Genomic DNA, 144,179 nt, shown 5'->3' with positions numbered 1-144,179 from the left:
AGAAGTGGATGCATGATTTATAACTTCAGTTTCATTTAAAATCTATTTTGAGTTACTTTTTTTAAAAAATAGTAAATGTACATCATCACAGTTAAGTGTATATGAATGAATGTGTTTAGAATACATAGCGTCCAAGCCTGACTCCAGTGACAGCAGAACTCGGCCCAGAGTCAAGCATCATATTGTAATGAACAAATTCATTTGTGTTTCTAGCACTACCTTTTGCAGGATGGAATGAGAGCTGCTCAGCTGTGTCTCACAGACCCTAAACTACCAACAGCTAATGGAGAGTGCAAAATGCAAGGCCTGAACTTTTGTAGCAGTAGGATCTGAGTTCTATATCCACTCATGTGGCACAGTTCTCTGCCACTGTAGTGCGCAGCACAATGACTATTTGAAGGCCTAGGTGCCAAAAATTTGTTGCAGTAAATATAGAGCAGAATGAAAAGGATACATTTTGGATCTCCTGAGCTACTTCGATTTACACTAGCTGTGAATCTAACTTGACAGATCTAACAGACTGCTGTATGAAAAATATTCAGTCACTGGATTCCAGGTATAAGGCCAGATCTACACTACTGACCTGTATAACTACATTGCTATGGGGTTTGAAAAATCACTCCCTGAGCAAAGTAGTTACACTGACCTAACCCCCTGTGTAAACAGCAGTATGTCAGTAGGAGAGCTTCTCCTGTCGACATCACTACCGCCTTTTGGGGAGGCGGATTAATTACGTTGACGGGAGAAGCTCATCTTCACTAAAGCACTACTGTCAAGGTTCCTTCCCCACTCTGAACTCTAGGGTACAGATGTGGGGACCTGCATGAAAACCTCCTAAGCTTACTTTTACCAGCTTAGGTTAAAACTTCCCCAAGGTACAAAATTATTTTACCCTTGGATTTCCACTGCCACCACCAAACTTTATCTGGGTTTACTGGGAAACGTGGTTTGGACAAGTCTTTCCCCCCAAAATCCTCCCAACCCTTGCACCCCACTTCCTGGGGAAGGTTTGGTAAAAATCCTCACCAATTTGCATAGGTGACCACAGACCCAAACCCTTGGATCTTAGAACAATGAAAAAGCATTCAGTTTTCTTACAAGAAGACTTTTAATAGAAGTAAAGGAATCACCTCTGTAAAATCAGGATGGTAGATACCTTACAGGGTAATTAGATTCAAAACATAGGTTTCAGAGTAACAGCCGTGTTAGTCTGTATTCTCAAAAAGAAAAGGCGTACTTGTGGCACCTTAGAGACTAACCAATTTATTTGAGCATGAGCTTTCGTGAGCTACAGCTCACTTCATTGGATCCGATGAAGTGAGCTGTAGCTCATGAAAGCTAATGCTCAAATAAATTGGTTAGTCTCTAAGGTGCTACAAGTACGCCTTTTCTTTTTATTCAAAACATAGAGAATCCCTCTAGGCAAAACCTTAAGTTACAAAAAAGACACACAGACAGGAATAGTCATTCTATTCAGCACAGTTCTTTTTTCAGCCATTTAAAGAAATCATAATCTAACACATACCTAGCTAGATTACTTACTAAAAGTTCTAAGACTCCATTCCTGTTCTGTCCCCGGCAAAAGCAGCATACAGACAGAGACAGACCCTTTGTTTTTCTCCCTCCTCCCAGCTTTTGAAAGTATCTTGTCTCCTCATTGGTCATTTTGGTCAGGTGCCACCGAGGTTACCTTTGGCTTCTTAACCCTTTACAGGTAAGAGGATTTTTCCTCTGGCAAGGAGGGATTTTAAAGGGGTTTACCCTTCCTTTATATTTATGACAGCTACAGTGCAGCTTTCTGGTGCAGCGCTGTATGTGAAGACAAGCCCTAATAAAACAAGTGTCTGGTGCCTATATTTTTCATAGGGCTAGACTGATTGAAGTTGGTGGTAGATTTTAAATTTTTTAAATTGTTCTGATACACTTGTAAATAAAATTGAGCTTTAACACTAATTTTAAAAAAAATCATTAACTATAATTTATTAATATTCCTTAAATTATATCTCTTTGCTGAGTGTATAACTGTAAGCAAGGGAAAGGAGAGCTGAAGACATTTGTAGTTCTAAATTAATTATAACCAATCTGAAAATATTTTTGAACTTCTAGCACTTGAAGGAAGTTTTTTTAATTGGAAATTACTCTGAGTGCCGTAAAACCACCCTTTAAATAATGAAGTGTTCTTCTCTTCTTGTGGAATGAAAAAAAAAATCTGATTCACATCCTACCAGCTGTAAATGTATTCTGGCACTGGATCCCTCTCCATTTGGTTTCAGCCAATAGCTGGACAGTTCCCTGGGGTAGAGAGGTGAACTTGCTCTTAAACTTCCTTCTTGCTTCATTCAGCTTTAAAAAGAGTGCACTTGTAAGGGAACATGAGCCTCAAGAGGGTGTCTTAGCAGGACATTTTGAATGTTTGAGGTTCAAGTGGGTTAGTAAGTTGTGCAGTCATTGGTCCTAAGATTTGATTTTTATAAGTATCAGGGGGTAGCCATGTTAGTCTGTATTCACAAAAACAACAAGGAGTCCAGTGGCACCTTAAAGACTAACAGATTTATTTGAGCATCAACTTTCGTGGGTAAAAACCTCACTCTTCAGATTTTTATAAGAACATTCAGAAGAAAAAGGGCTCTGGGTGGATGAGGAAATTGGTAGTAAGAAATGGAGACTTTAATCTCCAAGTCACCAGTTTGAAATTAGCTTGAGTCAACAGAGATCAAACCAGATAATCATGTATTTACTGTTTTGTGGTCTATGGGTTATAAGTTGATGGTCTCTGCCAAGTTCCTAGTAGATTGGTGTCCACATGACAAGAATTGCCATGGCAAATGGCAATCTCAGCAGAGAGGCCAATGGGTGAATGGGTAAGGAGAATGAGTCTAGAGGTGGTCCACACAGAACAAGACTGTGAGGAAATTTACACTGAGTTTGGGTCTATGTAAGTCTAAATAGAAGACTTCAGTCCCTCTTCATTTGGGTCTAAACAGAAGACTTCAGTCTCCAGTGTGGTCAGTCTGCTGTAGAATCATTCTCCAATATTAAATATGCAGAAAAAATACATTCTGAAGGAATTCACTGTCTCATTTAAAGCAGTACAAATAGAGAGTTCAAGGCAAGATTAATACAAATCAAAGACCAGATGGAATGTGGGGCCTTAAATACCAAAACTGGGGTTGAAAACTGCCCTCCCAAGAACAACCCAGGCACCCTCAGGGCCACAGTTCTCTTGTAGTCTATTGCGCTTTTGGAGGAAGATTGTATGTTAACTTTCCTCCTGGACTTGTCACAGCCATTGTGGAATATGTGCTGTAGCATGTCAAGTGATTCCTCAGGCTGCCTACGAGTCTTCTATCCTGTATCCTTAGCATAAGAATAACTATGAGATCACTGGCTATTAAATACTTGACATGATGTCCCAAGGGATCCCCATTATACCATAAGTACTGTGGTAATATTGTCAGTTCCCTTGGTAAGGCCGACAAAAGAGTTGAAATATTCTTTGAAGCATTTAGGTGTGGGGGGAGGTTTCACTTTGTTCATGTCTGTGGAGAAGTGCTGCAAAACTCAACCCTCCTTCTTAAACAGTTCCTTTCATAAAAACAATGTTTAATGCTTAGGTAGATCCTACATTTTCCCCAGAAGCCATTCAACAGGCTAGCTCCCTCTCCTGGGTACAGAAAGCTGGATGCTGTGCGTTCTGACACTCTGTGGATGGGATGGGGAAGGGAGGGAGGGAGGGAGGTCTAGAATAGAGAATATGTGCAGAGCAGAGGGAGGAAGTTATTAGAGGACTTGAAGAGGATAAGTTGGCCTTTGCATTTTGATGTTCTAGAATGTGTGGTATAAACTTGTGATGATTCTCATAATTTGATTTTAGATCTTCATTTTTTAAGTGTTTAGACCAGGGAGCTCAAACTCAAATCGCCACAAGGGCCACATGCGGACTAGTGCGTTGGCCTGAGGGCCACATCACTGAAACCTTTTCACACAACGATACAAAAGTATAGTCAAAATGAAAAAAATGAAGAGTAATATAGTATGCTATTAAAAGTCAATGTATTAACTTTTTAAAAACTGTAATGCGAACAGGGGCTTTAATAAAATATAAACACTCAGTAATGCACCTCACTCAAATGACAAAACATGCATTTACTTTTAGAATTACTTCAGTTAAAGCCTCCCCCACCCCACCCCCCGGCCCTACCCCTGTCCCCACTACACCCGCTCTCTACACAAACATCCCACACACAGATGGAATACAAGCTGTCAGGAACAGTATCCCTGGTGATGCCACAGCACAACTGGTTGCTGAGCTCTGTGACTTTATCCTCACGCACAATTATTTCAAATTTAGTGACAATATATACCTCCAGACCAGTGGCACTGCTATGGGTACCTGCATGGCCCCACAATATGCCAACATTTTTATGGCTGACCTGGAACAACACTTCCTCAGCTCGCGTCCACTCACACCCCTTCTCTACCTACGCTACATTGATGACATCTTCATCATCTGGACCCATGGGAAGGAAACCCTGGAAGAATTCCACCACAATTTCAATAGCTTCCACCCCACCATCATCCTCAGCCTGGACCAATCTACATGAGAGGTTCACTTCCTAGACACCATGGTGCACATAAGTGACGGTCACATTAACACCACCCTATGCTGAAAACCCACCGACCTCTATGCCTACCTTCATGCCTCCAGCTTCCATCCAGGACACACCACACGATCCATTGTCTACAGCCAAGCGCTGAGGTACAACCGCATTTGCTCAAACCCCTCAGACAGAGACCAAAACCTACAAGATCTTCACCAAGCATTCTCAAAACTATGATACCCACACGAGGAAATAAGGAAACAGATCAACAGAGCCAGAGGTGTACCCAGAAGCCTCCTGCTGAAAGACAAGCCCAAGAAAGAAACCAGCAGAACTCCACTGCCATCACATACTCAGCTAAAACCTCTCCAACGCATCATCAGTGATCTACAAGCCATCTTGGACAATGATCCCTCACTTTCACAGGCCTTGGGAGGCAGGCCAGTCCTCGCCCACAGACAACCCACCAACCTGAAGCATATTCTCACCAGCAACTACACACCGCACCATAGTAACTCTAATTCAGGAACCAATCCATGCAACAAACCTCGATGCCAGCTCTGCCCACATATCTACACCAGCGACACCATCACAGGACCTAACCAGATCAGCCACACCATCACCGGTTCATTTACCTGCACGTCCACCAATGTAATATACACCATCATGTGCCAGCAATGCCCCTCTGCTATGTACATCGGCCAAACTGGACAGTCCCTACGTAAAAGGATAAATGGGCACAAATCAGATATTAGGAATGGCAATATACAAACACCTGTAGGAGAACACTTCAACCTGCCTGGACACACACTAGCAGATTTAAAGGTAGCCATCCTGCAGCAAAAAAACTTCAGGACCAGACTTCAAAGAGAAACTGCTGAGATGAAGTGAGCTGTAGCTCACGAAAGCTCATGCTCAAATAAATTGGTTAGTCTCTAAGGTGCCACAAGTACTCCTTTTCTTTTAGCGAATACAGACTAACACGGCTGTTATTCTGAAATGCTGAGCTTCAGTTAATTTGCAAATTAGAAACCATCAGCTCAAGATTAAACAAAGACTGTGACTGGCTAGCCAGCTACAAAAGCAGTTTCTCCTCCCTTGGTGTTCACACCTCAACTGCTAGAAGAGGGCCTCATCCTCCCTAATTGAACTAAGCTCGTTATCCCTAGCCTGATTCTTGCTTGCATATATATACCTGCCTCTGGAAATTTCCACTACATGCATCCGACGAAGTGAGTATTCACCCACGAAAGCTTATGCTCCAATATGTCTGTTAGTCTATAAGGTGCCACAGGACTCTTTGCCACTATTACTCCCATTGATTCAGGAGATATGAAAGTCTGAGAGTGCCAAAGAAATGGGGAGAGGGGAGCAAATCCTTCAGTGGAAAACCCTGGGACTAGCCATTTTAAGAGGGAGCTCAGACCATGTTTGCACTGGCGTAGTTTGAAATATGTTTCTGCTCCAGGGCTTTGTTTGAATTAAGTAATTGAGGAAGTTGAATAAAAGCAGCCACTAGAACAAGAGTTGGGTTGTATAAGAACCTACCTTGTGTGTGCTGTATTTGTTTTGCTGTGTGGACTCCTGCATACTCACAGTTCGAATCTATTCCAAGGAGACTGTGCTGTACAAATTCTAAATACATATTATAATCAAAAAAATTCTCCATAACCTAAGTTTCCTCCATTGCAAAACATTTCTTAGGAAGAGGTTATTACTTTATATAGATTGTCTCTCAACCTGAGAGAGCAGCTATTCAATTGCAGTGATTCTTCAGTGCATGCTTTAAATTAAAGGACAGAGACAGAGAAAAATATGTTCAGATCGAAAAGCCAAGGTCTACCATTCACAGACAACTTGTCATTGATAACTGAGTTGTAGTCTAAGAGCAAACCATTTGCCTTGTTCCAGTCAGTCTTGGTTTGAGCCAAGAAGTACTGCATGCCAGTACCTAATCACTGACAGTAACTTACCATTTTTCTTCTTCAGAACAGACAACATTATTGTACTTTAAACTACCTGGCAAAGGGCTTCCTCTTTGTTCTGCTAGGCTGCTACTAATATACAATTAGGTCTGTGTGCAAACCACCTTATTTTTTGGATTTAAATATCTGACAGCTGCAGAAGTTTCAGTAGATTTATACAGTATTACATACACATTATTACATTGAAATAACATTGTTAAGGTTGCAAAGTTAAGTACTCAAAAGTTAGGAAACTGCAGAATTAAAGTTAGCTATTCCCAGGAAATAATAATCCACACAACAGCAACTTTTTGGAACTCTTGAGTTACTAGCTCATTATGACAGCATAGGGGTTGCACGACAGTGGTGCATTTAACATTTAAGAAAGGTTTCTTGAATTCATAAACTTTGGAAAACTGGAGAACAGATAGCCAAAATGCAAATTGCCGGCATGAAATGACATAACATTCCCCTTGATGACTGTAAAGGTCAAGGATTTGATAATGGATCTCATATCTCAGGAAAATTAAAAGGCTTTCAGGCCTGCATTATGTCCAAAAATCATCTTGCTGTGTAGTCTCTGTTCGCTTCCCATTCATTTAATCTTATATGAGTTGTTGCTGCTGCTGCATGTATGGAAACAGTAACATTTTTTGTCTCCGTGTAGGTATTTTTCATGTTTTTCAGGGCCAGTCTTGTTTGGTGGAAGATTGTATCAACTAAGCTACACTGGTCACTCCATTCTCAATCAGACACATGATGGAGTGCATGTGCTGACGCTGTTCATCCAATGGCAAAGCATCTCCCAGGTATTCTGGAGACGCTGGAATGTGCTCCTCAATTAAATTTGACACACAAAGCTAGATTAGAAGTGGAAGCACTGAAACAGACTTCAGCTCATTTTCATGCCTTTTGTTGGCTGGCTTCTGGAATAAAGTTCTTTGAAGTATTGATGAGATAAACAAGATTTTACAAGCCTGAGGAATCTCTCTTGATTCAGTCAGCTCTTCATCGCAGTTATTATTGAAGAATTAAAGCAACTTTGAGATCAGTGGCCCAAAGTTCTATTGGAAACACGCCTTGTGGCAGAAGCTATGGGAATTTTCTCACAGTTACTGCAGAAAAGAGGTTGGAAATGGAAAAGATTTCATCAGACACCTGAATAATCATGTTCTATCACTCTGAAGATGAAACAGTCTCTTTATTCAGAAGAAATGTGTTCTATGCAACTTTGGACAATGTTATCTATGAGTTGGAGCACTAATTCAGAACACCCAATGACATTAGTTTTACATTCCAGTCAGTCCTAAAATGTCACATTGGAGCCTAAGGAACTGGAAGAGGAATCCAAATGTCTCGTTCTCAAGTATCCTATGGATCTTTTGGAGAGCTTACCATACGAAATCTTACATCTGAAAAAATATTTCAAGTCTGCTTTTGGAAAAGAACTTGAACTCCCACCACTTACCTAACTTAATGAGATTTACAACAAATAACTACAGCTAATTTTTAGTTAAGTGTGCATAGTCCTATGGGAAAAAAATTGGGTTTTTTTGCACATTGCCTGTGACTGTGGCAAAAGTTGAAAAAAATTGCAATGAGCTGGCACTCATCAAAAACTGCAGGTGATCTCCTATCATGCAGGAACACTTAGGTCATCTTGCTATTGTTTTGTCCATTGAATGTGAACTCACAAGAAAAATTTACTTTAGTGAGGTCATTCATGATTTTGCAACGAAAAAGCTCAGGCCTTATCACTTTACAACTTTATTTTTCTATCTATGCCATTTCAGAAACAACATATACATTTTTCTTTGATTAATTAGTGTGTCTCTGTGGGATGGGATGGGGGCCCATGTTATGAGTTTGCCCCAGGCCCAGTGAAATGTTGATTGGGGTCTGGGCTAGTGCACGCTTAGTGTGAATGAAATCTTTGTGGAATTTAGCTGCTAAAATCTAAGAATTCTTTACTGAGCATGTGCAAACTGTGATGTTTCAAAGGCTTATAACTTAGTCAAATTTGGGCAGATTTTTACAGGGATGGCTAAAAACACACCCCTGACACCAAGGCCATGCTGTGCTAAATTTCAATTCTCTATCTCAAAGCATAAGAGTGCTAGTCCTGTTCTAAAAAGGTCAGAATTTTTTCACATGAACAAAATCATGTATTTTCCCCTAGCCTCATTCTCAGAAATGGTTGAACTATTTAGGCTGAAATATTCCAGAATAATTCAGCTTGAGGCAGACACTCGGCGTGGAAATTTCAGTCCAAACAGTTACAATTTGGCAAAGTTAAAAGTAACTGAAATCCACATCTTATAATGGGAAATGTTGAGCAACTTAAGGATGTCTCTTTCCCCTTTATCTGCTCCTTCTCTCTAAGAGGAGCAAGTTCCCTAGTTTAAACTAATCCCTGTGCATTGAATTCTGAAGGTTTGGCATGCTGGCTTTTCCCTCCAGCCTTTCAAATTCTTCTTGATTTCGCACATCTTGACTCCTCTCTTGAAATGTTTAGAAACTCTGTTAGACAGTTACGGCTTAGATGCTGTTAAGGTGTGAAGCAGCATCAGTGTTGATGAGCAAATCAGATTGAAGGATTAAATTCCTTAATGTTCATGTTCACAAAAAAGTGTTTAAGAAAATTAATGAACATGCAAAGCTCTGTCACAGGGACACAGCTGGTGTTTTCTGTAACACCTTTAACACCAGCTTCACTTCTCTTCAGAAGGTAATGAGTCTGCTCTCCCTAATAGTGTGAAAATTGTACATCTACCCTGGAATAAAAGACCCACTGGCTCAGCTGACTTGGGTTCATGGGGCTTAGGATTTAGGGTTAAAAATTGCGGTGTAGATGTTTGGGCTCAGTTCATGGGGGTCCCAGAGCTCAGGCTCCAGCCTAAGCCTGAATATCTATGCAGCAATTTTACATCCTGGGCCCTGCGAGCCCGAGTCAGCTGACCCGGGTCTGCTGTGGGTGTTTAAGTGCTGTGTAGATGTACCCTTAAAGAGCATATTATTCAATGCTAAGCAAGGTCCAAATTCTCCACTCAGATCTCCATCCACATTAATGGGAGATGATCACATGGTCTCCGATCCAACTCTCCGTGAAGTCTGTGGGTCTCTTTCCACTAACTTTAATGGGAGGTGGATCAGACTCATGTAAAGAGAGAAAAACACCTAAGCTAAGTACTGCTGTGCAGAGGGGACAGGAGAATTTTGCTCTTGGTTTTGGTGCTATGCATTTCTGCTTCTGGAGACATTTCTTTACTCAACAAGTCAGTGGGGTGTTTTGGTTCCCCCCTGCCCTTTGAGTGAAAAAGGTTGCACTGGATGTAACGAAGAGAAGAATTTGGCCCTATAGGTGGACCAATCACAATATTCCTTTTTCCATACAGGCGCTTAACACAGACTGTTATTTCTTTTAAACAACAGCACATCAACAATTATTCCTTTTCCCAACCTATCCCAACCACTCATTCCTTCTCTGACCATTATTATTATTAAATGTTTATATTGTGGTAGCGCTCAGAGGCCCCAAACAGAACTGGGGTTCCATACATGTTCCACAAGTACAGAATGAGAGAGCCCCTCCCCAAAAGAGCTAGCTATGCCCTGAATATCTCCGTAGTGTAATAGTCAAGAAAAAGATGGCAGCGCAGCACTTCCAAACATATTTATTTTTATGTTGAGGTTTGTTCCAGGATGTAACAGGAATGCTCTCTCTTACTTTGTCCTATACTTACAATAAACAGTTCTTGAGAATGATTAAACACCTCCTCTTCACTTCAGCTGTTAATCATTCTCACCAGACATGTATTGCTTCAAATGCAATAGAGATTATCCCTTGATTAAGATATTAAACTGCAGTGTACCATCAACTTTTAAAGGCTGGGAGCATTGCTGGCTCCTACAAGGACAAGGCAAATGCTTTCATGTTGTACCTGATTATGTGGATTTTTTCTTCAAACAATGACAGACAACTAGTATGCTACAGAGATCCTTTGTGGTAGAGAGTGATGTTAGTTGATAAAAATATTATTTATATTCAAAATAAGAAAGTCTGGTATTAAATGACTGGGTGAAATAAGCCTTATTTCCATGGAGTTGGATCATGGATGAATTTGGCCCATCACATATCGATAATACAAGAATAATTAGCATATTTCATCCATGTCTCCCAGGGCTTTACAACATGGGAATCACTCTCTGTGCTTTACTGATGGGAAAATGGAGACCTGGAGAGGTGAAGTGACCTACCCAAGGTAATTCTACAACAGTTCAGTTGTCAAGAATGAAACAGGAAAATCTAAACACCCAAACACAAGTGCCTTTTCCCAAATGTAAAAATCTTCTTTGAAAAACCATAAAACTTGCTGCTCATGGAACTGCAGGTAGCATTCAGATGGTAGCATGGTGCTGTACAGAGTATGGAAATATCAAATGTCTTCAAAACATATGTACAATTATTAATTGTCTACATAGTTGATAAAAAACCAGTTTTGTCAGACCCTCTCACTGGAACAAAAGGGTGTCGGATATTGAAGCTGGGGATTCTGAAGGTCTGTTTGGTAGAAGACTATCGTTATGCGTTGACAGTAGTGCTATTTACCATTGACAAGGTGATTTTCCTTTCAAGTCAGGTTCCTCTTTCAAAACATGTTGTTTGGTGCCATGTGTGCCACTGGTGAGCAAATTCTAAAGAAAATTCTTAAGCTCCATTCTTCGAGCAGTCAGCTCAGCCGACGGACAGCCAGTAAGTGCTGCTATTAGACAGACAAGGAGGAAACGAGCACAACTCCACTCAGACAATCTCTACACTGAGATTCCCCACCACTTTTGCCATCTTTTTCTAGCACCCCGACATTTTATGTGTATCTAATTTACCATTTGTTAGGCTCTCTGATCAATAATCAAACATTCTTGTCACCTGACAAATGGAAAGGGAAAGAAAAAGGGCCAAATGCTCCTTGCAGTCTTTTCCTTGGCTTGTCTTCTCTGATACTATTTATTTTGCTTCTTCGCCTTGCAAATAGCTAAAGTCTTCAAGCCAGGGCTAAGCCCAGTCCTTTTGTGCCCTGCAGTCATTGCTGTATCTTTAAGAGAAAACTGATTCTCTGGAATGCTGTGCGTGCACATACCTATCTGAGCTCTACAGCCCACACCTGCCTAACAGGTAAACCAGATCCTCCGTGCTGGGCCTCAGCAGCAACATTCCAACTAGGCAAGCTATTACTCTCTAATTGTTACCTGTCAAACAGGTAAACTAAGCTCTTGGGCCAGGTCCAAACAAGCATATATTCCCACGAAATCCTAAACCTGCAAACCTTTGACCTTTTCACAGTCCCGCAGATGATTTTAACCAGGACTGACTTAAAATACGATTATATCTTTGCCTGGCAGCAAGAGAGTAGCATTTGCAGTCATTTTTACTGTGACAAAGCTTTCCTGTACATGTTAATACCTGCACTAGTGCCCAGGATTACCACAACATGGCAGAGGAACAATCAGCCCAATAAACACAATAATAACCAATGGCTCTGAAACCACCTGCCTCTCTTTATCTGTGTGGTGGTTTTTCAATGATCTCAGCAATAAGATGTTGATACCAAAACTGGTTCGATGACTTTTTGGTACTAATATATAAAGTTTCCTGAGCCTGAACAAGTTAGTATTCAAAGCAGCCCAGAGCCATTTTGAAGGGCTGGAACTGGCACTTCCTGATCATTTGTTCCAGTTCAGACTTGCTCTGCAGAGCGTAACAGGATCATCTTGCTTGCAACGAGAGGGTCTCCAAACACAGACTACTGCAATACCCAGTCACTGTTGTCCAGCTTGTCCATATCAGTTATCACCATTGCTCCCCTCTACGTTTTATGAAAAGGCAAGAAAGTGCCAGCTAGGGGAAATGGCTCAGGCCCAATTACATCAGCAAACAAGGCTGAGTTTTTTTGTGTAATTACACTAGAAAGCCATTTTCATTGGCTCTTCTGTAAATGTACATGCAAAGGAAGTCTGCTGCCACTGTAACATCCTTAAAATCTCACAGGCTTCCACAGTGAAAGATGCTATCACAAGGGGAAAAAATAGCTGTTACTTTATTGAGATTTTATAAATTGTACCAAATATTTAACACACAAAACAGAAATGACAAGTACCAGCAAAATAACAAGGAGGAGTGTGACTATTTGGAGAGGCTCTTGCCTTTTTAAGGGTGTATCTTCCTCACAACCTGGACCTTGATGGCAGAGGAGCTGTTGTAAGGGCTCTGTAGGATGCAGCAAAGGGCAAGAATTTAGACTCATGGTAGTAAATAACTTTATGAGACTGTGGCCTCTTCTTAAGGGAAGCTGTTAATCCAGCGGGCCCAGGCTGGCTGTTGGGAGTTCAGGACCAGTCCAGTCCTGGCTACACCAGAGGATGTGCAAACAAATCTAAGTTTTAGCCTTAGAAACCAACAACGAACATCTGAGTAATTCTTGAAAACACGTCTTTTAAAACCAAGGCTTGGTCTACACTACCAACTTATATTGCAGCTTTCAGAGTAGCAGCCGTGTTAGTCTGTATCTGCAAAAAGAAAAGGAGTACTTGTGGCACCTTAGAGACTAACAAATTTATTTGAGCATAAGCTTTCGTGAGCTAAAGCCCAACTACACCGTTATACTGACCTAACCACCAGCGTAGACAGCTCTGTGTCGATGGGAGAGCTTCTCCCATCCACATAACTACCGCTTCTCATGAAGGTGGATTAACTACCAATGGGAAAAACTCTTCTGTTGGTGTAGGGAGGGGTCTCAAACTCCCGGCCCATGGGCCATCTGCGGCCCGAGAACCTCCCCACTGAGGCCCGCGGAGGAGAGATGGGAGGAGAGACGCAGGCAGACCCGCTGCGGCAATGTCCGCTGTAGGCGCAGCCTCCCGTAGCTCCCATTGGCTAGGGGTGAGGGACAGAGATATCATCGGTTTCAGAGTAGCAGCCGTGTTAGTCTGTGTCCGCAAAAAGAACAAGAGTATCTGTGGCACCTTAGAGACTAACAAATTTATTTGAGCATAAGCTTTCGTGGGCTACAGCCCACTTCATCGGATGCATAGAATGGAACATATATTAAGAAGATATATATACATACAGAGAAGGTGGAAGTTGCCATACAAACTGTACGAGGCTAATTAATTAAGATGAGCTATTATCAGCAACTTCCACCTTCTCCCTATGTGTATATATAATCTTCTTACTATACGTTCCATTCTATGAATCCAATATAGTGAGCGGTAGCCCACGAAAGCTTATGCTCTAAGAAATGTGTTAGTCTCTAAGGTGCCACAAGTCCTCCTGTTCTTTTTTACAGATATCATCATTCGTTGCCGGGCAGAGTCAGCTGGGCAGAGGCAGCATCACTCTTTTCCACAATGAATATAAACAAGTCAAAGTACCAAACACAACTATCTGATGCACACCTTGCTGCAATCCTGCAGGTTTCAACTGCTCAGTCACACAGGCCAAACATCAACAAACTGACAGAACTGAAGCGTTGCCAGGTGGCTGGCCAACACTAAAAACTCTCTGGCAGGCGAAGAATTGTATAAAGTTGTATGACAGTTTTATTATTTCTAAGAAATTCAAAATAAAAAATACAATATAAATGTTTTTCTTTTCTCTACACCATCTTCAGTGACATTATTGGCCCGCTGGGAGGATTTGAGGACTGGCACTGGCTGTAAGGCAAATTGAGTTTGAGATAGGGAGTGTTTTCACTTCGCATGACAGTGGCACAGCTGCACCCCTGCAGCACTATAAGGGTAGACAAACTTTAAGGAAACATGCAGGTAAAAATCTTTTAAGATGGACTGAAGGCTGTTAATGTCTCAACTAGCTGGGGTCACACACTTTGATTCATTTATAGGCTGGGCTCATTGAATGCACTGCGGGCACCTTGCATTTTCCCCCACGACCTCCCTCCCTGAGTGCCATCCCCTCTATTTCAGGGGCTCTGTGGGTTCTCCTTCCCCCCACCATTCTCATTTCTTTTCTGTTTTGGAGGGAGAAGTATTTCAGGGTGTCAGGATTTTAACCAACATTGGGAGGCACAGCAGAGCCATGATGGGGGGGGGGGGCGGGGAGGGTGTGGTATTGTTATGCTGAAAGGTGCTAATGGCTGCCATCAGCAGTTCTTTGATCTATAGACAATTACCAAGGTGCTTGAGGCTGATGGCTGTGCTAAGCAGATGCCCGGGGCTCTGTGTGTCAGTTTCCCTCTTGTGTTTTTTTTCCACTTGTCACCATAATCAATACAGTTCTGCAAAAAGAACAGGAGTACTTGTGGCACCTTAGAGACTAACACATTTATTTGAGCATAAGCTTTCGTGGGCTACAGCCCACTTCATCGCATGCATAGAATGGAACATAGAGTAAGAAGATGTATATTTACATACAGAGAACATGAAAAGGTGGAGGAATCAATTAGCATCTTACTCCACCTTTTCATGTTCTCTGTATATATATATATCTTCTTACTATATGTTCCACTCTATGCATCTGATGAAGTGGGCTGTAGCCCATGAAAGCTTATGGTCAAATAAATTTGTTAGTCTCTAAGGTGCCACAAGTACTCCTGTTCTTTTTGAGGATACAGACTAACACAGCTGCTACTCTGAAATACAGTTCTGGACACCCATGCCTACATAGAACATTCTCTGAAATCTTGGAATTGATCAGATGAAATGTTCAGAAGTTATCGTATTGCAGACAGACAAATGCCATTGAGTTGAGTGACAGACCTCATTTTTGCTTGGCTAGTTACTAAGGAAAGGTAACCCTAAAAGAACATTGTAGTTTAAATAAATAAAATACTGGCAAGGAAATGGATGCAAAGTTAAGGTTAGAATTCCTAAAAATGTAGAAAAGTATGGAAACAGTGTGTAAGTACCCAAATAACATTCACTCTGACGCCAGGCCCTCCTGCCCAAGAGCATGAGGTAGCTAGAGCTGGCTCCAATTTTCTGAATTTTGATTGTGTGTGTGGTTGACATGTGTGTGGCTGTTTTGGAGATTTTTGCTCGATACCAGAAACTGATCTGCAGAGCCCCAAACCCTGCCTCTGCTTGGCAAAGGGGCAGCAGAACCCTTTCTCAGCACATAAAGTTCATAGCTCTTATAAAATTCCATACAAAAGCTATTCAAACACAGGGAGGTACCTTAACAAGCTCCATTCAACTGAATGTTCCTTTTTGCCTTTCCCACTTCGTAATCCGCATACTTGGTCATTAAATAGGTGTCTTAGTATCTGCCTCCAGTTCTCTGTCAGGCTCCTAATCCCACAGTTCGCAGTGTTTCATCCCAATTCACCAGGGAAGACATTGTTGTCAAGACTTGGTCAATTTAGTTATTATCTGTTTATTCAGATTCCTTTACTGATGCCCAATAACACAGTGTCTGAGCAACTTTGTTGTATCTAAGGCCAATAGCAATATTTCAGATCAATATTTCTATTTAGCATAAAATGCAAGACATTTCCAAAAGGAGTTTAATGCAGAACATGCAAAAGATGCCAATTTCAAACAACCATTCTATGAAAATTGACACATTCATTATTAGTACATGCCTCATTTACTGCATAATGGTCATTTTTAAAGTATTCTCAACAATAGCTTTAAACATCTTTTTTGGTCAATCTAATACTGAAAAGCTGAGGAATAAAAGACTATACTATATCAGACCTCACAAAAGCAATCTAATGGTAGAGAATGAAAGATGCTCGTTGAATCAAATACTGTGAGACAATATCTCTTCCGTAACACTATTTTTCATCTTATATAGGGTCCTGGCTATTGCCAGATTATCCACTGTTTTTTTGTTTGGTTGCACACACCGAGGGCTCCTTGCGTTGTTGGCTTTTTAAGCATGAGCACTCTAACATTTTAGTCCTGCTGTGCTGATGTAGCACTTTTTTACCAATAGAGATTTAGTCACATAAATCTTGCACAGGGCTAGAGACCTTTAAGTATGGTTTATTTTTTTGTACTAGCAAACTTTGGTATGCTGTCTTGATGTGCAAAGATGTGAGAACACAGGGTTCTGTGCATTGAAATGTATATATATGTATGTATATAAATATACATACACACACACACACAGAGACAGGACACCAAGCTGTGAATTTCTCTGGCGGTGAGCAACCTCAATTTATAGAGCTTCTGACAGCAGCTCTACAGGATCAGGTTGCTCTTCCTTGCACAGTGATTAAAGAGGAGTTTTATGTGGGCAGTTGGGAGCACACACCTATTGCTTTCCCAAATTTATGTTCCCAGCATAATGGTTCCTAAGGGTGATCGAAAAATCTTGATTCAACAGATCTAGCTAATGGTAGATGTTTTCATTTCATAAATGAACTGAAACCTGTTTCTTAAAAATTTACAGGTGCTATGAGAATTAAATTACTGATGCAATTTCTCAAATAAGAGAAATAATCTTAAAACCAAGCAAACCTTTAGTTCTTAATTGCTACTGGGTTAGAAAAATAAATACACTAGTACGGCCACATCCCTGCATTGAAGGGCATTACTCATGTTTATGAAAGTAATGTGTTTTAACTTGAACTTCAGAAAACGACCTAAATCAACCAGCTGATGATTTGGACAAATGAAACCCAGTCAAAATTTCATCTGACGGCTGTTGCTTAATAATTATGTGTCATAATAATTGTGAAATCACTTAAGCACAGAGGCAGATACAGGCTTAAAAGGGAGTTCAGTACTTCTAATACAACATTGAAAGGTTTTCAACCAAATTCAGCCCCTCTGTAAGGAGGCATAACTGTTGACTTCAGCAGAGTTGTGGCAAGACTATATCTTCCCTCTCTCCATTTGTTTATGTATTTATCTTTCAATCAATGATTAATACTAAAAAGGTGCTTTTGGCAGTGGGTTACTGTCTCCCCATGTGACTGCTGCTGCCTCAGTCTCCTTCATCAGTATGTTAATATAGCCCTCTAACTGAGCCCAGAAGGGGTAGGGTTTTCGTTTAACAGTTCTGAAACAACCTGGAAGTTTCTAGGCCAGCCCGTGTTTTAGATGTGGTGTAGCAAATACGGAAAACTTCTCAAAGTGCCAACTCTTGACTTTTTAAAACCAGACCTTTTCCAATTACTCTCTCTCTCTCTCTCTCTTTCTCTGAATGTGTATATGTACATATACACATACAGAGAGAGAGAGAGACTGCAACAGAGACTACATATATATATATATATATACTACTATATATAATTGTTACTATAAGTTGCATGTACATCGTCTCTGTTGTCAGGGCACCATACCAGCCACTTCAGGTAGCTTGGTTTAAGGTATTGTTTTTAACCTAAGAAATCCCATGCAATACTTCTGCAGTAAAGATTAATGGAGGCCCTTGAGCTGGAGCCCCATTATCTTTACCTGGTGAGGGCTGATGTTCTCCAGGAAGGAGTTTTGACTTTGTATCTAGCTTTGCTTTTTGTCTGTAAGCTTGGATTTGTTTGATGGGCCTTTTGGAAAGCCCACCATTTTCCTCAGGCATCCAGGGAGGATTTGGGTCAATGGGCAAGAACTATGGAGGAAGTAGGTTGATCTAATGGTTGCATTATTTTGATCATGGGAAGGCTGACTCTATTACTGCAGGACTCACAGGCCTCCCTTGCTGATTGTGAATTTTGCACTGAATATTGTGCTTACTTGTGTGATGTGCCTAGAGCATTAGGGCTTGTCTACACAGCACGGCAAAGCACTCTAAAGCAGTGTGATTTGTAGAGCACTAATGCATAGCATCCTAACTGCTCTGCATAGACACTGCTGGCATGTGCTAAAGGTACCTAGTTCACATTCATGTTCAGGACTACATTAACATGAACTAGGAATCTTTTAGAGCACACCAGGAGGGTCTAATTAATTCTGTGTCCCCTGACATCAATTCTGCCCTGCCTGTCCCCTTAACCCCTGCATCTGCTCCTCCTGCAGCTCCTGGGAGTCTTCACCCACACCCAGGCCTAGGTGAGCAGCTGCAGTGGGGTCCTCATATCCAGCTTCCCATCTAAGTTCTTTCTGCTCCCTCCTCTGAAAACAGTGAGAGCTGTTCCTTCTCCCCCTCCCCTACCCAAAAAGTTCTCTCTGCTCCTGTCAGTGATTGAGTCTTAGGTGGCCTGACCTAGTGGTTGGAGAAAGAGTGCAACCTCCCACTTAAAGCTGGATTCAGGTGGGGCAGATCCAGGAGCGAAGCCAAGGATCAATGCCGTGTCAGAAACCAACGCCTAAGCCGAGGGGTTAATCAGAGCTGCAGACAGAAGGTGTAACTAGCAGAGGGTCGAAGCTGGGAGTCAGGAAGAAGCTGGGGGCTGGAGCAAGGCTAGAGATAGCAGAGGCAGGGACAGGATCAAGTGCAATTGTGCTCTAAGAATCCATTGAACAGCTACTAGACTGCTGCTGCTACTGAGCTTAAGTATCAGTTGGCTAACTCCTTCAACCAATCAGGAGGCACCGTCAATCAGAGAGCTGGTATTAGGGCTCATTAGGTTTCCAGGAGACTGGCTGTGCTGCAGGCTGGCCCCTAGCAGCTCCTGAGTGTGGGAAGGAGAACTCTGTCTGCCCCTGCAGCAATCCTGATTGGCTGTTCTTTCCAAGGAGGCAGGCAAGTAAGGAAGGCAGCCAACCAAAGGGGGCATTCCTCCCAGGCAGGGTTGAAATTTGCAAGAGGGCTGGAGCTTCTTGGGTTGTGATCGGACTGACTCCAGTCCCAGACAAAACTGTGTTACTCACAAAAAATTTGCAAGAGTTGACAACACTGAGAAATTGATGTTTCACTTCCAAATATTTAGAATGCAGGGGATTTCCTCCCTGTGAATTAAAAAACTTCCAACATTAGTCAAATCAGGTGATTAAAATCCTTGCTGGTTTCATTTTAATGTAGTGGTTTTACATTTTTTATTTTTATTTTTTTATTTTTTTTTGTCTTAACAAGGCAAAGGGATGGGGGAAAATTTGCAGTTATTCAGATTTAAAGAACAATCTTCCTGCACTGAAATAATAAAGCAAAAGGATTTTGCAAATGTTATCCAGAGTATTTCAGAAAAATAGCTTAGTGCCCAATGATGCACGCACTTACTACCTCAAGCAGTGACACTGGGGACCTAGTCAACTCCTGCAATGTTATCACAGGTTTCACAATAATTGGTGCTTTTCTTAAAGCCCAAGCTACTGGATTCATGTGACTTTTGAGAATCTCAGCCTTTTTTTTTTTTTTTCATTTTTGAAGTGTGATGAGCCATACAAGCCCCACGCTGGCAAGGAGGGGGTTAATGAGGGCCTGTGCAGTGCACCCAATCGGCCCTGCCCCGCTACACCTGTAGATGTCAGATGTGGAGAGAGGAGTTAAAAGGAGGAGACCAAGCTCAGTCTGGGGGCTGACCAGAAAGAAGAACAGAGCTCTTCAGCCAAGAGTCTAAGACAGCTGGCTGTGTGGATGAATTCGAGGATGGGATGACTCAGCCCAGAAAGGATGGCTAAATGAACAGGCTGCATGAAGGCAAGCCCTGAGTAGAAGGGTGCGGTTCTGCTGAAAGATGATTCTGGTTTTGAATTTGCAGCATCCCTTTATCTTCTGAGTTTGATACCTTGGAAGGGATGGATCTCAAGCATGCCTTAGCTGGAGGGCTGTAGCACCACTGTATTGGTCCCATGAGAAGGACCAACCACTGTTGGAGACCCCATGTGCCTTCCTGGGCTGAGTGTCTTGTTGGGCCACAAGGGAGCACCATGGAGGCAGACCCTGTCACAGTAAATTTCTATATATAAGTGATTTTCTAGGGCAGCTTTAAAATGACACCTAAAGGCTCTGATACCAGAAGCCAAATAACTTTCCAATCATTTTTTTTCAAATCTCATGATTTTGGGGGGAGGGCGCAGCACTTGTTCATAATTTAATGTTTGAGTCTGGCGATATTTGGGCTGCTCACAGTAGCATGCCCATGTTCAGTAATGTTTGCAGGACTGGCTGTCATGCTTGTGTCACTCAGGTAGTACTCAGTGTTTTCTGTGCCCTGCACTCTTGAATCTAGCATATGTTTTGAGGCGCTTCCTGTCCATACTTTGCATGTGTTCTTCCTGTGCTATGAACTTGGTGCGGAAAAAATGGAAACAGGAATAACAAGACTTGTGCATTTGCAGAAAGACAGCTTGCACTCGCTAATGTGACTTAGGACTCGACAAGCTGTTCATACTGGAGGGCCTTTAACGTGGTGTCTAATTATACTGCTTATTGTTCTGGGAGTTTGGTTCTGTAATGCTGTTTAAATAGTCACATACCCACTCTCGCTTTCTGTTGCCAAATATAATTATTGAATTGCTCCAAGCAATGGTAACAGTTGATCACATGGGACTGCTCTGATTATTTTCAGTTTGCCATAGGTGGGGATTGGGAGGAGTGCACTTCAACTGTCAGTCACTAATTAGCTACTAATCCCGTAGAGTGAAATTCCCACACATGGCAAAGGCATCATTTGGTGACTCTCCCAATTAGCATTACAATACTCCAAGCTTTTGAACAGTTTGTATATATTTATCTTTAAATTGCATAGGCTGCCATAGATTAAACCAATTTAATACTATACACAAGCCTATTGTCTGGAAGCTGTTAGCCTAAATCACCCTAGCCCTCCTCCTAGCTAATGGTTAGAAGCAAACTTATATTAAAGGGGTATAATTTGTGTTCTTGGTTTGAATTTGCTTGTAATCTAGTGGTATTGCTATGAAACTGGAATTAAATTTACCATCAAAAGGGACAGTTTTTGCCCTTCCTCTCTAGGCATGCAGGACCTAATGGGCAGTGGAGTCAGTGCAGTTCTGCTGTGAGGGTGAGCGTGCAACAGGAGGAAGGGAGGAAAGGAGAACCTGTGAGGAGCCCAGTCTCCATAGGAGCTGAATACATGGCAGAGGGGGTTGAGGCAGGGGCGAGAACGTGACTACTGGATAAGAGCCTACATGAATCTATGGGGCTGAAGTACCCTTCTGAAAAGGGAGACAGTGGCTGGGAAGCCTTCCACAGCCCTGAACATTCAGTTACCTTCCAGTGAGGCCAGAACTCACCTGCAGACTGACCTATGCACAGGGCCAGGTGTTTGACTCTATGGGTCTTGATCCATAGCCCATGGAAGTAAATGGAAAAATTCTCATTTACTACCACAGGCTTTGGATCAGGCCCTAAGAGCAAGTAGTTTAAAGAGAAGAAATCGCAAGCTCTTCAGAGGGCTGGGATAGTCTTTGTGTTTGTACAGCACCTGGCACAACAGAATGCTGACCTTGATTGGGGCACAACCACAGTACAAATGTTCAGTCTTCACGTCTCTAATTCCTAGGAAGACTGCAGGTAATGGTTATGTCACCTTATCCAGTCTTTAGACAGTAAAAAGCATTTACTTATGTGTTCAGCAATGTGTAGGAGAGAGCAAAGGGAAATAGTCTGAAAGTGCCTCAAAGAATTCCCCCTGGTCTTGCTAGTTATGAGGCAGAACAAAGTAATGCATTGAATAAAAGAAGGCTACACCACATTCATACATGGAAATTCCAAGAACTAGCCCCAACTGTGGTCTAAATCATGAATAGCTAGGTACAATGACGTCACTTATTTCAAACGTTCTCCCCTGAGCTAAAGGAGGTTGCAGATCCATCATGAGATATAGCCAATGAAGTAGAGGCCAACGTTTCAGAGGTGTCCAGATCTTTACCTATGAATCCCAGATTCACAAAGCAACCTTCCACTGTCCATCCCACACTGCTACCAGCATTAGCAATGCCGCCAGGCCAGAAGCCATGCTACCATTGGCTAATGACCCATGACTGATGGCACTTAACTGCTGTACCATCTATCCCTGTCTAAATTCATTTCCAATCTATACAACTCCTACAGAGCTTTGCAATTTTTGTTGCCAGCAAACTATAGTCAACAGAGGCCAACAGCTGCTAACTTCTGAACTCTGTAGCATCCTGTTAAAGGGAATCTTTGCTGCAATTTTGAGCAAAGGCTACTCAAGCACTTTAAAGTATTGTCTTAAAGATCAGTTATCTCCATCATGCTTTAATTGCTTGTTTACAATTAAGTAATCTAAATGTGTGACATCCCAGCAGAGCAGCCTCTTCAGTTGGTCTTGTATACAATGAGAATTTTCAGAAATTCTCCTACCTTTGGTGTAGCACCCATGCTTGCTAAAGTTGGGAAGTTTTAGAACCCAAAGAAAATAACGTAGAGCAAGTGTAAGTATTTCTACCATCATGTCACCTAGCCAGCAGGGCTAGATGTTACAGTGGAATAACACCTGCATCCCCCTGACATGCTTTCACCAATGCTAGACCTTTAGGTGCTACCGCAGTATAAAAATAACCAACTGTGGGATAACTTCTAACTTCATCAATGAAGATGCAATCCTACAGCGACCTAAAATGCCATGCTCTTCGATTGTACTGAATATAATCTTCTAGACGTTGTGCTTTCTGCATGTATGTTCCTTACAGGTCAGTGAGAGTGGCCATACTTACCTGCTACTTAATTAATACTGAACTTTAGTCAAGTCTTGCCCTTGGATATACATGCTGACTTTAGCGGGTCCATCTGCACGAGAGGATTGCACTGAGCATGTGCACTTAGAACAGTGTTGGCAACGTTTGTGCTCTGTTACAACTTGTGTGAGTGGAACATGAAATGTCCAATAAGCAGGGGCTTCCAAAGGCTCTAGCAATGCCGAATTTCCCTTAAATAGATTGACTTGAAGTGAGCAGCGTGTCTCCAAGTGAAGAATTTGGCCCTATAAATCCTGTAATTAATTTGCTTTGTTGTACAACCTAGAAGACTTTTTTTCTGAACAAAAGACATCTTAGTTGTATTGTCAGATCTAGTTAGTGCTTGATGTTTGCCCTAGTTCAAGTCATCATGTTAAAGTTACAAGCACAGCACATCTGCATTATACAGACCCTTAACAAAACTGGTTTAAAGTATGCACTGCAAATATCCGAAGGGACCTTATTTTGATTTCAGCTTAAAATGCTGAGTTTCAAATGTAGTCACAAGTAATGGAACCGCATTCATATTGCAAGAATTCTTTGTTCTTCCGCAACCACTTCCACCATCATGGACAACATACTTTCTATTAGTCTAAGCAGTAAGGCCAAGCACTGGTTGAGAATGGTGCCTGAACTACTCTTCCACCCCTAGAGCGGGTCTCTCCAGGGCAAGGTTGAGGACTGTTGCTGACCATGCTGCATCTGTATGCAATATCCAGCAAAACGTTTAAGAATGTGCACATGGGTAGAGTCAGTTACTCCAGTGGGACTACCTCAATGCTCTGCTGAAGTGGGGCAAGAGTGCTCAGCACCTTGCTGCATCAGGCACTATAAGAGGAAGATCTTGCCTATTGGGTCCATAAGCTTTTCATGGCGGCAACAGTCTGTTACTATGAGTGTGTACAGGGCCTGTGGGGTCTTGATAACACAAAATGTTTCTGGGTTGTGCTTAGAAGACCTGTCTGTCGATCTAACATCCTTCATGAGCAGAGTTCATTACAAGAAATTATGTATCCATGTACACTAGTTCACAGGGGAACGGCACTGACAAAGCACTTGTTTTCACTGTCACACCCAAACTGCTCTTAACTACCTTTTAAAGACTTTAGCTCAGATCTGCTTCCTTCCCCAGACCTGAAGAAGAGCTCTATGTAGCTTGAAAGCTTGCACTTTCCACCTACAGAAGTTGGTCCAATAAAATGTATTACCTCATCCATTTTGTCTCTCTCAGATCCTGGAATCAACACGGCTACAACAACATTGCAACCCTGAAAACAACTTAACTATGTTTTCAGTTTACAGGGCAGTGATTTGTCCCCAGAATGACAGCAGTGCTGGATTTGCATCCCCCTGTGAAGTGTTAGTATTAGTACGCCAAGTTAGTTTGTGGTAAAATAGAAACACACTCATTCCGTGCACCCTCAAGGCTATTGCTGAAGTGTGGGAGCAAGAGAAAGAAGTGGCAAAGAAACTGAAATGTAAATCTTACTGCTTTAAACCTCACAACCATATGCATTATATAAACAAACAGCCATCTCCATCTACTTTGTTTTTCTAGCTGAACAAAGGCAGGCAAATCCTTAGAATATTTGTATATCTTGGAGCCATGTGAAACTAACTTTCTTCAGTAAAATGTACTTTCAACTCACTTGGTGAAAAGAAAATGCTTCCATGTAGGTGGAAAAGAGAAAAACAAACCAAGAAAAAGTAGAATGAAGCAGAAAGAAAAAATACAGGCAGAGTATATAAACCTGTTTATTCTGCGATGTTTGCTTTCCACTGGAATAAAGGAAGCAAAATCTCCAATACAATCCTCATTTGTTTACAAAGTGTGTTGAGGCATTACACAGTATGAAGAGTTTGCAGAGCTCAAACTACTGAAAGCCTTGAGAAAACATAGATACCACATCTATCTCTTAAACACTGGAACCAAGGAAACAGATATAATGTCATTACACAGTGTATTCCATAGCTTCAAAGCAGGTAACAAAGGCTCTGGTACCCACTATTGACAAACTTTGTTAAAGAACAGTTAATAAACTTGTGCCAGTTCATGCAGCATAGGAACATAAAAAGCACAAGCTTCATGGGATGAAGTGAGCTGTAGCTCACGAAAGCTTATGCTCCAATAAATTTGTTAGTCTATAAGATGCCACAAGTCCTCCTGTTCTTTTTGCAGATACAGACTAACACGGCTGCTACTCTGAAACCTATAGGAATACAGGGGTTCAGCTAGATAAGCATCTGGTCTTACAAAAGGATAAATAAGGCACAAAGCTACTCCATGCTGCCTGTCCCGGTAGCAGCCTACTTTCAACACAACGGGCCTGATTCTTGGATCCGGACATGCTGTGATCATTGCAGGACCTAGGAGCTGGAGGAAGGTGGCAAAGTGGCTGTTAGGGAACCATTTGGGAATCTAGTAGATTCTTCACTGCAAGCCAAGGGATAACTAAAATTACTTCCAGTGGGGGTCTAAATATGAGAAATAAAATCGCCTTGGGTGTGCTCTGTGTGTGTATCATATACACACCCACTATCACCTAGATTGTGAGGACAGTCGACTGAGTCTGTTGCTGCAGGGGATCCCGAGCTGGGGTCTTCCTGAATCACTGGGACTGAGTGCTCTTAAAGCTAATGAACATTTTAAAAAAAACAAACCTGGAACCAATAAGCAGCCCTGAGGAAGGCTGAAGGTTGTCTCAGCAAGCTCTGATGGTTCAGTGTACTTAGTCTGGCTTGTTGAGTAGATTTATTTCACTTTTAACCCAGGAAAAATTGTTTATATGCTCTCTTCTTAGAAACTCCATTGTTTATTTCTATTCATTCAGACAGGGAAAGTGTAATATTATGCACATGTCAAACTGACATAAAAAAAAATCTTACATAGAAACTCAGATGTGGGCTATTGACCTTGCTATAGGAGTAGGAGCCAGGGCCTCCAGAGTTCTCCTCTGGCTCTAACTCCCCTTAACAGTCAACAAGTCACTTAACTCTCCTGCCTCAGTTTCCCTGTAAGTAAAATAACAGTTACCTTCTTCACACAGCTGTTGTGAGGATTTACCAAGTAACATTGTAAAGTCCTCTGAAGATTATAAATGCACAGTCGGTATTATCCTGACATTCCTTGAAAGTTGCTTTTCTATTTATAAAAATGCCATTTCCTAATATTTCTTCTGTATTAACACTGAAATAGTCCCTGCCATCATCTAGATTAAAATATCATTGATAATTTTCAAGCATCATTTTCTATAATTTTCATAGTATTGATTTACATTGATAGTTGGGGCCAATTCCAGTGCAATTAAAGCTTTATTTGCTGATTTCAACTGTACTGAATGAAAAGCTTTTTTTCCTGAGACTCTTTGGATTGAGTGAAGTATGGTTCCTGAAGTGTGGAGAAGGTAAACGAGCTTTGTTTAGAATCCATCCTTCCTGTTAATCTACTGAATGAAAGATTGCAGAGTGCTGGGAAGTATTCTGAATAAAACACCTTGAACAGATATATCTATTACTTTTAGGACAATAAAGTAGAGCAAAAAGAGATCCTGAGAAAACACACAGAACAGTTTTTGAGTCATTTATAATTTCTAATGGATATTTTATATCTGTATTTTCTAAAACTCACAGCAGCTTTACAATTTTTGTAAACTGGCTGTGTTGGACCATATTAAAGAAGTTCTGTATTAAAATCACAAATGAGTTTGATTCCCCATAGTTTAAATTCCAGGGTATTACTAATTAAGAGATCTCTTGGTTTTTGGTACTGTTTCTCTGCCTCTATGTGTGAAACTTGCAAGCTGCTAATTGCGTTAGTACATTCTAAGACAGAGTCTGTTCTCAAAGCAATTCACACAGAGAGAGACTCCAAGCAATACTCTGTAACAATAGAAACAGCACCCAGAGACTCCCCACCCTTTTGTTGTATTCATCTCGCTTTAACAATTGTGATTAAAATAGAGATAGAGGATGTATGTGGATGGATGCTTGGTGTGGATAATAACTGAATGATCAGGGAGGTGCCAGCCTAAGAATCCAGTGTCCATCGGCTGAAGAAGGCGTCAAGTGGAAATAACCAGAGGACCCCCGAAGGGCAGACTGGAATCCACCCAACAGCCTCAAGAATGGGAGAACCAAAGAACAAGATAACATCTGGCAGCACAGAACCGTCAGGAATATGACATCTGCTGATTGATTCAGCAACAGCATGATGAAGCAATTCCCATAGACTGGCATAGGAAGAAATTCCTATAAAAATGGACTCTGGAAAGTGAGAATTTTGGGGTCTGATTCTGCAAACCAACTTCCCGGAGCATCAGATGTGCCTCTGACAAGGCCCTGCTCCCTCCTCATGTCCAGGCCACCTGGCCAGTGGATTGGCATGAGCAACTCTAAGGCTGGTAACTATAACAACCTTGCAGAACCTGTGTGTGTGTGTGTTTGTATGAATGAATGTGTGAATAAATATGAGATTGAATGGAATGTTATAGCTATAACTAACTGCTTACTATGATTCTTTCTGTATTCACAATAAATGTGGTATTTTGCCTTTTCCTCTTTAATAAGATCCTGCTGGTTTTTATTTTATTGGTATAACAGCTGGAAATTCAGTCAGAGGTCCAATCCTGCACTGAGTGGTGTGCAAGCTCTGTGAAAATCCAGGGGTCCACCTGCACAGAGCTCACTTCAGGATTAGGGCATTAGGGTGCACGGTGACCTGGATTATGTTGAGTGTAGATCCAGGAAAAAACACTGCTCTCAATTGTACAACTGAAGGAATTCTTTGGCATAAAACAATAATTTTAATTTGGAAATTTTGGAAAAGGAGACTGAGGTTAAACTAATAATGGCAAATAAAAAAAAAAACTATGAATTTTTCCTGCCATTAACAAAAAACTGAGGTCCAAATTTTAGTGTCGCCTCCTTCTGAGGTTCGACAAAGGCTTGTCACACACTAGATCAAATAATAGCATTTTATGTGTCTCCCCAAGACAGCAAAACATTAGATCTCAGAGAAAGTTACTCCATGAACTTGAAGATTCTCCCCATGATGATTTAGAAAGATTCCCATGGATTTATATGGGAGCTGGATCAAGCCCTAAAACTGATGCCTTGACAGCATTTTCTCATTCACCTCCCACTCTTGCCCATTTATTCTTCAGATTGCACTCCCAACTGCTATATTTACTATAAATTCCTGGAAACTAGGGACTAAATTGTTGGAAGTCAATTCCCAAGATTCCTTCCCTCCCCTCCCCCCCCCAAAAAAAAACACCCAAAAGGACCCAAGAAGTAAATGATGTGTTGGGGAGGAGAGGGGGAAAAGAAAGTGCTATGTGTCTTGTTAAAAGAAAATCACCTGAGCTTGCTGGAACTCTCAGGGGGCAAACTGTGAGCCAGATCTTCAGCTAGTATAAACTGGCAGAGCTCCACTGAAGTCAGCTGGGGATCAGGTCCTACATATATTTAGAATAATATAAAGAAATTGAGCGAAACAATCAAATAACATTTCAGCAGGAAGATGATACATAAGATGACTACAAAGGAGAGCCTGTAGAAGGGCTTAACATTAAGTGCTACATGTCCCAAAATTAGTAGGTAAGCAACTTCTTGTGAGTGCACGCAGTCTGGATCAACAACTGACAATAATATACCAGTACACAAGTGAAAATAGAGGGCAATTCTTTCAAACTAAGGGCATGTCTACACATGTAGAGCACTGGGAGTTAAACCAACCCTTGAAGACCGCAGCAGGGAAAGCACTGCCGTGTGTTCACACTGTCAGCTGCAAGCACAGTGATGTGGCCACATTTGTGGCACTTGCAGCAGCACTGGGAGCAGTGCATTATGGGCAGCTATCCCACAAACCACCTCTTCCCATTCTGGTGCTGTGGCTTGTGGGAAGGAGGACTGGGGGCGTGGGGCATCCTGGGTTCTGTCCCAATGCCCTGTGATGCATCGCTTCGCATCCCAGCAATCCCTGTGCTTCCGTCCAAATTTGGTGCCATCTTTGAGCGTTTTTTTTACTGCACACTCTGTCATCCCTTTCGGTCTGCGGAAATGGATCCTGAACTTGTGAGGAATATGCTGATGGGTCTTGCCAGCACGTCACAAATTGTAGTTGAGTTCCTCCTTAAGCTACAAAGTGACAGTGAGGAGTCCGACGATGATGTCGACTCACATAACGCATACGACATGAGATTGCTTGTGGCATTCACGGACATGCTGACCACAGTGGAACACTGCTTTTGGGCTCGGGAAACAAGCACTGAGTGGTGGGATCACACCCTCATGAAAGTCTGGGATGACGTGCAGTGGCTGCAGAACTTTTGGATGAGGAAAGCCACTTTTATGGGACTGTGTGCTGAACTCACCCCCACCTTGTGGCGCAAGGACATGAGATTGAGAGCTGCCCTGCTGGTGGAGAAGTGGGTGGCTATTGCAATCTGAAAGCTGGCAACTCCAGACAGCTACCAATCGGTCGTTAACCAGTTTGGAGTGGGAAAGTCGACCGCTGGAATCATGTTGATGCAAGTTTGCAGGGCCATTAATCACATCCTGCTCAGAAGAAATCGTAACTCTGGGTAATGTGCATGACATTGTGGCTGGCTTTGCACAAATGGGTTTCCCTAACTGCGGAGGGGTGATAGATGGGATGCATATTCCAATTCTGGCACCAGCCCACCTAGCCTCCGAGTACATAAATCGGAAGGAGTATTTCTCTATGGTTCTCCAGGTGCTTGTGGATCACCATAGGCATTTAGTGGACATTAACGCAGGCTGGTCTGGAAAGGTGCGTGACGCACGCATCTTTCGGAACACAGGCCCATTCAGGAAGCTGCAAGCTGGGACTTTCTTCCCAGACCAGAAGATCACTGGAGGGGAAGTCGAAATGCCCATTGTGATCCTTGGAGACCCCACCTATCCTTTAATGCCATGGCTCATGAAACCATACATAGGGAGCCTGGACAGTAGTTAAGGAGTGGTTCAACAACAGGCTGAGTCGGTGCAGAATGATTGTTGAGTGTGCTTTTGGCTGTTTAAAAGGCCGCTGGTGCTATCTGTATGGGAAGCTGGACCTGGCCGATGACAACGTCCCTACCGTTACAGCCGCGTGCTGTATCCTTCATAACATTTGTGAAGGGAAGGGTGAAAACTTCACTCAGGCATGGACCACGGTGGTTCAACACCTGGAGGCTGAATTTGAACAGCCAGAGACCAGGGCTATTAGAGGGGCCCAGCGTGGGGCTGTAAGGATTAGGGATGCCTTGAGGGAGCAATTCGATGCTGAAAGCCACAAGTAATGTTTGGTGCCCTGTACAGGAGCAAAGTGCAGTGGTTCCAATGCTAGAAGGCATCTGTGTTTGCTACGTATGATGCGCTGACTTGCAGTGCCTGTTGCTTTCCTGGGCTATGCTATCTTTTACTTAATGCAATAAAGAATGTTTGCAAAGCCAAAAAATTCATTTCTTGAAAAGAAACACAACTGCTGGGAAACAGAAAGGGCGTGACACATCTGTGCTGTGTGGGAGGAGGGAAGGGGGAGGGGTGGGGAACGGGACAATCACAGATTTGCATATGTCCTGTCCTTCCTGTTTGGAGTGCCGTGCAATAAGTGCTGCACTTAAGGCTGGCTAAAGCGCATGGGTGATGGGGGCTGAGTGCAGTGTATCAGGGTTGTAGTTTGCGGGGCTGGGTGGTGAAGCTACAGGTGTTGGAGGCAGCTGGTGGCGATAAGAAACCAGATGCTGGGGAAAGTGGGTTGGCAGTGACATGGGGGCACAAGGGAAAGAGTTTTGGGACAAGGGCTGCAGGGGTGGGTGGGCGTGGATCTGCTCCGTATGCAGTGCTATGAGCGCCTGCATTGAGTCCGCTTGGCGCTCCATAATGCTTAGGAGCCACTCCGAGGTTTGTTGCCGGCGATCCACATTCTCCTGGCGGAGCCTCCTTTCAGTCTCCCGCCACTCCTGTCCTTTTGATTTTCAGTAAGGGACTGCTGTATGACTTCATGCAGAAGGTCCTCCTTGTTTCTTCATGGCCGCTTCCTGATTTTTGCAGCCTTTCGGCCGGTGATAACAAGGACAGCTGGGCTCTCAAGGTTGCATCTGTAAAGCCAAAATGCAACATTTAACAGAGGCAGCATTGTTAACACTAGACAGAGCAATGATTCGGCCGAACTTAAAGACAAGCACAGTGCAAATGATAGCAGAAAGTGCCTATCCCAAAGCGCACATAACCCACAAGAGCACCGAAATGGTGAGTAACCACAGGGGCAAGGGAGACTGATTGTTGCAGGGCCGTACTGGGGTTCTGTGCTTTGGGGAGAGCCAACAGCTGCAGGGGGCCCCATACTGAACACTCTCCCCACATTTTCCACAGGATGAGTTCGTCCTGGAAGATATCTCGCTGCTGAGGTGACATGGAAAGCAAGGGAGGGTTTTCTACTACAATGCCCTGGCCCATATGCAGCTTGCCTATGTGCAGCAATGATCCCCCCACCCCTCATGGCACAGTGGCATGGACATGTTAGCCTTACTGGGCCAAGGAGCACAGTAGCTCTGCCAAGGAACCCGAGCAAGCGGATTGCCCAGCTTCTGCATGAGACCTTTGATGAGATCACTGAGGCCAATTACTGTGATGTGAGAGAGCACATCAATGCCCTATTCCGTATCTAGGCATGCATGCAGCCCTGACCCTTCTTTCTGCAACCCTCCTCGCCCCAACAGCCAGCACTGAACATCTCCCTTCCCAAAATAAAAGCCGCATACTGGGCACCTCCTCTGCTGTTTGTTCTTCCACAAGCACCATCTGCTGCAACTGGCTACCTTCCTCCTGGCTTGAAAACAGCTCCTGGCTGCATGCATCTATGGATGTTGGGCCGTCTTCTGGCTCTGGGCGCCCCTCCTCCTCAGCACCCTCGTTTCTGCTTTGCTCCTCCTGCCTTGTTGCACTCTGGGCTGCCATGGCCTCTGAAGTTTCCACGGTGCTCTTTGGAGTGGAGGTGGGGTTGCCCCCAAGTATCTCGTCCAGCTCTTCGTAGAAACAGCAGGTCGTGGGCGCAGCACTGGAGCGGCGGTTTGCCTCCCGTGCTTTGTGGTAAGCGTTCCGCAGCTCCTTCACTTTAACCCTGCACTGCACTGCATCCTGGTTATGGCCCCTTTCCATCATGGCCCTTGATATCTGCCTGTAGGTATCGTAATTCCTACAGCTGGAATGCAACTTGGACTGGACAGCTTCCTTCCCTCAAACACTGATGAGGTCCAGCACCTCGCCATTGCTCCATACTGGGGATCGCCTGGCGCATGGAGGCATGGTCACCTGGAAAGATGCGCTAAGAGCACTACACACCTTGTTGAGCAAACAGGAAGGGGAATTTCAAAATTCCCAGAGAATTTTAAGGGCGGATCTGACGGTTGGTCACCTGAGGACAGGGCAGCAGAGTTCAAAGTGATGACCAGAGTGGCTAGAACAGGCATTGTGGGACACTTCATGGAGGCCGATCAGAGCGCATCAACAGACCAGGGCATCCACACTGGCACCGCAGCGCTCCAGCCAGGGCACAGCACACTCTATGCTTCTCGTGGAGGTGGATTACCAGGGGTGCTCCAGCCGCGGAGTCCAGGCGCTCTACGTGCCTTGCCAGTGTGGACACCTCAGGAGTTAGGGCGCTCAGGGCTGATTTAACGCGCTCCAACTCACAAGTGTAGCCAAGGCCAAAGAGAAGGGGTTGTCAATCATTTGCTGTCTCACTGAACTTCTTCATACCATTGTTTTGATATAAATATAAACCTTTAACATCCTTTATCTCACAGACTTCTTTTAGTAGTTTTCAAAAAACCATTTTAGGTACTTACCCCAATTAGTAACCCTAGTTAAACCTTATTTTCATTTCCTATATTCTCTGCCCAGTACTGGCAAGTCCAAACAATGCTAATATTAGCTGTAACAGAGAAAATAATGCAAACATGAGGTAAGGTCTCAGTTGAATTCTATGCTGGTTCTTTATAGGATAATGCCATAGTAAAACTAGTGGCTGCTGTGCAAACAAGCAAGCCACAGCAAAGTATGAAAAACAGTGGTTGACTGGAACAGTAAATAAAACTGTCGTTTTAATTGTTCTTGTAAGCTCCAAAGACAAGCCATAGATTTTAAAATGTATGCCACACGGCCATTGCATTTTAGCTCACTCACTGTTCATACCACAAGAGAGGAAGATTGCTCTGGTCAGAAGATACTGTTAGCTGATTTTGCAACTGACTCCATGACACATAAACAAATACAGGTTACGGAGGTTTTGTAGATCACGGCGAATGAGCAGCAGGTTAGACCAGACAGGACTTGTTTGACTTGCTCAACTAGAGCTTGACTCCAACACTTTAAGATTTATTTCAGTCTGCTAGATGTAGCAGAAAAACTCCATCCAAACAAAGAAATCCCCACCAAATATAGTCAGATGATTTCCAGGATCTATTTTCCTTCTCCCACACCTCCAGGCTGGGGAATAAGGATATCACTAGACATCTCCATTACCCACAAAACAAAAAGGGACACTACCCTATAATGTTCTATTCTTGTCCCTAGTTTTGACCTTGGACCACTTTCTTTGAGATTGAAAGCTTATTCAGTCTCCAGGTTAGCTCATTCCAAGGGAATCTCCTGAGATCAGACTGCCAAAAACAGTTTTGTGTTGTGATCTGTGTTAGGACAACAAACTTCAGTTCAGATTACGAATTGGGTTTGACCCAGAATTGCGGATGTGATGAGGAAGTTTTTCTTATAAAGTCACCCAGCCTTCTATGTCAACACTCCTACCTCATTACAGGTGGGATTTTCAAAAGTACTCATCAATGGTCTTACTCTGCTTTTATAGACTTCATTAGGAAAATGAAAAATCACATCCTAAATGTTATCGTACTGTTAAAAATAAAGGGAAAGAAAGGATTAGCCTCATACGGGAACCATCTATTTGCCTTACTCGTACAAATAGTCCTTTTTGGCCCAATAGTTTCTTTCAGGATAACTAAAACATAAGGATTTGAGATGAAATCCTTATCCTATTGAATTTAATGGGAGTGTTCACACTGACAGTAGAGCCAGCATTTCACCATTTATTTTTCCAAAAAAAAAGCTACTGAAGAATTGTATCCTTTGGCCCTCAAGTGGTTTTAAGGTGGTACCATAATTCCTTATTAGAAATGAGCAAATAATTTGTAATGCATAATTTATTGAATGAATTGGCTTTTTTCTGTTCAAATTTTGATTTTCTTAGATTTGTTACACACAACTACTTGTAGAATCATTTTTATGAATAATTCTTGGTCTATAGATTGTTTGAGCAGCTTATTGCCAGCATTTGTTATTCAAAATTCAAGCTGTTACTTTGTTTTGACTGGATGTGTAGGTTGCAAGGTATTGTTTTTGTCCCCTAATAATTAGGCCCCGTCTATATTCAAAGCTCTACAGGTGTAGCTAAAATAATTTTAAAATCAATTTAGCTAAACCAGTGCAAATTTTTAGTGGACACTCTTAAATCAATTTAAATCTGGCTTATATTGATTTGAGCTTAATTGGCTAGTAACTTTGACTATAGACTCAGGTTTGTGCAAATATTTATGTGCCTGATTCTGATATGCTGATTTTTACATGCTTGAAATGCCATTTAATTAAAGAGAACTGAGCCTTATTTAAACTGGGGTGAGAGGAGAATCAGGCCGCACAAGTTCAAAATTTTCTATATTTGAACATAATATTTACAGAAAAATCTACTGTTTCAGTGAATGTTCCTACCAGGGAATGCCTTTATGAACTAAAAAGGCATGTAAGTGAGCTGAAAATGAAATACCAAGCTCTTAGGTGCCTTATAAATAGCTGTTCATCTAGTGAACTATCTTTTACTTGATTAATTAATTAATCCTACTGTGAAACAGGACAACTAAGTAAATATTATCCCATGTGAAAAAGTATATCATATAATGGCCTAGCTTTATACACTATTTAGGATATAAAATATTATTATTTATAAAGCACAGCAAGCTTTTGTCTCTAAGCTTTTCTAGCTCTTAGTTTTCCTAGGACTTCTGTGCTTGCAGACTATAGATGTGCCACACCATTTGCTACCACTAGCTCTTAAATTTTGATGGTGGGTGTCATCTTCTGGCATCATGTATCTGTCTTCACTATGAAATGTTTTCTACACTGACAAATCCACCAGTTTAAAATTCAGTTCATTCTAGCCTCATGAAGTATTTATTTTAAGCTTGATGAATTGAGTGTCTGTCTAATGCTCAAATAAATTGGTTAGTTGATCACTTTAGATAAGCTATTACCAGCAGGACAGTGGGGTGGGAGGAGGTATTGTTTCATATTCTCTGTGTATATATAAAGTCTGCTGCAGTTTCCACGGTATGCATCCGATGAAGTGAGCTGTAGCTCACGAAAGCTCATGCTCAAATAAATTGGTTAGTCTCTAAGGTGCCACAAGTACTCCTTTTCTTTTTGCGAATACAGACTAACACGGCTGTTACTCTGAAACCTGTCTAATTCCTGATTCTGTGAAGTTACAGGGCAAATGTTGATGCTTCTCTGGAGAACTTCAAATGCCAGCAACACAACAAAACACAGAAACAGCCAACAGATGTTGGTGTGATACTGACAGGGATCAGGAATTGCAAGAATGAGTGGGTAGGGGGTACAGGTTACTAGTTGACAGGTTTTGGTTGGGAAAAATCCTAAGGCATAGACATTAATTTTCCCTACCATGTACTTAATGCCAAATCCAAAGCTGGACAATGCTGTTTGAGCAGAAATCTCACAAGTGCCCTTTTATAGTCCTGATCAGGATTGTAAATCTTGTATGGGTAAAACTGGTACAATGCAATTATGTAATAGATACACTTGTCTCTAAGGTAGCTGTAGACTAGTTACATATTTCTGTCAACCATCCCTCTTTACGAGACAATAAACGTTCTTGTTTGTTGTTCTCAGCCATACCCCATTGGCCATCCAGGACTCTTTATATCCCTGAATTCAATAGCGTTGGCCTTTCCCCCTACTTGGCTACCATTTCAGCTGTCTGCGGGTGGGGCCGACTGTTAAACAGCCCTAAGGAAAAAGTTGCTTGGAGGGCAGAGAGCTCTGATGGGGCCTCGCTCGGGCCTGCGGGCTCTTGGACCATCGAGTCTCCCCGCAGCTCAGCTCAGCTCAGCTGCCTGCAGCCAGCTCCGGGCAGCTCTTTTCTCAGCTCTCCCCAGCCAGCCCCATGCTGCCCTGCTCCGCAGCGAGTTGCCTGGAGTTAAGCAGGGGCCTTACCTGAGCGCGCCTCTTCCAATGGCAGATCACCTGAGAGCCACCTCCATCCAATCAGCTCGCAGCTCGTCCCTCTGCCTTGTATCCTTGAGTGAAAGAATCCAGCTCCTCTTGAGAAAGTTACCTGTGGGCGCCTAGGTCTGCTGCTTTCCGCTCTGTGCCTCCCACTGCCCCAGCACCACGGGAGAGAGCCCAGCACCCAGCCTCTGCCCACATGTGAGGGGGGAGGGGGCTCTACCTGTCCTACCTCTGGGGCTGGCGGAGGGGGGGAGGGAGGAAAGCAGAATTACCAGTAGCTCTGGTTCTCCCGTCCCGGGCGCTCACACACACCTTCACCTGCACAGACTTGAAAGTCCAGTTTCACCAGAGAGACTGAGGCAGCAGGAAAAGGGGAGAGAGTTCATTGGATCAAACATGTCACAAGAGACGGACAAGTAAGTGATCACAGACATCCTGCTGCTCCTGCCGCTTTGGGCTGATCAGACCAACTGGTTTGTTGTGTTTTGTTGGTGGTGGCTCTGGACCTGCTGGGATTACGATTCTGCCTCGATAAAAGGCACTAGACTGAGGAGGTTGAATAAATCCCAGGGCTGCTGAGCACAAAGCTGCAGCTTAGCGTTTCTCCTCTCGCTCTTTTTTATTGGTATTCCCTTTTCGCTGCGCTTTCTTCCGTGTGGGGGACTCTTTCTTTTCGCCCTGGAGCAGAGAAGCTCCTTCCACTGGCCTCAGGCCCGGGCCGAAAAGTGGCTGTTGGCTTTTGTGTGAATGCAACAAAGAGCTTTTATATTGGATCACAAACGGCCATCTTCTTCCCCCTTCGCCTTCCACTGGTGCGTGTGGCCGAGAGCAGGAGCGGGGAGCTCTGCAATCTCTCCTGGGGAGTGTCTAGGGAGAGACCCCACTCCAGGTCCTGGCTGGGGACGTTGTGAGGAAGGGGGGTGTTTGAAAAGTGGCTTTTGTGGGATTTTGTTTCCTCCCAACGGGAGTCAGGGAGTCCAGGCACGGTCTTGTCGGCAAGGTCTTGTTTGACCGTTGTTCTCTGGGCTGCTTGTCACTTTTAATTACTACCTGCATAGATCTATTTTCAGTCTCTAGAACCTGAAATTGTTTTTTACCGGGACGTTTCTGCAACGCCTGGGCCTCTCGCACCAGCCTGCGTGCGATCCCAGGGGTTACAAAATAACTTTTACAGCCAATTGCCCCAAGAAGCGCCACAATTATTATTATTTTTAAACAGTGCGGAATTAAAACAAACCTGTCCACATGTATTTAACGCAAGGACCCCCCGGAGACAGGCACTTTAGCACGCCCTGGTTCTCGTTAAACGTGAAAACAAATCCCAAAGGACGAACTTTGAAAAAGTTTCATCGAACTTTTTACGCGTGAGTTTCGAAGGCCACGAGACGGCAAAGCTGCTTGTGTGCTGGGGGACTGGTGTGCCCACGGGCGTAGAGTACCTGTCTGGGCAGCAGCCTCCGCTCGCCCGAGCCCTGCCTCCCCCCAGTGTGCGGGGCAGGGGGTGGATCTCTCGGGGAGTTGTTTTTTCCCTCGGGATTAGATTACTCCTTTCAGCTGCGTGAGAGCCCGCTGGCTCTTTGTAGCTTTGTCTGGTGACTTCAGATCAAGCAGCCGCCGGCCCTGCACAGCCCGCCGACGCAGGGAAAGGGGCCAGGTGACCGCAGGAGGCTGGGGCTGGGGAGCAGGAGCAGGAGTAGGAGTAGGAGCCGATTCTGCGCTGGCCAGAATGTGCCCTCTCCTTCCGGGCATGGGCAGGCGCAATGTGCGTCGCGCTGGGAAAGTCACGTCTCGCTGAAGTGGCGGGGCCCTTCCCCGGCTGGGTCAGGATTGGGGGCGGGTTTGGATCTGAATGGAGGAACCTGGAGGAGAGACGTTTGGGGGTGGGGAGGGACACCAGAGCAGGGGTCCGGGGACCCAAAGGAGGGGAGGGCGCAGGAATGGAGGAACCTAGGGCATGAGGCGAGGAGCAGCTGGAAAGGGGCAGGAGGGAAGGGTGGGTGGGGAGGGAAGGCTGGGGTAGGACTAGTGATCAGTGCGTGTGTGGGGGGGGGGGCACCCAAGTTGTGCGGACGAAGGGAGGGAATGAGCCAGGAGGAGGGTGTGTGGCTGGAGCGATGCCATGCCAATGGGAGGGGTGTGGGGGGTGTCAGGTATCGGGCCCCTGGGGGGCGGGGGTGGAATTTACAATGTGAGGACACCACGGGCAAGGCTTGTCCCTGTGGACAGAGGGAGGGACAGATCTGAGAGACGTTGAACTGGGAAAAATCCACAAGACTCGGCGGCGACAGGCTGCCTGACTGTGTGGGGTGGAAGAGGAGCTGATGAGGAGACTAGCTGGGCTGGTGGCTTAGACAGAGCGGGAGAAGAAGGGACGGTTTAGAGAGCAGAGGTGGCAAATTTAGTTTTGGCCGCTTCGATCATCACCTGGCAGGAGGATCCTGGAACGGTAGATGCTGAGGAGCCATTAGAGAAAGGGAGGGATTGTAGTCGGGATTTGGGAGTCACCAGAGCACAGATGGGAACTGAAGCCAAGGGAGCAGATGAGGTCAGCAGGGATAAGGTATAGAGAGAGGGACAAGGGCAGAGCCCTGAGCGATGCTGGTGTTGAGGGAGGAGCAGCTGAAAGAGAAATAATAGAGTTGGGGAGAGGGCGGGGGGACCAAATGCCTACAGTGTTCCAAAAGGTCAGGAACAAGAGGGAGCGAATGACTCTGTTAAAAACAATGGGTATGTTAAGGAAGATGAGAAGGGAGAAGAGGCTGTTATGCTTGACAAAGAGAATGATCTTAGTGTTGTGATTTCATTGGAGTAGAGGGGCAGAGCCAGGTTTCAGTGGATCAAGGAGAAAATTGGAGTGAGGAAGTCAGGTGAGGTGAGGGAGGCAAAACCTCCGAACCTCCAAGGCAAAAAAAAGGAAGATGGTGGAGTAGGTGCAGAAGTATGCACTTGTCATTATTGCTGCCTGCTAACCATGTGGTGGGGAACACCAGAGGGCTAGAGAAGTGGCAGGGGGCATGTACAGTCTCAGACATCAACATCTGCCCTCTGCAAGTGTGCCTGTGAAAGATCCTGGGTGAAGGGAAAAGAGGGTTTGAAGAGGAAATAAAAGGTGGAAAAACATCTCTGGTCTTTGTAGACATAGGTGTGAATCAAGAAGGAAAAGTAAAGTTGTTTATCAAGGATGATTTATGAGGAGAGGCTGAGGGAACTGGGATTGTTTATTCTGCAGAAGAGAATGAGGGGGGATTTGGTAGCTGCTTTCAACTACCTGAAAGGGGGTTCCAAAGAGGATGGATCTAGACTGTTCTCAGTGGTAGCGGATGACAGAACAAGGAAGAATGGTCTCAAGTTGCAGTGGGGAAGGTTTAGGTTGGATATTAGGAAAAACTGTTTCACTAGGAGGGTGGTGAAGCACTAGACTGGGTTACCTAGGGAGGTGGTGGAATCTCCTTCCTTAGAGGTTTTTAAGCCCTGGCTTGACAAAGCCCTAACTGGGATGATTTAGTTGGGTTTGGTCCTGCTTTGAGCAGAGGGTTGGACTAGATGACCTCCTGAGGTCCCTTCCAACCCTGAGATTCTATGATTCTATGACACGGCTGAATAAAGAATTTTTTTTTTGTGAAGGAAGTCTGTCAATTTTGTTTTAATATATTCAGTATATAATTGTATCTAATTAAAACCTAACCTGCGTTATCTCCATGTGGCATCACCCTTTACTTTATACATCTATATCTTATATCTATATCTCTCTATATATCTCCCAGGGGCAAAACAAGATAGAGCTGTTCATTATTATGATGTCAATTAATTCCTGTCAGTTTAAATTAAATTTTTATTGGTTTTGTAATATTAATATTTTGGGATAAAATACCTATGAAAAAAATGCACTATTCCTTCTTCTGTGTAGCAGGAGTGAGGACAGTTGGTGGAAGTTAAATCCTAGTGAGGAAAATAGAAACGAGCATAAACTCTGGCAAATAAAGTGTAAAAATATAATTAGGAAGGCCAAAAAAGAATTTTAAGAACAGCTAACCCAAGATTCAAAAAGTAATAGTAACATTTTTTGGTAAGATTTCAGAGTAGCAGCCGTATTAGTCTGTATTCGCAAAAAGAAAAGGAGTACTTGTGGCACCTTAGAAACTAACCAATTTATTTGAGCATAAGTTTTTGTGAGCTACAGCCGAAGTGAGCTGTAGCTCACGAAAGCTTATGCTCAAATAAATTTGTTAGTCTCTAAGGTGCCACAAGTACTCCTTTTCTTTTTTTGTAAGTACATCAGAAGCAGGAAGCCTGCTAAACAACCATTGGGGTCCCTGGACAATCGAGATGCTAAAGGAGCACTCAAGGACGATAAGGCCATTGCGGAGAAACTAAATGAATTCTTTGCATCGGTCTTCACGGTTGAGGATGTGTGGGAGGTTTCCAAACCTGAGTCATTCTTTTTAGATGACAAATCTGAAGAACGGTCCCAGATTGAGGTATCATTAGAGGAGGTTTTGGAACAAATTGATAAACTAAACAATAATAAGTCACCAGGACCAGGTGGTATTCACCCAAGAGTTCTGAAGGAACTCAAATGTAAAATTGCAGGACTACTAACTGTAGTCTGTACCCTATCATTTAAATCAGCTTCTGTACCAAATGACTGGAGGATAGCTAATGTGATGCCAATTTTTAAAAAGGGCTCCAGAGGTGACCCCAGCAATTACAGTCCGGTAAGCCTGACTTCAGTACCGGACAAACTGGTTGAAACTATAGTCAAGAACAAAATTGTCTGACACATAAATGAACATAATTTGTTGGGGAATAGTTAACATGGTTTTTGTAAAGGGAAATTGTGCCTCACCAATCTACTAGAATTCGTTGAGGGGGTCAGCAAGCATGTGGACAAGAGGGATCCAGTGGATATAGTGTATTTAGATTTTCAGAAAGCCTTTGACAAGGTCCCTCACCAAAAGCTATTAAGAAAAGTAAGCAGTCATGGGATAAGAGGGAAGGTTCTCTCATGGTAACTGGTTAAAAGATAGGAAACAAAGGATAGGAATAAATGGTTAGTTTTCAGAATGGAGAGAGGTTAATAGTGGTGTCCCACAGATGTCTATACCGGGCCCGGTCCTATTCAACATTCATAAATGATCTGGAAAAAGGGGTAAACAGTGAGGTGGCAAAATTTGCAAATGATACAAAACTACTCAAGATAGTTAAGTCCCAGGCAGACTGCAAAGAGCTACAAAAGGATCTCTCAAAACTGGGTTACTGGGCAACAAAATGGCAGATGAAATTCAGTGTTGATAAATGCAAAGTGATGCATATCGGAAAACATAATCCCAACTATACGTATAAAATGATGGGGTCCAAATTAGCTGTTACCATTCAAGAAAGAGATCTTGGAGTCATTGTGGATAGTTCTCTGAAAACATCCACTCAATGTGCAGCGGCAGTCAAAAAAGTGAACAGAATGTTGGTAATTATTAAGAAAGGGTTTGATAATAAGATAGAAAATATCATATTGCCTCTATATAAATCCATGGTATTCCCACATCTTGAATACTGTGTGCAGATGTGGTTGCCCCATCTCAAAAAAGATATACTGGAATTCGAAAAGGTTTAGAAAAGGGCAATAAAAATGAATAGGGGTATGGCGTGTCTGCCATATGAGGAGAGATTAATAAGAATGGAACTTTTCAGCTTGGAAAAAAGACGACTAAGCGGGGATCTGATAGAGATCTATAAAATCACGACGGGGGTGGATAAAGTAAATAAGGAAGTGTTATTTACTCCGTCTCTTAACACAAGAACTAGGGGGTCACCAAATGAAATTAATAGGCAGCAGGTTTAAAACAAACAAAAGGAAATATTTTTTCAGACAATGCAATCAACCTGTGGAACTCTTTGCCAGAGGATGTTGTGAAGGCCAGACTATAACAGGGTTCAAAAAAGAACTAGATAAGTTCATGGAGCATAGGTCCATCAATTGTTGTTAAGCAGGATGGGCAATGGATGGTGTCCCTAGCCTCTGTTTGCCAGAAGCTGGGAATGGGCGACAGGGGACGGATCACTTGATGATTACCTGTTCTGTTCATTCCCTCTTGGGCACCTGGCATTGGCCACTGTCGGAAGACAGGATACTGGGCTAGATGGACCTTTGGTCTGACCCAGTATGGCCGTTCTTATGTGTAGGATTTGCATGGCCCATGCAGAGGGTCTACAGAATCTCTGCAGCACAGCGACTTGGGCACATCAGGCACCTCAGTGTTCAATTGAGTTTCGTGGGAGAAGCGGATCCAGTGGATTCACAACTATTCTATGTGGCTCCAGTAGCTACTCTCTCTTAAGGGAAGGTGTATACCAACAGTCATGTGATAACAGTAAATAATCAGTCATTTGATTCTAACACTGAACAAGAAACATTTTTACAAGAAGAAAAAACCCCAGTATTATTCCTGAAAATTTTCTCTCTCTCTCTGCTTCATTGTACCCTTCTGTCTAGATCCTGTCCTACCAGGCTTCCTTCTGCATATTTAAAGAAACAGTACACATACTTTTACCAGCCAGAAGGGCCAACAGCAGTGGTTGCTGTGTGGCCTGGGCGGGATTTCTATTCCCCCAGCTGCCATGGAGCACCCCTTTGCACAGTGTCTTTATTTGCACTGTGCACAGATTCCAGGATTTTCCTCTACATTAATAAATTAAAACCTTTTAGTATTAATATTTTCTTGCTGCAGAATATATAATTTAATATATAATTCCTAGATCTTCAGACCAGTGATATTAAGTGCACTAGTGATACTGAATAATGCTGGCCTCAGTTTTCATGGGATTTAACTGGTTCATAGGGGCAGATTAATTGTTGCCCTATTACTCCATAGCCAGTGCAGCAGGGCTGTAGGCCAAATATAAGGCAGGCATGATGAATACCATTTGTGCAGTGTCCCCTTTGGCCAGGCACACAGCCCCTGCTAGAAAGGGCCTGGGGCAGGTGCAGGCAGAGCTGGGTCCCCCTGGTGCCCTAGTTATAGCCTTCTGCCCCAAAGCCCATAAGGACTGTGGCACTAGACTGGGGCCTGATACAGCTCTAGCAGCCCTTGAACTGGGGAGACAAGCTGCCTCCCCTTTGTCTTTGTGCCAACCCTAGAGCTGGGCAGACTGATGGTGTATAGTTTAGTATTTCATGGTTTGGATGTCTGAAGCTTTCCTTGCACTCTTTACAGCTTAGCAGAAAGACCTTCTCATGTTCCTTCCTGAGTGACTGTATCTAAGGGTATTTTGTTTTATTTGTTCCCTTTGTCATAGTTAAGTTAGGAAGTTTAACAGTATGATTATCTCAGCCTTTATTTCTGATCTGCTGAATCTCTCTCCTGGCAAGTTGTAATCCTTTCCATATAAGGCCCAAGTCTTAAATCGAGCTGTTACAGTAGAATCTCAGAGTTACGAACACCTTGGGAATGGAGGTTTTGTTCGTAACTCTGAAATATTCGTAACTCTGAACAAAACATTATGGTTGTTCTTTCAGAAGTTTACTACTAAACATTGGCTTAATACTCCTTTGAAACTTTACTATGCAGAAGAAAAATGCTGCTTTTAACCATATGAATTTAAAGGAAACAGGTGCAGAAACAGTTAGTTCCCTTACCTTGTCAAATCTTTTTTTTTAAACTTTCTCTTTATTTTTTTAGTAGTTTACTTTTAACACAATGCTGTACTGTATTTGCTTTTGTTTTGGTCTCTGCTGCTGCCTGATTGCATAGTTCTGGTTCCAAATGAGGTGTGTGGTTGACCAGTCAGCTTGTAATTCTGGTGTTTGTAACTCTGAGGTTCTACTATATAAGATTACCTGTTACTCATCTATTAAATATTTATTTAGGCTATATTTTCAAAGGTATCCACTAGTTTTGAATGCCTCAAATGCCCCTGCGTAAGACATAGTTGGGCCTGATTTTCAAGTGGTGAGCATCCAGCAACTCCAAGAGAAGCCAATGAGAGGTGCAGGTGTTCAGTACCTGCATTTTTCAAAATGTTGCTCTTATCTATTTCAGTGTCCCTTGAAAAGTCTCTGGCTTTGTGTCACGGAAGCAAGCAGATGAATGGTTGCTATTCTGAGGAATGTACAGAATTTTCAAACATAGATTTGCTTGCTAAGAATAAAGTTAGTTAACACAGACACATTATGATTAAGGTTGCTTGTCTGTCACGGAGGTCATGGAAGTCACGGATTCCGTGATGTTCCGTGATCTCTGTGACTTCTGCAGCAGTTGCTGCTGGCTCAGGCAGCGTCTGGGCCAGCAGCAGCAGTTTGGGTTTGTGGGAGGGGGCTCAGGGTTAGGGCAGGGGTTGGGGTGCATGGAGGTGCTTACCTGGGGGATGGGGAGGGCTCCCACTGGCATGTCCCTGCATGTCCCTGCAGTTTCTAGGCAGAGGGGCCAGGGAGGGAGCCTGCCAGCTCCGCCAACCATTCCCTCCCTCCCTCCCAGCAGGGGTCCTGCTGTCCCCTCCCCCCTAGCACCAGTGCAGATCCTGGGCTGTGACCCACCACCAGACCCTCCCTCCCAGCACCAGCGGGGGTCCTGGACTGCCCACCACCTGTCCCCTTCCCAGCACCAGCGGGGGTGCTGGGCTGCACGCCATCACCCACCTCTCCCCCAGCACTAGTGGGGGTTCTAGGCCATCCCACATCACCTGCGGCTCCCCCGGACTGCCTCCCCTTCCCTGCCCCCCAAGCAGCCATGGCCTTGGCCCAAGTTTTAGTTCGGGGTATATAGTAAAAGTCATGGACTGGTCACAGGCTGTGAATTTTTGTTTACTGCCTGTGACCTGTCCATCACTTTTACTAAAAATACCCATGACTAAAACGTAGCCTTAATTATAACCTAAGGCATATTTTATTGTTACACCTGTGCCCCTTCATAGGGCTGGAGATTGAGGACCCCACCTAAAATGAAAGCTCAAATATGGAGGGAATACTTCTGAAAGCCAGTTGTTACTGCCGAAGAAAGAAGAAACCTTGACTGGAATGGTCACCTGCCCACTCTGCACTGGGGAAGGATTGTGGAGGCAGGCCGGTGGGGATGTGCTCTTACCCTGGCCACATTAAAAACCTCATCACCATTGCTATGGATGGAGTATCTGAATGTGAAATCACCTGAAACCAGTTGACACTAGATGTCTTTTGAAAAATATCAATTCAGTGCACTATTGGAGAGTCCTTTGCTTGTATCATGTTCTCCAGTAGTCATGGAGAAGATGGTCTGGACTGTCTTATATTGCTCAAAATAAAACTTGCAAACATTCACCAAGATTCTGGGATTCACCACTGTATGAATCCGTTAGCTTACTAATGCCCCTCTGAAAAAGCAGTGCCTAATACGATTTGAGGGTAATGGTAGATGAAATCAGTTGAACATGAGCTCCCAGAGTGACACCCCAAAAGGGCTTATGCAATCCTTGGATGCATAAACAAGCAAATCTTGAATAGAAATAAAGACATTATTTTACCTCTGTATTCGGTACTGGTATGACCACTGCTGGAACACTGTGTCCAGTTCTGGTGTCCACAATTCAAGAAGGATGTTATAAATGGAGGGGTTCAGAGAAGAGCCATAACAATGATAAAGGGTTAGAAGTATTGTTGTAGTTGTGTTGGTCCCAGGATATTAGCGAGACAAGGTAGGCGAGGTCATATCTCTTATTGGACCAACTTCTGTTGGTGAGAGAGACAAAGAGCTCTGTGTAAGCTCGAAAGCTTCTCTCTCTCACCAACAGAAGTTGGTTCAATAAAAGATATTACCTCACCCACCTTGTCTCGCTAAAGGAATAGAAAGCATGCCTTAAAGTGATAGACTCAAAGAGCTCAATCTATTTAGTTTAACATAGAGAAGGTTAAGCTGTGACTTGATTACAGTCTATAAGTACCTACATAGGAAACAACTCTTTGGTAATTGGCTCTTCAGTATAACAGAGAAAGGTATAACAATCCAATGGCTGGAAATGGAAGTGAGACAAATTTAGAGTGGAAATAAGGTATACATTTTTAACAGTGAGGGTAATTAAGCATTGGAACATTTACCAACGGTTATGCTGGAATCTCCATCATTGGCAATTTTAAAATAAACATTAGATGTTTTTCTAAAAGATACTCCATAGGAATTATTGTGGGGACATGCTATGGTCTGTGCTACAAAGGAGGTTGGCTTCGATAATCACAGTGGTCCCTGCTGGCTTTGGAATCTATATGATAGGCTTCTAATCAATGACTGGAAGAGTAACAGCTAATCAGCAGAGAACAGCCAACAGCAATAACTAACTAGCTCTGATCTCCCAACAGATTCGGTACACAATCCTTCTTTTCTCTAACAATATCAAATATGTAAAGAGGAAGATAAATCTTCCTTCTGAAAGAGTGACTAATTAAACCATATTAAGAGTGTTTGAACTGTGGAGAAATCAAATATTGCTACATCCCTGTAATTTGTGAATATATTCCTAATAACTATTGCCTCAAATGAGAGACTCACTTACAGACTTGCTATTTTCCCTAGTAGTAGTAGAATGCAATTCTGTTCCTAGTAAAATAATGTATCTATTTTATGTTTGAAATAAACTAAGATTTTATGATAATATGCCCCTTTTCCATTGTGAGAAGTCATGGCTCAAAAGAGGTTAGGACTATTGCATCTGTGCTTTCCATATGATTGTTTCATCTTCAGAATAGAAAGTCTCTTTAGTGATCTGCATTGCTGATGCTATAATTATTGCATTCCTATTAACTTCAGTGAGAGTGTTGAGTGAACCAGAGCCGCAGGAACAAGCCTTAAAATGCAGCAAGTCCAAGAAGCTTTGTCATTGCTACTTGGAGATTAAAGAAGTGCTGGGGGGCCACCTGCACAGAGAGGTCTGTTAAACAATCTCATATGATATTTCCTGTTAAAAGAATCAAAATACAGAGACAGACCCGAATACAGGTCCTGATACAAAGCCCATTTATATAAAGGGAAATATTCCTGTTGATTTAATTAGGCCTTGAATCAAGACCACAGTGCAAATCCAGAAAGTCCTCCAGTTCTTTGAAGATATGCCACATAATCTTGTCCCACTTAATACAGTGAAACCTTCCTTCTGTAACTACCCAAAGGTCAACAAAAATTGGTTGCATAATAGAAATTGTTTTTAACTAAGTCAAACAAAACTGTATTTGAAACCACAGAGATACTTTAAAGTCTTTGCTTAAGACAGGAAACTGATTATTAGAGGTGGACCTTAGTTCAGGTTTTACTATATATTTTTATCCTTCCTTTCTGTGTCAAATACTTTTCTATAGCTGACGTTGACACATTTAATAACATATCCATGTTTGCAATATACTTCACTTTGCCTCAGAGATTAGTGTAGGCAATATAATTGCTTTTAGTCATTCAGCGTGTTTGATCTTGTTGAGATTTGTCATTATACTGAAAAAGAAAAAATTACCTAGAATTACAAAAGAGTCCCAAACTAGCACTCCTTAGCAGGCAAACTCCCATTACGTTCAATGGGAGTGTTGTTTGATTGAGGAAGAACTGCCGATTGGGCCAGAGGTCTGGTATCTTCTTACCTGTAGTTTCCAAGTAGTCTAAACACTTGTATTTTACTCTACTTTGAAGTTATTTGTGTGCATACATGTTTTCAGGGTTGGGGTGAAGTGTATTACAAGGACTTTATGTCTTCCTCTGAAGCTTTAGTATTTTCCATTACTAGAAACACATCCATCTGACTAGATAGACCTTTTTCTTATTTGAGAACGGAAATTCTTATGTTTCTTTATAACTTTGGACACTGCCATCTAATTGAAGCCCTGATTTTACTGACTATTAAACTGTAATTTCTGGGACAAGTTCTCTGGATTCTAACATATCTATTCAATAAATTAAAAAGTCACGATGAGACAGTGGTATATTTTATTCTTCACCTCCTGCCCACAAAAATATAGTGTGAGTCGAGTTTGGGCTGAGCTAGAATTCTCAATTCAAATCTCTTCAAGTTCTAGGAAGGTCAGGACAATGATCAGAACTTTGTGGCTTATGCTTATTTCTGTAATTGGCACAAACTAGAACTCCAGTTTCAAACACTCTCAAACTCGGAACAAATTTAGATCTGGATCTTAAAGTTGTGAACTGGGCCTATCACAAAAGAGAATTTTTGTTGCTATTTACCCACACTCTCAAATTTGTTCAGAATGTGTCCGCCCTTTAACTACATGTCACTCAAGCAGGGCTTTGCTTGTACCTTAACTAAGGCCCCAGCCACAGACAAAGTTGTACCAGTTTTAACTAAATATGATTTTTATACTGATTTAATTAAACCCGTGCAATTTGTGTGTGTACCCTTGGTTTAAATCTAGTTTATATCAGCTTCACACATCTGTAAAATTTACAAGCACAAGCTAAACTGATCTAATCAGTTTTAAAGTGATGTAAGAGAATCCACACACAAAAATTGCACTGGTTTAACTAAACCAAATTAAATTAAACTGGCACAATGTCTGTGTTGAGACAAGCCCTCATTTTGTATCTTTTCACACTTCTATATAGTGGCATGTTGCCCGCAGCCTAGAAGTTTGGTGACTTATTTAACAGCTGCAACAAGCGGCCACATAGATCATATCCAGTTCTAAGCTTGTGTCTCAGTCTACTTGCATCATATTGTATCATTTGAATCAAATATTTATTTGAAATGCAGTTGTAAATGTGAAAGGTTTGTTGATCTACACATTTACTCATATCCATCTAGAAAGCAGCTACACAACAGCACATAACAAGAATCAGCATATCAGAGAAACTCTCAAGAAGGGCACGTCTGTACTTGAAACTTGTTGCAGATTTTGTGTATCCGCATTAAGTGATCTTCATTAAGTGATCCGCAATAACTGTTGTGCAAGCGGTTTTTATACACCACACTGTTATCCTGAAGTTAATGTACTTTCACCTTGTGTCCTTGGGGACACACAGCACTGTTTTGTTTCTAAATAAACGCTCAGCATTCTGTTAGCCATCCCATGGTGCATTGCTCTGTAGCTGTGCTGTATGCATTCTGGGATTTTTCGCACTGTGCATTGTGGGGTATCTGTTGGCAGGCAATGGAATTGTGGGGCTGATGGACAAACTAAATAATTACCATGATTCCTCATATTTCATCCCATCAGACACCCGGCTTTTGCGAGCTAGCCAGCACCATTTTCAAAGCGCTGTCAGGCATCATAGAGGATACATATGAGAGCACTATATTCATCACCATCTAAATTCATCCAGTATTCTTTAGAACCAGGGCAAGACAGGCCATGTTGAGGAGAATGACATTGAACAGACATTTCTCCTAGATGTCGTCCTGGGGTGGCTTCGCTTGACGTAGAGCTGCTTTTGGGAGCAGACAGATAGCACTTACTGGTGAGACAGGATAATGACGCAGACCTGGGATGACTAACAGCAGTGATATATCTTCGAGATATCAAAAGTTACTTTCCTAGAAATTTGTATAGAGCTGGAGCTGCAGAGGGAGAACACCGACACGAGAGCTTTTGTCAGAGTGGAGACGCGCATGGCCACTGCTGTCTGCAAGCTCACAACCATTGATTGCTACTGGTCAGTAGCTAAGCAGTTTGGTGTCGTTAAATCAGCTGTCTGGGCTATTGTCATGGAGATGTGTACGGTCTTGGGCATCAGTCTGGGCTATGCACAGGAGGTTATTGATGGGTTTGCATGGTTTGGGGTTCCCAAATTGTGCTGCGCACATTGATACGACCTGTGTGTTTATTCTTTGCCTCCTCACCTTCCAGCCTTGGAGTTAATCAACAGGAAGGGATATTTCTTGATGGATCCGCAAAGCCTAGTTGATCACTGTCAACAATTCACTAATATTGACATTGGGTGATCTGGAAAGGTCCATGATGCCGGGATCTTTAAAATCTCTGAAGTTTTTTCCTGCAATGAGAAATGGAGTTTTTGCTCCCATGGTGTCAATGGACATTGATGGTGTTTACAGTGTCATTGTAGCCATGTTGGTCCTGGGATATGAGAGCGACCAGGTAATATCTTTTATTGGACCAACTTCTGTTGGTGCAAGGGACAAGATTCCACCAGTCATTCTAGACACTCAGCTTTACCATATGCTCCCCTGGCTTTTGAAGCCTTTTACTCTATACTTGGCTAGGAGAAAGAAACTGTTTAACTATACTGTGAGAGGGTGCACTCACTGCTGGTGGTGCCTCTTACTGGCCATCCTGGGGATTAGCTCTGCCAGGTGCTGTGCCCCCCTTCCAGTGGTGTCTTCACCCATCCTGTCTCATCCTGCAGTCCCTCTTGCTCCAGAAACTGCAACCTCCCCTTTGTGACTCGGCCCTCCAATGAGGTCACTAGGTGGTTTCCCTTTCCTGGGGTAGGAAAGTCTCTTCTCACAACAGGCTCAGGCAGTTTTCCTGTTCACTGCCCTGCCACTGCCACTTCCCTAATGGCTGGCTGGGGAACCCAGGCGCACCCTCTACTTTGGGTTCCGGCTCAGGGACCCTCTATTCAGCAGTCAAGGCCTGTTCCACCCCATACCTTGCTGTATTTCCCTGAGCCCTTTCCTAATCTTCTGGTTCTCCCCTCCTTCTCTAGATCTGTCAGCTTCACCAATTCCTCCTCCCAGGAAGCAAGTGCAGGCTACATGTCTCTGCAGCCTCCAAACACTCCTCCCTCCTTCCAGGGAGTGACTGCAGCCTTTCTCATCAACCCTCATCTGTTGCTAGCTTCCCTGCTTCATAAAGCCAGGACAGCTCCTCCTCCAGCTGGACTTCATCAGCAAATTAGGCCTTAGCACTCCCTGGCTCTTCTCCAGGTGTGGCCTATACAATAATTGGCCTAATTTACCCCATCAGGCCTTGTGTGGGGTGGACACTCCATCAGCTATACCTTGAGTGTTGCAGAATGACAATGGAGTGTGCATTTTGGAGATTGATAGACAGATAGAAGGGTTTGATGTCTAGGCTAGAGGCTGATGAGAAATAGCTGCTACTTATGACAGCTGCTTGCTGTGTTTTTGCGCAGCCTTTGTGAGAGCAAGGGAGAGAGCTTTGCAGATGGATGGGAGGAGGAGGTTGGCACACTTGGTGAACATTTTCAACAGCCAGAGAAGATGCCTCTGTGAAATGCTGCAGCTACTGAGGGGGCACAGTCCACGATGCATTATGTTCCTACTATGAGGCTAAGGGTCACTTGTGAACAATGTTTATGCGTTTGTATATCATATGCCTCTATATAAATCCATTGTACGCCCACATCTAGAGTGCTGTGTGCAGATCTGGTTGCCCATATCAAAAAGAATATACTGGAATTGGAAAAGGTTCAGAAAAGGGCAACAAAAATGATTAGGGGTACGGAACAGCTTCCATATGAGGGGAGATTAATATAACTGGGACTTTTCAGCTTGAAAAAGAGACAACTAAGGGGGGTATGATAGAGATCTACAAAATCATGACTGGTGTGGAGAAAGTAAATAAGGAACTAGGGGTCACCAAATGAAATTAATAGGCAACAGATTTAAAACAAACAAAAGGAAGTATTTCTTCACACAACATACAGTCAACGTATGGAACTCTGGCAGAAGATTTTGTGAAAGCCAAGTCTATAACAGGGTTCAAAAAGAACTAGATAAGTTCCTGGAGGATAGGTCCATGAATGGCTATTAGCCAGGATGGACAGGGATGGTGTCCCTCTCCTCTGTTTGCCAGAAGCTGGGAATGAGCGATGGTATGGATCAGTTGATGATTGCCTGTTCTGTTCATTCCCTCTGAAGCATCTAACATTGGCCACTGTTGGAAGACAGGATACCGGGCTAGATTGATCTTTGGTCTGACCCAATATGGCCTTTCTTATGTATACAACTTAAATCAGGATCACTGTGCTCGTATTAATGTGTATGTTCAGTCCTGCTAGCTTTTGACATTCTGCATATAGGGATTCTAGTATACTGTATGTGGGAATTTTTAACATAGAGTATGGATGGATTTTATCATAGTACATGTGAAAGTGGGCATTCTTATGAATTAAGTCAGTGGATATATGCATTTTCATGAATTGTTCTAGATGCAAAACCATGCAAAGACATTTTCAATAATTTTTATAATAAATAACAAAATACACCAATTTGAAAGTTGTGATCAGTAAAAAAGTATTCAAGCTTCATAAGATTGTGTAAATTGAAAAACACTTTAAAAACCTTTAAGTTATAAAGTATAGTGTGCAAATAAGTTTGTGCTTTCAAAGTCATAAATGTATTTACATAGGGCACTCAGTACTGCTCTCTGCATCTTGGAATATGGGATGATGGTAGAAGGAAATCTCCCTGTGGCTCACGGACCATGATTTTCTTTGTCTTGTGCCACAGACTGCCTAGAAAAAGACCTCTTTCCTGGCATTGTTGCAGTGAATGGTGTGTCGCAAAATGTGGAGGTTTCAGAGGCAGAAGGCTGCATAGGTGCATAGGCTATGGCTTAGGCAGGGGTGAAAGTAAGTCTAGGGACTTACAGGTACGGAGCTGGGCTGGGGCCGACTCTGGCCCCCGGAAGGGGCGGGGCCTCGGGCGGAAGGGGGCTGGGCTGGGGGGGGTCAGAGCCAGCCCTGGCCCACCCTGTACTGGCAAGTGCCTACTTCCCCCTCCCCAGGATAACAGCAGCAGGCAGAGGCTCTGGCAACAGTTTGAAGGGTCCTGGCTGGTAGCGGCGTCCAGAGCCCTGGGCCCTTTAAATTGTCCCCGTAGCCCGTCGTAGCCCTGGGGAAGTGGCAGCAGGGCTCTGGGGATGATTTAAAGGACCCAGGACTCGGCCGCTGCTACCGCCTCGGGCCCTTTAAATCTCTGCCCCAGCCCCGCCACCACTACACCAGGGCTCCACCAGCGGGGCTCTGGCAGCAATTTAAAGGGCCGGGGGCTCCAGCTGCTGCTGGGAGCCGCAGGCCCTTTAAATTGCACCGGGGAAGCTGATCCACCCCAGTACGTGCACCGGCTCTTGCCGGTACGCCATACAGGGGCGTACCGGCTTACTTTCACCTCTGGGCTTAGGCCTTGACCCGAGAGCCACTAAGCTCTACAGGACAGTTGTTTGCCTTTCCATCATCTGCAGCAGCTGTGTATATATGGACCTAGCCATGTCCCTTTCCTTTTCTGTCATGCTGCAGGAATCCTTCCCTCCACTCCTCTGTCATGTATCCCTCTCTTGGGATGTTCTTTGAACATGTCATGCCATGTCATCTCTTGAGCTCCTCTTCCTCCTATGCAGGTTGTACAGATGTTCACTCAATGTTAGCACCCTATCCCTGCTCATTTTCAGGTGTCTGCTGCTATGGCAAAAAAAAAAAAAAAAAAAGGAGAAACAGGACAACTAGTTACTGTTCAAATTGAAGTCTTCATGCCAACAGTAACCAAATGTTGCTTTTTCCTTGATTTTGGAATTCTATTCCTGAATCTCTTCCCAGTCTTGGGTGAGCTTGGAGATGGTAGGATGTCTTCACAATCTTCTCTGTTTTTATAGGACACCTTCGCCTATGATATGGGGGGGATGGTTTGTTTAGCCAACTTGGGGAAAGGGGTAATAAATACATGGTGGGCTGTGGGTGTTGGCATGGGGGCTATCTAAAGATGGTGCAGAAGAGGCAGGGGAGTAATTAAACAAGCACCTCTGCAGGCTGTCCTTACTCTGGGGGATGTTACTTTGAGGCATGTCACCAAAAGGCAGAGAAGGATTCTGTTCAAAAAGGCCATGGGCAAAGCAGAAACAATATGCTGTACTGCTTTTTATCAGGGTGGTGCCCACAGAACCGGGGTACAACTAATAAGGAGCCACAAACTGTGGGCAGTGAGAGAAGAGCTGCATTGCTGTGCAATCTTCTTGCCAAAGCAGAACACTCTCTTTGGCTTAGGTTCTGTTTTTAAAACACCCATGACTCAGCACAGAGTGCCCTGTAAAATAAATAGAATGCTGCAGTAGCCCAAAGGGAGCTGAAATCCTTATAGTGCCTTACAATAAGGTTATTTTTGGATATATTTATGTGCCATTACTTTTCTGATTTACCTCAGAATACTGCACGTTGGCTAAAAGCTGAGGGCATTAACGAAACTGTGAGCAAGATACATGATTCCAGTGTTTTTCTTCTCTGTGTCTGCCACTATAATAAAAATGCCTTTACTTTACACCATCTTCTTTTTAACCCATGTGGTGCTGCCATCTTGGCTGGGGACGGGGGAAGAAAGACCAGGCAGGAGAGAGAGCAATAGAGCAATAGTGTGGAGGTTGAGGGGGTGGACAGGACACAGCAAGCTTAAGGCTTGTTGTGTTTTTTGTTTTGTTTTTATTTTTTAATTGATGCAAAGGACACACCAGTTTGTACACTCTCTCTAGTGTGGCCGCCATTTTGAGCAACAGATGCATGGGGCTAGGATAGACCAACGGAGTGACACTTGGATGGTCCGTGGAACTAAGCTGTTTGATATATCATAGAATAATAACTGGAAATTGTTCTCTCCACAGATTGGGGCTCTGCCCATGATCCACATGGTTTCTCCAGATGTGATTCAGGCAGTTCCTGGGTCTCCAGGACTGTGTCTGCTTCTTAGGTCACTGGCCCAGTGAGATCAGGGATTTCATTGTCATTCTCCTCCTGGTCTTCATCATGGTTGACGGTTGCAGGGGTGTCATTGGTGGTGTCCACAAAATGCAGTGGCTGAGTTGTGGGATCTCTCATAAATATACAGTCCAACTCATCAGAGAAACTGCAGACTCTGTGAGCTCTCCCAGAGGTCCTATTATTGTCCTGCATGCTCTTAACCTAGCCAGAGTTCCTTGTTGTGGCACTGCTTAGGTCCCGATTGTACCCTTTTCCTTCATTTGTTTGGACAGCCATATGTGCATTGTGGTGGCTAGATTTCAGAAGGCAATGAAGTCCAGGCCCTCAGCATGAGGCCACACTGAAGCAAAAGGCATGACTCTTTAACAATCAGGAGTATAACACAGGTATGTGAATGCCCCACAAGCTGGATTCACAAAGGACAGAACTTGGCTGTGTGCTAGCATTTAAACAAGGAGGTGACATCTGGTCGGGATGACCATGGAGTAGTAAAGGACACACAGGTAGACAGATGGGCTAACCCAGGTGCCCAGCAAAGCAATGTGGGATACCAGTTGGAGGACTTGGTAGATGAGCAACAGCTGCTTAGGGATGGGGATTCAGCCACACCTACTTTGTTGTGGGTAAATTCATCCCACATCTCAGTAAGTCTGCTTCCAAAGCAGGCTTAATAGCACACATTAAAACAACAGATGATTCGCAAGAACAAAATAATCTTGTTTGTGGATGCAAGGCACTTTAATGCGACATAACTCCAACTAACCTGCTATACATTTCAGATGTAGACAAGCCCTAAGCAAAGGCATTAACTTCATTAGTCATAAAAATCAAGCTTGAGGCTGCCAAAACCCATAGCCAGGAAACATAGGCAATGTTAAGAGGCCCAACAACTTGCCAACCAAAGCCCCACTGAATAAATCAAACCCCACTCAGACCACACAATAGATCCAAGGGGTAAGAAAGTTCAAGAAGACATACAATGATGGAGAATCACATGAAGTTGTGCCTCTCTCTCTCTGGTACAGACAGAATAGGTGGTTGCCTGGAGCAACAAAATGTCCACTAACTATTTGCGTCTGTGTGTGTCTCCAATCTGGAGGAGTTGGACATTGGCTGTTTGCTTAGAGCAGCAGAAACCCTTGAGCTAGCCCCACTCAAAGGCCTGGTGGTTAGCCACTTGGTGTAGCTTCTTGGTGTAGAGGAAACACATTAATGAAAATGGTGACTTAGAATTATAGAATCATAGAATATTAGGATTGGAAGGGACCTCAGGAGGTCATCTAGTCCAACCCCCTGCTCAAAGCAGGACCAATCCCCAACTAAATTATCCCAGCCAGGGCTTTGTCAAGCCTGACCTTAAAAATATCTAAGGAAGGAGATTCCACCACCTGCCTAGGTAACGCATTCCAGTGTTTCACCACCCTCATAGTGAAAAAGTTTTTCCTAATATCCAACCTAAACCTCCCCCACTGCAACTTGAGACCATTACTCCTTGTTCTGTCTTCAGCTACCACTGAGAACAGTCTAGATCCATCCTCTTTGGAACCCCCATTCAGGTAGTTGAAAGCAGCTATCAAATCCCCCTTCATTCTTCTCTTCCGCAGACTAAACAATCCCAGTTCCCTCAGCCTCTCCTCATAAGTCATGTGTTCCAGTCCCCTAATCATTTTTGTTGCCCTCCGCTGGACGTTTTCCAATTTTTCCACAATCTTCTTGTAGTGTAGGGCCCAAAACTGGGCCTTGCTCTGGTACAGCTGTCATGGAGCAGACTGCAGGGCCCTGGAGCAAGATGCACCAAGATGCATCAGTCCTGGTTTACACCTGTTCACTTGGCCTAAGTTAAAAGGAGTAGGTAGCAGTGCACCATGTACTGATGTAGCTGTACCAGTGGCAAAAACAAGAAAAAAGAAAAGGAACTTAACTCTGTTCTGGTGTACAGCCAAAAGTGAAAACAAAGGAACTGTACATAGACTGTGCACATAGAGAGTGTGCATCACAACACTTTCTTCCTGGTCATTTCAATCAGTTATTTAATCCCCCCTGATTATAGCCTTTTCTGCTCTGCCAGTGCAACCAGTGGCCAGAGAACACCTGTTGGCAACCTTTTCTTCTTTACCAACATACCCAACCACCTCAGACCAGTGTTCTGGTCCCCCTCAAAGGAGACCAGAAGAGCATATTCACAGCTCTGCCAACTGGAAGGAAAATGTACTAGAGACGAGTCATAAACAACATCATGTCAAATGGGCTTGAGGAGAGGCAAGTCATGCCAGGAATTGGGGAAGGAGCCTGCAAAAGTGCCTAGCATGACCCACGTGCAGAAAGAATTTAGCCTAGAGGGATAGAGGAAATTGTGAAATCCTGTCTATTAGGGAAGGAATGGTTTGTACCTGGGAGGGCCAGATGAACTGTTTAGTTCTTGTAATGTTTCAGAAACCAGATCCTAGGAATGAGGGAACTTTATCTGAAGTATGTTGGATGTGTGCATTTCTTGGAGAGTCAGAGGGCAAAGTGTGGCCTGGACAACCCAATGATGGGACAGATTAGAGTGAACCCTCCACATTTGCCCCAATCTCTTCAACCTGTGCCTAGCTTTTGGTGCTTAACAGGGGAATTATGTTATTGTGACATGAAGTTTCTATGGACATTCTGAATCTCATGGTATTTGTGAACTCCAAGTGGGCCCAATGCGGGTGGCCATGCTCTGGGGAGTAGTTTACAGGAAATCAAATATGGGAGCGGGAGAGAGACAGACACATGGATGGGAAGGGGATGCTATTGCTATTAATAATGCCTTGTGCCACTCCAGATGCCTAATACTAGGATTGCCAATTTTGGATGGATGTCTCCCTGGAGGTTTCATCACATGACATAATCTTTAATTAAATATTAATCTTTAATTCATGGAGATTCCAGAACAATCCTGGAAGCGTGGCAATCATACTTACTATCTCAAAATGAGTTATTTAGGGGGAGGTGCTAGTTCAGTTTAATTTAAACCTATTCCAAGTTTACTTAAGCTAAACTGGCAAAACCCACTATTGACCTTTACAATAAGAGTTTTCACATAGGGGTTTGCAGCAGTGTAAGTATATTGGTTCAAATTCATACCTTTGGTTGTAGTTGTGCAACTTTCCTGTGTACACAAGGCCTCAGACTAGGCTTATACAATCATGGAGACCAATTTGCTACAGTGTGTAAACATTTTGTTGTACTAAACCTGGCCAATGAGTAATGTGACAGTTTTGCTGTTCTTCATAAGCTTGTATCCCTTCCTTCCACCTCACTCCCATCCTTCCTCCGCATCAAAAAATTGGTGAGTTCTGTGCAGTGCTGACAGGCGATGTAAGCAATGCAGTGTCTACACAGACACTGTGTTGCCCTAACTACACTGACCTAAGCACTATGCCTCTTGTGGAGGTGGAGTTATTAGGTCGGTGTAGTGGGGGACTTACATCAGCAGCAGCAACCCTGTAGTCTAGACACTTACAGAGTTAGGTCAATGTAACCTTATGTCGACCTAACTCTATAGTGTAGACTAGGGCTAATACCGCATTCTGCCCATGGCTAGCTCCTCTGACAACAATCAATTGGTTGAAATGATTTCACAGTGCTTAACTTGTGATAATTAGGTCTCAGCATTAACCCCCCTGTGAGCTGACTGCAGGGCTCAGGGTAGGGAAGATGTTTTTATTTCTGTTAGTGTTACTGTTTCAGTTTGTTTTCAAGCTCCATAAAATGACAGTGCTTTTGTTTACATGCTGCAGGCCATCTCTATAACCAGAGGAGACGGGCATTTTATTTTTAAATATGAAAGCATAGATCTAGAGAAAATGTGTTCAATTCCATCTGAAGGAAGACCGTAATCCTAGTCTTCTGATCTCCACTGCCATGAATTTTTACCTCCCCAGGCTATTTAATTATTGACAGGCAATTCAATTACACTTGTCACCTTAGTGTCTGAGTACCCTCCAAAATGATATCACTTATAGAACTCTCCTTTTTTACCCGTTTAAGATGGGTCCTCTCTAGGACTGAGTGCTTAGAGGCTGATTCCTTCTGGTTTGGGTGTCTTAACATTTCTCCAGACAAGCGTGTTACAATTTCAAACAGGTTTCAGAGTAGTAACCGTGTTAGTCTGTATTCGCAAAATTTAAAATTTAAAACAGGTGATTCTTGCGATAAGCCTGTAGCACTCACACTATGAAGTCAGTTATGATTGTCAAATGCAAGCGCTCCAAGGGACAGAAGAGTAAATGTTTGTAGTTTTTGATTATGAGCTAAGATCACTGCAGAGGAGAATGTATGTGGTATTGATGCTGCTCACAATGGGCAGTTGCCCATGTCATAAAACCATCATGTGTTTAGTTAAAGGAGAGCTTTGTTCAGGAAAGAAGAATCTGAAGGGAATAATTACCTCTTAGCTGGAGAGAAGTGGCTCTTCCAGGGCGGGAACAAGGTTTCAATCACCTCTTAAGCACAAAGAAGGAGGTTATTGCAAACCTGAGTTGCGGGTCACTAACAATACAAAGCTGAAAAGGAAAGCAGGCCTTGCAGTTCCTTACATCTATCTCTTGTATTATAAATAAATGCTTTATTTTCCCTCACTGTAGCTGTAGGTACCCAATTATACATATGGAAATGAGAGGGGGAAGCCCTAAAATAGCCAGATGATGGTGGAAAGGCAGTGCAAAAAGGAAAGGAGGATCTTAAAGTCAAGATTTTTTAACCAGAAGGAAAAAATAATCGGAGATCATTATTTTGGTTATTTGTGTAATGAAGTTATGAAATGCTCTCTCTTGCAGCTCATAAAATTTTGATCCATGTACTGGCTGATTATTTTGTTTTTCGTTAAACAAAGTAACATGCAAACAGGGCTGTGTTCTGGAGAGACGATAATCTCTACCCCCCAAAATCCCTTAATTATTCAACAAGAAAATGCACTTTACAAAGCCCGTTCAACCATCAGTAGCGTTCAATGTGAAGTTTGTGCTTATCAGTAAATTCACAGTAGGATTCACTGTAACTGGAAAATTGTGGTTCAGGGCATGTCCCAGGGAAGTAAAGGGAAGGGAAGCACTTATTTTGATTGTGAATTCAGTTTGACCTTTATTGTCTCCTATTTCTCAATTCAAATATAGGACTAGATTGCACAGTGTTTGTGTTAACAGAAGTCCCACTAAGGGCTTGTCTACACTACGCAGCTTTTAGTGACAGCCTTGTCGCTAAAAGTCAGCGTGTGTGAACGCTCTCTATCGGTATTTTGTCAGCACTTTTGCAGACAAAATACTTCCAGCCCCGCGAGCGGCAGTAGCTTTGTCAGTAGGAGAGCGCTCCTGCCGACAAAGCTGCATTCACACCGCCACTTGCGTCGGCAAAACTTTTGTCTTTCACGGGGGGGGCTTTTTATAAATACCCGTGAAAGACAAAAGTTTTGTCGACAACGTCACAGTGTAGACATACCCTAACTTCAATTAAAGTTTTTCCTGCTTAAGAACTGTAGGATTAGGCCAATGGTAATTAGAGGAGAACCAACACATCTAAAATGAGCAGTTTTACATAAATGTAAAAGATTGTAAGGAATTTTTTAAAAAAACTTCATAAGGCAGGCTAGTCAAGTAAATAGGCTGGCAAATGAAGAGAGCACATTCAATTCTAAGTCATTTTTATCCAATTTGATTCTTCCTCGGAGAGCTGATACATTTTTTTAAAAGGAAATGTTTAAAAAAGATTTAATCAGGTGCATAGTTTGAACAATCAAACTGACTCAGTGCTTCCAATGAACAATGGGATTATCCGCCTTTCAATCCAGATAAAACACTTCCCTCCTGGGTTACTTCTGATTTTTGTGTAGTTATTATACTTTGCATTTATATAGCTGTATATCTGTTGGATCACAAAGCAGATTATAAAGGTGGTCATTGTTATTTCCATTTCCAGTAACTGAGGCTTTGTCTTCAATGGAGATTTCAGCTCTTGGTAGTCAGCCATCAGTGTAGTTGCATCAATGCAAACCCGTGATGTCTGTGGGCAAACCCACTATAATGCCATGATTCACACAGGTTCCCAGTTTCAAGAAAGGGCAAACTACACTTGTGCAAATCATAGCTTATAGTGGTTTCGCCTGTCTATGGCAAGGGTTTACAGCTGTACTGGAGGCTGAAGTCCCCTGCATATACAATGCCTGAGGCTCAGAGAGGTTAAACGATTTGCCCACAATAGGTCAGTGGCAAGTGTGGGAATAGAATCCAGGTCTCCTAACTTCCACCCCATTGGACAAGAGATGCCCCAATTATTGAAAGGCAATCTGAAATCACTGTCAAATTACCTTCCAAATAAGCAAGAAGGGAGAAAAATAGTTCTGCTATAAAACAGGCATATTTCTTAAATGGAACAATATTACCTGTTGTTTTACAACAATTTGAAAATTATTTTAACAGATACACCAATATACATTGTACAGAGTGAGGAAAACAATGCACACAAATCATCGGGCTGCAGATGCACACCAGTTTAGTCTTCTGGATGCATAGATACATATCGTTAAGGTCTGAGGATATCTATCTAGTATTGATGCATGTTTTAACAGCAAGTTTGGTACCCCAATCTTGGCTTGACACTGTTAGATCAATTTTACTCCATTTTGTCTTATTTTTTACTCATCCTCTCTTGAAAAGATTATGCAATAGAAAATTGTAAGGTGATTTGTGGATCTGAAAGGAAAAATCTCTGGTGAATTACCATTGCGTGTCTTGTGTTTTTACAGTAACAAACGCCTTGTGGCCTTAGTACCAAATGAGACACCATTCAATACCAGACGAGCCTACACAAGTGAAGATGAAGCCTGGAAGTCGTACCTGGAAAATCCCCTAACAGCAGCTACCAAGGCTATGATGAGCATAAATGGAGATGAGGACAGTGCTGCTGCTCTTGGCCTATTGTATGATTATTACAAAGTAGGTAACTTGATTGATATATCGTCCAACCCTTCTAATTAGCAGGGATCTGTTTTTAAGGCATACCAAGAGAGAATTATGCTGCAGAACAATTTCCAAATAAGTTTCTTCCCACTGGACACTAGCATTAAACTCCCTCTCCATTTCAAGAAGACAACTTAAAGGCCTTTTGATTTAGCTATGACTGGGGATTAAAGCTAAAATTACAAACCTTAAAAGAACCCAGCACCCACTGTTTTGTTCAGCACAGTATTCTTGCTTTTCTTCATTTCTAAAAGCCTCTGATGAATATAATTAAGTTTTCTTTTGGTTTATAAACCTGGAGGATTCTTTAAAAAGCAGAGACCATGCTCATCTGGAGGTTTTTCTGTGGTATCACAACTCATTTTGGGTAAATTGAAACTTTTTATTTTTGCCCACTCTTTAACTGGCTTTTCTCTCTTAATGGCAGTTCCATTTGTTATTGTTGTTGTTATTGATTTGTATTAAAGTAGTGCCCAGAGGCCCCACTGGGCTCCGACCCCATTGTGCTAGGCACTGTGCAGACACAGAATAAGAGTCAGTACCTGCCCCAAGGAGCTTACAGTCTAAATAGACAATGAGAGAGACAAAGGGTAGAAGAAAGGAAGTAGTATTACGCTGTTTACAGATAGGGAACTGAGGCGCAGAAAGATAAAGGGATTTAATCAAACTCACATAGGAAGCCTGTGACAAAGTCATGATTTGAAAACTGACACCCAGAGCAGTAGCTTAACCACGAAACCATCTTTGTTCTCATATCTCTGATAATGTCTAAGTATGGCTGTTGCTAAGACTCTGGCCCTGATTACTGGCTCTGACTGAAGTCAAAGCAAAATCACAGAGTGCTTCTTACCAATTTTGCCATGCAGTACCTGTGTGAGAAATACCATTTTAACCCCTGCAGCGATCCTGCTCTAAAGCATGAGACTCAATGCTGATTCCCGTTTGTGTAATCTGAAGTTCTTGTTGTTTCACTTAAATTGTCTTGGTCCCAATGTCTCTGATGTCTTGGATGACATTTTTTTTTACATTACTTTTACAATGAATGTACATTTTCACAACCAAGCCATGTTTCATGGGGTTTCTTTTTCATGTTTTGTTTTTAACTAACCAAACAATATTCACCTCAACAATTTAAAATCTCTTGAAAGTATAAAATAAATTATCTAAATTGATCAGAGGGGTAGCCGTGTTAGTCTGTATCCACAAAAACAACAAGGAGTCTGGTGGCACCTTAAAGACTAACAGATTTATTCGGGCATAAGCTTTCGTGCGTAAAAACCCACTTCTTCATATGCATGGAGTGAAATTGCAGGCATATATATAATGGCACATAAAGAGAAGGGAGTTACTTTACAAGTGGAGAACCAGTGATGACAAGACCAATTCAGTCAGGGTGGATGTGGTCCACTTCCAATAATTGATGAGGAAGTGTCAATGCCGAGAGAGGAAAAATTGCTTTTGTAGTGAGCCAGCCACTCCCAGTCCCTGTTCAAGCCCAAATTAATGGTGTTAAGTTTGCAAATGAATTGTAGCTCTGCAGTTTCTCTTTGAAGTCTGTTTTTGAAGTTTTTTTATTGTAGTATGGCTACTTTTAAGTCTGTTATTGAATGTCCAGGGAGATTGAAGTGTTCTCCTACTGGCTTTTGTATGTTACCATTCCTGATGTCTGATTTGGGTCCATTTATTCTTTTACGTAGAGATTGTTCGGTTTGGCCAATGTACATGGCAGAGTGGCATTGCTGGCACATGATGGCATATATCACATTAGTAGATGTGCAGGTGAATGGCCCCTGATGGTGTGGCTGATGTGGTTCGGTCCTATGATGGTGTCGCTAGAGTAGATATGGGGACAGAGTAGGCAATGGAGTTTGTTGCCATTTACAATGCACACTTTACTTCTCTACAGAGGAGAAAGGACAGTAAACTCCTACATGCCACAAGGGGCTACAATAGTGATACCCTTAACTCACCCAAAAATATTGTTAATCTGTCACACACTTAGCCCAGCAGAAGAGTCTGTCCTACCTCGGGGACTCTCTTTCTGCCCCTCCCTCCCCCCCCCCCGCCCCCCGGCCTGAACATGATAGAGTTCTGCGGTGATCTGGAAGCCTACTTTTGCCATCTCCGACTCAAAGAATATTTTCAACACACCACTAAACAGTGCACTGATCCACGGGAATCCTCCTACCCACTGGACACTAGCATTAAACTCCCTCTCCATTTCAAGAAGACAACAAGAAGAAGAATTCCACGTGGACTCCTCCTGACGGTCGAAATGACAGACTGGACTTCTACATAAAGTGCTTCCACAGATATGCACAGGCTAAAATTGTGAACAAACAGCACCACTTGCCCAATAACCTCAGCCATACAGAATGCAATGCCATCCACAGCCTCAGAAACAACTCTGACATTATAATCAAAGGTGCTGCCAAAGGAGGTGCTGTAGTCATCATGAACAGGTCGGATTATGAACAGGAGGCTGCCAGGCAACTCTCCAACACCACATTCTACAGGCCACTATCTTCCAATCCCACTGAAGAGTACCAAAAGAAACTATATGAGCTGCTCAAGAAACTCCCTGCTACAACATGGGAACAAATCTACACAGACACACCCCTAGAGCCCCGACCAGGGGTATTTGATCTGCTAGCCAAGATCCATAAATCTGGAAATCCTGGATGCCTCGTCATCTCAGGCATTGGCACTCTTATAGCAGGATTATCTGGCTATTTGGACTCTCTCCTCAGACCCTACGCTACCAGCATTCCTAGCTATCTTTGAGACACCACCGACTTCCTGAGGAAACTACAATGCATTGGTGATCTTCCTGAAAACACCATCCTGGCCACCATGGATGTAGAAGCTCTTTACACCAATATTCCACAAAAGGATGGACTACAAGCTGTCAAGAACAATATCCCTCATGAGACCTTGGCACACCCACAAGGGGCCATGCTTTGTCCAGGCTGAGCTTTGTAATTTTGTCCTCACCCACAACCATTTCAGATTTGTGGACAAATTATACCTTCAAGTCAGAGGCACTGCTACGCATGGCCCCACAGGTACCCGCATGACCCCACAGTTTGCCAACATTTTTATGGCTGACTTAGAACAATGCTTCCTCAGCTCTCGTCTCCTAGCCTAGCGTCCCTCCTCTATTTGTGCTACATTGATGACATCTTCATCATATGACCCATGGGAAGGTGGCCCTTGAAGAATTCTACCTGGATTTTAACAATTTCCACACCATCATCAACCTCAGCCTGGACCAGTCCACACAAGAGATCCACTTGCTGGACAGTATAGTGCAAATAAGCGATGGTCACATAAACACCACCCTATACCAGAAACCTACCGCTATTCTTACCTACATACCTCCAGGACACATCACACAATCCATTGTCTACAGCCAAGGCCTAAGATACAACCACATTTGCTCCAATCCCTCAGACAGAGACAAACACCCACAAGATCTTTATCAAGCATTCTTAAAACTACAATACCCACCTGGGGAAGTGAGTAAACAGATTGACTGAGCGAGATGGGTGCCCAGAAGTCACCTACTGCAGGACAGGCCCAACAAGGAAAATAACAGAACACCACTGGCCATCATGTACAGCCCCCAGCTAAAACCTCTCCAGCACATCATCAACGATCTACAACCTATCCTGGAATACAATCCCCCACTCTCACAGACCTTGGGAAGCAGGCCAGTCCTCTCTTACAGACAGCCCCCGAACCTGAAGCAAATAGTCACCAACAACTACACACCACACCACAGAAACACTAACCCAGGAACCAATTCCTGTTGCAAACCTCATTGCCTACTCTGTCCCCATATCTACTCTAGCGACACTATCATAGGACCCAACCACATCAGCCACACCATCAGGGGCTCATTCACCTGTACATCTACTAATGTGATATATGCCATCATGTGCCAGCAAAGCCCCTCTGCCATGTACATTGGCCAAACCGGGCAGTCTCTACGTAAAAGAATAAATGGACCCAAATCAGACATCAGGAATGGTAACATACAAAAGCCAGTAGGAGAACACTTCAATCTCCCTGGACAGTCAATAACAGACTTAAAAGTAGCCGTACTACAACAAAAAAACTTCAAAAACAGACTTCAAAGAGAAACTGCAGAGCTACAATTCATTTGCAAACTTAACACCATTAATTTGGGCTTGAACAGGGACTGGGAGTGGCTGGCTCATTACAAAAGCAATTTTCCTCTGTTGGTATTGACACTGCCTTATCAATTATTGGGAGTGGACCACATCCACCCTGACTGAATTGGTCTTGTCATCACTGGTTCTCCACTTGTAAAGTAACTCCCTTCTCTTTATGTGCCATTATATATATGCCTGCAATTTCACTCCATGCATATGAAGAAGTGGGTTTTTACGCACGAAAGCTTATGCCCGAATAAATCTGTTAGTCTTTAAGGTGCCACTGGACTCCTCATTGTTTTTATCTAAATTAAGGGTGTCATGTAGGCAGTGGACTCAAGCCAACCTCCGAGATACATCAAACAGGCCTGTCAACCAACAGAGCACTTTAGTACAAATATGACACCACCAACTACTTTGGTGAGAGGTATTTTGCAGGAGTGGGTGGGTGAGATTCTGTGGCCTGCATTGTGCAGGAGGTCAGACTAGATGATCCTAATGGTCCCTTCTGACCTTAGTATCTATGAATCTATGAATCTATAAGTGAAGATCAGACGCCAGTCCTCCGTGTCTCTGTTGTTGTCTTAGAAAGATACTTTATGTTAATTTTGACTACTGGAGGACAGGTGCTTATTGGTTTTTCTCTAAGCCTGAATGTCTCCTGATTTTTCTTTGGTGCTTTAAAGGCAGTAAACACAATTTTGATTTGGTTTCAAGCCTGTCCTTGCTCTGTTGTCATGGTGGTCCAATGCCATGATGAACTGGAAATAGCTTCCTTCTGCTGTAAGAAATAGCTCAGAAGTGCTGGTTCCAAAAACTGCTAATTCAGCCGGAAGAAAAGAGGCCTTGAAGAACTTGGGGCCTTGAAATTTTATTAAAAGCCTGAAGAGCTATCTGGGATAATGAAAACATGAGGACTGTCTGAGGAAGGTCGGAAGGCCCACACGCTCTCAGAATTCAAAGAGCAGAGCCAAGAAAGTCTAACTGTAAAGTAAAAAAGGGTTTATGTTTTTTTCACATTCTTTGGGATGTGTTAAGAAAGCCTTTTGTTCTCATTGTTTCTACATTAGAAATTTAGATATTGTCTACCTTGTTTTTCCTGGAAGACTCTATGGAAACCTACTTGATTTATGATGTCATAGAAATCATGCAAGTGAAACTTTATTAAGTGAAATAGGAAATGTTTTTTATTTAGACAGTTTAAAATTCTTTGGGTCTCATTCCTGTGCTTGAGTCAGGGAAGGCTGGGGTGGGGCCAAGGTGGCTTTAAATTACCTTGAGTGTCACATAATCTGGATCCATAGAGGGGCCAGCTTTGACTTTCATTCTGCTTCTCATGGTGCTCTATAAACTTAGGGAAGCAGAGAATAGCTGTAGTTCAGTGTTCTCTGGTGATGCCCCAACATGTCGCCACCGTTACCCTAGATGTGGAACCAGGGCTGGTACACAGCCCTGGCACCATCTCTAGACCAGCCAGGGATGCTCTTTCAGCAGAGGATATTCTCAGGGGACTGTTTTCTCCCACATTAAGGCCCCTTTATGCTGCCAGCCTAGTGTAAAAGGGCCTTGGGATAACTGAGAATTAGGCCCTTTGTATTTTTTTAACACCATTTAATTCAAAAGGGTGAGGAGAATGCCTCTTAGTTAAAGATGCAGCACCTCCATGCACTCCAATTAAGGTAAGTGAGATAGTTCCTGATCCACACCTCTCAGTAATTCAAGGAGTTCTGTAAAAACAGAACCGAAGTGCTGGTCTACACACAAATTTGCCTGGATTGAATCGAATTGGTTTTCGGAAACCAATTTACTGTGGTGCAAGTCAATGGCTGTGTCTATATTACAAAGACCATACCGTCATAACTACGTCGGTGTAGCTGTGCCAGCATATCCCAATAGTGCAGTCACAACCTACACCAACCTAAGGGTTTTTCCGTGAGCACAGGAACACCACCTCCCCAGACAAAGTTAGCTATGTCGGAGGAAGCATTCTTCCATCAACATAGCTGCAACTACACTGCGGGGTAAGTGGACACAGGGTAAGTCGACTACATTACAAGCGCTACAGTGGCACAACTATAGTGCTATAGCTACACCGCTATAGCGTAGACACTTGCTACAGTGATGGAAGGGTTTTTTCCGTCCGTGTAATAAATCCATCCCCTGGAAGGGTGGTAGCTAGGTCGATGGAAGAATTCTTCTGTTGACCAGTGGTGATGACGCTGGGGCTTAGGTTGGCTTACCTGCATCTTACAGGGGTATGAATTCTTCACACCCCTGCATGCTGTAGCTAGGTCAGCCTAAGTTTTAGGTATAATCCATGCCATAGCTACATTAGTTAGATGTGTGTTTTTTTCACACCCTTGACTGATATAGCTATGTCAGCCTAACTTTTAAGTGTAGACCAAGTCAATGTGTGAAGACTTTTAGTTTGGAATAAAAGTAATTATGGGCTTGACTACACGATGGGGCAATGCATACTTCAGGGATGTGACTTCTAAAGCGAACTAACATGTTGCACGTTAATTGGTCCATATAGACCTTGCTGGTGTGCTAAAGGTTCCCAAGTGTACAATTAATGCATAGCATATTAGTGTGCTTCAGAAATTACACCTCTGTAGTGCGCATTGCTACACCATGTAGACAAGCCCGCAGTTTGATTTGGCTAAAGCTAGTCTTTTACTCATCTGAGCTAAATTGACTTCAATCATTTTATTCTTAACTAAGACTATCTACATACCAATGTGTGCCAAAATAGCTAAATTGGTTTTAATTCACTCCTTTTATTATTTTTGTGCAAACTGTATTTATACCAACCTGGAACTTGATACTCCTGGTACACCGGACCATCGCTAGAACATGCGTCTATATAACGCGAATAGGGATATAATGCGGTCGCGGCAATGGATCCCAAATTTAAGCACTGTACAGTACAATTTTTTTGAGTATAGATGCAATAAATCGACTGCTGAGCACTCTCCTGTCGACTCTAGTACTCCACCAGAACGAGAAGCGCAAGCGCAGTCAATGAGGGAGCATCAACTATTCACGTAGCTGAAGTTGCGTATCTTAGATCGACCCTATGCGGTGGTGTAGAAAAGGCCATTCTTTTGCTACACAACTGTCCAGCGCATCCTCCGGCCAAAAGACTCAGAACCCGTGACAGTAAAATACGGGTTGAATACTTACCTAAAAACATGACTTCCAAAATCCAGCTGCTTGATCAAGATGTTATCGCCATTTTTTAGCAGCACTATCGACGGGACTTGGTATGACAAATGATAGAAAGCGAATTGTCTGTCACCGATTTTCTGAAGAAGTTGACTATAAAAGACTTCTTTTACATTGGCGGCGATTCCTGGAATTTATTATGCGCTGAAACGATAAACCGCTAGTGGATGGTGGGATGCGAGAGTCGTTTGGCCACCCGCTCCTGGAAGAAAATGAAGAAAACAGATCACAGTGTGACGAGGAATTCGACTTAGAGGGATTTACAGAGGAGGAAGTTGAAAGAACACACATGGAGTTGATGCAGGAGCTGTGCCAGCAACTGTCCAGGCTCGGGGTAACTGCTCTGCCACAAAATATCGAGTCCTGGATAAGAGGCGACGATGAAGCAGAAGAATTTTGTCCCGTTGCTGAAAGTCTAACGGATGACCAAATTCTTCAGGCAGTACAACCAAACAACATTCCAGAAGCTGAAGAATTGCCCTTCGCCGTAGAAAAAGAAGAGGAAGATGAAGTGGACGTCGTTCTCTGCGACCGTAGCCGGCTTAGAGACTGCTTTGAGAGGGTTTGAGACGCAAGACGTTGAGCCTAAAAAAATTATGCAGCTCCGTAGTCTTTTGCTGTTTGCTAAGCGGAAGCGGCACAGCAGCAAGAAGCAAAAGCCACTCACCGACTTTTTAAAGAAAAAGCGGGACTAGTTTATTGTAATGTCGACTTTAAATTTCCAATAAAGCAATACTTTTTTTTCTCGTTTATTGTTTCCTTCAAGTGGGAATTTATTTTCTAAGATTTTCTATACTTTATGGATGTGACATTTACTGTATACAGTAATTTCATTTTAACGCGGTCCCTGCTATCACGCGGTATTTGGCATGGGTCCCAAATCCTGCGTTCTAGCAAGGGTCCGGTGTATTTCAAAGGTAAAAAGCAAGCAGAATAAAACCTTATTTTGGGGAAAGAAAACTAAAAACCTTTTCAGGCCTTCTTTACACATCCAAGAACCAAAGGAGAGAATAATTCCTATATTTTTTCCCACGTGGGGGAGGGTAGGGGAGGGGAGTCATCTTTAAGGTTACTGTCAATATAATAGAAAAAAGTAAGCCCTGACATCCATGAGTTTGACATCCTTGGTCTAAATAAACCTTACCTTTTGTTAGACTATATTAATCTGAAGTTGCAAATACAAACTGTTACACTTGCCTGACCAATGCCTGGTGCTTTTCTCAGGTTCCCAGAGATAAAAGGCTGTTGTCTGTTAACAAAGTGAATGACAATCAAGAAGACCAAGATAAAAGGTATTGTATCATTTAAAATAATATATTAATACACTGCAAGTAAAAGAAACTTTGATCAGATGTGAATCAAAAGAATTGTTATGGCCTCTGACTTCCTTCTGCAAGATAAAAGAACAAAGTCTAGTGTGGGAAGCAACCATTACACAGCTGTACCTATTAAAAAAATTAAATGGAATTTTAAAAAAATGTGATTTGCAAAGTAATAAAGAATCCCAGTGAAGTTGTCATGTTATTTGAAAAAGTAAACCAGAAAAAAATATTGACATTAGAAATACTGCTTTTTTGGGGTAACAAAAGCTATGTAGTTTGGCTTCAGTAAACTGGTTTAGGTAGTTATACTTAGCCTAATCTCATCTCTGTCAGGGAGCAAATAACTTTACATAACACCTTCTTCATTAAAACTACCTTCTGTCAAACATTTTCTTCCCCCCACACCTTTCAGATTACAGCTTTTGCTGTGTCTGGAGTCAAAGCTGCTAAAGGGTCCTGTGTGGCAGGTTAAGAAGAAAACAACTGACTTTATTGAGACTCACGAGCAGGAGAGAGTGAGGCTATGTCTTCCCTGCAAAAAATAGGTATGTTTGTACATCGAGTTAGCTATTTCAATGTAAAATCCTAGTGGAGAGAAGGCACAGGTAACTTTTACCTTAGTTAGTCAAGATCATAGCTATGCCCCAAAGTGGAGTTTGTCTCAGCTAGTTACATAGAGATAAAAACTAACAGTGCCTTGTCTCCACTATGATTTACATAAAACTAGGTATCTTGATGCACAAAAAGCTCCTTTTTGACAGTGAAGACATAACCTGAAACTTCTTCAATCTGCATCTAGAGAGAGAATTCCACTTCCATCTGGCTCTAGAGAAATTCCACAGCAGGATTGGCAAAACGTCCATCCAACAGAAAGCCAAGATGGCAGTCATTTTCTCATCAGAGCAACTCTCATTAGTTATTGAAAATGAGAACAAAACACGAAGCAGCTGTTGGAAGCTGAAAGCTTTATGAATTAACCATTTCATGTGTGTGACAACTGCACATTATATGGATTTTTAAGGGCACTTTCATTAGAGATAGGGTGGTGCTGCTGAAAGCTACAGTGCACCTGCAACAATTACTGTCCTGCTCTGTTAGGATGGGATTCCTGGAAGTACTTCTTCAGGAATTACATCAGTAAACATGGTCACATCCCGTGGCTATCTGAAAGGGCAGATAGCAAAATATTAATCTCATTATTGACAATTCACTCTCTCTATTCCACATGAAAATTTTTCTACTGTCAGTAATATATATTATTTCATATAAAACCCTTGATGTTTATTTTGGCCAATAGGCTTTTGTATTGATCTATTAACTATGTATCCAAATAGTAGCCTAAGGAGAATGAAAACTAGGTCACACAGGATTTGTCATACTAGATGAGACCACTCATTCACTGATGTTTCAGAAGAAAGTAACCTTTCCTGGTCCTCAATACATGAAGAAAGTTTTGCATTGCGGGTGTATTTTCTTCCTGACTTCTGTAGCAATCAGCCCACTCCCTAAATGAGGAAATTTGATGCCAGTTTCTATTAGGACAATTCACGGGTTTTTGTTTGTTTCACAGAAATTGTCTTGGTACTAATGAAGCTCAGAGTAATTTGAGTGGAGGAGAGAACAGAGTTCAAGTCTTGAAGACAGTGCCAGTTAATCTCTCTTTAAACCAAGAACATCTGGAGTCTTCCAAAAGGGAGTACAGCACAAATGTATCTGGGAGCCCAACACCAATCTCGGTGACTGGAGTTACCGTGGTAAAGGCAGAAGAGTTCACACCAGTTTTTATGGCCCCGCAAGTGCATTATGTTAGGGGCGAAAACGAGGAGCACAGGGGGGTTATCTTCGAACAGACTCAGTATGAAGTGCCCAACATTGCCCCCCATACAAACTATCTCAAAGATGACCAGCGTAGTACTCCTGATAGTACTTACAGCGACACTTTCAAAGATGGGGGAACAGAAGTAAGTTTTTCATTTATGAACTAGTATCTTGGAACTCATTAAAAAGAATCATACAGTGTGACTTTGTGTTGGACAGCACTGAGCACAGTGGGGGCTTGTCCTTGACTGGTGTTCGTAGTTACTACTACAATATTAATAATAATAATAATAATAATTAATAATAATTTATAAATAACACAAGCAGCATATTTTAGCTCTCTGCACAACAGAGAAGCAGGTGAATGACCGTGACCATCTTTAGTGAACTCAGCTGCTCCTCACAGTGCTCTTCTCTGCCTTCTGACAGCATAGGGGAACACCATCTTCCTAGATGGCAGTTTGGCTTCGTACCTATTGGAAACAATGAGAGGTGATGGGTACTTTTATAGAGGGCATCTTGTGGCCTCAGTCCCATTGAGAATAAAGTGGGTAGGGGTGGCTTATTTTGAAAGAGGGCAAGTTAACTATTAGCAGGCTGTAGCTTCAGTCCTGTTCGCAACAATAGGAGATGGTAGCCATTTTGAAAGTGGATAATTGTTCATGAGCATCTCTTAAGGGGAAGAGTTTATCCACCAACTTCTGTTGATGAATACATTTTTTAGTTGTGAAAAGTAATCACAAAAAATTACCATTAATCCTAAATAGTTCATTTCAAAAGCTATCTATTGCACCAGATCTGCTCATCAAGAAGGGCAAGAGGGGGAAATGGGTGGCATTAGGAGGGTGAAAGGAAATGTAGAGGTCAAAAGGTAGGGAGAAGATGGGGTATGTGGGTGGGTGTTTGTACAGAGGAATGTTGAGAACAGGAGGGAGGGAAGAACTGATGTGTGCTCTGGCTGCTATGCACTTCTCTGGCAATGCTAAGCAGCTGTAAATTCAGTTTAATTGGCCAGTATGCTCTGGTTGCTTTGTGCTGCTCTAGAGTGCCTGATCCTAGAGGTTAAAATTTTAAAAATAATTTAAGGTTGATACTACATATCTTCAAATCACATAGTAACATTCACCTTTGGTTTCCTGATTCCTGTTAATGTATGAAATTATTAATAATTAAAAAAACCCAAGGAAACTCCCAGACAAAAACTACATTAAGATGGAGTTAAGGTTGAGAGTATGTATGACTCATTTAGGAAAAAAAGATTACAGGGATGTAATTATCTCCAAAACAAGTATTCAAACCCAGGAAATGCAGAATTAAACTTAAAAGAAATACAAATATGTTAAGGTATGGAAATGCATATTTAGGGCACCTATACAACCTGAATTCTCTCTGTGGTGACATAATGAGGAAATCTATTGTGCTTTTAAAAATCAGTTTAAACTAAACTGGGAGCACAAGCACTCTTATGAATTAATTATAATTATATGGCTTCAACCCTTATGCTAGAAACTGGTAAATACCCTCTTGTAGGAGCTGAGGAGTAGTGTGCACATAGGCTTTCCCCTGGGTAGTTCATAGCACTGATCGCATCATCCCAGTACATGCTGTTGGAATGCAGCTGAACTTTCACAGAACAGTGAATCCATCCTATGAAGTGCTGTCAAACGGACAAAATTAACAAACTGGAAAACAAGAGCAAAAACATATATTTGCTAATACCTCAGTGACATCAGTAATATTTTGTCACATTTTTTTTAAAATATACTCTGTCATTTATATTACCGATTGAAAGTTAGGCATTATGCACTGTCTACTGTAACTTACAAACACGGCTCAAGCCTACCAATGTTCCAGCACATAAGCAACTTCACACATGTAAATATTCTCGGTACATTCAATAAAATTACTCATATGAGTCATGACCCTTGTTTTTGAAAACGTGTGCAGGATGGGCCCAGTCCAGCTCTCTTATTCATGTGAACAATCTCTTTTAAATCAATGTGAATATTCATGTGAGTAAGAGCTATGTGTGTGAATGAGTTTGAGGGCCTTGGACCAATTGTCTCAAGTGTGAAGTGTAAGTTTGTAAAAAGTCATTTTTCCACCAACAAGATTGCCTCCCCACATTTCATTGCCCTATGCTCATCCATTTGTTATAAAAGTGCAAGTGCAGATACCTTTTAGAAAAGTCATCTTGATGTATATTCTTTTTATCAGCCAAGGCAGAATGCAAGAGAATTATGTATAACATTCCATATAAATTACAGTACTATGATCATGATTTTTCATAATATTATAAAAGTGGTAATTTCTTCTATCTGATTGTTGCCTGATTTTAATATGGATTTAAATAATGGATCAAATTTTAAATTGTGTCTCAGCTGGATTAAATAAACTAGTTTAGTTACATACTAATTAATAGAAACTAGTTGTATTTATCTCACAAAAACAAGGATTAATCTTTTAAAATTGCTTATTCTACGGAGAAATTCTTGGCATCACTATACCAAGCCATACTGAAAATATCACGTAAAATGATATAAAAATCAGACCAGTCAACTGCAAAGCTACAACCACTGCTGTGCTATGGTAAAAACACTCTGTAATAAACTGACATCTCTTAAACAGGTTTCAAGTCTTTTTATTGCAGAGCATTTTTATCATGGCACATCAATATGTAATTAACCGTGAGTGGTGACAAAATAGTATAGTAATAATTAATAATCCATGAGATTATACCTAATGATCCATCAGAAAGGTTTTAGAAACAGTGTATTATGGCCACAAAAGGTAAACTGAAAAAGCAAGGATCTCATAGAATAGATAAGGATCTCTTATCATTTTCCTCTGCTCCATAATGTAGTGAATGGTTCTTTCTTCAATTTATGCAGTGGACATAGTTTTCATAATTCAGCCTCTTGATGCAATATATTTCACATTTTTCATCTATACCTTTTTATAGATCTGTTTTCATTTTGTCAAATGAATCAATTATTCTAATATGATCCTGTGTTACATGCAGAATACTTCCTGAGCCTGTGTCCCCACACCCATCCAAATGAGATGATACAATAATACGAATTTTTATGAGCCTCAGTGTGTGGGTTGTGGAGGACAATTAGAAATAGATTCACATAAACCCTCTTTAAAAATATAGGCACCGTAAAAGCTTTCATTTAATTTTCAGCTTAGGACATGCTTGCAATTGTGAGTCATGCATGTTATTACAGGTTTCTTCTAAACATCTGATAATGTAAGGGCAAGCAGAACACAAAAATACCTGCCACTTTACTGATATTGTTATAATGAGCTAGCTAGACTGACAAAATCCAAACACTTGGTGCAAATAATTTCTCTGTGTCAACTCTAGAAGTGAAACCGCATAGGGACTACTCAGGCTAATAGGTATTTTGAGTCTTAACTACCTGATAGTTTATTATAAGGTTTCCCTAAGTAGAAAAGTTTTAATATGATCTTGTCAGTAATTGTAAATTTCTTTGTATCCAATAATTCCTCATCTATTGTTTGTTTGTTTTTTATTTGTATAACTTTTAGAAGTACCGCAGTGCATCAGTAGGGGCTGAGGAATACATTTACGAACAAACAGCAAGGTAGGTTACTCAAAGACAAATGGGAATAGATGGAGCTGGATTGGCCTCATATTAAAATATAGTATGGAGAACCCCACTTTGCCACCACTAGGGATGTACTGCTGGTCCCCTCCATTGCTCTGCACATTGGCTTTAAAATCTGACTAGTGTGTGTGTCTTCACTGAGGGCAGGTCTACACTTACTGTGGATCAACGCTGTGGTGATCAATCCACCGGGGGTCGATTTAGCAGGTCTAACGAAGACCTGCTAAATCGACCGCCAGTCGCTCTCCCGTTGACGCTGGTACTCCATCAGAACAAGAAGCATAAGGTAAGTTGACAGGAGAGTTTAGAGACTGCACACTGTAGACACTGCAATAAATTGACCTAAGCTATGACAATTCCAGCTATGTTATTCACGTAGTTGGAGTTGCATAAATTAGGTCGAAATAACCCCGTAGTGTAGACCTGCCCTGAGTGTCAGGGCCTGATTCTCTTTCTACTTGCACAAGCTTAAATCAAAAATAACTTTGCTTAAGTCAACGGCGCTGTACAAATGTAAAACTGGTGTGAGAGGAGAACCAGGCTCTTGGTACCCCAAGTACAGAGCACAGATTGCCAGCCTGCTCCTGGAAAATCTTCACTGCCTTCCAGGACGGGAGGATGCAGAGCACACATGTCTGAGGTTGTTAAATCAGCTCCCCCAATTTTATGAAATTCCCATTTTGTTTTGTTTTGTAACAATTGGTTGTGGTGATCTTTGTCACTATATATTGTGGTACGTTTCTGTGTATTTTGTATTATTTAATCTGGTGGTGTCTGTCACCACCCAGATAAGTACTGCAAAATAAAACTAAAGTTTTGGAGAAATAACCAGTCATTGCTGTTAGCTACTAAATGCAGCAAAATGCATGCATATAAATGGACAAGAGCTAGATTAGTCATTGACTCATATTAGCTCTGATCCAGGAAAACACTTAAGCATGTACTTAACTTTAAGCACAGGAGTAGTTCAATTTATATCAGTCAGACTATTCATGTGCAAAGTTAGACATATGCTTAAGATTTTTCCTGGATTGGGGCCCTCATGCCTGGGGCTTTTTTTTATGGTGTAGCTTTCTTAAGGCCCAGTCCCTTTCTGATGAAGTCAATGACAAAACCCCCATTATCCTCAATGGATCAGGACTGGATCTTTAGACAGGAGTATATCTGCAGCATCAATGCAGCATAGTTTCCATTTCCTGTGTTGGGTATTTTTGAAACATAATCCAGGAGTGTTTGTATTGTCAGCATTTCTACTAAGGTGAAAACCTTTAGCATAAGAGCCAAGGGCAACTTCATGTGATAATTTACCATTCAGAAAGGAAATGCCTCCTCTCTGTGAATTATATAGCATTCTACTAAGTGTTCCATACCCTGTATATACAGAAATGAATGCTTCATATGAATAACATGAACATAACTTAGGGCCTGGTCCAAGACCCACTGCAGTGGATTGAAAGATTCACATTGATTTCAAAGGGCTTTTAGATCAGGCAGTTGATGAGATTCGAAACAGGCTTAGAAAGTTTTCTGAATAATAACTGCAGTTACATTTGCTAGGGTAAAAATGACAAGTGGTAGCAATGCTCATGCTTTAGGGCATAAACTGATTGCCAATTGGGAATTTGGAAGAAATTTCCACTGTGGTATAGTACAGGTATTACACAATTGGCCAGGTGCAGTATGTCTGGGATTTGGTTTTTTTTTAACACCTTCTGAAACATCCAGAGTAGGAAACTGTCAAACACAGGAGAACAAACTAAGGCACACGGACTATTAGTCAGTTGTACTGTGGTACTTTCTTGGTCTGATTTTGATTCACACTAAAATCCATTTTAGATTCCTTTATACACTGACTGATGTAAAGGAGCCTTAATGTCAATGAGAATCTGGCCTTCTGTGTTTAAAATACCCTTTTATCATAAACAAAATGTATACTGTACATACAGTAGTCTTTTCAAAACAATGCAAAATTTAGCACAAAAAAACAAACTTTTTTTTTAAACATTAAAACAGAATAAATTTTAGAGTAGAGTAACGTAATTAGGAACACCTTTAAAATTTAGCCTTCATTTCAAATTATAAAAATTACTACTAAACTATATTGAAACTAAACAGTTTCTGAACGTTCTTGCATCTGATGGAGGAAAGATGCAATGGAGGGTTTGGGGTTTTTTTCCATCTCTTTGGGTAAGATTTGAAAAAAAATTCTTGTTATTACTGAATTTTGGTTGTTTTTTTATTTGGTGGCTAAAAATAAGAAAAACAGTGTTTTGGTCTTTGCCTTATTTCCTTTTCATATTGTCAGAGGCAATGGTATGACATCAGAGTTAATTTCTTTTAGACTAGAAATTCAAGGACACCATAACCTTTTGGTTTAGCATGTTCTTGCTTTTGGCCCTGATTCAGTAGTGCTTAAATGCTTTGTTGAATTCAGACCTTTGAGAAGGTATTATTTTCTTCAACTTGTGGCAATATCCTGTAAATGACTCTTTCCATCATGGTGTCTGTAAAAGTATTTTAAAGGGAAACATTTATTCAGCAAGTTTTACTATAGTGTGATGGGGATGAATATACTGAATTGTCGTAATGCAGCATGGTAGGTTGCCAACAGACAGTGTTCTGTGAAGAGTGTATGTAGGGAAGGAGTCTATAGGACAGAGATTCTCAAACTTTTTCATAGTGTGCACCACAGATAAAGGTGCAGTTTCTCATATGGAACATCTCCCCTTCCAAAATCCTAATTCCCATACGATGACATCACTAATGTCTTGTCTTTTATTTTTTCTAATTGTATTATTCATCAATTGCACGACCAGAGAAATCTAGGTATTCTGCACCGTCGGGTTCATTTCTAAAGATACCCTTAAAAATTAGATTCTAATTTGTCTTTAAAAAAATTAACCCAACTCTGCTATTCCCCTTTCCCATCTCCTCGAACAGTAGTCAGGAGTCTTGTTCCTCCCACACACCATCGCAGCAGCTTCTGTGTTCCTCTCATTGGACTCTTCTTCCTGTGCCAGCTGCAGGTTCAAATGTTCATAGAGGCAGCTTAGCTCCCCTTACTAGCGGTGAACCAAGCTCTATTCCACCTATTAGTCAGCACCCTCATCACTGGGATGTATATAGAGGCCCATAGTTGACCATAGTTATGTACAGAGAAACTAAAGAGACAGTCTCTGCCCAAAGAGGCTTATAATCTAGCTAGTCTATTCATAATGAATTCCAGATTTGATGGATTTAAAGGAAGAGAATTTTAGTTATTGAATCACCTGTCTCTGTTTTTATGTATTTTGACCTTTTCCCATCATTATTGCTATTTAGTTTCCTATTAGTTTTATGCCAATACCATCTGTACGCATGTGAAATGTATAAATAAATAAGGACAAAAAGAAAAGGAAAAGTCATGGAGATTGTTTGATCTCTCTCTCTCTCTTTCTCTCTCACAGCAGCACTTTTCAGTATACTCTAGAAGCTACCAAATCTCTGCGTCAAAAGCAAGGGGAAGGACCAATGACCTATTTGAACAAAGGACAGTTTTATGCCATTACTCTGAGCGAGACGGGTGACAACAAGTGTTTCCGACATCCCATCAGCAAAGTCAGGGTATGGCAGCCTTTGCTATACAGAACAGAACTCTGCCGTTACGTTCAGGGGTTGCTCTTGGTTTGTTTTATTTTTCTTGTGGGAACAGCAGAAACACTTGGCTACAACACCAACAGAAATATGGGGAAAAGTTATCAGCTATAGATATGTGCTGTATATTTTTTAGTCCTTTTCAGTCCCATCTCATGAGCTGCCCAGTTGAGTATATAACTGTCTAAGGCCATGATTCAGCAAGACACTTTCAGCATGAGTAATCCCATTGACTTCAGTGGAACCATTCATGGGCCTGATTCAGCAAAGCACTTATTCCTCTGCTTAACTTTAAGCACATGCTTAAATTGCACTGACATCCAATGTTAAGCACTGGCTTGAGTCCTCGTGGCCCAAACCTGTGAGGTGCTGAGTGAGCTCTCCCAGCTCCCACTCAAGTCATGGGAAGTTGAGGGCATTAGCAGCTGGCAGTATTGGGCCATTAATTTACTAATGATCTGTTTTAAAAATCAAATCAAGCGTGGTTTATGCATGTGAGCTGTTTTATATTCAAGAAGAACGCAACCTTTATGGAGATTCCCACCTTGGAAATCAGATTTACAGCTTCATCTCAGTTCTCAGCTTCTGAACCAGAGCTGTGACAATCAAACTGTGGTGAACACACTGGGCTCACCCAGTAATCTTTCAGATTAACTGGTGATCACCCATTAGACTTGAAATGAAAAATGAGCCTCAAAGCTGCTGCCCTGAGAATGGCGCTGTCCCCTGAAGCTCAAAGTGCAGCAAGTAGGTGAAGCAGATGAAATACTACCAGGCTGAGAACGCTGTGGCTACTGTAATCCAATCTCATTCGCAACATGGTTTTCTTGCTGTGTGTCAGAGACACAGTGGGGGATTAAAGCAAGATGAAATAAATCTGTTTATTGAGGCTCTTAGATGATTAGATCTCTTAAAGGGGTTACCAGATTTATGACATAACCCCTTCTGAGACAGTTTGGGGACAACCCTCAAACCCTGCTAGAAGGGAGAAAATATGAATATAATCCTAGAACAAATGCCTGCTGCAAAGTCAATTGCAGTTAGCAAGAGGCTATTCAGCAATGTCATTGCACTAGATCAGGTCCAAGGGAACACCATAAATTGTGCTCTTTATCTCATACTTGTTTTGGGAGACTTTACATTCAGAGGCAGCCATTTTTTTAAACAGTTTGGTGATTCAAGGTGGGAGGCTATTTATGGGGAATTGTGTGGAGATTGGGAAAAGCTTCTTCAGCTAAGAACAAAAAGAACACATTGAAGGGGCTATTTTTTGTTTTCTATAATTTCAGGTTACTTTAGCATGCAGCGTTTGTGATGCAGACAGAATTTTTATTAAATGTGCTTAAATCGGCAAGTTTTTTCCTGAGCTTTTATGACTACAGAATTAAGATGTAGAGTGAATTTACAATTTGTTTTGGTTTGGTTTTTGGTATCACCTAATTAGAGCAAAATGAATCCAGAACTTGAAATGGAAACTCAAATGAGGCTCAGTAAAAAACCCATATAGCATTGTGGTAAATTGAAAATATATGCAAGACTTCTGACATAGATGGGTGCTTGGGACTAAGGCAGCGGTCCCCTAACTTTGGAGCGTGACCCTCCCTGGGGTGTGTGTAGAGGAACGTTCAAGGGCAGAGAGGGAACGCTACCCAGCCCCACTGCGCCCCCAGCTCTGCTCCGGCCCAGCCCAGTCCCCTGGCCACAGCTCCTGCCTCGACCCCAGGCCCACCCCAGCTGCGCCCCAGCCTCGGACCCCTTGCCTCTTTCCATGCCTTCACCTCTCCTCCCTCCCCGGGGAGCCATGGCTCCGCTCTCAGCCCTAGCTTCTGAGGAGAGGCATGGCCAGGGGTAAGAGCGGGTGCTACTCTGAAAAGTTTGGGGACCACTGGACTAAGAAATATATAAAGTGGTATATCCACAAATGCAGACAAAGAACACTATTTTTTAATGACTGCTGCTCATTACATATGAAAACACCTGTCTGAAAGTAGCTCAAACATTAAACATTACAGGCTGTAGTTTGTCTGAATTGTTGACTGTTGCAGGCACTAAAATATTGCTTTTTTGTTAGGGTGTATTTTCAGCTGTGTTAAATCAATTTGTGGCTATATATTTTTTTAAACAACAAGAAAATTCACAATGATATTTCCTGCTGCACTTCTGATTTTCCTGTGGTGCTGTCCCCAACCCTGCCCCCCACCCCACCCCACCCCACCCCCCCACACTTAGTTGATTGCAGCATTATAGGAACTTTTTGTGTACGTTTCTTTTACCCAGAAGAGCTGCTATCATACCAAGCATATCATTCCTACTTTTATATAATCTTCTAAAGGCCTAACGAGTCCAAATGACTTATTCCAAGTATCTCAGTCAGAATTAGAATCTGGGATGCTTTTGCTTTTGAGATCACCACTTTTAGCAGTATGAAACACAGCCCTCTTACATTTAAATACTCAGTCACATTTTATTCAAACTCCACAAAAACCATCATCATTGTCCCTGCTTTATTTTTAAATTACCTTTCTATTGCACACAAATATTAAATGCATCACACATGTAGGGCGAGAATACAAAACACTGAATAGTATTCCCTTCAAGGGCAGATTTTCTAGTGGCAAGGGAGGCAGGTGGAAGTTTCTAGTACTTAGGCATCTCAGAATTAATTAAACGCGAGGTACTGCCAGTAATATAGTCTCCACTCCCCTTTTCTGTAGAGTGTGGTCATGGTTGTATTCAGTGAAGATAAAAACCGAGAGGAACAGCTGAAGTATTGGAAATACTGGCATTCTCGGCAGCACACAGCTAAACAGAGGGTCCTTGACATTGGTAAGTGAGTAGTTTTAAGAATTTATATTCTCCTCCATACTCCATATTGAAATGTAGAGAAACACAGCTTGCTATTATGTGAGGGAATAGAACATTCAAAGAGGGAAATATCAACTCTGTAAAAGGTAAATGCAATTTATATGTGAACAGCATTGCAAATACTGTACAAAATTACCACAGGCGGTAGAACTTTTTAACACCCGGACTACCTAGTGATTACAGGTCAAAGCTTTGTGACACAACTGTTAGCAATTGCTCAGCCCTACTGAGAACTGGGCTAAGGGGAACAGGATGCAACAAAAGAACCAGTGAAAGAGCTGTGCTGTCATGTGGGACTCAGAGAATATCATGCCCACAACTCCTCCATTGATGGGAAACCTATGCCCCATGCACTCCAACTCCTCTAAATGGGGAAAACTCTTCTCAACAGAAAGGATGATACTTTGGGAACTTTTCAAACCTAAACTCGTGGAATGTCCCAAGCAGTTTTTTTATTTGAATGTCTAAGCTGTCCCTCTGTTTCTAGATAGCTCTTTTTTAGGGCTTGTCTATGGGGAAAGTTATACTGGTATAAGCTAAGGCTGAATTTAAACCACTCTAGTTATATGGGTATAACCTCCTGTGTGGACAGTCTTATTCCAGTATAAGAATGTCTTTTCCTGATTTAATTTACGTTTCCTTGTAAACTGTTTAAACTACGCCAAAAAAAAAAAAAAGCCACACTTATTCTGGAATAGGAATGCCCCCTTGAGGAGTTCTACCAGTATAACTACAGTGGTTTAACTATACAAGTATAATTATACTGGTGTCACTGGTGAAACTTTCCCATATAGACAAATGCCTAAGCTTAAGTATGTGCTTAAGTGCTTTGTTGAAAAAGGATGGGGTTACTCACATGCTTAAAGTTAAGCATGTGCTTAAGTCCTATTGAAGTCACTGGGACTTGAGCACATGCTTAGATGCTTTGCTGAATCAGGGCATCTGTTTTGTTAATCTTTAATTAGAACACTAATGAGGACTCATAATTAGCCTGTAAAGATTGGCTCTTAAAAGCTTTCTCCTATTTATTTCTTGACATTGATTTTGAAAATAAGTAGCTTTATCAGTTATTTTTATAATGTCTACACTGCGGTCAACAGCTGAATGTTCAATGTATTAAATAACAGTGATTGGTGGGCAGGGGTGTTGTTTTAGTTGGAAGAAATTCCAGAAATTGTCAGTAATCATCTAATAGTGTCCAACCTCATGGAATCATATTTGGTCCTGGGAAAATAAGGCTTCTAATAATAGTACAGCTGAATGCTGTCTCTGAGAAATTCACTATTTGGTTTCAAGGGAATGAATCAATATTCCAGTTTATTTGCTGGCCTTGTTTTCTTGAGTGGTATTCTTACAAGGTTGGACTTACCCCCAAATTGTGCCTCCTCTCTGTATTTCTCAGGTGTTTTCGTTTAGCAGCAGGTTAAGGCAAGCAGCCATAGTGTGACTAAATGTGAAAAAATTCCATGTTTCTAATACGCCTCCACTGATACTGTCTAAGGCAAGGTTCTTTATTTTTTTTTAAAAAAGCAGGTTCATTGACCAAGGCATGATCTTTCACCCAACACTGTTATAGACTCTTTCCGAAGCCTGATTCTTTAAAGATAGTGAACTGGTGGACTGCTACATCCACACAGGGCCCCATCAAAATCAAATAATGAGTCTCTGTGCAGACACAGCAGTCCATTTGCCCCCTGTCTGTTGTAGGATTAGGGCCCAAGATGCTACAACATCATGTCCATTCAGCACTTCCCATACTATGCCCTAGAAAATGTGAAAAAGGGAAACATACAGAAACTCCATTCCTAAATCTAAATTGATCCTGCTACAAAGACGTCCATTACTATAAAACATTCCTGCTATTAGAAAGCAGTGCTGCAAAACAATATACATGTGCAAATATCCATTCTTGGTGTCTGCTCAGGAGCTCAGAGTCTGCATGAGTGACTGCCAGTGAGCGCGCAGCACTCCCCATCACCCTTTGTTTTCTGCTTTTAGCTGTTTACTCCCAGTTTTTGGTGAGACAAAGCTGTTTGAATCCTGATGAGTTATCTTGATAAGCTTGTTTATTACTCATCCCACCAGAGGCATTTACGAGATTCTCCGAGAGCCTGCAACTGCCCTCCCCATGTGCTTGGGAAGATCTCATCACTGGCAGAGCTTCCACCTGCTGCCTTCCACCTTCCACCTAAAGTCCAAATCTGTGGGAGTGTCTTGACTTCAATAGCTCTCCCCACTCCCCGCCCCCCCATGTGCAGTTTACATACCCAGTAATCTGCAGCAGATTCTGGCCTAAGGAGTTTGCTAGACCAAAGCAGGCGGAGTTTACCTTGTTTTGACTGCCTGAGGGAACCAAACGATTGAGTGCAGGGAGGGATGGGAAGGAATGAGAAAAGCAGGATTTGGAGATGGCAGAGAAAATAGCACTGGTAAAAACAAAGGAGTAATCAAAGATCACCTGTACTGGGAGCAGTCCCTAGGCTCTCAGCGCAGACAGAGAACATCAGGTTTGCCTGTCCACTTTCCGATGCTGCCAGCCTCTACTGGGTCCAGGTCTACACTACAGAATTAGGTCAACGTAAAGCAGTTTATGTTGACCTACTCTGTAAGCGTACACACTACAGTGTTCCTCCTGCTGCTGTAACTCACCCGGTACACTGACTTAACATAAACACCTTGGCAAGAGGCGTAAGACTTAATTCGATGTAGTTCATAGTTTGTAGTTACTTGCATTGCTGAGAATGTCAGTTTCACTGCTGGTAGGGTCCCTGTTTTGAAATTGAGCCCCCAGGGCAGGAGAAGTGTTCCAGCTGTGAACCTTGCAATGCTGACAGCTGGAGCCTTGCAGCCTGTGGTGAGAACCTGGGCTGTGGGCTCTGTACATGGCTCAGAGCTGGAGTCTCCCTGCCCAGCACTGAGAGCCCAGGCTCTCAGCTCCCCCAGAGCTCCCAGCTGGGAGCCCGACTGCCAGGCGCCAGCTCCCCACACTGCCCTTCATAAATCAGTGGAAGGGCTCCTCGTGAGGATGTGTGCCACAGGCAGAGGAAGGGTAGTGTGGACATGAAAAATGGAGTAATTACTGCAGTGTAATTGTGTAGCACAGACAAGGTCTCAGACTAGGATTGTTTAGTAACCCACCTATTTGGTGAGAACTACTAAGGTGCTGTTACTGAGTTCCTTCCTACCAACCTAGCCCTAGTGATTCAAGTTGAAAACTGTCCATCCGTCGAGGAAGATTAATTAAAAATTCCCTTTCAGCTCCCAGGCCAAATTAATCTGTCTGTTTAGTTGTCATAGGAAATACACTAACAGAGCAAATGTAGAGAGAAGTTATATCATGTCACAACTATTATTTAAAGCTGTATATTTTGGCACTAGTACATACATGCTGCAGTACCAATGTTCATACCTTTGCACCTTTGATGACATGGGGTGAAATTCCTACTGACTTCAATGGACCAGGATTTCACAATGGTTTAATTGATACATTTTAGGCCCCTTGCCCAAACAAGTAAATCTACAGTGTGTGTTCAATATACCGGAGTACAGCAAAATGAATGCTGTGCATAAGCAGTGTGTTATATATGCTAAAATTAATGTATTTTATATTTGTATTAATTTGAAGAGAAATAGGCCGGCACTGACGTCCAGGCACTCCTATCTGTAGTTTTTATTTAGACTGTAATTGTAAACTTGAATGAAACCTGGAATAACTAGGTTTAATGGTACAATGTTCAATGTCAAACACGAGAACTATTTAATATGGATCTAAACTTTGCCAAAACATTTCTCAGGAATAAGCTCTTGCACTGTAGGCACTCCTGTATGATATTTCAGTTAAGTGCAATTGAAATAAGCTCTTTGGTGGTTACCATTGCCAAATAAAATGTTTACAAAACAGATTTTCCTTTAATCAAAAATTAAGATGTTGGACATTGGGCTTCCAAACTGCTGGTGTCACAAATGATGCTGCCACTTTGGAACAAGATGATTGTCCAGTATAGTTCATACATGAGCTTTCAAACACTGTGCTCCTCAAAATTGTTGCACTTTTCTTTTTCATGGGACAATAATAACTCGGTGCTTAGTCTATGCTACATCTATTCCACACACTGGGCCAAGTTGTGACAGAGACAGAAGACATTATGCAACATCGTGTCTAAATTTTCATGAAATTGTATTTGCATGTAGATCTAGATGTTAACTAATGAACACACTGATCTTTGTAGTGCTTATTATTTATAGTCAGTTTATTATTCCTCATGCTTCTGTTTCTGTTGCATCTAGAGTACAATATCAGGGCCTTCTTAAAGATAATTCAATAGTTACCAGCTTCTTCTTGGAGTGGAAGAATTCTCGTTCTCAAGAGTGCTAACATAACAATAAACTAGCTTAGTGTTTGTGATCATGTCTCCTGCTCGTGACTGGTCCAAGACACTCCTTTCTGGTCTGTTCTCATGCTAACTGGCTGGGTCATTTCTATATTCCAGCTTGTAAGCACTTTGAGGCAGGATATTGTCTAGCTATCTTTCCTGAGGCACCTACAACACCTTTAGGCATGGTACAAGTAATGCATATTGCACATACTTCATATTAAAAATACAGGATAGTTTATGAAGGATTAAGAAATGATTAATTTATGTTGTAGTAAATTGCCATAGATTGGTATAACCATCTATAGCACCTTGTACTGATGTGCTTATAGCTAATGCTAAGTTTTTGTCACGAATATTTTTAGTAAAAAGAAAAGGAGTACTTGTGGCACCTTAGAGACTAACCAATTTATTTGAGCATGAGCTTTCGTGAGCTACAGCTCACTTTGCTCACTTCATCGGATGCATCCGATGAAGTGAGCTGTAGCTCACGAAAGCTCATGCTCAAATAAATTGGTTAGTCTCTAAGGTGCCACAAGTACTCCTTTTTCTTTTTGCGAATACAGACTAACACGGCTGTTACTCTGAAACCTGTCATTTTTAGTAAAAGTCACCTGCAGGTCACGGGCAATAATGAAGAATTCAGGGAAGCCCGTGACCTGTCCCTGACTTTTACTAAAAATACCCATGACAAAAGGGGGAGCCTGGGCAGCTGCGGGAGGAGAGGGTTAGGAACTCCAGGGTCCCCCTGCTGGAGCTGGGAGCTCCTGGGGTCCCCCTTGCTGCCTGCAGCAGCTGGGAGCTCCGGGGGTTCCTCTCGTTGGTCCCGGTGCATGGGAGCAGTGGGGATCCCCCCTGCCACTGGGTTACCCCTGCCTCCCGAGGTGGCCATGAGCAGCTGGGATTCCTTGCCGCTGGGTCACCCGTGCTGCCCGCAGTGGCAGGGCATAGCACGGGACCCCCCTGCCACCCGCGGAGGCAGGGAGTGGCCAAGGCCCCCCCCTGCCGGCCCATGGTGGCCAGGAGCTGCGGGGGAAGGGGATTGGGGACCCTGCAGCTCCCAGCCAGCACTGGCTAAAGTCACAGAGGTCTTTGGAAGTCCCAGTGATCTCCGTGACTAAATCGCAGCCTTACTTATAACTCTCTATATCACATATTATTCATGCCTGTTACATGCTTATAACCTCTATTAATCATTCACTATAAACTATTCGTTATAAATTATTCATTAATATATCCTTAATATAAAGCATGGCCTACAGAACAACAATGATGCTCAGAGCTAAAGGAGTAATTCCTTTAGCTCAGAGAATAGGGCAGGGGTCAGCAACCTATGGCACGCGTGCCAAAGACGGCATGCGAGCCGATTTTTAATGGCACGCTGCTGCCTGCCGGGTCCCAGCCACCGGCTCCACTCAGCCTGCTGCCGAATCCAGGCCGGGACCCCGGCAGGCAGCAGCAAGCCATTAAAAATCCTGCCCGCCCTGGCCCGCTCTTCTCCGCTCCCCCGAGGGGGCAGGGTGAAGAAGCTTGGTCCTGCCAGCTGCTGCAGGGCGGGCAAGCTCCCCCCTCCCCCACCTCTTCCCACAGCATGCTGGGTTCTTGCCCTTCCTCCTCTCCTTCCCTACCACCCATCAGCTGATGGCCCTTGCGAGGGAGGGGGAGAAGGCTAGCCAGAGCAGCGCCGGGGAGGAGGCAGGGAAGGGGGCGTTGAATCAGGGCATATCCCCTCCAGCTCCCTGCTGTGAGCCACTCTGAGCAGGGGGCTGGGAGCACCCCCACGATCCTAGCCCACACCCCCAGCCCTCTGCCCTGACCCCTACACCCCCCCCCACACTCCCAGCCCCCTGCCCTGACCCCTGCACCACCCTCACACACTCCCAACCCTCTGTCCTGACCCCTGCACCCCCCATGACCCCAGGCCTGAGTCCAGCCCCCCCCCACATGCCCATCCCCCCCACCCCATGCCCTGACTCCTGCACCCCCCTCACATGCCCCCAGACCTCTGCCCTGACTCCTGCACCCCCCATCCCATGTCCTGACTCTTGCACCCCCCATATTCCCACCGCCACCCTGAGCACCAAACGGGAGCTCCTGCACACACACCCCCACATTCCCACCTGCACCTCTTGCACCAAATGGGAGCTGCCAAGGTAAGCACTCCACACCCAAACCTCCTGCCCCAACCCTGACCCCCTCCCTCATTCTAGCTCCTGGCCAGGCCCTGCACCCCAACCCCCAGCTTGCGCCTTCACCCCCAGCCCTGTGCTCAGTGCACTTCCACCCTCAGCTCAGTGCAGAGAGAGAGGAAGTGAATGGGCTAGAACCAGGGAGAAGGTAGGTACCCACTCTGTGTGGGCAGGGCCGAGATCCCAGACCAGCAGCGGGCTGAGCTGCTCAGCCCACTGCCGGTCTGGGGTCCCAGCCGCTGGCCCTGCTCAGCCCGCTGCCGGTCTGCGGTTCTGGCTGCTGGCCCCTTGCCAGCTGGGGTCCCAGCCGCCGGCCCCGCTCAGCCTGCTGCTGGCCTGGGTGAACGGAACCCCAGGCTGGCAGCAGGCTGAGCTGGCCGGCGGCGTAAGATCAGCATTTTAATTTAATTTTAAATGAAGCTTCTTAAACATTTTGAAAACTTTGTTTACTTTCCATATGACAATAGTTTCGTTATATAATATATAGACTTATAGAGAGAGACCTTCTAAAAAATGTTAAACTGGCACGCGAAACCTTAAAGTAAAGTGAATAAATGAAGACTCGGCACACCACTTCTGAAAGGTTGCCGACCCCTGTAATAGGGGCTGGTGCTGAAGGTTCCAGCTGTGATACCTGCTAGCTGCAGTGGTGTCCATGTGTCTGTGCCAATATTCCATCACGTTACTTCTTTTTAGATGCTCCTGTCATCAGTTTCTGTGAATTGTTCTGCTTCTTTGAATTAGAGATGGGCTTGAGCTGCAAACTGCAGATGTGGAGCCAAATTCAGGAGAGTCCAGATCCGGGGGTTTGGCTTGGGCTCATCTCTACTGTGAAGTTTGCAGAAAAACATCATCTACTGATCATGTGAATGAACTAAGGTTCCATGGTAGGTTGAGGTATCAGTCTCAGTGTCCAGGTTTGCTTCAGTATTGAGAGCATGGAGTGAAGCCAGAGCACAGCTGTTCACAGGTGAACAGCTTGTGACTCCCTTTTTGTCTTCCATTAAAAGAAGATATGTGTGTTAGCAGTAAATCAAATGCTGAAATGATTCAAATTTGTATTGACAACCCCTGAAACTTGCAAGAAGTCAGTTTTCCCACTCCTCAGTTATGCACCTCAAGGCTGGAGAGACCAAACAGAGGCAGAGGGAGTCTGAAGAAAACACTCCGGACACTTTGCAGAACTGAAGACTCCTTTTCCCCCCTCGCTGCTGAAAAGATGAGCCTCCTGAAGGATAACTGTAAGCACGGCCTCATCTTCGGCAGTGCAGTGTGTCACACTTGCTGATTTCCTGTGGGTCTCCCTGTTGAACAGCTAACAGTGGGAGGGAGCCTTAGCTGATATTGGGACTAGCTATGGGAGGAAGAATCAGTTGATAGTTGGATGATGTCTATATTCAGGAGTCCAAATATTTAGATGACATTCAGACACATAACCAGCCCCCAAATACAAATAGCTTCTGATAGCCTCAGTATCCTTTCTCTGCCTTCCCCTATGGCGTAGGGCTGTCCCTGCAGAACACTTCTCTCTCTGATATAAGGTTGTCTTCTTGGGGCAAGGGGGAAGCTGGGTAGCCTGCTCCAGCTCACTCCAGATACACAGGGGTGGCTAACTTGGTACACTTTGATTTAGTGCTCCAGCTAGGGTGGAAGAGGTGGTTAAGGTGCTAGGTGGGCGCTTTTGAGGCCTTTGTTCTATTCCCTGTTCCACCACAGACTTGTGACCTTGGCCAAATCACTTAACTCTCTGAGCCTCATCGGTAAAATGCAGCTAAGAGCACTTCCCTACTACACAAGGTGTTGGGAGGATAAGTATGCTAAAGATTGTGAGATATTTAGATTCTTCAGCAATGGGAGCCCAGTATAAATACCCTAGAGTTCTATTTCCCCATCCAAAGTCCCTAAGCATATACTTAACTCTAAGTATAAACTTAAGTCCCAATTACTTTAATGGGACAAGCACATGCTTAAACTTAAGCAGTTGCTTAAGTACTGTTATAAATAAGAAAGAATTTAAGGGCTTAAGCCCTTAATTAGCAGGGAGCAAAGGAGCTTTGCAAAATCAAGGCTAAATGTAGGTATGGATTTTTGCAGAAAAGGAGGTAGGCACTTCCACCTCACCTCTTTCCTTCCGTAGGAGGACTGGGAAATATTTATGACCTTTTAACACTTACATGCTCAGACATCCCACAGTGCACTGACTTTCTCTTCAGAAACAATGGAGCATAGAAGCAGATTACATTACAACATCATTTGGCCAGTATTGATACCATAATATGACCAACAGTGGTACAGTTTTACCTATATTTTATCTAATATTGGTATCATTTGGATGCTTAAAACAAAAACAGTTACCCATAGCATATAACCCAGGCAAGCTTGTACCCAAGTAATGAATTTATAGTGTTTTAATAGACTGCAAATTTCAATATTGGTTTCATATAGAATTTCCCAAACAAAATGGAAATAATTCTTGCAGAGCCATTTTCTTGCATATCAAAGAACCCCAGTTTTCTATTTCTGTTAAAGCAGTAGCAGCTTGAGAGGAGAAAGTATAATGATGGCAACTTTCCAATATCCAGGGAAATGATTTCTAAATGACAGTTTATCGTTAGTTAACATTTATACTAAGGTAACACCTAGAGGCCTCAACCAGATTGATGCTTAAAACAGCTACAGTAAGTCAATTTCAAAAACAGAAATGCTGACTTATCTGCTCTGGCTTCTTTAGTTATCTTTGAGCTGGAGGGAATGATGTGCAGCTCTGCTTTTAAATGGCATGTCACACATTTCCTGAGATTTGTGTATGGCAATTAAGGAAATGGGGGTGTGTTTTGGGGGGAGAGAGATACTGGTGGGATGGTGGGTACTTATTGTCTTTTACATGAAGAAAACATATGTCTTTACAAGAAATCTTGTTCACCCTTTTCCAAGATACACCTACATAGCATGCTCATGTGCAGCAATCATTTGCACAAGGCATTTTTGGGTGAATCATAAATCGAAGGGGTGGGTGGAAAGGTGGGTGCATGTGCATATTAAACTACATATGTATATCTCCTAATTCTTCTTGCTTACACTCTCCTTATAAACAGGAAAACCAATGTGTTCATTTAGAAAGATGACCTGTGTTCACAGTGGGGATAGAAAAGCCCAGAGACCATCTCTGTACACATTCACTGTGTCCCATTGCTTGACTTCACTGAAAGTTTTATGCCATGGTTCATGTGGTCTGAACGTTCTAGATTGTTTGATCCAAACTGTTTCAAGCATTTCAGGCATGTTGTTTCACTAGACCAGACAGCATCCCTGTTCTTCAAAGCAGAGAAATTTATATGAATTACACTTCTCTCCCTCATCACACCCACAACACTGGCACTTTTGAAATTTGAAATTATTGTTGCTTCTTAATTATTTTTTTTGAAAACCTAGATAATGTTCATTTTTCTTAAAGGAATAACAAGGTTGAGAAAAAGAATATCAAATTCAGATAGGGCCATCACTTACAGAATGTAAAACATTCTCTTTATGCAACTGAGTACAAAGCTATGAATCAACATACTTCTGAAGCGCAGATGCAGGTAAAAGTTAAGATAAAAGTTATTACATTGAGTAATCTCAGCCCTCTGGTACTGAGTCCAATTATAGCTCTCAAGGGATTCTCAGGCAGCATATGCTCCATGGAGGATCAACACACATTTTCTCTTTGACGAATATGAAAGCTTTTAATATGTGATTAGATATGGAGCAGAAATATTAAAGGAGACTGGCAAAGGAGAAAAATGGGCTATTGTCCGTTTTTGCTTCTCTGTGATGTATAAAGAAAAGCTGAAATCTCCCATAATCCTGCTTCCTTCTCCCACAATTTTTTTCCTGCTGTTTTTTACATTAGAAATTCAGGTCTCACTTACATTGGGTTTTTCCCTTTTAATACTGTTTGGATGACCAGAGTATTGATAAGGTTATGACATCATAGGTCCCAAGGAAGAAAAAACCAATTAATTGAGAGGGGATATGTTTGGTTACTTTTGTTTTTGTTTGTTCTTAAACACTCATGGGTTTTGTTTGTTTGTTTTTGTTAATGCCAATTAAATTTTTGGAAGAAAAGATCCCTTTGTTAAAAATCCAATGCCCTGCACCTTCGGTTCGGCTTCAGAAAGCAGAGAGAGTTTGTAACCACTGCACTGGGGACACCCCTGGAAACATTCCTGTTATATCTAACATAAAAACAAGCAGGATTTTTTGTTTGGCAGTTGGTGGTGAATGATTTGTTTATTTATTTAAATTGCAAAAGAGACAAAACTTTCTGGTCAAATTGGAAAGAAGCTATTTATAATATCTATCTTCCTTTTCTTTGATGATCACCTGAGCTTGCTTGTTTGTTAAAGTGATCATGTCTTTAAATGTATTCAGACACTGCGAGAAACTTGGTGCCAGGAAAGCTTGTTTGTTAAGAGGAATTATCATCCTTTGGTCAACGAATAGTAAAAATGAAATTATGCAGCCTGTGGTGATCTAATAGTTGGATCCCAATAAACCATACATTCGTGCTGTAGGCCTGGATTTAGAAATGGGTTCATCCTTTTTATTCTACAGAAAAGTAAAAGCTGGATCCGCTGTAGAGCAGGCCTTGCTTCTGCTTTCAATGAATCTATCAGAGCTTTTTTTAAAAAAAATCATGTAAAGTAGCATCTGGCATTAAGGGCTCAAGGAGACCAGTGGCAAACTCTTGTTGATTTCACTGGAAGCAAAAGTGGACCCCAAGGGCTTAATTCAAAGCCCACTGAAGCCAGCAGAAAGACTGCCACTGACTTCAGTGAGCTTTGGATCAGGCCCTCAATGACTAGAAATAGACAAAAATCTTTCTCTGTCTTCAAATTCCTCCCTAAATCCCAGTTACTACTTCAGAGATTCTTTCCTGCTCAAGGCCTTATCTGGAGAGAATCTGAGTGGTCCCAAGAGGTGCTGAGCATCCTTAACTCCCATTGACTCAAAGGGAATGGGAGGGGACCATTTGCAGAACTGGGGCCCTTGGAATCGGCATCATCTTGGCTGGGTAACCTGTAAATGCTCAAGCTGACTTTAGCAGGGCTCCATGCAGGTACAGCCGTCCGCCTGTATGCTACACAACAACCGATTTATTGAAGTCTTGTGGTATCTAAACTACAGTAGTGGCTTGATTCTGCTTACACTGAAGTTCCTGACTCCACTCCCTTTTCCTTAGAGGAGTGGAAGATCAGGTCCTAGTTTTTCTCACATCTCCGCTATAAACTTCGGCAGGCCAGTGTTCCTAGTTACAAAAACCGATAAACATTTTTTGTTTGTTTGCATATTTAAAATGTAATTGTCTTTTTAACCAACAATTTAAAACCATTTTCCATTCCTCCTCTGAGGATTTCTGATCTAAATAAATTATAGCTTTAGAGAGTTTAAGCCCAGATGGATCATTAGATCATCCAATCTGACCTCCTGTAAATCACTGGCCATTCAGTTTCACCCAATTATCCCTGCATTGAGCCCAACCACTTGTGTTTGACTAAAGCCAACTTGTGTTTATCTAAAGCATATATTCCAAAATAGTTTGATAATGAAAGAATATGTGTTTCTTTAAGAAATAAGCTTCTTCATTATAGCCTAAATAGTGCATTGTTACTTATTCCAAACAATCACTGCTAAACTTCCCCATGGTATAGGAAGAAGGGTTTGGAGGAAAAGAAACCACAGAGAGGTTGTATTGCAAACTATAAATGAGAAGAGTCACACTGCCTCCTTCCTCCCCCCGCCCCCCCGCGATAAAGGCATTCTACTGTGTAACTTCCCCATTGAGCTCTTTCTTCCTAGATAGTCGGAGTATTCTACACCACTGGAGTTGAGATGTGAGTTCTCTGGACACATGACTTTTCCTGCACTTTGAAAGAAAAGTTCCTTTGCAAAGTCCGCAGTGCAGGAGGGTGGAGAAAGGAGAGAACACTACTTCCTGCCCCTTTCCTCCTCCCCCTCCCAAATGCTGGCAGATCAATGCCAGAATAATACTTGCATCGCATGTTGCAAGCCTTCCTCAAACTTCGTTGCAAGGCTCATTGGTCTCCTCGGCTCCATGCATTTCCATAAACGATTAAATGTTCCTTTTAATGTTCCCATTAACTTGTTTAACTTCCCAGTGTCAGCCTTTCCTTCCTTCTGCCAAGTTAACAAGCACACTCATTCCCTATACAGAAACACCGGTTCCACGTTAGCAGTAAAACCTCCAGTAAAAATACAGCTAGTCCAGTGTAATAAAGAGTACGGCTCCAGGAAGATTTATTACTCTGAACAGCTGAAAGCTTACATCTTTGTAAATCACATTTTTAATAATGAAACATGAGCAGCACCATAGCTTTTCCTGACCCCCTAGGCATAGCTGCATGAAAAGGCAAAGGACAACCTTGCAGAAGAGTCTGTGAACTATGAAGATAAATGATAGAACCCTGTTCTTAAAGTCATTTTTATTGGTTGTATCTTACAGCTGATTACAAGGAGAGCTTTAACACCATCGGGAATATTGAAGAAATTGCATACAATGCTGTGTCCTTTACTTGGGATGTCAATGATGAAGCGAAGGTGAGTTGCAGCACAGAGTGGATGTATTGTTATTATGCTATTTATAAATATAACCTTCCACCCCATTCACCATTAACAAGCATATGAAAAACAGAAGTGAGCAAGTTCCACATCCTCAAAGCCAGCGCAGTGAAAGCTTGGTCACTCACTAACTGATGGCGTGATGGTGGAATCTCTACAAGGCCAGGTGATGTGTGAGAGTAGGAGCCCATCAAGAGGAGACTCCTGGAGGAATGTTTCAAACATAGCCAGGTCCCTGTCTACTAAAGTGAGGTGCAGTGCAAAAAAGTGACTGTAAAAATGGCATAGTGTGGGTCTATATTTATTGACTTTCAATAATTTCCATATAAAATATGCTCAGTTTTACACATAATAAGAGGGTGATTTTTTCTAACTGCCAGATCTGCCAACCCAAGCTGAGATCTGAGACTCAAGCTGGAGTCTTCCCTTCTCATGCATCATCACCAGTAAGAAAGATTCTGCAAGCCAAATTATGCCCTCCAGGGTCTGCGTGCCATAGTTTTCAATGGGGTTGTAGATGGACATGAGTATAGTATACCTCTTCTGCCTCGTAAGTGGTGTCATCATAAGGCTTAATTAATCTTTGTTAAGCTCTTTATATTTCTGTGGAATCCATCATCCAAGACTGTCAAAATATTTATCGTTATAATTCAGACACTTTTAGGAACTTGGTACAGTACTACAATTTAAGGGAAAAGATTAATGCGTTTCACAGGGGCAATTCCCTGTAGTATGCCCCTTGTGGTCTCTCATGGCTCTGCAGGTGCATTGCATTCAAAGCTCACTTGGGTTTTTCAATCAGTTACCAAGACTATGGTTCAAAACATGTACCCCCTTGGTGGGGTCTGATTGGTTAAGTCTTTCTCCAAAGTGTAACTCAGTTCGTTAGGTGCCCCAGTTCACGTCCCACTTTGGATCTACATGAGAGTCCTGATCAGGAGGCCTCCCCAGTCCCCTTCCTGAAGCTTGGACTGTACTTCAAATGGTCACTGTTTCTTAGGCCAGGAGTCCCCAGCTCTCTTCCCTGGAGCTGGGTTGTACCTTAGGCTGGCTGTAGGGCCTTAGCCAGCTTCTCCCTCAGCTGGCTCCTTTTCCTTAATTAGTCCTCAAGCTCAGAGGGTTCAGCAGGCAGCCTTCTCCTGCTGATGTCTGCCCTGCTATGAGGGAGGAGGCAGGCGGCATTATGCCAGTTCCCTTCTCCCAACTCATCCCCAATTGGGTTGGGTGAGGGGGGAGCTTTGCCCAGCCCAGTCTACAAGGTTCCTGGGCCCTTACAGAAACAGTAATGGATTTTTCTCCCAAACACTGCTTATTCCTGGGACTGCTTCTTTTCCACCAGTACCTCTTATTTCCTGCCTTTGCATACATCAGAACCTCCCAAAATCTTAAAGGGTCTTGCCATGGACCTCTGGGCCCCACTGCCCTGTCACATACTGATACAACATGCAATCATATGGCCATGTAAAACTGAGGAAAATTGCTTTAGAACCAGTGAAGGTGACCCAGCATGAGTGCAGGAATCTGACCAGCCATCAGGAGTGACTATGAATGAATGTGAGAAGGGCAAGTGATATTTTTTTCCTGAGTTTCCTGTTTCAAAGAAGGTGGATTTTGCTATTGAGAACAAAAGCTACGGCTACAGCTGGTGAACATTTTTCATTTACAACTTTTCTGTGGTGGGGGAGGAGGGAAGGGAAACAAAAAATGGACTATTTTCTTCAACTGATCAGAAATGAATTTTTCCTAAATGTTGTTGTGTAGGAATAATCTAATTCTTTTTGTTTTCATTCTGCTTCAAAACCGAAAAACATTCAAAATTGTGGATTTTTGTGCAAAATGAAAAATCTGGTTCCTGCACAGCTCTCTTAGATGAGAGCATTCCTGCCTGCAGGAATAGATGTAAATTCTGACTAACATAATTTATTCATGGAGATACAGTTAATCAGAGATTGAACTGAGTGCATATTCATGTCGAGATTATATGGCTACCTAAATCAGTATGAGTTTATCTAAACTTTCACCTATTAATGCTTAGCTGGATTTCAACTGGCAATTTCTGGGCTTTTCCAATTTTGTATTGGCATGCAGGTCATTACATTAAGCTGTACAGATGCAATGATATGTGTGAGAAATGAAAAAGCTGTAGGTAATGCTAAAAACAAGCTTGTATTCTCTAAGCTTTTGTCAGCAAGCAAAATGTGCAGTGTAAAAAAGCTTTTTAGAGATCTAGAAATGATAATAAATATTGAACACTGTCAATGCTCAATAGATTATGGGCCCAGCTTCATTTTAAATACAAACCACACTGTACTAATGTAGCACAAAGGGGCTGACAAACCCAGAAGGACAGATACACTCCCAGCCTAGGTCCCCTCTCCATCCTACCACAGCAGCGTTCTACTCATAGCAGACTGCACTCAGAACTAAGCAGCAGCCTCAGCCTCCGTTCCCCCAGCTGTTTGTGGATTTAACTGGGAACACTGAGATTATTTTAAAAGAGATTTTTATATTTAATCCATTGTAGAAGAAAAAATACAGTCAACACATCTTTAAAACAAAGGTGTTGAAAAGCTCCTGAGTTCCTTCAGACCCTGGGCCTTGTTCAACGGTATAATTGTACTCGGCCTAGTTGCCATGAAAAATTCCTCTGGGACTTCCAACCCAGCCTGCCTTCGCCTCATGCCCAGGAAAAGTAGGTGAATCCAGCAGGGTGTCCAAGAAAATCCAAGGTGGGAAGGGAGAGCCAGAGCTGCATGGACCCCTCATAGAGGGCCTCTCTCTTGCTGGCACCCTTGTGTATATGGTAGGAGCATGATAATGGTAAGGACACTGGCATGGGGAAGTTGGTGTCCAAAGTAAGTGGTGGGGCTGGCAATTAGATATCCCCCTGCCCGGCAAAAATATTTGACACCCCATCACACACCCTTCCAAAATCATTTCTGCCCCGCCCCCCTTGCAAATAAAGATCAACTAATCAACTTGGGGCTCTTCCTACAATGAAGGCTAGAATCTGCCTCCTTCCACTCCTGCTCCCTCCATTGTGGAGAGAAGGGAAAAAAGAAAGGCAGCTGCCACAAGGACTCTTTGTTTAATGAAGGAGAGGGGATTAAAGACCTGGGTGTCATAGGCCGTACTTATAGGATGGGGGACTCTATACTGGGAAGCAGTGGCTCTGAAAAAGATTTAGGGGTCATGGTGAATAATCAGCTGAACATGATCTCCCAGTATGATGTGGCCAAAAGGACTAACATGATCCTTTGGTGCATAAACAGGGAACTTAAGGAGTAGAGAGATTGTTTTACCTCTGTATTTGGCAGTGGTGTGACTGCTGCAAGAACACTGTGTCTAGACTGGGTGCCCACAATTCAAGAAGGATGTTGATAAACTGGAGAGGGTTCAGAGAAGAGCTACAAGAATGATTAAAGGATGGAAAAGATGCCTTGAAGTGATAGACTCGAGGAACTCCATCTGCTTAGGTTAACAAAGAGGTTGAGGGGTTACTTGATTATTGTGCGTGAGTACCTACACAGGGAACAAACAGGTACAACATGAGCCAATGGCTTGAAGTTGAAGCTAGACAAATTCAGACTGGAAATAAAGCATACATTTTTAATAGTAAGAGTAATTAACAATTGGAACAACTTACCAAGAGTTGTGGCACATTCTCCATCACTGACAACTTTTCAGTCAAGGTATGCCCTAGGAATTATTTTGGCCTGTATTAAACAGGAGGTTAGATAAGATGATCATAATGGTGCCCTCTGCCTTTGGAATCTATGAAATTTATTATTTTATAAAAACTCATTATTTGAAATCCAATCTCATGATTTCTGGGTGCCTGGCTCCTGAATTTTAGCTACTTGGCGTTGGCAATTCTGTAACCAGCCACAACAGATACTGTCAAACCGTACCTGGCCAGCACACCAGGGGCTTTAGAGAGGTACGCCTCTGCCATTCCATGTGAGATAGGAGCAGAATGGCCAAGGGAGCTTTCTCCCACTCTGCCACTCCAGTCACTCCCTCTCCATAATGTTAAGAAGGCAACTCTCTCTTGCATCACTGGGAATTTAAAATAATAGGAGCTAATGAGTCTTTTTAGGACAAAATAGTGCTGCCATGCTGCTATGCATGACGTCTGGGGAACCTGTTTCCTGCAGCAGTTGCTCATGGAAATGCATGGCAGCCTGTGCTTAGTCATTGACATGATCATCAAATATTTGACTCAAAGTGGACTTGAAATCTATGTGTATTGACAAGAATGAGATGGTTAGTGATAAATGTGGGGGATGCAGTTAGCGGGTTATATGATAACACGATAGGTACAACTTGCTGCGAATTACTACCATACACTGAAACGTATTGGCCAGCACACACACACAATGAGCTCGGGATGTGATTCCCTGGCTTGTGTACACATGATCGGTCTGGGTTTTAAGCGAGCTAGTGTGAATATAAACAGCACTGCCGCTGTGGTACCACTGGTAGCAGGAGGGCAGGCGCAGCTGAGCTGTGCCAAGTACAAACCCACCTGAAACCAGTGGGTATGTACTCAGCCGGGCTCAGACATGCCCTGTCTCCAGAGTTAGATTTTTCCTTTCTCCGTTATTGCCTGCTCCATCTGGTGGGCAGCTGATTTAGGGCCAGATCCTCCCCTCCCTCCCCATATTCCAGCTGAGTGGAACAATTTGAGGAGAAAGATGCTACTCAGCCTGAGTAAGGGAGTCAAGATCTGGCCATCAGCAAGGGAAGGCTGTCCAGAACTTTCACACAGAATATCAGTTTGGTCTTATGTAAAGGGAACAAACACACACAAAGAATTCAAGCAGAGACCTCTTTTATCTCCTCAGTTATAAGAGAATTACAGCTTCAATAAAGCCAGCACATCTTGCTTTAATCCTTGATTTTCGCACTGTTCCTTAGTGTAGCTTGAAAGAGGAAGAGGAATCGTTCTCCATGAACCCGATACATAGCACACTGAATTCAATGTGCGTCTGTCCACCCACTTTAGTGGGCTTTGGATCTGGCTCCCTGGCAGAAGAATCATTTTCTTTTGCCAATTAAGGTCCTTCAGGACTTGATCCTACTGCCACTGAAGTCAACAGCAACAGTCTTACTCAGTTGAGTGAGAGCAGGAGTAGGCCCTCAGTCGCACACACTTCCTCCTCCTTCTGAATGCTGACTTTTCTTACTGATTTAGGCTAACTCCATGGGATTTATTGGCTAGATCTGGGGCCCAGAGGGGGTCAGAAGAAGAGATTTCCAGTTATGTTAAGCCTCATCTCCAGCTTCCTCAGAAGAAAGACACTGTAGGTATTAAGGGAATGTCACCAGAATGGGAAAAAAGATTTTATCTGGCAAGTAACCCATCTCACTTTCATTCCCCACTTGGTCTTTATGCACAGAATATCTATATTTAAGAGCAAGGAGATGAGCTGGTTTCTCACCTAGTTTAACATGAAGGCAGCCTTTAATGTTGGTAAAGGAAGATGAAAAACAAATAACTAAGCGTGGAATGGCTATGTGAGTATAAAAAGCTAATATTTCTGCAGTGTCTGTGCTACTGTATTATAGATGTGCTGAAGTCACCGCTGGTTGGATAACAAAGATCTAGTGGAACTCTAGAGACAACATAACTCTTTCTTTTCTTGGTAACAGTTACATTTTCAGTTTGACTCATGATAAAATTTGAACTTTCAGAGAAAGTAATTAAAAACCAGACCAGAGACCACACTAGCTTCATGGAAACATTTCCCCCTAAGCTGCACAAACTCTTAAGATGTAGCTGAAAATAAATTGGTGCCTTGAGCATGATTAATAGAAAACGAATTTAAACAGTTAGGACTGAGCTACATCTGGGCTTTCTCCATGATGAAAAAAACATGCATACAGGCAATTTACGTCCCGTGATTATTTTATATGAAGGTCAAGGCACCAATTCAGTGCACAGTTCATGAAGAAAAATATCACTTTAATACAGATGCAAAGCAGCATGTAGATTGGGTTGAGGTGGTGCATTGTGGTGACCTATGCATTTCTGTATAGTCAATATAGATAATGTGTTTTGTTTATCTTGTGAGCAGTGTAGGTTTTATGATGGCCTTACCTATTCATAGCCTTGCTAAAGCTATATCAAATTCCATTTCACTGGGGAAGGAAGACATTAATTATTAATGATTAATTATTGTTATTATTTTTTGTATTACTGTAGCACCTAGGAGCCCCAGGCCTGGACCAGGCCCCCATTGTGATAGGGGCTGCACAAACACAGAACACAAAGAAGTCCCTTCCCCAAAGATTAGTCTTTTTCAAACTTTTTTTTTTTAATTTAAAGTTGGAAGGAATAGACATTTTGTATTTGAGGACTGGTACCAGAACTTCTGTGGGTATTAGGCTTGGAGCCAGGTTTAATAAGTCATCCCTCTGTATATGTATAAAGAGGATAATAAAACAGCTTGTGGTAGCAAGCAAGGTTGAAATTTCTTTGTATACAAATGGTTCAGTAAATATGCAGATAGGATTAAGGGCAAATGGCATTTTTATGTAGTTGCTGGGGTGTGGTGTGGGTTAAGGAAGCTTCAAAAGAGAAATGTAAACATTCTCTGGAGACATTGGTATTGAACTAAATCAAAGGCCTTACCTTTGTATAGGATTTATAAGGTAATGCATGGCAAGAGAAACTATAAAGCTGCATTTATGGTATATAAAAGCAATGATGGGATTGATTTTTCTTTTTCCAGTGAACAGACATGTAGTTTAACTCTTTGGTGTCACAGTATGGAATGTGGTGTTTCAAAAGCTGAAGACGGATCAGTCCTCTAAAGAACGGAGCTCTGGGGATAGACTACGTATATTGGCAGCGATATATAGGGAAATGGTTGCACAGGGTTTAATTTTTTGCTGTAAAAAACTGCTATCAGTTCTTTTTAAAATGATGAAAACAAGAAATGCAAGCAATAAGAAAAGGTTTATATGTTACAGATTTAATGACTAAAGACCTTTACAGTGTATAAAACAGGAGATTGAGGTAGGAGTCATGTTGGCTGGATTAAATGATAAAGGGAAAATTAATCCCTGAACCTTCCATTCTCTCCTGGCAGGTAGCTGTGTTTTGTTTTGTTTTTTTTGTCTTGTACAGCACTAATTACCCTGCCTTTGTTATCAAACGATAAGTAATCCTGATAATTGCTGCACAAGAGAGGAACTCCTCCCTGAAAAGAGGCAGAGATTTTGGCTATAGGTTCCCCATATGAAACAATATAGGCTGGTCTCAGTTTCTTATTTGTTTAGGCCAGTTCTGTCAGCTTCTCATGCATCAAACATTTCTCCAGTTTAATTTTTCATTGTCAAAGTGCAGTAGCTCAGGTGAGCAAATGGATGACTTACCACGATTGTCTTATTGCTCAAACATGTTCCTCACACCCAGCGGAACCCCAGCTAAAGTTCTCTCCGCACCAAAGATACAACCAAGGCTCTTTCCTGGTTGCAGAACTTAGTTAAGGTCCTGTCTACCCTACATATTGGAGTCGTATTTGTAAATGAATTGGGGGTCAAGTGCCTGTAGTCAGAATCCCAAATACAGTTGTATATGGAATATTAGACAGGACCTTCGGAAAAACAGCAGTACTGTTATTATAGCTTTTTCCAAGTCTATGTTGTCCAGCCATATGACTCCACCATGGAGGAGGCCAGGGCAAGAAGGCTCTGGGACCAAAGAGTATCTTTGAATGTGACACTCTTGTTTTTCCTGACTCCCGACTGTCAGTGTGTGAGGAAGAATGGGCCTGGGAGCCTGGTATGATTTATTTTGCACCCTTTCATGGCTAGTTGCAAAGTGTGTTCTGCTACCTCAGGAGAGGCTGTTTGCACTCTCAGCCTCAGACAAGAGTAAGGTTTACATGGGTGTTATACAGGGAAATGTGGACCCCACTTGAAGGGGCAATTGAAATCACTGTTGGTCAGAACAGCCCACATTCCTTAGTCATTGCCTCAGGAAGTGGGGAGATGAGCATTGGGTCAATATTAGGAAGGGGAAGGAGAATCTTCAGTAGGTTAGTTGGGTTCCTTTCACTGCAGAGAGATGCCACAATAACTATTATGGCCAGAGCTAAATTCTTCTAGAGGGGAAAGGAGAGTAACAATGTCGGAAGTCAGAGGAAGCTATAAGGGAGAAGGATGGTGCTGTAGAGGATTACAGGCTGGGTGATCCAACAGAAGAGGTTCAGCATGTTCTTTTTCCATGTTGTTACTTTTCACCTCATACCAAATTCCAAACGTGTCTTCCTCTGTTCCCAGGAACAGCATATATGGGATGGTGTATAATGCATTTTAAGAAGGGATCAAAGCTGGAAGCTGAATTCATAGTTATCAATAGGACAAGTGGAAAGACTGGAGTATGGTTCAGCTTTTATGATTTCGTAGAACATATATAACAGAAAAGGCATCTGCTTTAGAATAATTTGTATGCCAAGAGCAATTCTACTGTCTGGAGCAAAATAGTCCATGTTTCAAATTCTAGTCCTGCTGCTTGTGGTAGTTTGATTTTTTGTTGTGCTCTCTGCTGCCTGCGTACCTACCAATCTATTTCTAAAGCATCAGTCACCATGGTATCTAAGTGCCATCCTGTCTAGGACCAATCAGTGGAGTCAAAAACTCTGTAAAAATTGAAAATGTGCTGATAAATAATTTAAGGACCCCCCTGAGCATTCAAATAATTAATGACTGGTCAGACAAGTTTTCCAGAGGCAAACCCCAAGGGAGCACCTTGTCATCTTCAGTGATGTAAAATAAAATAATAAAATAAATTCCAAGAAGCTGTATAGTCTTCCCACCCTACCATGTTGTAAATTGCTTTTCCAGATCAAAAGCCTGCTTTAAAGGGAAGCTAATAGAAAAGTGTTCTGAGACACAAAACTCTTCTGAAAATCAATGATCTGTGTTAATTCTAATCAACCTATCTATCCTCATGGTTCAAATGAGACAACATTAAGCACAGTACGCCAGTCCTCACCTTCATATGTGTGCCATGAATATACAACCATTGACCATTGGAGTGATGAAATATCACTATGCAAGATTAAGATACTGAATTTTATTGTGTCCATCTATTATTTTCATTAAATGATATCTGTCTCTGTAACAGGGATCTTTGTAATGTTACAGAAAAATGAAAGACCGTTGCAACTGCTAGCCTATCTTCTCTGACTTACTATTTCTCCTACCTCCAGAAATGTAGACCAGAGAGAATACACAGTGAAGGAATTGGATAAGATGGGGGCAGGGCTTTATGGCTCATGTGAGCACACTGTGTGCTTCAGAGTGCCTCAATGAGTAACCTGTTGAGCAAACATGAAGTGCAAATGTGGCGTGGGTTTCCCCTCACATTTTTAATGTTGCGTTCGGTTCCTTCCGGTGCAAAAATATAGACTAAAATGTAGCAGGACCAGATTCTCACCTCTTAAGGCCCTTCACCATGCTCTAGCAATGTAAAGCAATGTTTACGTTCTCTATAAGGCACTGTCAGAACAGTGTAACAGAGACTTAAGGTAAATGAGCGTAAGGCCCCCTGTGTTTCCAAGAAATTTCCACCCATGTCCACCCCTAACCTAGGGAACTGGATAGGCTGGGCTCTAAACTGAAGCAGAATAGCACTATCTGTTTCAAAATCAGTTTCAGGTAGGGCCCTTCCCTGATGCCTTCCCCTCATTTCAGTTAAAGTTCAACTACTTGATTTGTAAATGCAGCAGTGTGATACAATCAAGTGCAGAAATGCTGCTGTGCCATTAGCTCAGTCAGGCAAACAAGCTTTGCCAACTCCATCATAAACTACCTTGCGGTAATATTAACTCCTGCAGTTAAAGTGCCCCTCCCCCAAAAGCGACACCAGCTCTGTTCTTTTCTCTGGATGCAAGCTAGCACAGAGATATGAGGGGCTGGACTTTATGAAAATGTTCCCTGTTAAACAAAATTCTTTCCTTTTGTGGGTGGGGAGAGGCCTCTGCAATTCCGTGATGTCTCTAATTCTTATACCATCCTGTGGATTCCCACCGCCTACAAGTCTCTCCTCTGCACCCTCAAAGTCCCATGGCAACAGCTTGTGTCCCTGCAGATGAGCAGGACTTTGGGCTCTCTGTGGAGACCATCAAAGCTCTTCCTCTAGGAGTCAGTAAATTTTACTCCAGAAGGTTTCATTGCCATAACTTAGGTAATTTGTTTTGGCTGTTTTTCTTTGTATCCTCTTAGTATAAAGTGCTTAATTTTCGTCTATAGGAAAGAGATCAATCTAATCAAGTTAAAACATAATCAGCACAAACGAATAAATGATGCACAGGTACTTCAATGGGAAATAACTAAAAGCAACTGGATTTTTTAGTATCACATTTTTCATCTTTAAAATCCCATGGGGGGTATTCTGGATTGGGAGAAATCAGTATTTCAGAGCAAAACTAATAATTTATTATTTGCATTGTGATAGCACTTAGGAATGCCAGTCCTGCACCAGGACCGCACTCTGCTAGTTGCTATCCAAACACAGAACAAAAAAATGGTTCCTCCCCAAAGATCTTACAATCTAAGTATAAGGCAAGAGATAGCAGGTGGATACAGGCAGACAGACCAGGGGAATACAAGGACACAAGACAATATTCATCAGCATACCAGCTGCCTAACTGTTCTCAAGTTTTATGTAAACTTCATGGCAAAGAAGAGAGCTAAGAAAGGATCGGAAGAAGGAGAATGAGGCAGCTTCACAGATGTTTATGAGGAGTTTGTCCCAAGTGTTTGGGGCAGCAAGATTTTTTTGTTTTTAAATTAACAATGTGTGGGGATAGGCCGTGAAAGTAAAGACAAGTAGCTTATGTGTGATCAGCAAGATTTCAACGCAGCCTGGGTCTGAGAGGTCTGAGTCAAAGATGACACCCAGGTTATGGGCCTGAGTGACAGGGAGCATGTTGGTCATGTCCACACGATGGAGAGGGCTTGGGGAAAACACTGGGGGCTCTCTTTTGGCCATGTTGAGAATGAATTGATGGCTGGACATCCACAAGGAGATGTCAGCGAGATGGGCCAAGATTTTAGTTCAGAATGAAAGAGACAGATGCAGAGTAGAGAGGTAGATTGGCAGCACTGAGATAGTAGTTGACTTTAATAACAGTATCTTTTTTGAATATATGGTTTGTGTTGGTTTGGTTTTTAAATGAGATGACCTTTGCTTTAATCTTTGCCAGACATCTCCATAGGTCCCAAGTGTCCTATGTTTAGCAGCAATTTCAGAATAACAGTTTGCACAGCATTTTAATGTAACTTCTGATCTCCATCTCTCTGCTCCAGATTTTCATCACGGTGAATTGCCTGAGCACGGATTTCTCCTCTCAAAAAGGAGTGAAAGGGCTTCCTTTGATGATTCAGATAGACACATACAGCTACAATAATCGCAGCAATAAACCCATCCACCGGGCCTACTGCCAGATCAAGGTCTTCTGTGACAAAGTGAGTGAAGATGACATTGTGAAAGATGGAGGGAGCCCATATCCAAGGTCTCCTTTTTCTCTTTTAGGTGCTTGCTATCACCAATATTTGGAGTGGCTTCTCCCCTCTCCTCGTATGGGTTGGGGCCTGGGTTCTTTTATTTTTTCTTGGTGCATGGAGCCTCCACACAAAGTGACTCCTCACTGTGCCCTATACACAGGGCTGCAGTCCCTTGAAAAATCAATGATAACCCTACAAGCTGGAAAGGAGTGTAAATCCCAGGACACAGGGGACAATAAGGTAAATAATAGCAGCGCAGAAACACCCCTTCAAAAATAGCAGTGTAACAAAGGGAGGGGGAACTTTACTGGGAACAGGAACATAGGATCTGGGAAAGGAAGGGATTAAGGTTAACTAATAAACATTTCTAAATAAACCATTTTCTGCCTCCTTATACTCACAAACTCCTCCGACCACACCTCATCCCCTGACACCTTAGCGGGGTTAGCCAAGGCTGCGTGTGCCGAGATGGAGAGCTGCAGTGCAGTGACATTAACCAGCTTAACCAGAAGTCACCTTACTTTTACTTCACCCCTTGTTGGGCAGGGCCCTCTCCTGATTCCAGCCAGGCTTGCTGGTTTCCTGGTCTGAAATTCTCCTAGGGTCTTGGCTGGCTGTCGGTAGCTGTCACTCTGTCTGGATGTTTTTCACAATAGTGCTGCTGCTGCTTGATCCAGGCAGCTAAAGTCTCAGAGCATGCAAATGCCCTTCCAGGGAAGGGAGAATTCAGCAGGAACTCCCTGAGCTGCACTTTCTCTCTCCCAGCTCCAAAACTCAACAGAAACCCCAAAACCACCTTTCTTTGTCAGTCTGTCCCTTACCCGGTTTTGAGGCCTGGGACGTGCAGGAGCTCAAACTGGATGATCACAGTGGGTCCTTCTGGCCTTAATGTCTATGAGTCTATCCACAGTGGATCAGCTTCAACAGGAGAGACAGAGGGAGACCCATATCAGAATTTCCTATAACTCAGTAGTTAGTGCACTCTCCTGAGCGGTGGGAGACCCTTATTCAAATCCTTTCTCCACCTCTGGCAGAGTGGGGCAATTAAACCTGATCTCTCACATCCAAGGTGAGTGCTCTAACCACTGAGCTAAAAGTTATCAGATGGGCACCTTCTCCAGCCAGATTTTGAATGGGCCCTGATCTGGTGGGTGTGCTCAGAGGCAGGGGTGTGCACAGGAATTTAAAATTTTACCCCTTTGGGAGGGGCACGTTCTGTGCCCCCACCAAGGCCCAGGGTTGGAGGAGCTGTCAGCTCTCGCCGTGGCCCCCGGGGCTGGAGGAGCTCACTCTCCCCAGCCCCTGCTGGGGCCAGAAGGAGCTCACTCTCCTCCCTCCACTGCGACCCCAGGGCTGGGAGGAGCTCGCTCCTTCCCCACATTGTGGCCCTGTGGCTGGAGGAGTTCTGTGTCCCTGACAATTACCTGCTTGCCCCCACTTGTGCACACCCCTGCTCAGAGGCTGCCTACTGGAGCAGGCCCTGCATGCGACTTAGGCTGGTGAACACCTATCTTCCCCTCATTCATGAATTGCTCTGGGGCTGAGGCAGGAGACTGGCATCTGGACACTTAGAGGGAGGCAGCAGTGCACGTGCAAAGAGGCAGAAACTTAGGTTCCGAGGGAACTTTTACCCTGAAAACTTAGGTGCCAAGTGAGTCTAGGTACTTACAGGGTTCAGCTGGAGTTTTGTGGATTATAGTGGAGCCTCAAACTGGAATTTAGGCACCTGAACAAATCTGAGATGTGGGCACCTAAGTCTGGCAGTTGAGTGCCTAAGTGCCTTTGTGAATCCTGCCCTAAGTGACTTAGGCACCTAAGTACCATTGAAAGTCAAGGGGTCTCAGGAAGCTAAATCATTTAGGTGCTTTTGAAAATGTTACTCAGAATTCTGATTCCCATTTTACAGACGGGGGCAGAAAGTTAGAGGCACGCCAAGCCACAGGGAGTCAGTGTTAAAGTAAGTGTAAGATCTCAAGCGCTCCAGGCTTCTAGACCTTTCCTCAGATAACGATAGCACTCCCTCTCCTTTTATCCACTATCTCCCTCTCAAATTCCCCCCTCCTTCTAGCACCCTCTTGGCAACAAAATCTTTGAAGGCTAATCAGGCAGTTTTATGAGTGGAGAAAAAATGTTGAAAGTAATGAATGTAAATGTATGCGCTGAAGTCATCTTAAGGCCTAAGTGCTATATTTTTAATTGTAACTTTGAATGTCAAATATTTACAGAGATTTAAAGCTACAGCTGGCTGTTAAAAGCTCAGTAAATATCAAAGGAATGAGTGTTTTTCATCTACCCATTTTTAAAAAGCAATTAGAAAAATATGAACTATTAAAAAAATAAAAAGGAAGAAAGACATCTAGAGCACAACCTCAGCAAGGGTGACCTGCAGATTTGAATTATAAATGTTCATTACTTTGACTATCTATCCACCTAATTGATACTTCACATTTCCAGGCTAGGAAGCAGGAAATGAATGCTGAGGCATTTAATCAAAACCATCTTAAAGTAGGAGAAAACATCACGAGGGTAGTTAAAATGTTACACACATCAAAACTATGTTAAAGGTGTGGGCTGGAGAGCTCAGGGGGATTGGGAACAGGATATAAAACCTTTTAACTGTAGGTTGTCCTAAAGGCTGATAATGACTGAGATTCATCCCTCTCTGAAGGATGTTTAGCGGCCTATGTGAAATGATTTGATGGGGTCTCAATCCAGTTCTTAATGTGCAAGAGTTCACTTCACTAAACTCAACATCACCATTGGTGCTCACTGGCACTTTGTGTAGAGATTGGGTCCTGATTCTCCGCTCCGTTACGCAGGTATAAATCAAGATTAACTCCACTATGGTCAGTTTGAGTTACACTGATGTAAAATGCTTGAAAGTGAAAGGAGAATCAGGTCCCAAGTATTGGTTGGGCAAGGAGATTCAACTATCCTCTGTGCTCTCTCCTATACATACATGTGTAGTCTCATATTCACCTGGTTACCTCCTTCAGCATCAATCTCCTTATGAGATTTGATGGACAGGCCTGGCTTCTTTTGGTTCCCACCTCCCACTCAGCAGAGTGTAACTTCTTTATTTTCTTCCCATATGAATTTAGTTGGCAGTGCCTACACCCACCTTGCTTCTTTCTGGCAGGTCACCAGGTCAGCTTGGGAGAAAAATTCTAAGCACTGGGAAATCCCCACTTATTTGCCAGATAGTTGGAGACGCCCAAGAAATAACAAACACATTATATATATATATTCAACAGAGTAATGTGGGAAGAAAATATAACATAACAGGGTAAAACATTACTCTTAGGGTCACAGCTGCCCGCACTGATAATACCCAGGAATTTCCCCAGTCCCGTGACCTGATAGAGCAAAAGTCAAATTTAGTGTCCCATTGGTATGTGTACGTCGTAAGGGCCCCTGATGACCTGTGACAATGATATCTTCTGTAGTCCCAAAGCAACTTGGCTGATTGGGTTCAGTACAGCCCACAAAATTCACACATGAGAAAAGGTGGTAAGTCCCTCAACAGGTTTAATAGGCAGCAGGAAATAAAATCCCCCAAGCCTTACCCCTCAGCTGGAGGACACAGTTCAGGGAATAGGGGGTACCCCAAACAATTTCCCGGACTAGCTAACTAAAAGATGGTGCACTCACAACTCCACGAATGGACTTTGGACTCCTCAGCAACTGCAGAGAAGCTGATGATCACTGCTCTCAGGAACCCTCTTCCTGCAGGAATGAGGCTGATTCTGTTCCCGAGATTTCCCCTCACCACTAAAGGATGCAAGGCTCAAGGTGCAAATTATAATAACTCAAACTCTAATCTCCTGCCCTAGCGCTCAGATACACTCACAGTAGGCAGGCAGGCAGGCACGAGCAGCAAGAGCAGCACTTGCCACGTGGCAGCTGTGTTTATCTCGGAGCTGGAGGGCCAACCCAGTCTGGCTGAGTAGGGCGGTTTCCCAACAGAAATCAGAATTCCATACACTGGGAGTTACCTTGAAGAGGGAAAGGGCCAGGCTTATGGCTATTGCTTCCAGGTACCCAGAAGCCAGTTCTCAGGGGAACCCTGCATGCAGGCCTGGGACTCAGGAGCTCACCCCACAGCCAGTCCTTCCCTTTCAGTGGCTGGCTCCAGATTCCTCCAAAAATGGCTTCTCCCCACTCACAACTCTCCTAGGGGCAAGTATCTCACTTCCTGTTGGTCAGGCTACCTCTTCTTCGAGGGCATTTACTTGTCAATCGTTTGACTGTACTCCCCCCTCCCTGCTTTCTCTCAGGCACTGCTCCTCCTTTGAACAGGTGCACAGGTGACCATCCAGGCACCCTTCTACCACCCCCCACTTCCCCGAGCCAACAGGGGCCCCTATTGCTCAAAATAGTCTCTTTCCCTCTTGGTTGCTCAGCAGACTCTGAGTCTGCCCTTGGCTCCCCATCCAAGCAGGGATAGCGCCTCCCCGTGAGTGACAAGCACACAGATCCAGGAACCAAGTAAGCTCCTTGGGGGTTGGAAGATCCTTGGAAGCCAGACCTTCCTGAGGATTTAAACTGACTGTTTCAGAGTGACGGCAGACCAAAGTACTCAGTGGGGATTGCAGCAGCAGCCAATGCCCTTTGCATCCTGCTGAGGCAATCAGAGAAATTCAGGCAGCAAAAAGGAAGAAGAAGAGGCAGATATGAGCTGATCAGAACAGCAAAATAGACAAGAGGTACTGTATTTTTACTACCAACAGTCTAACTAGAGCTTCTCTGGCTGGGTTTCTCTTACAATTCAGTTATGTGCCACCTAATGACACAGAAAGGAAAGGAAGAAAAGGAAATTTCTTTGTGCCTTTTGTTGCTCCTTTCCAGGATTAACAAAAAAATTACCATGAAAATAGTTTTTAAAAAGATAAACACACAACCCCTGAAGTATTTGCAAAACAAGCATTGCAGTATCATGCTGGGGAGCACATAGCCAGAAAATGAAAGTGACTAGAAAGTGATTGGGTTATTTTCGTTGTCCAAATAGGGGGAATTGCAAAGTGAAATTCTCCTTCCAGCATAAACAGTGAGACACAAATACACTTTAATCATTTACGGCAGTGGTGGACAACCTGCGGCCCACAGGCTGCACGCGGCCCGTCAGGGTAATCCACTGGCGGGCCGCGTGACAGTGTTTACATTGACCATCCGCAGGCACGGCTGCCCACAGCCCTCAGTGGCCGCGGTTCGCTGTTCCTGGCCAATGGGAGCTGCGGGAAACGTCAGGCCACAGGGACGTGCTGGCCGCCGCTTCTCGCAGCTCCCATTGGCCAGAAATGACAAACAGCGGCCACTGGGAGCTGCGGGCAGCCGTGCCTGTGGTTGGTCCATGTAAACACTGTGTCGCGGCCCAACAGCCGATTACCCTGACAGGCTGCGTGCGGCCTGCAGGTTGTCCACCACTGATCTATGATGTTGTTTGTAAAATAGGGAAGAAAACATTTAAAATGCTTTGTTTTTTACCTGCCAGTGTTGTTGTAAATAGCTGTCTGTGGTTACCATGCCTCTTCAGAGCCCGTGGAAGTCTAATATATTGACTAAGCATGTGTCTACACTACAAAATCACAGCTGTGGCTCTGCAGTTTTGCCGCTGTAGTATGGACACTTCCTACGTTACAGCAGGGTTTTTTCCATCCATGTAGGTAATTAATCTCTCCAAGAGGCCATAGCTAGATCAACAGAAGGAGTCTTCTGTCAACCTAGCCACATCTACGCTGGGGGTTAGGTTGACCAAATAATGGCCATAGGGTGTGGATTTTTTCACAGCCCTGAGCGATGTAGCTAGCTAGGCTGACCTAAGTTTTTAGGTGTAGACCAGGCCTTAGTCAAATCACAGATAAATGTGGCTAATTTTGCAGGCAAACTTCTAATTGAATGAATACAGTATAACTGAAACTCAGTATCAAAGTACTATAAGAAGAATCCTCAAAGAAATAAAATTATATCCAAGAGTACATTTTATGTACAGCAATATTATTTACCAAGTATTGCATTTCTTTTGCATATCAGTTATGTAGGATCTGATCTAGCTTGTGCTTTACTTGAAGCATAACAGTAAAATGGTAAACATGGCAAAGGCATAACTGGTGATCCCTACATATTCTCCAGTGCTTTGTCCCTGGTGTTGTCCACCAAGTACTCTTCAAACAACCTGTATGGAGTTTCATTTTCCTACATGTTAATCCTGCTACCCTTAATGCTCCTTTACCGTATGCAGAACATTCATGCCTTCTTATCATAAAATGATGTAATTTTTAGGCCTTAATAAAATTACATAGGTTGTCAGGGAAACTTGCCACCAAGTCTATTTATATTCATGAATTGCAATGTGCTTTTACCATGTAGAATGGTAGAATTAGGGCTCCAGAAAGGTTTGATTCTTTATGTTACAGTTCTGTTAAAATAGTTGAAGAAGCATTTGACTCAGGGCACTTTGTTCACAGTACAATACTATGTTTTCCATAGGCATCAACTCCGTGGGTGCTCTGGGGCTGGAGCAGCCACAGGAAAAAATAGAGGGTGCTCAGAACCCACCAGCTACCCGCCGATCAGCTGTTTGGTGGGTCCTGCCATTCAGTTCCTCCTCCTCCCCCCAGCACCTCCCATCCACCACCGATAAGCTGTTCAGTGGGGGCAGGAAGAGGCGGAGCAAGGGCAGGGTGCACTTGTGGGAGGCGCGGGAGCAGGGGCGGGAAGAGGCAGAGCGAGGGTGGGGCCGTGGGGGAAGGACTCTGGGTGGAGCGGGGTTGGAGTACCCCTGGGGAAAACTGAAAGTCAGTGCCTGTGATGTTTTCTTCCAAAGTCAAGAGGCCTAACCCCATATTCCTTACACTGATTGCTGTTCCTATTCTTCCCCTGCTCTCTACTTTGACACCAGCACTATGGGTGGAAATGGATTTCCCTTTGTACATTATTACAGTACATCAACCTTCAGTGCTAAGTAGAGGAAATGTGGTTTCTGTGGGCTTGATCCTGCAATGCACTGAACATTCTGGCCCTGGTCCAGCAAAGCACTTAGCCACATGCTTAACTTTGAACATGGGAGTATTGCCCAGTAGGTTACAATTTTAATTACTTTGCTGGATTGGGGCAGAGTGCTCAGCACCTTGCAGAATAGAATCTTTTATGAATTTCAGATTTTGGGGGGACAGACATACATTTCAGATAATCTGAAATTCACGTACAGGGATTTGCCTGTATTATTAATACCTAGGGGCCTACCAAAGTCACGGTCCATTTTGTTAAATTTTACAGTCAGAGGATTTTTAAAATAATAAATTTCATGAGTTCAGCTGTTTAAATCTGAAATTTCACGGTGCTGTAATTGTCGGGGTCCTGACCCAAAAAGGAGTTGTGTGGGTGGGTGGGGGGTTTGCAAGGTTATTGTAGGGGGTATTTCGGTCCTGCGGCACTTACATCTGCGCTGCTGCTGGCGGCGGTGCTGCCGCCAGAGCTGGGCAGCTGGAGGGCGGCGGCTGCTGGCCGGGAGCCCAGCTCTGAAGGCAGAGCCGCTGCCAGCAGCCGCACAGAAGTCAGGGTGGCCTGGGATGGTCTTGCCACCCTCACTTCTGCGCTGCTGCTGGTGGGGTGCTTCCTTCACAGCTGGGCGCTTGGCAAACAGCCACCACTCTCTGGACGCCCAGCTCTGAAGGCAGCGCAGAAGGAAGGGTGGCAATACCACAACCCCCTAAAATAACCAACCATTCCCCTTCGGGTCGGGGCCCCCCAGTTTGAGAAACGCTGGTCTCCCGCATGAAATCTGTATAGTATAGGGTAAAAGCCAGATTTCATGGCAGGAAACCAGATTTCACGATCCATGACACATTTTTCAAGCCACAAATTTGGTAGGGCCCTATCAATAAATAACAGAAGAAGTAATGAGCATGTTGCTGCCATACAAAACTATGTTACTGTGCTTGTCTGGGTGAATCCATTCAGAGAAAAAGGCCAACAGCATTAATGTTACTAAGAAATAAAGGTATATGGGCCAAAAGCTCCAAAATCACATATGGATCCAAACTTCCGCCAAATGGAGGAGTTTTGGAACAGACGTTATGCTTCAGGACCATGTCTCCAAAGAAGGGAGGGAGCCATGGTGGAAATAATCCAGCCTATGTTGTTGCTTTTTGGAATTATGACTGTTCATCCAGCTAGCAGTAGAGGGAGAAAATAAATCTAGTAAGGGATGCACATTCATTTATATGATTTGTCTGGCTATAGCCTGGTTTTTAGCCCAACATTTCTGTGCTGAGGACTGTTTCCACTACAGGGAAGCATTCAGTTAATATTAAAGGTCTGGTTTATCACATATCAATATTAGAAGATTCAGCCACAGAAATCCACCATCAGGAACTGTAAGCTCTGCTAAAACTCCAGCCTGGCTCATTGTCTCAGCATCTAAAGCAAAGACAAGCGGAACAGGTCTGATTCACCACTGCTTTGCACTTTGTTTCATCAATGCCACTTCTGCTAAGCGAGTGCGGAATGCTAACAAATCAGAATAGTAGTTAGTTTTGCATGCATGTAAGTGACAATGCAAGGTGCAAAGCAATGGAGAATTGTACCCAATGATGTGCTGTTAAATAGCTGGTTCATTTCAGTGGTAGGCAAAGTTACTCTAGTTGGCTCAATCCTGCAAGGTGCTAAGTTCCTAGGCCCTATCCAATGCTCACTGAAATCAATGGGAATCTTGCAATTTCTTTTTGTGAATGTTGGCTCAAACCTTACTGCGAAGTGTTGAGTGCCCTGAACTTCTAATGAAGTCAATGTATTTGTAAAGCACATTTGGCACCATCTAGATGAATGGCACCAAATCAATGCAAGCTATATAGAAGAGAGGCCTTTTCGGAAACTGTCTCCGTCCTTGAAAGTTTGGATGTCTTATCTTGACACCAGTAACATTTGGCTTAAAAGGCAAAGCCTTCCCAGGCTCTGACCTTTCAGAAAATATTAAAGGAAAGCACTACAATGTATGTTGCTTGTAGTGTGAGAAATATCAATTAGGACAATGGGGGGAAAACCACCTCTTTTACAAATAATTGGTTCAAATTTGACAAGTGGACAAAGTATATTGAGAAAATGTTTACATGCTGAATTAAAAGAGCCAGTGTTGAGTTTTAGCCTGCTGATGTTGTAAGGACAGAAGTTGAAGGTGCACGGCCAGATTCCAATGAAATCACTGGTTACTCTGGATTTAAACCTGTTATATCTGAGATCAGAATCTGCTGTGCCATTTTCAGTCGGATTGTAACATTACGGTGGAACTGAGCTATACAGCTGTTTTAGCCCCCTACTTTATATTTTGAACATTTTCCCATCTTTGTTTAACCATTTGTCCATTCACTAATAGTACCAGTGGAACTGTGAGGAAGGAGCCATTTGAGTGCCAGTGAGCACTCTATGGCTCCTCCATAGGTCTTCCACTTGCAGTGAGTATGGAAAAATCTATTTTAACAGTCAACTGAGTGGAAAACATAGGGGTCATTTTGAGTCTATATAGGCGAATTGCTGTGCTCTCTGCTACCACTCATTTTTAGTGTGCTTACATGGCCAATTTTTAAAGGAAAGTGCTGCTGTTAAAGAAAGCGGGTCAACAGACAGACATGGTAAGAGCTATGAAGCTTTTCAGCAGCAGTATGGAGACTGTATTTCAGTTCGTTAATGCACCCGTTGTACTTGTGCAACTTTGTGCTGTTAATGACAGCATAAAAAGAGGTTGCAATATTGAATCAATTACCTTCCAGAGCAAGTAAGCTAAATGCCAACTTCTCCTCTGCTCTTAGTTACAGCTGTAAACACAGAGGAACTCTTATTGAATCCATTGGAATTGCTTTGAACTAGCTCAGAGCATGGGGCTTATGTATGGCACTTGATAGCAATAGCAGAGACGACACTCACAGAAAAATACCCTTTTTCTCCTTTAATGAGAAAAACTGCATTGATGCACAAAGTACACGCCCCTTTCTCATTAAAGAGACAGAAGTCTTTTTAATACAATATCACCTATTGGCATGTTTGTAAAGGTAATGGGTAGCTCCGTCCAAGTCAAGGAGAGCTTTGTTGTTGTCAATTGGAGCTGGATCAGGACTTAAATCTGGGTCAGAGGTTCCATGATAAATGTTAATTTTCAGGGATAAATAACTTGATTTTTTTTTCTTCTCAAAATGAACATTTTCCATTTTCACTTTCTGGGTTGGCTCTTGGTCCCATTGCAGTCATCAGAAGTGCCATTCATGGATCATGTCCAGGGTTCTAAGAAGGTTAATGGCATATTGGGCTGCATTAGTAGGAGCGTTGCCAGCAGACTGAGGGAAGTGATCATTCCCCTCTATTCTGCCCTGGTGAGGCCACATGTGGAGTATTGCATCCAGTTTTGAGGCCCCCACTACAGAAAAGATGTGGACAAATTGGAGAGAGTCCAGTGGAAGCCAACAAAAATGATTAGGGGGCTGGGGCACATGATTTATGAGGAGAGGCTGAGGAAACTGGGCTTATTTAGTCTGCAGAAGAGAAGAGTGAGGGGGGATTTGATAGCAGCCTTCAACTACCTGAAGAGGGGTTCCAAAGAGGATGGAGCTTGGCTGTTCTCAGTGGTGGCAGATGACAGAACAAGATGCAATGGTCTCAAATTGCAGTGGGGAAGGTCTAGGTTGGATATTAGGAAAAAATATTTCACTAGGAGGATGGTGACGCACGGGAATGGGTTACCTAGAGTGGTGGTGGAATCTCCATCCTTAGAAATTTTTAAGGCCTGGCTTGACAAAGCCCTGGCTGAGATGATTTAGTTGGGTTTGGTCCTGCTTTGAGCAGGGGGTTGGACTAGATGACCTCCTGAGGTCTCTTCCAACCCTAATCTTCTATGATTTTATGTTTCTCAGCCTCCAGAATCATTTCATTCTCTCTTACTTTCTTTTATAGGTTGATGCATTTAATTCTGAATAAGTACATGTGAATTTTACTGGCTCCAAGTGAACATCTCCCACTTTGATTAAAATAAAAAAGAGAAACTTCTATTTTTACGGTGAAAAAACTGGGGTATTTAATATCGAATGACAACTGTCTTAGAGCATATGGATTTTTACTTTGCTTAACAATCTGTCTGTACTTCTATTTATACAATCAATCTGAATAGCTTCAAAGGAGATTTTGCTGCTTGTTATGTCAATAACAAGGCTTATTTTATAAACTCCTTAGGAATGTATTTATATAACAGCCCATTGACTGCAAAGGAGCTGTTAGGACCTATTAGGTCAACACTATGCATCTTCAAAGTCTGTGTGTACTTCTCCATGTCTTTAAAAGTCTAATCATATCTGTTTACGTGCTTGAAGGCTGTGGCCTGTACACTCCTATAGGGACTAGATTCGCTTTCCCCACCATTGCTAATAATAATAATACCTAACTCTTATATAGCACTTTTCATCAGTCCTTCTCAAAGCGCTTTACAAAGCTAGCAGCAGTAGAACTGCTGTACTAATGCAAATCTAGGGGATACTAAGGGAAAGCTCACTGTAGACAAGGTTTAAAGGAATGCCAGTCCTGCAGGGTTCTCAGTTTAGTGCATAATGGAATGAAGCGTCTAGGCTCTGTGAAATGATGCCGAGTTGGCCATTGTATTGAGTTTTCACTTGCCTGGGTTTATTTCACATTAACTTGATTCTCTCTTTTTCTGTTTAAGCCTTTCTAACGCACCCATGACCACAGTGTCTGTGCATCATGTGCAGTAGTTTTATTAGCTGATCCCTGTCGGGTAATATCTGTATTTTTGGTCTCAGGGAGCAGAAAGGAAAATCCGTGATGAAGAGAGGAAGCAGAACAGGAAGAAAGGGAAAGGCCAACCATCACAAGCCTCATGCAATAACTGTGAGTAAGGAAAGGCCAGTCCAGATAGCTCTAAGTCATGCTCATTATGCCTTTTATCATAATAACACTGCTTTGTGATCCTTATTAGCAGCCGAAGGGAAATTGTCTGCTCTCCCTCTGCAAAAAAAGAGTGACATCACCTACTTCAAAACAATGACTGACCTGGATTCCCAGCCAGTTCTCTTCATACCAGATATTCACTTTGGAAACCTACAAAGGACAGGACAGGTAGGAAACAGCAATGAGAAATACAGGTGTCTGATAGTTATCCAGCTACATATGCTGTAAGACATACTTCATAGACTCAAAGCAGGGGTTTGGTGACAGGGTTTTTTGGTTTTGTTTTTATTTTAATTTAATGTTGCTCTTGAGTAGCCCTGTGGTACAGGTACACCAGGGAGACCTCAGAAGAGAGGGGAAACATTGTTCATAGTTCTACAGGGGAAGGAAGGAGTTAATTTAATATTTCTAGATTTTTTGAAGGGAGCGAATAGGAACTTCAGAATAGGAAGTTGGCATGGGACTGAGAGAAACAATTGTTTCTTGTCTATGCTGATTGACTTTAGAGAGACTAGGTGGGTAATATCTTTTATTGGACCAACTTCTTCTGGTGAAAGAGACAAGCTTTTGAGCTTACACAGAGCTCTTCTTCGGGTCTAGGAAAGGTACTCAAGTGTCCCAGCTAAATCCAAGGTGAAACAGATTGTTCAGCATAAGTAGTTAACACATACTGTGAGAGACTTTAAGAGATAATGTGCCCCCTTGTGGTAGAAGAGACAACCACTCCCAGGATGATTTAAAACAATGACCAATATGATCAAACGTTAACTTCATGTCAGTCTGTCAGGTTTTTGCTGTCTTTAAAAGTAGTCACAAGGAACAAGCTCCCCTAATGTCATTATATATGATGCCTGTCACCTTCATATCTGTATTTACTTAGAAGAGTCTTGCACACATATAGGTAGAGATAATGAAACTCTGGAGATCAAGGGTAATGCTCACAATCATTACTTCTATTGTTCACAAGCATAATTTACCTTCTTTAAAGACCTGTGAATTAAATACCACAGAGTCTTTGCTGGCTTGAGATGTTAGAGCCACTCCTTTAGCTCCTTGGGAGAGCTGCAAACCTGAATTCTAGCTCATCCTTTTTCCTAAACATAGCATATTCCTAAACATGAATATATTAACTGTGTACTGCTTAGTGGATGGAGTGAAAGCTTAGTAATAGGGACTGCCAAATCTGTGTCTAGGTATGTGCACATCTCACTAGAAATGTAAAAGAAACAAAGACTAAAGTGACATTGAGTATGAGTTTATCATTAATTTTTAAAGCAGCCAGCATTGCAGAAGAGATTATGAAACGCACATAGACCTTAGGCATCATGATCACAGCTGCCACTAAAATTATTCACCAGGAATGGAAAGACTCCCACTTATATGTCAGCACTGGGTACCTCCTATTCTTGTGACTTTCAAATGTGAAAGTGTATTTGCGTCAAAATGTAAATAGAATTATTCCTTACTACATGGAATGTAAATAATTTTCCAAATTAAAATGGAATATATCATATTCTTTCTGACTGCATGCTCATAGATAATATTTATCCCTATTTGATACTGCTGTATACTAGGGTTTTCTGGGTATCCTAATGTTTTTATCCTTAGCTATTTTTTGTGTTTTGTATTTTACAAAACCTCCTATTTCTTGGTTCCAAAATGTTTTATTAGAACAATATTTTGGAGTTATATAACACCTTTCATCTGATGATCTTATACTACTTTACAGATATTAAATCATAGAATCATAGAATCATAGAATATCAGGGTTGGAAGGGACCCCTGAAGGTCATCTAGTCCAACCCCCTGCTCGAAGCAGGACCAATTCCCAGTTAAATCATCCCAGCCAGGGCTTTGTCAAGCCTGACCTTAAAAACTTCCAAGGAAGGAAGGAAAGGAAGGAAGGAAATCCATATTAATGGATTTAGCCTCCCCACACTTCTCTGAGGTAGGGTCAGTATAATCCGCCCTATGGTACAGCCACAGGGGGTTAAAAATCCACTCCTGCAAGATGGCAAGTGCCCTCATCTCCCACTGAAAGTTTCAGTCGGAGTTGAGTGCAATCAGCACCTTGCACATTCAGACCATAGGAGACGTGTCCAAGCTCAGTCAGGAAGTCTGTGGCAGAACTGAGACTAGAACAGAGGTTTTTAGTTCTCTGCTTTAGTTCCTAGTTTTCAATGTTAGTAGAAAAAGCGAGCATTCTTACCTACCAGTAAACATTCTTACCTATCTACTTACTTATCTGCTTTGCAGGGGGGTTGTGAGGACTATGATTGATCTAGTGTTTTATACAGCACCTGAAACATGGAGAATGCTATGAAAATACTGAGCATGATTTGTATCTCTGCTACAGACTGTCCAGGACCCTGGCTGGTTTAAAATGGTGCCACTGAATTCAAGCTGTGCTAATTTACAGGAGCTGAATATCTGGCCCTGTGTATAGGTGCATCATGCTAGAAACAGATGTGTACCACATATACTAATACTATTTGCATATCCATTAGTGCCTTTGATTTTTTTTATCAGTTTTTATATTTTAATTAGCTTCCTTGACATCTATTTTATATATAAAGCTTGCGATTGCTGTGTTGTAAATCACATTGGGGTTATTTAGGCAAGTAGTAATCTGATTTTCAGGATTGTTATACTTTTCTAATGATTGAAAGAATGATGTAAACCAGACTGGAAAAGATTCTTGTCAAAATGCATTGAGGTACCTCCATTATGGCATACACAATAGTAGTTGTTCTAATCCACATTTTCTTCAGGTCACAATTAAAACCGTAGACAATTGTTTTATACAAGGGGGTGGGGAGAATTAACAGATGCAAAATTCATACTGTGTCTCCTCTCCTTTTTTGAGCTCTTCCATACAGCGGATATCCACGCTGTAGCAATAAACTTATTCCTTTTCCACCCCTACAGGTTTGCTATAACATAGATGATGAGAGAGAAGGGTAAGATATTTATTGCTTTGCAATAAAGTTTTGCAGCCAGTAGTCCAAACCCTTGCGAATCAGGCACACAACCACAGAGTCAAATAAACGTGAACCTTTTTTTCCTTCCTGTTCTGTGTTCATAACTTGCGGCGTTGAGAAGGCAAAGGTTTTTTTTATTTTGACTACTGTTTTCCTCCACGTGGGCTGGCTTCTTTTTATATCTGTTTATTTTTACAGTCCATAATAAAATAGTGCATTAAGTAGGAAGCGTCAACACACAGTCAATACAATGTATTGGATCATAACATAAAATAATAACTTTACATTTATATTAGTACCTTACACCTTAAGGAATCCCAAACCACTTTAAAATTTTTCAATGTAGCAATTGCTTATAGCCCCATTGAAAAGCAGGAAGCTCTTGGGTGGAACACAGAAGCTGCTTAACAGTGCAGAGCAACATGTGACACAGCTGTGTAGGGGAAGAAGTGGATCCATGTCCACTACAAACGCAGAAGGGTTTAAAGTCAGCTGGATCTAGTTAGGTCCGCATGTTGGGGCCGGCTCCCCTACTCTTGCAAACAAAACGGAATTTTTTATGGTACCAAGTGGCCCACTCTCAATTTTGACTTACCCTGAAGATTGTAGCTCCTCTATCATAGTGCCCCCTAGCAGCATGCAGAGGCATTAGCTCAGTGTGAACGTAGAGGAAGAATGCCCACTACAGAACCGCCACAATCGCTTCCTGCAGCCCCTTTGGTTTCTCTGGTGGTCTCCCAACCAGGTACTGACTGTTTGAGCCTGTTTAAATATGGGGAGATCACAGTCAGAAGTTTAAAGGTTGCAGACTGCAATCACAACCCCTTTCCATTTTACAAGTTATGAATTCTCTGCATTAACTTCATGTTCCTCCTTCTTTTCTGTTTTCTTTACAAATGAGCATGGTGTTGCCTTTTAAACAAGTGTAAAGAACAGGAGTTTGGAATACTATTGAGCAAGGCTCAGCCATATACATTACAGGGTATTATTGGCCAAGAGAAGCAAAATCCTACATTCAAATTGATGGCATTTCTCTTTCTGTCTGTCTGTCTGTTTGGATATAGTGCTTCCAATAACACATTCAACAGATCAAAAAATTGGTGGATGGCAGCCATTAAAAGCTTCCAGCATAACAATACCCCAGTCTCATCTCTGCCTGTCTTCCCAACAGAGTTTCACATGTTGATGATTTATCTCCCAAACACAAGAAAAGGAATAAAATGCAGGGTGAGGGAGGGGAGATGGGGGGCATACAGAATCCCAGCTGGGGAGAATGGAGAAGCTGGTATGGGGAAGGGGGGAATGAAAGAGAACACAGAGACCTGGCATGGGAGTAAGGGGGGATGTGGTGCATAGAATCCCTGGAGAGGGAAATGAGGGGATAGTGAGGTACATACCCTGGCATGGTGGAAGGGGAGGAGTGTTTCAGAGCGTCCTTGAAATAGAGAAAGGTGGGAGAGTGACTGTATAGTGACATCAGCAGCTAGGTCTTTCTTTTTTCATGCTCCTTCCTCATATATTTAAACAGATATTAGCCTTTGTAATTTGTATTTAATATTGGGAAACATTTACCTAGCATAGTCATTCTGGGCAATTCAAGAGGCTTGGATAGTTCAGAGAAGAATCAGGATCTAAATCCTTGCAATTCTTGCTCTACCATTCCTTGAGAAGCTAGTGGGAGTTTTGCTTGATTATGAAGTGAGATGTAAACTGTCACTGTTGTCTCCTCTCTTGTTGGGAGGACAGTATTATGACAAAATAGCTGTGTTCTTATTTTCTAGTAGCAGCATCCTGGTTAAAAGGATGTTCCGGCCTGTGGAGGAGGAGTTTTGCCCATTGCCTTTGAAACAAATGAAAGAAGAAGGACTGAAAAGAGGTAATAATTAATTACCAGGAAAATAAATTCACTGGGCTGCATTCTTCACTCATGCAGTCTAGGGTGAACCAGAAATTACTCAAATGAAAATCAGTGGAGTTACAATGGTATAAAAATAGAGTAAGTGACAGGAGAATCAGGCCCACTGTCACCACACCAACTGTTATACCAGGAGACGTCCTAGAACATGCTAAGTGTAATTAATAGGTACTAGTTTGCATGCCATCTTGAGAAGGGGTACACAAATGTGATTGTATAAAATATAAACTGTCCAGAACGTTTCCCAACCCTTGAAACAGACTTTGAGGTTCAAAAAAGTTCCCCTGACAAATCCTTCACTATTTATTTTTCATTTGTATTCGTCATGGCACTTTCTTGTTCTGGCTAGGACTGTGATACAAAGGACACAATACACTGGGTCAGATACAGAGATCCAAGCTCCTGCTGACTTTACTGGGAGATTAGCCTGAGTAAAAACTTTGTAAGGATTAAGGATTTAGTCCAATAAGAGAGCTGCTTTCACGAGACTTTCAGTCAAATATTGCTGAAGATTCTAGAGGTTTGAATAGTTCAGATCAGTCAGACCTGCCAATGTGTTGAGATTGTGAGTGTGTGTGTGTCTATCCTTGACAATATTAAGACAACAAAACACAGAGTTGTGCTACACATCGGTGTCCTTTCACCTTTTCAGGAATGTCTCTCCATGTGCTTAGATCTGTGATTTTTCTTTGTTGGCCGTGGTGGTGATGTACATGAATCTGTGAAGGGTATCATATGTACCAGGTGGATACTGTTGTCTGCTTAGAATTAATGAGCAGAAAGATTTTTAAAAATCAAAATGAAAATGTGAGATAAGCCCCAAACAAAGACCCAGATCTGACCAAACTAAAGCCTTGGTCAGTTCAGATTTGGGGGTGTTGGCACCACCCATTCAAAGCAGAGGGGCTAGCTGCCAGGGCTGGGTGTGAAACCCTTTTCTTCCTATCCACTGGGCCTAACAAAGAATTCCCATCTAACAGCATGGTGAACTGACATGAGAGAGATACTTTCTTTGATTCCTTCAGTCGAGTGATTAATTTATAATATGGTTCAGGAAGATCACACAGGCATGCACATAGGAGCCATTGTTGTAAAGATCAAAGACACCTGTGTAATTCAGTTCTTGTTCTGTGATTTGTTGTTTTAACGTTATTCAGGATTCACAGCTATGTCAGGGTGAAGAATTCAAAACAAAAAACATTTTAATAGTGACAAAATTTGAACAAATTAAAGCCAGCAGCCTTCAGCTGCCCTATTTTCACCCTCTTTCATGCAGTGCTACCCAGAGGTTTTTTTTTGCTGGTCCCAAGCCAGGCCTCTTCCAGCTTGCCTTCCTGTCCTGGCAGACTTTCTGCAACCTGTCTCAGATTTTCTACCCAGAAAAGTGCCTTGTCTTTCTAGCTTATGTGTCTCAACAAAATCACTATAAATTACTAGAAAATAGTTTGGATTTGTAGGGTCATGTGAGCTGTTCACATGGAACACAAAACCCACCCTAAAGTATTGTCTACACTGAGAATTTGCACTGATGTAGCTGCACTGGTACAAACCCCAAGTGTAGACATGGAAATTCATGATAATACATACCAGTGGAATTCACCCCTTTCTTGAAGCTGGGGTCAGATCCACCAGCGCAAAGCACATCTTTACTTGTGTAAACCACTTCTCCCTCTTTTTTGTTACATAAATCACAACTTTCTCCATTGTCGATTATCCATAACCCACAACACAACACATTGCACTTATTTGTCACACCGTGGTTATTTATATCATACCTTGGTATGTTTGAAAGCTGAGAGGCATGAGGCTAAAAGTTTCAAAGTGTGTGCCCAAAGTTAGGCTTCCAAATTCCTTTTTTAATTCTTATGTGGCATCTCCATTACTGGAGGTTTGCCACCATGTTAGCCCATTCTCTACAGCCCTCTGCTAATCTCTTTGTGGATGATCAGTCCTTTTGATCCACACAGGGTACCACATCATCCATCCAAGATCTTCTTTGCCTGCCTCATGTTCTCCTGCCATCTACTTTCCCTTCCTGCTCCCACAAACATGCATCACCTGCTGAATCCCTTAAAATGCGTCCTGCAAATTGAATCTTTCTTTTCATAAGGTCCCAGTATTTGCTGAGTTCCAGTCATCTCCATTAGTTTTTCATTGATTATGCAACATATCCATTATATTTTCAGAATTCTTCTATAACATCATAATTCAAATTCATATTTAGACAGCTAAATTAGTGGCCTGATTTTTCAAAAGTGCTGAACATCCGAGCAGCTTTGGTTGAGTTCAGGGGAGCTGCTGGGTGCTCAGCATTTTTGAAAATTGGGCTGTTTATTTAGGCACCTAAGTATAAATTTAGGAGTCTGCCCTTAGGGACCATATTTGAAACTCTTGGTCTTAGAGCATTAAGTAACACAGTGCAGTCCAGAGCTGGGAAGACAGTAGGTACTGAATATTTAGAGCCGGGGACAGATAGCTTTAGAGGTTACAGTTTTTCTGATTTGCCCCTACACACAGCTCACTGTCTAGTACTATATGTAGCTTGTCTCTAACACTGTGATTTATCGTTTGTAAGAGAGATTGGCTAGATGACATGGAAATAGTGACAGTATGGTGGACATTTAATCAGACGGGATAAGAGATGTTTGAATCACATAACCGAGTGAATCAATGACAGAATTCCATTCACGCCACTAAAACACCATATATTTACAACTCCGTGTTCTGTGTATGCATAGCAGTGATTCAGGATCCCCATTATCCCTGTAATGGATCTTTCGTTCAACATAATGTTCTCTGACATTCTCAGTACAGCAAAGATTTTTAACTTTAACTACCGTAACGTTAGCATTTGATTGAGTGATTTCCCCCCTTTCAGATGTAAGCTGAAGGTTACATGGGAACTGTTTTGAGTCACCAAAAGGCCATTCTTGAATAAGCAAACAGTGTTACTACATACCATCAGATAGATGAGGCTCCCTACATTTCACTATTACATGGATTTTTAAGGCTTATACCTATCCTTGGGTGCACGTTATGTGGTTCTATAGTAGGGTCCTTAACATTGCTAAATACGAGGAGCAAAAACATCATGATCCCCTGAAGCCCACAGTTTTAAGGCAGAGAATGGACAGTGATCTTGACAGCTAAGTATGAGCTCATTTCAGTCATCTGAAAGCCTGGGCAAAGAAGTTGCAATTCCTTCTAATGTGTCCATGTTCACACTTAAACATATTTCCAGTGGGAATTAAAGCCAGTGGCACTGGCTTGCTATGGCAAATACCCTTCTGCCTTTGTCTTAGAGTGGAGGTAATTCTATTGTAAAATTAATATAATCTGGTGGAAAATTCCCTCCAGACTCTAAGGGTTAAAAACTAGTCTCCCTTTTTTGCATTTCCAATTTGTAGGTACAAATAATGGCTGGTGCAGTTTATTACATGGACCTCTAAATATCTGATAAAATATGTATATGTGCATGTAATATACATTAATTAATATTGAATTACCTGGTTGTTTGAAATAAACTGTCCTGTTAGAAACAAAATTATCAATATCTTACACTTCTGTCTAAAAAAGTTTAACCTAACACCTAAGATTCAGATAAGTAAAAAAGATTAGACTAATAAATGCATTTTTCTAATTTTCAGTTTGTTTACTTTGTACCTGTGTCAGCACTTTGTGTAGAGTCTGTTTCACTGTTTCCCCTGAATATCCAGCCAATCGGTTTCCCTTTTATCTGTGTGGGTGTTTAGCACAGCAAGAGGGGAGAGAAAAAACATCTAGATCAGACAGGAAACTATGATTGAAAACCTGCAAAAATTGGCGGGGTTCTGAGGAGGAGATTTTCAAAGGCACAAAGGGCAGGTGAAAATCAATGGGAAGTAAGTGCCTACCTGCCATTTGTGCCTTTGAATAACTCCCCTATAGTGCCTGAAATCACTTTTAACTCATTCTGTGAAATTGACTAGATCTCATTTTGAGGGTGCACATTTAAGACTGCCAAAATGGTAACATCAAAGAATGTTACTTTTTTTTAACTTACTTTTTTCTCAGGGTATTGGCTTAAGGGAAAGTTAATTTACGAAGTAGACTTGCCTTTTCTGAATTCCTTTCCCTAGCCTTTTGGCTAAAGGTTAGAGAGGTGCAAATCTTATAAATAGGTTGCAGAGAGAACTGGTTATAATTTCAGTTGTTTGATCCCACAATTCAGCCCAGGGACTGAAAATCTACAAAGCAATAGCTCAAATGCTCTTCAGCTGGGACTTCCCATATTTCAATAAAACTATTAACTAATCTTAAATTCACAAAAACATGGATTCCTCAAAAATTTAATGTAATTTGTTTAATTTTCTTTGTGTGCCAATATGCCTCCTGCAAGTTTACATAAGTGTTTACAGGAGATGGTGTTACTTTTTAACAACATCTGGCTTTCATTATTTGTGTTGATTTGTCATTGATTCAGGATTAATATTTGGCTTCCTATTTAATAAGACGTATTTCATCTGTTCAGTTGTCTGTGCCTGCTCCAAATTTGATTCTTGCTCTTTCAGTGCTTCTGTATGTGAGGAAAGAGGCGGATGAAGTGTATGATGCTTTGATGCTAAAGTCACCCACAGTAAAGGGGCTAATGGAAGCGGTAAGTATTTCACATCCCTACCTCATTAATCTTCCACTCAAAGAAAATCTTGAGATTCTCAAAGCATTACTTAGACAGAACACATAGTGCACATACAAAGCCATCCTCATACATATTTAACTGCTCCATAAAGGCTTTCTGGAGCATGTCTCCTTATCTGAAATTCAGGACTGTCAGCAGGTCAATGAGACAAGACTAATTCGTACAGCTGATTTATGGGTCTTGAGTCTTGAGAAACTGAGGTAATTAACAAATGCCTGAAGAAGAAAATAGGGTCAGACTATGTGTTCCGACATGCCTCCCTATGCAAGAGCTTTTTAAACCTTTGCCTGTAGCAACTGCGTGTGTGTCCACTGCTAACGCTTTTTAACCTTAGGATACTGACTGTGAATATACCTTTTCCTAGGTCTTTTGTGGGATTGCTCTGCTAGGGGTGAAAGGATTGGTAATGGTTACTTGGCAAGAACCAGTCCTTTCCTCTCCTTGATACCTTCTGCCAGCAACTCCCTATCTTTTCCAGCCTTCCAAAGTGAAGTCTTCTCTTTGTGAACTGCCTGTGCCAGCTCTGTTTCTTCTCTGATTTGGCTTTGCTGCTACTTGCAATCCAGTGATCCCTGATCAGCAGTGGACACCTCCAAATTTAATCCTAGTTTGATAACCTGGCACCAGTTGTGGTCACGTTGTGAGGTCTGGTGAGGTGCAGGAAAGACCCCAGAGTGGAGGGGGGGTTGGGAAATGTCAGATTACCAGTGAGCTGTGCGTGGGGTGGCTGGGTGAGGCAGGGAGGGTAGAATTTAGTTAAGAAGAGAAATGGGAAGGGGAGAGGAGCACCAACTTAGAGCTTGTTTCCAGGTCCTCAGCTATGAGCACTAAAAAATGTACACTGGGACTGTCAGGGTTAATGTTGGGCTTGTTCTTGTTTACAGCCCAACAGCAGAGACCTAGAACAAAATGTGCTGGGTGACAGTCCCCTGTAGCATGCCAGTAGCAGGGGAGAACAGACGGCTGGCTAATGAAGTAGTTCTAAGGGCCCTGAAGAGTTTGCTGTCTAATTAATAATGTTATAACAGGATTTGATCTTGTTGTAGCTGGGCTCTAGGTGTGTTATAATCATGCTACAGCCCTTCATTCTGACAGTAAATTTAGAGCTAAACGTCCTCTTCATCTCTGTGCCTATTCACTCGGCAATGTGCATTAGAGAAGATAGCAGAAGTAGCTCAGAGGCAGAAAAATTCCCTGTTTCTTGTCCATGGGCATGGCTGTGGGTTAGTAATACATTTTTAGCACTGATGGAATCTAGTCTGGGAGTGAAATGTTCATTTTAGTTTCAGTGATCTTGAACACATTCGGAAAACAGACATTCTCGTTGGTAGGCAGAATGGTGGTATGATGGGGAAATCCATACCAAACGCTGTTTATTTGCATGCACCATGTATTCTTCCCACAGTCTTTCCAGCAGTTCCTTTTATGAGAAGGTCATTTGGATTTTTACACAATCTAAACTCAGTAATAAGATTTGAAAGAATAAGGCTCAAACCCATGAATAATGAAGGGCTCCCTGAGTGATCCTAATTCAAACTCCGCTTTTGTGTTTACAAGATATACATTTTTCTTGTTTATCACACTTCCTGGTCTTTGGCGTTCTCCACATTTTCCATGACACTTGACAGTATTTTCTCAGACTTAGGGTTTATTTTATTCTTCTCCTTCCTAACACTTTCCAAAAGAACAGTCAGTTTCCTACTCAGATTACTCTTTTCTGGGGAATAGCTACTGGTCTCAGGTTTCAGAGGTAGGCGGACTCAAAGACATGATGCAAATATTCATCCCTTCTATGCTTGCCTTTTACTTGAGGCACTCGTGGTCAGCAGAAAACAGTTACATGTATCCGTAGTGTCTAGAAAAAAAAATCAGCAATCACAAAACACTGCGTTCCTGCTGATTGCTGACTGTCAGGGGTCTAATTCTGCTTTTGCTTGAGTTGATTTTAAATCAATGTAATTCTGTTGATTTCAATAGAGTACTTCCAGAACTATACTACGTAGGACCAGAAGGGGCCATTTGCTTTATTCTAGCTGCAGAGGGGAAAAATCAGGCCTCTCCCAAGCAGTGAATATCTCATGGTTACTAAAAAGTAACAAATAAATCCTGTGGAGTCTGTTTAGACAAAAATTGGAATATAATGGGTCAGATGTATCGTCTGAGTGCAAAAAGAAAAGGAGTACTTGTGGCACCTTAGAGACTAACCAATTTATTTGAGCATAAAGCTGTAGCTCACGAAAGCTTATGCTCAAATAAATTGGTTAGTCTCTAAGGTGCCACAAGTACTCCTTTCCTTTTTGCGAATACAGACTAACACGGCTGTTACTCTGAAACCCATCTGAGTGCAAATTCCCCATGGGATCAGTTCCGCTGCAGAGAGAGGACAGTAATTTTAACTCCCAGCCAGAGAGGAATCAGTACACCTCCCAGCCAGCCGGCTCCTGCACTGGCCTGCATGCTTTGTGGGCTGTGCTGGTAATCTCCAAGACCTCAGTGGAGCAAGAATTGCAGGTTGCTTGTGCCACTGTATCCCTGCTACCTGCTGCTACAGGCTGGCTTTCCCCTGCTGTCTACCTGCAGCCCAGGGAGTCAACAGAGTCCAGTTAGTTTTAGTGAAATTTTCCCCTCCCTGTGAACTCCAGACCAAAGAAGTGTTTTGCAGGAAACTGAACAGGACAAGGGTGGGCAAACTTTTTGGCCCAAGGGCCAAAAGAATGGGTATGGAAATTTTATGGCAGGCCATGAATGCCCACAAAATTGGGGGTTGGGGTGCAGGAGGGGGTGAGGGCTCTAGCTGGGGGTGCGGGCTCCGGGGTGGGGCCAGAAATGAGGAGTACACGGTGTGGGAGGGGGCTCTGGGCTGGGGCTGGAGCACAGGGTTGGGGTGTATGGGGGTGCAGGCTCTGGGCTGTGGCTGGGGAAGAGGGGTTTGGGGTGCAGGAGGGTGCTCCGGATTGTGACTGAGGGGTTTGGAGGGCAGGAGGGGGATCAGGGCTGGGGCAGGGGGTTTAGGCGTGGGGGGTGGTCAGGGGTGCAGGCTCCAGGAGTTGCTTACCTCATGCAGCTCCCAGAAACAGCAGCATGTTCCCCCTTCAGCTCCAACGTGGAGGCGCAGCACCGGCCAGGCAGTTCTGCATGCTGCCCCATCTGCAGGCGCCGCCTCTTCAGCTTCCAACAGCTCCGTGGTTCCCAATAACCAAAACCTCTAAACTAACATCATCCTCAGGGCTTCTCCCTTTGTCCCATGTCTTACGTCAATTTACATTCAGACAGCAAACTCCTCTGAACAGGGACCCTGTCTTTCTTTATGTAAACACAGAGGGTGATATTTGTGCTTAACAAATTAGTAAGAGAAAGAAAGATGTTTAAAGAATAATATAGTCACTTATTCAAAAGACTATAAAGTGCCAGTGACATCAAAGTACCACATCCACATGCTCAGTTGCTGCCTGTGAACTATCCAGACATACCACTTATAGTACCTCTTAAAATAAGATCTTGGAATCTAGCCAGCTTCCACTTTGGATTCCACCATATCCATTGATCTTCTCCAAAGATGGCTTAAAACCATTACAGTGAATCATGGCAATCCCATGGCTGTGGTGCATCAGGGGAGATGTAGTCTGTCCAGGGAACCCAGCCTGTAGAAGAGAATAGGAGCATGAGGCATCCAAACTACAACTCCCATGAGGCAATGTGGTCACTCAGGAAGATGTGGTTTAATGTCAAACAGAGTCCAAACAAAACAGTTTTATTTGGGAAAGCTGACACATTTTGTTTAGGTTAAAAATCTCAAAACAAAAATGTTTCAGCATTACCAAAAGGAAAGTTTCAGTTTTCAGTGGAAATCATTTGGCTGAATGTTTTCTGTTTTCAGTCAAACACTGAAAACTTTTTGTTTTTCGGGTGTTTGGGTTTTTTTGACAAAAGTTGAAATTTTCCATGGAAAGAATACAGAAATTGCAGAAAATTTTGTTTAATCAAAAATCCAATTTTCTATGAAAAAATGGGTTTGATGGAAAATTTTTGACTGCCCTACACAACGTGCTTCAGCTCTGTGCTATTCCACACCAGACAGCACATGGCCCTCCAACATGACCTCTATAGTGGGGTGGGACAGGCATGGGTTGCCTTTTGCCAGGCTTGACACAAAGGGCTGGAGCAGTTAGTCAAGGATTTGGTCTTTAGTCTCTTTTTCTATTATAGCTGTTTTTCCTGTGTTCATCTCAACATAAAACCATCCTGACTGGTCACATGACAGGGATATTTTTTAGCTGTTTGGGAGTCTTGTTCATTGTTTTAGTAAAGAAAGGATAGCTCTCACTGTTAAGGATGGTTCAAAAGTTAGCATTTGCTGTTAAATTTCAAATACTGAAGTTACTTCACTCAGGGCTTGTCCACATGGTGTGTTAGTCCACACTAGAGGGATGTAAATTCTAGTGCAACACTAGCGTGTTGTACACCAGCTGGCAAAGTGGACCCTGCTAGTGCACACTAAAAGTTTCCAAGTGCGCATTAACCTAGTCCCATTTCAAACCGTACTACATTAGCTGGCATTAAGAAACTTTTCATGTGCGTCAGCAGGGTCCATGTGAGCCAGTTAGTGTGCAACATGCTAGTGCACACGAGAATTTACACACCTCTCGTGCGGACTAACATGCTACATGGACAAGTTATCTATGGCAATTGGCAAATATTTTAAGGGTGACCACTTGATCTAGGAGCAATGAGATGAAATTCAGGAAGGGAATATGAAAGCTGAATGTTAAGAAAATGTTCCTAACAGAGAGGTCTATTCTAATGTATTATAATCTCCCTGAGGAAAGGGTAGAAGTCCTATTATTTGGGTTATTTATAATGAGACTGGTGATAGCTCCGGAGAATACTCTGTATACCAGCCTGCTTTGGAAGGATCCCCACTCCCAACTATCCTGCTTTGGAAGAGGGTGTTAAATGAGATGCCCTGACAGTACATCTCTAAATTCTCTGATTCTATAACAGGACTCGAGGATTCTAGCACGTTTGCTGTGGCTGCTCATTTTCAGAACCTTCTGAATCAGAGGCTTTCCCATAACCCCACTCTGATCCCTGCCTCCATAGTTTACTATTCTAAGTAGTTGGCAGAAACTTTAGTGGTTCCTGAGAAATGTGCTTAACTCAATCAACTTCAGGTATTTCCCAAAGCCCAGTAATCCGGACATGTTATATAAATCCTGCACCTGCCCTAGGGTTTGGCAAACAAGGCATTCCCCAAAGTATCTCCTAATAATATACTTAGAATGGGACATCCCAAACCAATTCTAAAAACATGCGGTATGTGTGTCTTAGGTCTACTGAGGTTTCCCAGGAAAGCTTTGCCTTGGTATGTGCAGTATGCTATGCATTAGCTGCTGTCAAATGGCCTTGGGACAGGGAGATTTTCTTTTATATGTTTGCCTGACGTTTTTGATAAACATTGCCATGGGACAGAGATACAAATTCATGTAGCTGTGCTAATAGCCTGTTAAAATATTGACGATTAAGTCATCATTAGGCTTCAGAGTCAGCTCCCCAGTGAGGTAAAAGGGGCAGTCCGTATCTATCACAAAGCTATTGTTTGAGCCTGTCTGCAGACACTGCTGCACCACTTTACGTTTGAGTAACATGTTCAAGGATTTCTTCACAACCAACAGGGAAAGAGCCTTAATGCTTCTTTTCAAATGAAAGTGTAGACTTGGGAACACATGAGAGCTGCAGCCACCAGTTCACTCACCTGATATTATCTGACCCCTGGTCACTACTTAACAAGGATTGTGGGATTCTATGTTTGTACAGTGCCTAACAAAATGGGTCCATGACTCCAGCTCCTAGGCGCAACGGTAATACAGAGAATTAATAATAAGGGAGAAGTAAAAGGAGGAAATGGGAATATCTCTGAGAATTTAATGCCTGGAAATGGCAGCTACTCTTACTGATGTTCTAGCCTCTTCCTGAGTTACAGTGACAGGGCAATTTGCCTTGATTGCACTTTTAAACCGTCCCCCCTTTTAGCAATCAGACTTAGACACTTTCTATCACTTCTGTTTTCCACTTCAGCTAAATTACTTTTAGAGCGTCACCTTTTAGTCATAATCTGCTGTCTCTCTTTCTTCCCTCCTCTCTCAGACAGTATGCACACATGTAGGTATGTTCCCCTCTTGACACATGTAACCCCCTGCCTCTTTGGATGAGAATAAAAAGCAGTTAAAGAGCTTTCCTGAGTAGCAATACTGACTGAGATTAGTTCGATAAGGGTACTGTCTAAGACTCCAATACTGCAACGTGAGCTACGTGCCTGCAGCAGGCCACCTGCTTAGATCACAGTGCAGGATTGGAGTCTAACTTTGCAAGCAGTTACATGCTGTTAACTATGGATTCTGTATAGGCACAAACCTCATCTGTCAAGCCTTATTCATGTTAGCAGAGTGTTAACTGGTTTTTAATGCAAATCAATTTAGAACATCTTCACCATCCTTCTGTGAACAATGGGCCTGACCCCACAAGTTGCTGCGTGGCCCTGGGAGATACTAAGAACCCCCACTCCCATGGAAACCAGTGGGAATTGAGAGTGCTCAGAATTTTGCATGATCTTATCAGCGTTACCCATGTCCTTTCTCTCTTCCATCCCTCCTCATGTTTGATAAACCCACCTGTTATATTTTGTTTACATTAGATTGTGAGCTCTTTGGGACAGAGACTGTGCTTTACTACATGGCTGTAAAGTGCCTAACACAATGGGTCCTTGATCCTCATGGAGGCCTCTTGGCGTTATTTTAATACAAACGATAATATGGGACCAGGCCTAACATTAGCACATCCAGCCATTTCCAGAGGCAATGAACCATGTCAGAGCCATGACTGAGAGCACCAGCCTGACAAAGCGCAACCCTAAAAAAATTGACAGTTTACAAATTTCACATGGAAACCACACTGCCAAAATGTAAACTGCCTCACATTCCTTATGGGGTGTTAAACCAGAAGTGTGGATGGCACCTGCATCTCTTATCAAATCTCCCTGATCTAGTCTTGCGGTTCCTACCAGGCCCATTGTCAGAGCGACCAGACACACCCATTTGCAGTGCCCAACACGTTGTATTGGTCCTGCAAAATCTAGGAATTATGCTATATATTCTTGAGCGCCATCTGTTAGTGCCTTATCTATTAGCTTCTATACAACACCCATCATGTCCAAGCACTTCTCAGATAAATTAGATCAGTCTTTCAATTTCCCTAAAGACTTCCTCGAGGCTCTGGTCATGACCACTTCTTGATGTTAGGAAGCCATGTTTTGATTTTTGTAGTAGCATTTTCCTTTGCTTCTGAGACTGCCTGTGGTGCTGGAGTACTGGGTATTTGTTGCTCTTCAGTCTCCATTTCACAACAATTATTCTCTTTTACCTTTAGAAAACATTCCATTTTCTCAAAGTCATGCTGAACACACCCACACCCACCCACCCACAACACACAAACACCTACCTAGGGCTAGTGGCTGATGTCTGACAGTCTTTACTCAAAAAAAAATTTTAATTGTGCATTTCACTTCTCTAATGCAGTGGACAATGAACTGTTTAGTAGCAACATAATTTAATTTCACCTGGGAGAGGGCAAATAGTTTGCTTGGATGCTTGCAGCGTCCTCTTGCCTGGAACAGTCTGTGACAGAGACACTACCTTTGACATAATTGTTTTCCCTTTTTGGAACAATCTGCTTTTGCCTTTCCTTTAAAGGAAAAAAGTGTCACAGAGCTCCTCCCCAAAGAACAAAGTAATAATTCTGAAATGAAATTGGTATGAGATTGATGAATACTGGAATTATTATCTCCGTAAACATTAAATGGGGTTATCGTGACATGGGTTATGCTGTTATAATGAGCATCAAAGGATTTACCAGTGAACTGCCACGTCCTGCAAAGGGCTGCCTAAAGCATTACAATAGAGTGGATTTGTCCTTGGTAATTTCAGTTAGCTAAGATGTCATCCTTCAAAAGTTCTCTTGTACGTTCTGGTTCACCCATGGACACATCTCAAGAAATGTTTTTGAAAGCCCTCTAGTTTAATGATATTTTCTTATGTGCCTCAGGGAGTCAGACTATAGCTGGCTGGAAAATTCCAACCAAAAATTAAATGTTGATGAAAAATGAAAATGTGCACACATTTTTTTCATTGGTCAACCAGTTCTAACCCAGGTTGTGGATGATCCAGTGACAGCCCATCTTTCATTCCGTGGTTAGGGTGTCCCTGCAGACTTGTGCTCCAGGAATGGATGCCAGGCACATGAGCCCCCTGCACAGAAAACCAGCACTGTCAGCAGAATGAGAAACTGCATTTGATTATATGGAAGGTATATTAATGGCCTTGCTAAATGCACAAATGTGACCAGGGACAAGAAATGTTAACTGCTGGAGCAGAGTACTAGGAAAAACTCTCAAACTATACTCAAAGGTGGTTATACTTACCATGTTTTTTGGTGCTGGACTGATGAGTGTTTTTATAAAAATCTAGTTATTTAGGATTATCCCTCTCCAGAGCACAATAGTCTTCAATTAGGCCACATTGTCCATGAAAGTAGGCTGATGGTGACCCTTTTAACATGGGAAAATATATATATATATATATATTTGCTAAAAGAGTCTCCATGAGTTGGTGCTTCAATATCTTATCCTAAAGGTACAGAATGTTTTTCCTGTTCCTCATTTGTCTTTAATTCTTGTGTTGTTGTTGTTGTTTAATGATTTCAGATATCTGAGAAATATGGGCTTCCAGTAGAAAAGATTGCAAAACTTTACAAGAAAAGCAAAAAGGGGTAAGAGAAAGTAAAACCTTAATCATGATGATTTTTTGGTACAGTAGTGCCCAGAGACTGCAGCTAAGATCATGGCTCCATTGTGCTCTGTGCTGTACAAATACCTAATAGGAAGCAAGTCCCTAACCCAAATAGATGACAAAGAGTGAAAGATATGGAAAAAGTTGATCTCTAGTCTGTGTCTGGAGCACGTAGTTTCAGTATTTATGGACTGAATGAGGTATCAATCCCATAATGGGGTGAGAACAGAGTCCTGTGCAGACCATATATGTAATCTTTATGATTTACTGACCTATTGGTTCTCCAGCCTTTAACTAGTGGCTGCATTCAGAATTGACTTGGCAGGATGTAGAGTTTTCTGGAATAGTCTATGGCCCCAGAGCTGAAAGTTTGACAGGGAGCTGGTAGTTGAGGGAAGGGCAGAACTATGTTCAATATTAGAACGTTAGCTGAGTAAATGTAGACTTTTTACAATGACCCAAATGTGCCAATAGTTTAAAAACAACCAATCTCCAACCCCCCCAAGCCTTAATGTCCTGACTTCCAATGTTTACTTTGAAATAACGACAACATTCTAGTAATGTCATTTTAAAGCCTATTTACAGCCTTAATTCTACCTGAACAAAGTGTTTTGTGGGGGAATTTCCATGGCTTCTAAAGAAATTCTAGTTTGCTTTTTAAGTCAGCTTCTTTCTAACACCATATTCAGCTGTTACATTTCTTAGAAGAAGCTATTTTTGTCGAAAAGAATGAGGAAACATGTTATATTCTCACATGCAAGCTGACCTTTACGCCAGCCCACCCCATATGGTGTAGCTCAGGCTTCACACCCAGCTACACATCATTTCCAAAAAAAATCATTGACTCACACAGAAGTAACCCTCCGTATGTGTATACAGCAGGCTGGGAGTAGCAAGATGCATCTGGGCAGCCCAACACCTCTGCAGGCAACTATGAGCTCCCGGGGCAGGGAGAGTGGGGGAGCGTCATTAGAGTTGCACGATGCAGAAGCTTTGGCTGTAGCTCTACTTCTAGGCAATTTATAAACTCCACAGATGTCCTGCCCCTGGCAGCTCTCTTTTGTCCTGCAGAGATTATAAGCACCGCAAGAGTCCCAGCTCCGGCAGCTTCCTCTAGCCCAGAGGCTATAAGTAAAGAAAATAAAGCAAACAAACTACCTCCATTCTCCCACCCCCGTTGAGACTTCACAATGCATGGCCAGGCGGAGGGAGAGGGAGGGGGATATTCCGTTCTCTTTAGGCAGGGGAAGAGATTTCACCAGTGGGTCTCTGAAAGAGATCTCTGTATGTCCCTTATAGCCTCCTGCCCCAGTTTGGGGTCAATCAGGATTAGGAAGTGAGTACACCTAACCAGGCAGCTTTGCTTTGGGCAAGTGTGCACGATCTTCCCTTTGATTAGCCATGTATATAAGAATACTGATTTCTTCATTTTCACCAGTATCTTGGTAAACATGGATGATAACATCATTGAGCACTACTCCAACGAGGACACTTTCATCCTGAACATGGAGAGCACAGTGGAAGGCTTCAAGATCACACTGACTGAGATCTAGCCCAGCTCAGGGCCCTTTCCTGAGGAACCACAGCATTTCATCCTTGTTGTGAAGAAGAACGCTCCCCAGGAACCTTGCAGACTTGTCAACGCTGATCAGAGAAGCTGTTACAAAAATGCATTGAAAATATCACCCACTCTGTTATTCAACACTAAAAACAAACCCAACAAACAGTGACTTGAGTCTGTCAAGCATGAGGCCATGCATGTTCACTTGACCCCTTATTTATTGCTCCCCCCTCTTCAATGTACAAGCGATTACCAGAGCAGTCACCTCCAGCTCATGTGAAATAGCACCTTTTGAACCCAGATGTTAAAACAGCACAAGTGCCTCCTAAATTAGGGAAAGGAATTGTATTGGTCCAACTTGGGAAATCTGGTTGAAATTGCTTTAACAATAGCCCCCTCCACAATCAATTGCCAGAAAATCTGATGCTACTAATTTGTGCAGTGCTAAAGGAGGGGAAAGTGACCAACTGAATTCACCTACTCAAAATGATGCCTATTGCTCTGTAGCGCATAGTCTTGCCAAATACCTCTGGTTGTTCTCTGCGTGTAGCAATGAGGACGTGTAAGTAAGGCATTCATCTATATTGTAATTTGTAAGTAAGCTGGAAAAAATACCATTTTAACCTTGTATATAATGTTTATAATATGCAATAATATATTTTAACCTACTGTACATGGGCGTGTTTACTGCCACTATGTTTTTTTGTGTTTGGATTAAGGGTGAACTGAGTTTCTCCTCTCTGCGAGGTTTAGATTTCTGCAAACTGCTGAGGGGTGAGGCTGTGCTGGGAAGCTAATATTCACATCTGATTCATGGGTTTGGTTCAGTATTTATACTGGAATATTTACAAGTATCAGGCCAAATTCCTCCCTGGTGTAACTCCATTAACTTCAAAGGGCTAATTTTGGGGATGAATTTGGTCCATTGCCTCTAAAAATTGAATGCACTGCAATTGTTTGGTGGTTCTATTGGTGTGTCTCTATTTTTTTCTCCAAAATCCTTTCCTTTCTGTCTCAATGCTGGTCCATTTCAGGCATGTTATTGCAATGGCCAATTACAGAAATGTTTGCCCAGGTTAATAGGCCTGATCCTCTATTGCTTTGCACCTCATATTGTCATTTCCATCTGTGCAAAGATGGGTGTAAAATGCCAGCAGTCTGATTTGGTGATAAATTGTTTTAACACTTGCTTTGTACAGATGTAAGCTCCCAACCCTTCACACATACGTAACTGTACTCATGTATGTAGTCCTAATGAAATCAATACTTTGCAATAGTAGTTCAGCATGTACGTAATCATTTGCAGGACTGGAACCCAGGCAAGGTTCAGGGGAGAATCAAACCCAACGTATCCAGAATCTGCTTTTTGCTGTATTTCTGTTTGCATTGTAGATCTTCTATTTCCCCTCCCCATCTGCAGCTCTCTCTCCATTAAGTAGTGCTGAATGATGTGTCATGGCCTTTTCATACTACACACAGTCCTACATGGCTGCTTTTCTAACCCACCTGTGATGAGGTATAAGACTGGACATTCTGAGGAATAGGAATCTTGTGGTTGAATTTGGCTTTTGTTTGGAGCAAGGATCTACCCTGACTTGGACCAGATCTTTGTTTCTGATTCTTCATAAAAAGAAGTGAATTCTGGCAGGTTAGATTCAGGCCTGGGTACGATGCACAGTCCGACTGAGTTATGGGATTTGTTCTTGTATTTTTCTTTTTTAAATAGAAGAAATGTTTGGAATTCTAAGACATCTCAACAGGGTCTTTCAGTCAGTCACAAGGGTCCAGTGGGGCTACTCGTGCTTAAAGTTAAGCCTGTGGGTAAATGTAAACAAACACATAAGCCCTTTGATATCAGGCAAGCTCTTTTATCTATTTTAACCATCTGTGGCTTTTGATACTAGACTGTTTAGCAATACACATGATTGGCAGGTGTCGATGGGGATTCTGGATTCACCACATAGTTGCCATTGCTAAAGAAAGGCTCAGCAAAGCCTGCACATGTAGCAGCAGTGCTTGGGTTAATAGCGGACTTAGCATTCCCTCCCCCAGGAATGTGTTTATTCCTTCTCGCCTGCATAACTGATATGATGTGAATGTCCTGTGGGTTGCAGTGTGTCCCACTGTCCTGGAGCACTGCTGCTTGCTAGCTTAGGATGGGTGAGAACTGCAAGGTTTTGGGAAATGGGAACAGGGGTGAGACAAAACATCTTTCTGATCCCAGGCTCAGGAGCTGCAGCTTGTGCACAATCTGCAAAAGGGAAGGTGTGTCCAAGATTAACTGAAAAGATTTTGTAAAATACACTTTCAAATAAAGTGCTTAAGATCCCATGACAGTGACAGAACATCCAAATCCTTCTGGCTTTACTCACACAGGTAGCCTTACTGGAGCTAAAAGCCTCTTTGGAAGCTAAAAGCCTCTTTGGCAAGCAGGATTTGGCCCGATATAGAGATGGGTTTAACAATGACTAATATAGCTATATTAAACAAATCTGCTAGTCATGTCTTCTTTAGAGTTATTGATCTGAAGTTTAGGGGGCTCCAGTGGATGGCATCCCAAGCACCTAGAGCCTTACAGAGAACACAGCTCACTGCCCTGCTTTAGGTTTTAGTGACAGCATGAGCTGTGGAAGGAGAAACACAGGACCCTGAACTCTGGTCTTGACAGGTTAAAAGCGTGCTGGCTCACCTTTAAGGGTTGTTGGTCAAAAGGAGGAGTTCAAGTCACAGAAAGGCCCAGTGCCAGTAACTCACGCTGCTAGAACAATGGGAGAGCTCCTCTGTCCAGTCTAAATATCCATTATACATTGGTTCAAAGGCTTCAGCTGGCCCAGAAAAATACCATGCATTTATTTACATTCATATTGGTTAAAACATGTATGTCACTTATCCTTCATCAAATCTTATGATGAATAATGTAGCTTACATTTAAAATGTGCTTCTAATTTAAATGGGAGTGAGATTTGGCAATGGTGCACCAGCGGACAAAAATGCCTGTGTTAGCTTGCTGGTCTTTTGTTTGTTTTTGTTTTTGTTTTTGTGGTTTTTTTTGGGGGGGGGGCATTTTGTGGCTATTGGTTTAAAAGAACAAAAATCTCCTCCTGCAAGTGAGGAGTCCTGACTATGAACTAGTGGAGTCTGAAAGGCGGCTGGTTCATGGAGCTCTTTACATTAAGGGAAACTTAGTGTTTACAGATGTGCCACTAGTTTTTTAACATTACAACAGGACTGTACATAGAAGCTGTCCCACAAAAGACCAAAGCTATAATGCAACAAGTAGTAATTCTTGAGCTGTCAGTGGATTGAATGCCTTATTATGAAAGCCAAACTATGCAATGCAACTCTAAAGTCTGATGCTGCTCCAACATATTTCAGCTGCTTATAGCCCAAAGCAAATGCATAGAATCATAACCCCTGTTTTGAAGGCTACATTTTTTTGTTGGTGGGTGGTGGGGAAAGGGCACCCCCCCTCCTCCCACCCTGCCCAAGATTAGCGATAACTACAATTTGGTGGGGTTTTTTGCCACTGAAGGGCACACACTCAGAAAAAAATTGACTTTTCTTCCTTGGGTGTATCTCCTGCTCTCTCTTCTCTTGCACAATGTGTTTATCAAGCAACTACAGATGATATTGTTTCAGACACTGTTCCTGTTTATTTTCCTGTATTTAAAGCTATGGATTGTTTAAAAGTTGCAGATTGAATGGAACTGATGGCTTCAGTGCTATCAATAAAAACGAAGCTGCACCACTGTTCTGAATGCAGCGTGTAGTGTGACGTGGAACTGGAAACGAATGCTCTTCCCGAGACTTTTAAAGTGTAAAGTATGTCAAATGTTTATTCCCTTCCCCACTTCCTTTAAATTGTGATAAGATGCAAACAGGTGTGTTTGTGCCAAATTTTGTGACAGCCCCTCTCTCTGGCAAGCAAGGAAGCTTTATGTATAAACAGTGTGCGTTTATATTAAGGTAATAGCTCATGTAACTTAATAGTGTTGTAAATGGGAGAGGGGATTGATAAACTATAAATACAGGTATTTTATTTTTTTGTACATTTTTCAGAAGGAAAATAATAAATATTCATATGTAAGAGAGATTGGTGTCCAATAGGTTCATTGGTGTATAGTGCATTATTAGGTACTGTTTTTCCATTTCCTCTTTCTGTCTCTAAGAAACTTTCCAAAAAAGTAGAAGTAGCAATTATTATGAAGGAATCAAGAGGGGCTGGTGAAAATAGATATTACTCAAGCTCTGGAGTCAATACTCGTGTATTTACAAGTAGGGACTGGAAGTCACAATATCAGCCTTAATCCATGGGCAATAAAGCACAGTATTACACTGGTGTAGTGTTTGATTCATGCACTGAGGCCCCCATGAGTTTCATAAAACAAAGGCAGCAAAAGTTGGCTAATTGCATGGGGCACTGCCCCAAGCTCCATAGCAAACATTTTCAAAGCTAATTGGCATGCTGGATATGCTAAGCAGGTGATGCCAACGCCCATTAACCCTCTTCCCCTTGCACTTACCTTCCTCCTGGCCAGGTGGGAAGAAGGATTCTGACTAGGAAGGGACTGGGCAAGCTTGGGTGCCAGGAGCTGAAGCGAAGTGGGATACTGAGAGGAACCCACCCCCCAGAAACTGCATGCAGAGCCTGTGCCTACCTGATGTGATCTCACGCATCGCATGGCCAGTGCATAATGGTGGCTGGGGGAGACTAAGCCTCCTCAAACCTCGTGCCATTGTGGGGGTGGGGAGGGAGGCAGTGACAGATGAATGCATGAGCCCTGGGACCTGTGCCCAGGGGCCATGGCCAATTTGG

The 144,179-nt window shown here is 42.7% G+C and overlaps 1 protein-coding gene across 1 annotated transcript; it reads left to right on the top strand.

The window, feature by feature from the left end:
* Nucleotides 1-50,369: 50,369 nt before the first annotated feature.
* On the top strand, nt 50,370-139,355 carry GRHL2 (grainyhead like transcription factor 2). The gene is made up of 17 exons (XM_077808669.1): nt 50,370-50,507; nt 54,984-55,081; nt 61,847-62,036; nt 70,691-70,758; nt 72,359-72,749; nt 76,162-76,217; nt 79,688-79,844; nt 82,589-82,700; nt 95,807-95,901; nt 107,248-107,406; nt 119,241-119,328; nt 119,417-119,556; nt 122,317-122,348; nt 124,151-124,245; nt 128,835-128,920; nt 137,718-137,782; nt 139,241-139,355. Exons 1-17 carry the CDS (start codon nt 50,370-50,372, stop codon nt 139,353-139,355), a joined length of 2,085 nt encoding a protein of 694 aa, XP_077664795.1.
* Nucleotides 139,356-144,179: the final 4,824 nt, after the last annotated feature.

Source organism: Eretmochelys imbricata, chromosome 2, assembly GCF_965152235.1.
Source record: "Eretmochelys imbricata isolate rEreImb1 chromosome 2, rEreImb1.hap1, whole genome shotgun sequence".
NCBI classification, from domain to species: domain Eukaryota; kingdom Metazoa; phylum Chordata; order Testudines; family Cheloniidae; genus Eretmochelys; species Eretmochelys imbricata.
Note: the sequence above shows the minus strand (reverse complement) of the source record. Positions and strands in the feature narration are given on the sequence as shown.

Excerpts from the sequence above, each read along its gene's own strand:
- GRHL2 (XM_077808669.1), top strand. The coding sequence starts at position 50,370 with ATGCCGGGATCTTTAAAATCTCTGAAGTTTTTTCCTGCAATGAGAAAT. Across the intron at positions 119,557-122,316 it reads ACCTACAAAGGACAGGACAG|GTTTGCTATAACATAGATGA; the intron begins GTAGGAAACAGC and ends CCACCCCTACAG. Across the intron at positions 137,783-139,240 it reads TACAAGAAAAGCAAAAAGGG|TATCTTGGTAAACATGGATG; the intron begins GTAAGAGAAAGT and ends CATTTTCACCAG.